The following is a 143074-nucleotide window of genomic DNA, read 5'->3' as shown; positions in this document are numbered from 1 at the left end:
GGCTGCTGGGAACCAGCATTCCTCCTCAGCTGCTGGCCGTACTGAGGAGGCCTCCCTGGCAGGGTTCACGCTGCTGTGTGTCTGGGTGACACTTGCAGCCATCAGAAAGGAGGGGAGAACTCAGAAGGGCCAAGCACTTCCTGTGGTCCTAGTCTTACAGGGGCTTTCCCGGGGTGGGTTGGGGGGGTGGGCGTCCAAAATGCCAGGTGGTAACCCTCCAGCTCCTGGTCACCGGGTGGGTTCTTGGAGTGAGCTCGGAGCAGTGTCTGCTCACCACCAGACTGGAACCATTTAAGTGTTTTAATTTTGTCAGGCTGTGTTTACCCGTCATCCGTTTGCTTGCGTTCCCTGCTGGACCCCTCAACCACCCTCCTCTCACGACTCATCTCTGAAAGCTTCCAACGGGAAAGATTCACACCCACACCATAAACGGAGCATAAGGCTGGGCAAGAGAACACAGCCCTCCGAGGGGCTGCATGGACCGAGGGGCTCAGGTCCTCCTGCCCCGTTAGGATGAGTCAGAAACAACATGCCTGAGTGTGTGAACAGGTCATTGCCTGAGACCACACACCTCAGAACCACAGGGGCCCAGATGTCACCCTGGGCAGCGAGGGAGAGTATAGGTCATTCTTTGGCCAGGATTAGGGTATCTAATGTTTGCAAGGCAGACTCCACCCGTGATCCGTCAGACCCTGCCAGGGAGGAGTGGCCACGAGGTACGGGACAGAGAGGCCGAGGCATTCGAGGGAATTTCTGCCCTTCCAAGAATTGTAGAAGGAAGTGCATGGAGGCAGGGAATCCTGGTGGACAAGGAGCAGTGATGCGTCGGGAAGGAAGCCCAGATGCAGCCTTCAAAGCGGCATCACAGATCTGTCCCCCTGGATACCAAACTTGCAGGGAAAGGAATTCAGAGCCGTGGACCGGGATCCCAGAGGATTCCATCCAGGTGAAGGGTGAACATGGAGCCCCCAGAGGGGCCGGGGGAGGGAGGGTCCTGCCTGCCCTTAGTCCATCTGCACATGACCTTCTCCGGCCTTGACCCTCCACATGCACGTTTTGAGCTTTTACATCGTTCTCTGCACTTAGAGCTGCTGCTGTCCAGAGCCTGATTAGAAAACGACAAGTTCCTAACATCTGGTGAAGAGGAACCTCCACAAGAGAAGCCGAAAACGTGGCCTCTCCTCCAAAGGGGTGGAAAAGCAGCCACTGTCCTGGGGCAGGTCGTGGTGCTGGCCCGTGCCCTTTGAAAGACACCCGCATTCCAGTGGTTGTTGCTCTGCCTGTGAAAGTACCTCCACCCTCTAAATGCCAGGAGTTCTGGGTGCTGTCTCTGCTCCTGGCCCACGTGAACCACACTGAAATGAACCCGTCCTCTGAGTAAGAGGGGGGCGCGGAGGTGTCCTTCAGTATCCAGGGAGGGGCCTGGCCCTTCTCCCTTCTCTCACATACAATAAGCCGAGACCCTGCAAGGTTTCTTCATTCCAGGAGGAACGCGAGAGTCTGTGTCTCCTTGACACGAGCACAGGAGGGGAAAGAACCAGACCGTGACTCGCAGGCTGGAACAGAAACAGGATTTTAACATCAAATTCAAAACTAGCACTAACTATTAACACGAAAGAAATACGGCCCCTTCCCAAGTGGTAAACAGGCGCTGGGGTGGAGATGCCAGGCCTGTGGGGTGGGGTCGTCCCCTCCCTCTTGGGCTCCAGGGGTCCCAGGAAAAGGCTTAGAATGTTCTTCTCCCCATCAGCATGGGAGGAGCCGGCCTGGGGCCCCGCGTGTTTCCCAGCTGTGTCCCCGCCGCTGAAGAGCAGGCTGCACTCGAGCTGTTGGAAGGACCGGGATCTGCCACTGTTGCTGGGTTCTGCGTCAGGGGTCTGGTGACTGAAGAGAAGACACTGATGACTGGGGGGTCACACCAGTATCCCAGCCCAACACCTCAGCCCCACTGCATTCTGCTCCAAACCTTGTCCTGAGTGTTCAGTCAACACTACCCCATTGTCCCTGACATGGGAGCTGGCATTTCGCTTCACCCATTTCACAGAAGAGGAAGCTGAGTCCCACAAAGGTCAAGGGAATTGTCCCTCACAGGCCTGGGCAGCAGTGGAGCTGGGATCCCCGTGCCGGCTGTCCATCTCCCTAGGCCCGTGCTTAGCCCGAAGCTTTCCGGAGCCCCTGGCTTCAGTCCCTGCCTGTCTGGACACTCACCGAGCCCTGAGCTGAGAGATGCGCGGTTCTTCCTGGGCAGGAAAAACCGGCGCATCTTGCCGGCCCTCTCCTGTGGGGGCTCCAGGTGGCAGGACAGGCTGTAGCTAAAGGACAGAGTGGACTTTTCAGCTACCGGGAGCCACACCTCAGGTGACCCTCCCAGAGACGGCCAGCAGTTGGAGTCCCAGGGCCCCACGGGTGACCATGCGACAAGCCCCGGGACTGACCCGGAAGCCACGGGCACGGGCTCCCTGGAGCTGGCCATCAGAGAGAGTCCGCCTTGCCCTCACCAACTCCTGCCCCGCCTCACCTCTCATCCTCGCTGAGGGGCTCCATGGCCTCGAACCAGGCCCCAAATCGCTCCTCAGCCTCAATGTGGTAAAGATGGACTGCCTCCTGGAGCAGGAAGATCTGCTCGGTGACTTTGAATTCCTGGGAGAAAGGACATGATGCAGACTGGGCCTGGGTGGGGGACCGTGCTGGGGACTCAGACAGGTTCTGAGAAGAGGGTCAAGGAGCTGGTCTGGGGTCTTGGCCCACATGGGAACCCTCCTTCCCTCCAATTCCGTGCAGGACTTGCTCGTTCTCACAGTTGGCTTGAAATAGCTCCTCCTGCAGGAAGGTGTCCTTGGTGCCAGCCCCTTCCCCCACGCACCAGTGGGACGGCTTTCCCAGCTCTGGGTGCCGAACTCTCCCAAGAAAAGCAAGGCCCAAGGCATCGGGCCAGAGAAGGTCTTCCCCGGAGGAGTCTCTGATTGCCACAGCCCCACCCTCCGCACGGGGAGGCCACAGCTGCTCACCTCACTCCTTTTCTCATAATTGATCTCATTTCCCTGGAAGGCAGAGAGCCAAAGTCCATGAGCAACAGCCCCCTTAGCCCATAGCTAGCCCCCGTCTCCACCCTTTCTCAGGTTGCACTACCAGCAGGGTCGACCAGGGAGCAGGCGCTACCAGAAACAGGAATGGGTCCCGGGCAAGACTCTGAGCTCCAGAGCAAGGAGGCCACGGGGCTATGGCTCAGGGACATTCTAAGACAGCCCTCTCTGACAGACAGACAGACTGAGGCCTCAGGCAGGAAGGGATGCTCAGCCACTCGTGTGCTTCCTGCCTTGGAGGGGCCTGGCTTCACTCCCTGCAGGGGCGGGGCCTGAGGGAGAGGCTGAGTCCAGCTCAGACACACCCTCCAGCAGCTCCGCAGTCAGGCAGCCTGGACTGGCGGCTCAGCTGGATCCTATATTCACTCATCACTAAGATGGGCATGACACCCAGCTCCCGGGGTGGCTGTGAGGCCCTCACGAGAGGACTCTGCCAAGGGTTGTGAGCTCAGGCCTCAGTGCAAGTCTCTCCTCCCAAATCTCCGAATCCTGATCCCCAGCCCCACCTCCAGGCTCACTCACCTCCAGGTAATCCTCCATGTTGGTGTCCAGCAGCAGCAGGTAATTGAGGAATGTGCCAAGGAAGGGGATGAGCCCCTGTGCCAGCGGGGTGGAGATGGTGATGAGATCCCGCTCTCAGGAGCCGTCAAAGGCCTCTCCTCCACTCCTCACCCCAGCCTCCTGCCCAGCCCAAGCTACCCACCTAGGCGGCCTCCCCCCAGTTTCCTCCTCTTCTCTCCTCCAGGAACCCCAAACTCCTGCAGGCACCTCCCAGCAGCCGGCTCTGGCAAAACCCAGGGTACGTGGTCCCCGCCCCTCCCTGTCCCAAATCCGTTGTGCGCCCATCCGTTCCAGGCCTCCTCCTGGTCACTTCCAATGCAGGCATTTCAGGTCTGTGGCACCAGGAGCAGGGCTGGAGGAGAAAGACTCCCTCTCTGCTGGTAGAGACCTCCGGCTAGGAAGGGGAGTCCCCTCTCCTGCGACTCCTGGGCCCCTCCTCCACAGGCACCCTTACCTTCTGGGCACCTATGGGGCCCGTCTCCAGGCTGGTCAACATAGAGGTCGCCTCCTGCCAGGGTGTTGACAGGGCCAGTGAGCCGATGCTCCCCTCCAAGTGTCCTCCCAGACCCCTCCCAGATCGGGGACCCTGGACATGTGGCCCCAGTCACCTGGTGCCCCTGCGGCTCCCACCTCCAGGGTGCTCTGCTTCCAGAGCCGTCCCAGCTCCAACACTCAGTCCTGTGTGACCTTGGGCCCGCCCAGGCCTCCCTGAACCTGTTACCTCGTCTGGAAGGTTTGACGAACTCTGTCTGCCTCCCACAGTCTCCTGAGGCCCAAGCGTCATCTGACCGTCATCACTGCTCTCCGCTCAAGCCTGCCTTTGGAGCCAGGTCCAAGCTCCCCACATTCCTCCCCACCCTTGAGCCTCGTCACCCACTGTGAGGCCTGCACCACGGCTCATCTCCCTCTGGCTCCCAGATGAGGAGACCAAGGCCCACACAGGGGCAGGGACTTGCTCAGGGGGCCCCAGAGGAGAGGCTGCTCCCCCTCCCAGCCACAGGCCCTGTCTCCTCTGCCCTTCACACCACCCTCTGCCCAGCCGCTGACCACAGTGCTGTCCTCGGGACTCTCAGGCTGTGTTCGGGCCCCCAGCTGGGCCGAGCCATGGATGGAGGGAGATGAGGTGTCTCAGGAGGCCTGGTCAAGTGGCTTCTGCCAGCCCCAACCCCCAGGAGTCTCTGATCCCAGGCCGAGGCCAAGGCCTTGCTAAAGCCCTCAGCTCCCTAGGATCCCCTCAGGGAGTTCCCCTGCACAGAATTCTTTCTTCATCCGCTCAGGATGGGGACCCCGAATGCCACGTCTGACTAGCAGGGGAGGGGGCGACCAGGGCACTGCGGGGTGGCATTTCCTTTCTGTTTTACGAGGAAACTTCTGACGTCTGGGCAGGAAGGATCCCTGAAGAAGCCATCAGTTCCCTGGGCACTTGCCCTTGCCCTCCGGGGCACATGTCATCGCCAACAAGGACCTGGGTGAGCATCCCACTGGGACTGTCTGCAGCGCCCACTTTAGGGGCCAGAGTGGGGAGTCACCGAGGGGACACAGCTCTGTCCCAGGTCCAGTGTCCGTCCCAAGGCTGGGAAGCCCCTGAGTGCCCCCGGCCCGTGGGATCCGGCAGTGCCCATCCCTCAGGCAGGCAGGGTGCCCTTCTTGCGAGGCACAGTGAAGACAGAAGGAGCAGTGGGGCCCTGGCTTCCTGAGCACAGACTGGGCTGACTTCGGAAGAAAGGAAGTCCGCCCACTCGCTCCAGCCAGTGGCCAGGAGGAAGATGCAGGGCAGCTGACGGAGCAGCATGGAAGCCAGACACCGGCACCTTCTGCCAGGTCCTCAGCCTCCTGGAACAGTCCAGCCCGCGCCATTCTATCCCATGCCCCTGGCCTCCTGTCCCAAGCTGCCCCCACCTGCCCATGGAGCTAGCACATCCCTCTTCCTGTCCATCTTTTCCTGACCAACTTCACGTGACAGGAGAACCAAAGCTCATCCTGCCGGGTCCCCTCCCCTCTCGCTCCCCCTCCTTCCAGATGTGCAGCCTCCGTCTTACCTTCACCAGCTGCCTCCTGCTCACCCACTGGTCTTTGATGAACCTCTTCAACTTTCGAGAGCTCTTCCTGAGGGGAGAGGAAAGGAGGAAAGGAAACCCGGGGCGGTTGAAGGGGAAATGCCTTTTGTTGAGAACCCGGAAGGTTCCAAGGGCCTGGGGCCTGGACGAGGGTTTTCCCTGGGTTCTTCGGAGCTCTGAGGTCACCGTGGGACTCGGGTGGAGGCTCTCCTGCGGTCACCTGGGGCCTCCATTCCCACTCCGACTGAGCACATTGTTTCTAACAGTGTTGGTTGCCGATGAGGGCTCCGTTGCTGCGAAGTACACCCTTGGAAATCTCCAGTGTGGCTCAATCCAGGATGTGACAAGGGGGGAACCTGACTCCTGAAGCAGAACCACTGCCTAGGGTCTCAGAGAGTCTCAGAGACCCGAGAAAGGAGGCCAGTCCCCATCCCTAGGGTCCGCTGCCTCCCAGATGGTCCTAGCTGAATGAGGGGTCCATGGCAGTCGTACGGGGGATGTCTGGTCCGCCCTGGTGGTGCTTGGATGGAGCACGGCCTACCCACCTGGCAACTCGTCCCCATGTCTTTTGCAGACGGCTGATGGAGGGGCTCTGCAGAGCAGACACGATGGCACGCAGGGACGCATAATTGCCAAGGACTCGGCACTCCTGAGGAAGGGAAGGGAATGAGCTGCGACGGCGGGCTGGAGCCCTGCTTCCTCTGGCTTGTGTCCCCTCATGGGCTTCTGCTGTCCTGGATGAGGCAGATGCCCAGGGAAGCGAGGGAGGGCACACCTGGGAGCTGATGAGTAACGCTCGCGGGCAGGAAGATTTTAGCTCAACCCAGGGCGGGAAGGGAGCTTCCCACCACTGGGACCAGCACTCAAGGTCAGCAGGCCCTTGGCAGCAAGGGGCCTAGGACTTTGCCGAGGCCCAGACCACCGACTTCAAGGCTGAAAGCTGCGAGAGGAGAAGGGGCAGTCCCCCTGACTCCAGGGAGGGGCTCCCTGGGCCCTGCCACTACTGACCTTGGCCACCTGAATCCACAGCTCGACGACTCTGGCCCTGTCCTGGGCCGTCATGCTGAGGTCCCCAAGGCACGTCGTGATGACGCAGCCGGACACGTGAAGAAACTGGTTGATAGTGGCCCGAACGGTGGGAGCCAGGTACTCCTGGCTCCCATTGGGCCGCTGGCACCACACAAAACCCAGGCAGTGGCGGGGCTCCACCTTCTTGAACAGCTCCTGGGGAGGATGGAGACTGTCACCTGACCCTGCCACACCCGAGCTCAGAGTCTGCAGGCCCCCGCAGCCCCAGGCAGGAGGCACTGGTCAGCTGCAGCTCAGGAACCTGAGGAGGTGGCCTGAAGCTTCTGGGAGTCTCTGGGTTTTGTCTGTGTCCGCTGAGGCCGCCCAGCGCAGGATGACCGAGGACCCAATAGGGGCGGGGAAGAGAAGTCCCATTGGCTCGCAGCCCAGTCTTGCTTCCCCCAAGCACCAGAACACGGCTCACACCTGCCCATCTCAAGGGGCATCTTCCACCCGTTCTCATCACCCCCTGGTCCCACTCCCCTTTCAGATGCACGTTCCCCCGAGGCAGCAACAACCATGGGCTTTGTTTGCCTGTCTTCCATGTAGGTAAGGACGCAGTAGGTGTCTAATAAGCACGGAGGCTGTTGAGGCCTCCTGGGCCGATGGGTGAGTGACCCAGGACTTGGCAGCACTCCAGTGAGCTTCCCTCCCCCACCAGAGGGCTATTCTCTGCCCCACTTCCTCTCTGTTCGACCTCATCCATCTGCCCAGCAGGTGCCCGCCCTTGGTGTGCTCTCTACTGTCCATGTGGGGACAGCAAGGACTTGGGGGCCAGAAGGTGGCCCAGGTCACCCGGTGGGTAAGTGGGGGAGCTGTGACTTGCACCCACATCGTTGGATTGCGGCTGAGGGAACAGGAGGTCTGGGGCAGCTGATGGCCCACCAAGGCGGGCCCCACCTAGCCCAAGAGCCCCGCTGCTCACCGCATCCATCCGGGTCAGCTGCTCGGCCACCAGCTTCGGAGGGAAGTCCAGCAGCTTAGGCCTCTCCTCTCTCAGCTCGGCGCTCGCTTCTGCGGTGACTTCGGCAGCTGGAGGCAGAGATCGTCCAAAAGTCAATGGCGCATCTTGCTCCAGCTCAGAAGCTGGCACTGGGGCTGAAGCTGATGGCGCTCGCTCCGGCCCTGGAGAGGCCGATGGAGGTGAGGCTGCTGGAGGTGAGGCTGCTGGTGGTGAGGCTGCCTCCAGCTCTGGCGCGGACGGTGGAACTACAGCTGGAGCTGCCTCTGGCCCCGGAGCTGGCCCTTGCTCTGGCTCTAGAGCCGGCAGGAGCTCTGGAACTGGCGCTGCAGCAGGAGAAAGAGAAAGTTTCACCTACGTACCCGACTTTACAAGACAGGAGAGACTCCGCTGTCTTGAAGGGAACCCCCGCCCGTGAACCCCACCGCAGACAGTCTTCCCAGACTGCTGTCCCCTCACCTTCCAGCTCTGCCCTCCTGGGCCCCAGATGTTGCAGCTGGACCTGGGGAAGGTAGGCAGGGCCTCCCAGGTGCGACCCAGGCCAGATGACACGCAGAGAGGCCAGCCGCATCCTGAAAGAGGGAAAGGGCGTGGGCTCCCAGAAATCCTGCATTGGGTCCAGCCAGGTGCCCACCATAGAAGACGCGGTACTGGGCGGAAGCAGTTGGGCCACAGAGCCAGAGGCCTGGCCGTCACTTCCACACTGTCCTCCCAAGGCACCCTGCTTTGGGTCTGGGCCCTGTGCCTGCCCCTTTCCACCAGGGGGGAATCCCACCCCGGCGCTGACTCCTGTGTGGCCATCCTGGCAGTGGCAGGCCTGCTCATCCAGCAGGTGGAACACGGGGTTTGTGTGAGTCTCTTCTTCCCACTGCCACTCTTCTCGCAAAGAGGCTGGACACAGTCCAGCCCAGCCCTCCACGCCCTTGTGCAAGTGGACTGAGGACTGAGGCCGATGTGTGAGCGGCTCGCTAACACCCCTTCTCTTCTGGGCCTGCTGGTGGTGGTCAGAAGGGGTGGATATGGAGAAGGGGAAGCGGAGGGAGACGGGACTGTGGTGGGGATGGGTCGCCAGGGAACAGCTCAAGCCAGCCTCCCCTCTGGTTCCCAGGGGCTCTGGGACCCCACCCACAGCTCTCTCTCACTCCTATCCCCTTGCAGTAGAAGCCATCAGACCTCAGCCCTCCCAGAGGAATCAAAAGATGAGTGAGATCAGAGTTGTGCCGGGCCCGCCCCAGCCACAGTCCTCTGTCCTCTTGTTCTCCCCCAGCCCTGTTCTGTGGAGACAGGAGGCCCTCGTCTGGCACTCAAAGAACACTCAGGTCTTTAGTTGGCGCTGGGGTCCATCGTGCATGAGAACGTGGGAAGAGGCCTCCAGTCGTAAAGGAGCATAGGAGGGCATCCCCTGGGACAGGCGGGGGACAGGATCTGTGGATGATATGGTGTGTGACTATGTGAGTCTCAGGCTGCTGCGGGGGTCCAGGGGCTGTGTCTGCTTCATTCACTGCGTTGTGCCAAGTGTCTCTAAAGCTCCTCTAAAGCATGTCACAGGTGCTTAATATACAGTGTTCTCGAATGAACTCCAACCAGAAGCATCCCCGGTAGCTGAGTGGGCCGGGGGCCCCTCTGCGGCCCCGGAGACCCCTCCTTGGCTACTCCAAGGACCCTCCCCACGACCAGCTGGATGGAATCCCACACTCCCTGCCAGAGTGCTTTCCGTGTGCCTTTGCAAACTCAGAAAGGCCCCATCCCAGCGATGGGGGAGCAGACTGCTCTTCATCGGGGACAGGGAAAGAATAACCAGGAACAACCACGGCACGTCTCTCAGCCCCTTCTGTAGAGCCAGGCCCCAGGGAAGCACCTGCCGTGGCTCATCCCATTCGTGCCCACCAGAACCCGATGAAGTTTATCCTCTCCCACTCCACTTTGCAGAGGAGCAATCGAAGCTCAGAGAGATGGAGGGCCGTTTCCAAGACACACAGCTGGCAGCGGGCAGAGTCACCACTGTGCAGAGGAGGGGCTGGGCACTCACGTAGCAAGCAGGTGGTCCAGGACCCCATGGGAGGTGAGGACAGCCGCGCAGTCGAACATGATGGTGGTGACGTTGGCCACGTTTCGAGGCGCCAAGGCTGGTCCTATGGACGGTGGCAGCCTCTCCAGCAGGCCTGCCTGGAGGGCCCGCATCCTGCAGGCCTCATTCCGCTGCCCGAGTGACTCTCCGCGCTGGGTGAGATGAGGAAGGACACAGAGTCACCAGCACCAGCGTGAACCTCCAGGAAGTCAAGGTCTGGAGGTCCCCCAGGAACTGTGAGCCCCTCAGGGATGTGTGCAGAGGAGGGACAGGATTGCCCACAGCCAACCGGTTTCCAGGCTTGAAAAGTCCAATTTGAGTTTGGGCGGGGGAAGGATTATACGATGAGTTCCTCAGGACACTTGGCTGGCTTGGCAAGGACAGACCGCCCCGCACCAAAGCGTGCATTAAGAGCACTGACCAGCGAATCCAACACAAACATCCCCATTCTAGAGATGAGAGGATGGAAGCTTCGGGCTGCCAAGTGGCTGCTCAGGGTCCTGTGGGTCGGAACTGAGAACCGCCCTAAGCCAGGGCTGCAGGACTCCCCCGCTCCCCCACCTGAGGCTTCATGTGCTCCTGACATGACGGGAAATGTCTGGTGGGAACCTCAGCCCTCCCCAGTCGGGAGACAGAGACGCTGTGAGGATCTGGCTGACTACAAGAAAGGACGCTGGTTTTTCTTTCTTTGACACGAAAGGGAGGTTTGAGACCCTCGTTACAGAGGTTTCAGATTCAGAAAATGGCAAATTTCAAAGATGCCCCTGGCCGAGTGTGAAGCGCAAACATCAGTGTTTTGTCTACTCCGCCTAGGGTTAGGAAAGAGCGACTTCCCACCCTCCTAGGTAGCTGGTGAGGAGGCGTGGAAGTCCAGATTCCTTTGGGACTGGGCCCTTGGGACACTCCAGTGGGAAAGCCCTGGGCGGGTCCAGGGGAGGGCTCCAGATTTGACTCTGGATTGTGGACACACCCCGGTGATCTCAGGGCCCCGGGTGTCACTCACTCTCCCCTCAGTCCAGCCCCGGGCAAGGTCGGTGGTCTGCTGCACTTGCCCCCTGTCCAGGGAGATGGAGCCGTAGGACCCATGCGCCAGCTCCTGGACCATCTCCCGGGTGGAGTTCTGCAAAGACAGTGTCCGGTGGCCGCGGCGGCAGGTAGCAGGGGCCTGCCTGCACTTGCCCACAGGGGGAAAACTCTCCCGCACACCGAGCACAGACAGAGGGGCATCCGCATAGACCTCCAGACAGGGAGCGAATGAGATGACACCTCACGGGCTTGGGATTCACCTACGGGTAGGGCAGCTTGACTCCCAGCACTCACCTTCCATCCTGCCAGCCACCACCTGGGATATGAACACGACATACCGCCAGGCTTCCAAGCCCTAACCGTCTGCTCCCGTCCAGGGTAGCTCCACGCTCATCCCTGCCTTCCGTCACTCCATGCCCGCCAACACACACACACAATAAGGGTCAAGGGGTGTGGGGCTGCCCGCGTGGGAGGGTGGGATCACACTTGTGGCCTGACCCGGAGTGGCCCGCCCTGGGCTGCCTTGTGTTACCTGAGGGTTCCTTCTTCCGAATGGCCTGAGGTCTTGGAGGTGCGGTCTCAGCCAATGTCGACAGCGATGGAAAAGACTGTCATTGTTGGCTTTCTGTGCGCCAGAGCCTCGCAAAGAGGGGATACATGAACACATCCTCCTGTGTCGAGTGTCTCTGGTCAAATGGGCTGTGTGTACAAAATGGCTGCCTGGTGACCAGAGTTCTAAGCTCTGTTGGGGTCGGTCGCCAAGGAAGTGAGGTCATGTCTCCAAGGTTCCAGGATGGGGGGCCCTTCCCTCCATCAGACCCACCCAAAGCCCCCTCGGGGCTGTTGACCGCTCACCCTCCTTGCCCGTGTCATCTCCCGAGCTGTACAGAAAGTTCCATCACAGCCCTCCCCACAGCTCCTTGGGATGGGAACCAGCGCCCCAGCTTTGAAGAGAGAGCGCCCAGTTCGGATCGCCTTTTTCCTAGCAGTTCTGTGTCCTGGAAAAGCCACTGTGCCTCTCAGGGCCTCCCCAGTCTCCCAACCTGCACGATGGGATGGCGCTAGAAACACATTCCCAGGGACGTCTTCGGGTGGACATGTGATAACGCCTCCCATATCTGGGAGGTGGTGCCACCTGGGTCTGGTCCCCGAACTTAGAGGTGGAAGAATTACAAGAAGGGGTGGATGCAGTCGGGAATACCTCTCCAAACAGGCCTGGATGCCAGCCGTGTGATTTGGGAAAAGTCACTGCCCCTTGGGGGCTCATTGTCAGGTCTGCACCTTCAAGGGTTGGAAGTTCGAGGAAATTCAGATATTGTCATTCACTAGCATTCAACCTTTCCCAGTCTCCTGTTGGCCTTAGAACCAGACCCAAGCGCCTCATTGTCGGCCTATGTGGTGGGCAGCCTCCACCAAGGCTCCCAGCGCTCCCTCCCTCCTGCTGTGCACATCCTTGTGGAACCACTACATCCCGAGTAACTGGTTTCTGAGCAATAGAATACAGCCCAGCTGATGGAATGTCACATCCAAGTTTTAATTACCAAAACTCTGTCACTTCCCTCTTGCTTGCTTTCCTGAGTTCCCTCCCTTTATCTCCCCCTCTGTTTCCATCTCTTGCGCTCTCTCTCTCTGTCACATTTCTGGAAATGAGATAGCAAGTGGCGATGATTTCAGTTGCCCTATGTAGAGGCCAAGGGAGGCGAGATCTGAGGGAGCGCCCAGCCAACAGTCACACGGAAACTCAGACTCTCAGTCCCAATGACTCCTGACACCACCCGTGTGAGTGACTTGGGAGCAAATCCTCCCCTAGTCTAGCCTCAGTTGAGACTGAAGGTCCTGCTTCGCGGAGACCTGGAGGCAGAGGCTCCCAGCTAAGCCGTGCCCAATGCCTAGACCACGGAAACCGGGAGAAGTTCAATATTCGTACTTCAGAGGTGCAACTTTTGGGAGCAGTGTTGTGAGAGAGAAACCCAAATGAACGCAGACTCCCGGGTTCCCTGATCTGGCCCCGTTAACCGCCGCCCCTGCCGCAGCTCCTGTTGCTTCTCAGGCTCCCTCCAGCCGCCTGGGCAGCTTTCTGACCTCCTCTGCTCACGCTCACTTCTGCCCCAGAGTCTCTGCACCAACAGCGCCTTTCCCCCTGACTCCCTGTTCCCGGACCTACGCAGGCGTGGCTCAGTCTTGTCCTTCTGGTCACAGCCTAGGTCACTTCAGTGAGGCCTTTCAGAATCTCCCAGGCACAGTCTCTGCCACCACACATCTCACATCTGGAAGCGTCTTCAATTGTTTCCTCCTTCTTGCTCCCATTTGGATAAAGCGAGCCCAGGACGAGGGGCTGTCTGCTTTGGCTGAAGGAGACGTAATTCCTTCTGGTTACCCCGGGCACACGGCTGTCTCCTCCAGGCTGAGTTTTTCCCACCACCAGTCCATCGGGAAGGCACACTAGCCTTCCCTCTCTCCCGGGGGGCTGGTGTCCCAGGAACACGGTGAGCCGTCCTCTCTCCCTGTCATGCAGCACCAGCCCCTCACCCCACGGCCAGAGAACTAGCACCCAGTCTGAGACTCCACCACATCCTGAATTCAGTTACTGCTGAGACCCTCCCATCCATTTGGGGATTCCCTGGTACCTCCTGAGGGCGTCTTTCCCTGAGACCCCACTCCCAGCCTGCCCTTGCTTATTCCAGTAACAATGGCCTTTCCTCAGAGCCCTCCCAGTCTGGAGAAGAAATGTGTTGAAAGGTTCTCTGTGTTAATTTTCAGGGCCAGGGGAAATTGGTAGAAGTAATTTGGGTGTTTCTGTGCAATAGTTCCCAGGAAGAAGATTCAGCCCTAAAAAGAAATGAACTTCTGACACATGGTACAACATGGATGAACCTCGCAAACCTTACGCTCAGTGAAATAAACGCAACCCAGAAAGACACCTATGATACGGTTCCCCTTACATGACGTGCCGAGCACAGGCAAATTCATCGAGATGGAAGGAAGAATAGAAGTTCACAGGGGCTGGAGCTGAGGGTCATGGGGAGGCAGTGTTTAATGGGGACAGAGTTTCTGTTTGAGATGATGAAAAGAAGTCTTGGAAATGAACACGGTGATGGTTGCACAGTATTGTGAATGCATTTGATGCCACTGAATTGTCCACGGAAAAATGGTTCAAATGGCCAAGTCTAGGTTATGCATACTTTGCCACAATCAAAAGGCACTTAAAAATGCAGCGGGGGGTCAAGATGCAGGTTCTGGGGCCCTCAAGTCAGCATATGGGCCAGGTAGGTGTCCAGGGTCTGAGATCTTGGACCCTGGTGAGGCTCTGGAGTGGTCCTGATTGACGCTAGTTTACAAGTTCAAAGTAACAGGATTGGAACAATTTCACCGATTGGGGGATAAGAAAGGAAACAACTGCATTCAGTCCCATCCAACGTGGAAGAGACCTTTTTCTTAATGGGAAGCAAATGTCAGTCCTTCAAGGAAGTCACTTCTCAACGTCTCTACCCCTCCCCAACCCCACCCGCTACTCCCAGAAAGACGCCGCAGTGCAGAGCTCGGGTACCGTGGTTGTGGCCTCATCCGTGAGTCATGTTTGGGGTCAGATCCCCTGTTTTCCTTCCCCAGCCATGTGACCCTGGGCATGTCACTCAACATGACTGAACCTCCATTTCTTCAACCATACAATGGGGAGAATCATCCTGGTAGGGAAATTATGAAGGTCACAAGACTTTCTCAGAGGAGGTAGCACATGGCAGAGGCATTATGCTGAGAGCCACGCCCCACAGGTCACACGTTTTCTGATTCTGTTGATACGACCTTCTCAAAACAACAGCGTTATAAAGATGGAGAACAGACGAGTGAAGGCCAGGGGCTGGCCGGGCAGATGTGACTATGAGAGAGCAGCACGAGGGAGGGCCTGTGGGGATGGGACAGTTCTGTGTGTGGATTGCGGTGGTGGTGGCGCAAATCTGCCTGTGTCATAAAATGGCATAGAACCGCGCGCACACACACACGCACACACACACACACCCCAGTGAGCTCATGTCAAACTAGCGACCTCAGAAGTCTGCGGTCTGTGGGTTTAACACTGTCGATTCATGTCCTGGTCGTGACGCTGTACTAGAGTCCCGCAAGATGTTAACCCCCGGCAGAAGCTGGTGGAAGGGTCCAAGGCACTCTGTCCTATTTTTGTTGCAACTTCATGTGCTTTCATATTTATTCAAAGGGAAAAGTTAACAGTGAAAGACACAACAGGACACAGCCTGGCATGTAGTAAGTGGCAAACAACACGGTTCTCGGTGACAATTCTTTGCGATTGTAATTGCACGTTCATTTCCAGTCTCTCTCGATACACAGTGACCTTGGTGAGGGACGGACACACCTCACTAACGTCGTCTGCCCTCTGCCCAGCACAGAGCACGCGCCCACTCAATATTTGTGCACTAAATCCCCCGTGGTTCCTGCGCCAGGTATTCTTACGTCCATGTTCACTGACCCTCCACGACAACCTTAGGCAGTGTTATTCTTCGTGCTTGGCAGGTGAGGAAACTGAGGCACAGACGGGAAAGTAAATTGTTCCAGGTCAACACACTGGACCGACGAGGAGGTGCCATGCCCTGCTCTGGAGGAGAGCAGAGGCTGTCCATGGCAGCTCCAGGGTCCCTCACGGCGGCTCCTCTCTGCGACTGCCAGGTCCTAACTTTGAGGCCAAATAGCTTGACTTCCTAGAGGGAGCTGGAGAGAGAAGTCACCTACCTGTGGCGCTGAGGGGGTCGGTGGCACCAGTGGGTTCTGTGGGAGGAGCATGGAGGTCACAGCAGCTGAGGAGAAATGGTCTGGAGTGAGACCGGGGACTCCGAGGGGGGCATGGAGGCCACCGCGTGCATCTTTCCTATCCAGCCTGAGCCACTGATTGCGGGTCCTCTGGCTTCTTCTCCCGTGGGTGCCCTGGGATGAGGAGATCAGTCGCTCTCCCTAAGGGGCCTGCAGCACACGGTCATCAGAGCCCTGAGGACTCACCGCGGGGAGTGAGGGCTGAGGTCCGATGTGTAACCTGCTGTGAGAAAAGGAGACAGAATTGGCATGCAAGAGGGGCACGAATGTCCAAAATACAGCCCGAGGACCACCAGCCCCACCCACAACTGACACTTCCAGTCTACACGCTTCCACATTATGATTTAGGAGCAACTATCTCTTATTCCTAAAAGGCTGACAAATCAAAGATCCAGTCCCTGTTTTCATGAGTTTGCAATTTATGTGTGAGATCAATGCACTAACCTTGCTCGAACATGGGTTTGCAAATTGTGCTCTTCAGGTTCCAGAGGTATTTAGAGGTGCTGGCAGGGAGAGAGAGGAATAGCCAGACTCTTGAATGCCCATTGGCTTCAGAGGGATACTCTCTTTCATCTGACTGGAGAAAGGCTTCTGTGCCTCAGGCAAGGGGACGAATCACAGCCCCAGAGTGCAGAGCTGCAAAGGGAAGAGAAGGATTCACAAAGTGCAGGGCCTTGGGGTCCCTGAGCCTTGAGGGAGGTTGCTCAGCTGGAAGACTAGACACACAGGATGGCTCCTGAGGAACACTGGAGAGTGCACATCCTCCTGGGGCCCATCCTTAGCTTCAGTATGGGGTTACTAAATAGATGCTCCCCATCGACGTAGAGGCTGTCGCTGTCCAGGATGAAGGAGCCCAGCTGAGTGCCCCCACAGGTCTCATGTCTCAGCTTCCGTGACAGCCCCTCTTTTTCCAGCTTAAGGCCCACAGTGTCAGGATGGTGAGTGAGGACAGTATCGTCTCCGCCGGCTGTTGCAGTTTGCTCAGGCCTGGAGCTGGAGGGACACAGGCATGGGGAGGTGGGGACTCCAGGCAGGGGCGCTGAAACGCCTCCCTGAGGGAGGGGGCAGAGACAGCAGGAAGACTGATGGGCAGCTTGGAACAGCCTTGGTGCTGGGGGAGGGTTGTAAGTGAATAGGACAGCCAAGGTCCCTGAACACAGAGGACGTAGCACCTCCAAATGTTGATGTCGGTGCTCAACTCTGAAAGGACGTTCATGATACGGCAACGCACGCCCTAACAACAAAGCATGCGGCAGCGAGCGGAGGAGGACTCTGGGCACAGGACCAGGTGAAGCAAGGCAACATCAAGTTGCTTAAATTGCAGCTCTGCCACTCACTTTCTGCATGCCTCTGGGTAAGTCTCCCAACCCCTCTGGCTCCTTTTCTTCATCTGTCCAGTGAGGTGAGAGTTCAGACCTCACAGCACTTAGCACTGGTAACTGTTCGATGAAAAGCGGCCATTTTCCTTAGGTATTAACAGGGCCCGCATTCTTGGTGTCAATGGACCTGGCAGGGAGAGAGACTGAGCCTTTTGAAGGCAACACTTAGGGCAAGCAGCCGTCCTGGGATGGAGGCGGCGATTGGGCTGTGTGGGATCTCAGAGCCAGAAACATCTCAGGGCCAGTGGAAAGGGAAGACACGCTGCATCACGGCTGCAGGACAATGGCGAGGACCTTTGGAGCTGGGTCATTTCATCCTCAGACAAACGGGTTCATGACTGGGAGGTTCACACGAGGGCTGAGGCCACCCAAGTGCTCATGCGGGGGTTCCCACGTTGAAACAATAGATAATGCTTCTAAAAGATTGATCAACATGCTCTTGTCCTGAGAAGAGTGGGGAGAGGCTCAGTAGCTGTGCACTGTTTCCTCATGAGATGCCTCTGTCCTTAGTAGTCCTTTTGGGGTTGCTTAACACTTGTCGTTTCAGCAGGTGCCCTTGCCCTGGAGGGAAGAGATAGCAGGGCTGCTGAGCGTTGGGCTAGAGTTTCAGTCTAGGGGGCCGGGCCCGTGGCCAAGTGGCTGAGTTTATGTGGTTTGCTTTAGTGGCCCAGGGTTTCACCCGTTTGGATCCTGGGTGCGGACCTGGCACCATTCATCAGGCCACGCTGAGGCCGTGTCTCACATAGTGCAACTAGAACGATCTGCAACTAGAATAGACAGCTATGTACTGGGAGGCACTGGGGAGAAGAAGAAGAGGAGGAAAGAAAACAACGTTTAGCAAAAGAATTTCAGTCTTGTCTCTCCTGTGTGTGAGGACCTCCACATTCCCAATCTTTGTTCCTCATAGCTGTCTCATTTCATCTTTTCTCTCGGTTTCTTTCTGTTGTTAACCACTTCAGACACTTGTCTGTTCTACTAATGTCCTAGCCTCTATCAGGCCTTTATCCTACCTCTTCCTGCAGAGCAGCTATGCCTGGCACCTCATTGCCGTTCAAATCTCAGCTCAACCATCAGCTGCTCTGAAAGACCTTGCCAGACCACCTTCTATGAAGTAGCACTTCTGAATACACACCTGGCCCTCAGGTTTTCTCTTCCCATATCACCCTGAGTATTTCTTTCATGGAATTTACTATCATCTGCTGTATTCAGTCTTTAGGCATTTGTCACCTTGGCGCCGAGTACCTAGTTGACACTCGCTTTATGCTGCTTGCTGGAATGAATGCATGAATGTAGCAATGTCTGTACGTGTCCACATTTGTGGGTTCTATTTGAACAGACAGAAAATCTTTCTGGATCTTAGTCATGACTTTGATTCTAGTCCTGTCTCCTCATCTGGCCCCAATGTGGATCTGAGAGCCCCTGAGTTTCCAGGAACCTGATATAGAGGCTTGATTGATGCCGTGGAACCTGTCGTACCCCAGCTCTGAAGATTCATTTTTAAAATTGAGTCCATGGGGGCTGGCCCGGTGGCGTAGCAGTTAAGTGTGCACACTCTGCTTCAGCGGTCTGTGGTTCTGGTGAACTGGCCCACTCAGCTCCCAGGCGTGGACCTATGTACCACTTCTCAAGCCACGCTTTGGCAGGCATCCCACGTATAAAATAGAGGAAGATCAGCACAGATGTTAGCTCAGGGCAAATCTTCCTCAGCACACAAGGAGGATTGGCAGTGCATGTTAGCTCAGGGTTAATCTTCCTCAAAAAAAAGAAGAAAAAAGTCAAGTCTATGAGTCTTTTTCATGCTTGTGTCCTGACCCAGGCTGGGCCTCCCCATCCCTTAATCCTGCCATGTGAGTCTGGAGTCATGGGATATAAACTGGAGTCCTGAAATTTGAATTCCGCCTTCAGGAATTCTTTGTTTCGTGAGTCAAGACCCTGCACATTTTCTACATGCTGTAGACATGATGCACACTCTCCACTTCCTCACCGCTCCGTCCTGACCAGCTCAACCATTTGTGTAACATGCCTAGTTCCAGTAGAGTGTTAAATATGTGACATGTGCTACAGACCAAGTTATGTCTGTGCGCCCCCAGATGGATTCCTGAGCAGTAGAGCACAGTGGTCACATGGTTTTTGGGGGGTCTGACAGGCCTGTGTTCCGATCCTAGTTCCCTGCTTCAAGACTGTGTGTCCCTGACCAGTTGCTAAACATCTCTGTGCCTCGGCCACCTCATCGGTCAATCGGAAGGGCTCAGTTTGCTTTTCTGCAGAACAAATTTAGCCCACATTCTGCTGGATGGTGATTTGTTCTGAATGCTGCTGGGAAGTTCTCCTGCCGGGGCTGGCTCAGCTGATCTCAGCTGAGGCTCACTGATGTGCCTGCGGTCGGCCGCTGGCTGGCGGACCTCGGGTCTCCCGCACATTCTCTCATCCCCCAGTGGGCACCTTGGGCTCATTGAGCTGCTCCGAGTTCCAGGAGCAGCAAGAAATGGCAAGCCCTAGTGTACACGTGCTTCCCAAGCCTCTGCTTCCGTCACATTCACTAACATCCATTAGCCAAGGCCTGTCATGTGGCCGAGCCCAGATTCAAGAGATGGGGAAGTAGACTCTGCTTCTCACTGGGGAGAGGAATTTGTGTGAGGATGGAAATGAAAAGTGCTTAGCAAAGGTCCCGACATGTAGACAATAAGCGGTAAAGGACTCGCACCCTTTCTTACACCCAACTGTGAGAAGGACCCCAGCACGTGGGAACCCCCGCATGAGCACTTGGGTGGCCTCAGCCCTCGTGTGAACCTCCCAGTCATGAACCCGTTTGTCTGAGGATGAAATGACCCAGCTCCAAAGGTCCTCGCCATTGTCCTGCAGCCGTGATGCAGCGTGTCTTCCCTTTCCACTGGCTCTGAGATGTTTCTGGCTCTGAGATCCCACACAGCCCAATCGCCGCCTCCATCCCAGGACGGCTGCTTGCCCTAAGTGTTGCCTTCAAAAGGCTCAGTCTCTCTCCCTGCCAGGTCCATTGACACCAAGAATGCGGGCCCTGTTAATACCTAAGGAAAATGGCCGCTTTTCATCGAACAGTTACTAGTGCTAAGTGCTGTGAGGTCTGAACTCTCACCTCACTGGACAGATGAAGAAAAGGAGCCAGAGGGGTTGGGAGACTTACCCAGAGGCATGCAGAAAGTGAGTGGCAGAGCTGCAATTTAAGCAACTTGATGTTGCCTTGCTTCACCTGGTCCTGTGCCCAGAGTCCTCCTCCGCTCGCTGCCGCATGCTTTGTTGTTAGGGTGTGCGTTGCCGTATCATGAACGTCCTTTCAGAGTTGAGCACCGACATCAACATTTGGAGGTGCTACGTCCTCTGTGTTCAGGGACCTTGGCTGTCCTATTCACTTACAACCCTCCCCCAGCACCAAGGCTGTTCCAAGCTGCCCATCAGTCTTCCTGCTGTCTCTGTCCCCTCCCTCAGGGAGGCGTTTCAACGCCCCTGCCTGGAGTCCCCACCTCCCGATGCCTGTGTCCCTCCAGCTCCAGGCCTGAGAAAACTGCAACAGCCGGCGGAGATGATACTGTCCTCACTCACCATCCTGACACTGTGGGCCTTAAGCTGGAAAAAGAGGGGCTGTCACGGAAGCTGAGACATGAGACCTGTGGGGGCACTCAGCTGGGCTCCTTCATCCTGGACAGCGACAGCCTCTACGTCGTTGGGCAGCATCTATTTAGTAACCCCATACTGAAGCTAAGGATGGGCCCCAGGAGGATGTGCACTCTCCAGTGTTCCTCAGGAGCCATCCTGTGTGTCTAGTCTTCCAGCTGAGCAACCTCCCTCAAGGCTCAGGGACCCCAAGGCCCTGCACTTTGTGAATCCTTCTCTTCCCTTTGCAGCTCTGCACTCTGGGGCTGTGATTCGTCCCCTTGCCTGAGGCACAGAAGCCTTTCTCCAGTCAGATGAAAGAGAGTATCCCTCTGAAGCCAATGGGCATTCAAGAGTCTGGCTATTCCTCTCTCTCCCTGCCAGCACCTCTAAATACCTCTGGAACCTGAAGAGCACAATTTGCAAACCCATGTTCGAGCAAGGTTAGTGCATTGATCTCACACATAAATTGCAAACTCATGAAAACAGGGACTGGATCTTTGATTTGTCAGCCTTTTAGGAATAAGAGATAGTTGCTCCTAAATCATAATGTGGAAGCGTGTAGACTGGAAGTGTCAGTTGTGGGTGGGGCTGGTGGTCCTCGGGCTGTATTTTGGACATTCGTGCCCCTCTTGCATGCCAATTCTGTCTCCTTTTCTCACAGCAGGTTACACATCGGACCTCAGCCCTCACTCCCCGCGGTGAGTCCTCAGGGCTCTGATGACCGTGTGCTGCAGGCCCCTTAGGGAGAGCGACTGATCTCCTCATCCCAGGGCACCCACGGGAGAAGAAGCCAGAGGACCCGCAATCAGTGGCTCAGGCTGGATAGGAAAGATGCACGCGGTGGCCTCCATGCCCCCCTCGGAGTCCCCGGTCTCACTCCAGACCATTTCTCCTCAGCTGCTGTGACCTCCATGCTCCTCCCACAGAACCCACTGGTGCCACCGACCCCCTCAGCGCCACAGGTAGGTGACTTCTCTCTCCAGCTCCCTCTAGGAAGTCAAGCTATTTGGCCTCAAAGTTAGGACCTGGCAGTCGCAGAGAGGAGCCGCCGTGAGGGACCCTGGAGCTGCCATGGACAGCCTCTGCTCTCCTCCAGAGCAGGGCATGGCACCTCCTCGTCGGTCCAGTGTGTTGACCTGGAACAATTTACTTTCCCGTCTGTGCCTCAGTTTCCTCACCTGCCAAGCACGAAGAATAACACTGCCTAAGGTTGTCGTGGAGGGTCAGTGAACATGGACGTAAGAATACCTGGCGCAGGAACCACGGGGGATTTAGTGCACAAATATTGAGTGGGCGCGTGCTCTGTGCTGGGCAGAGGGCAGACGACGTTAGTGAGGTGTGTCCGTCCCTCACCAAGGTCACTGTGTATCGAGAGAGACTGGAAATGAACGTGCAATTACAATCGCAAAGAATTGTCACCGAGAACCGTGTTGTTTGCCACTTACTACATGCCAGGCTGTGTCCTGTTGTGTCTTTCACTGTTAACTTTTCCCTTTGAATAAATATGAAAGCACATGAAGTTGCAACAAAAATAGGACAGAGTGCCTTGGACCCTTCCACCAGCTTCTGCCGGGGGTTAACATCTTGCGGGACTCTAGTACAGCGTCACGACCAGGACATGAATCGACAGTGTTAAACCCACAGACCGCAGACTTCTGAGGTCGCTAGTTTGACATGAGCTCACTGGGGTGTGTGTGCGTGTGTGTGTGTGCGCGCGTGGTTCAATGCCATTTTATGACACAGGCAGATTTGCGCCACCACCACCGCAATCCACACACAGAACTGTCCCATCCCCACAGGCCCTCCCTCGTGCTGCTCTCTCATAGTCACATCTGCCCGGCCAGCCCCTGGCCTTCACTCGTCTGTTCTCCATCTTTATAACGCTGTTGTTTTGAGAAGGTCGTATCAACAGAATCAGAAAACGTGTGACCTGTGGGGCGTGGCTCTCAGCATAATGCCTCTGCCATGTGCTACCTCCTCTGAGAAAGTCTTGTGACCTTCATAATTTCCCTACCAGGATGATTCTCCCCATTGTATGGTTGAAGAAATGGAGGTTCAGTCATGTTGAGTGACATGCCCAGGGTCACATGGCTGGGGAAGGAAAACAGGGGATCTGACCCCAAACATGACTCACGGATGAGGCCACAACCACGGTACCCGAGCTCTGCACTGCGGCGTCTTTCTGGGAGTAGCGGGTGGGGTTGGGGAGGGGTAGAGACGTTGAGAAGTGACTTCCTTGAAGGACTGACATTTGCTTCCCATTAAGAAAAAGGTCTCTTCCACGTTGGATGGGACTGAATGCAGTTGTTTCCTTTCTTATCCCCCAATCGGTGAAATTGTTCCAATCCTGTTACTTTGAACTTGTAAACTAGCGTCAATCAGGACCACTCCAGAGCCTCACCAGGGTCCAAGATCTCAGACCCTGGACACCTACCTGGCCCATATGCTGACTTGAGGGCCCCAGAACCTGCATCTTGACCCCCCGCTGCATTTTTAAGTGCCTTTTGATTGTGGCAAAGTATGCATAACCTAGACTTGGCCATTTGAACCATTTTTCCGTGGACAATTCAGTGGCATCAAATGCATTCACAATACTGTGCAACCATCACCGTGTTCATTTCCAAGACTTCTTTTCATCATCTCAAACAGAAACTCTGTCCCCATTAAACACTGCCTCCCCATGACCCTCAGCTCCAGCCCCTGTGAACTTCTATTCTTCCTTCCATCTCGATGAATTTGCCTGTGCTCGGCACGTCATGTAAGGGGAACCGTATCATAGGTGTCTTTCTGGGTTGCGTTTATTTCACTGAGCGTAAGGTTTGCGAGGTTCATCCATGTTGTACCATGTGTCAGAAGTTCATTTCTTTTTAGGGCTGAATCTTCTTCCTGGGAACTATTGCACAGAAACACCCAAATTACTTCTACCAATTTCCCCTGGCCCTGAAAATTAACACAGAGAACCTTTCAACACATTTCTTCTCCAGACTGGGAGGGCTCTGAGGAAAGGCCATTGTTACTGGAATAAGCAAGGGCAGGCTGGGAGTGGGGTCTCAGGGAAAGACGCCCTCAGGAGGTACCAGGGAATCCCCAAATGGATGGGAGGGTCTCAGCAGTAACTGAATTCAGGATGTGGTGGAGTCTCAGACTGGGTGCTAGTTCTCTGGCCGTGGGGTGAGGGGCTGGTGCTGCATGACAGGGAGAGAGGACGGCTCACCGTGTTCCTGGGACACCAGCCCCCCGGGAGAGAGGGAAGGCTAGTGTGCCTTCCCGATGGACTGGTGGTGGGAAAAACTCAGCCTGGAGGAGACAGCCGTGTGCCCGGGGTAACCAGAAGGAATTACGTCTCCTTCAGCCAAAGCAGACAGCCCCTCGTCCTGGGCTCGCTTTATCCAAATGGGAGCAAGAAGGAGGAAACAATGGAAGACGCTTCCAGATGTGAGATGTGTGGTGGCAGAGACTGTGCCTGGGAGATTCTGAAAGGCCTCACTGAAGTGACCTAGGCTGTGACCAGAAGGACAAGACTGAGCCACGCCTGCGTAGGTCCGGGAACAGGGAGTCAGGGGGAAAGGCGCTGTTGGTGCAGAGACTCTGGGGCAGAAGTGAGCGTGAGCAGAGGAGGTCAGAAAGCTGCCCAGGCGGCTGGAGGGAGCCTGAGAAGCAACAGGAGCTGCGGCAGGGGCGGCGGTTAACGGGGCCAGATCAGGGAACCCGGGAGTCTGCGTTCATTTGGGTTTCTCTCTCACAACACTGCTCCCAAAAGTTGCACCTCTGAAGTACGAATATTGAACTTCTCCCGGTTTCCGTGGTCTAGGCATTGGGCACGGCTTAGCTGGGAGCCTCTGCCTCCAGGTCTCCGCGAAGCAGGACCTTCAGTCTCAACTGAGGCTAGACTAGGGGAGGATTTGCTCCCAAGTCACTCACACGGGTGGTGTCAGGAGTCATTGGGACTGAGAGTCTGAGTTTCCGTGTGACTGTTGGCTGGGCGCTCCCTCAGATCTCGCCTCCCTTGGCCTCTACATAGGGCAACTGAAATCATCGCCACTTGCTATCTCATTTCCAGAAATGTGACAGAGAGAGAGAGCGCAAGAGATGGAAACAGAGGGGGAGATAAAGGGAGGGAACTCAGGAAAGCAAGCAAGAGGGAAGTGACAGAGTTTTGGTAATTAAAACTTGGATGTGACATTCCATCAGCTGGGCTGTATTCTATTGCTCAGAAACCAGTTACTCGGGATGTAGTGGTTCCACAAGGATGTGCACAGCAGGAGGGAGGGAGCGCTGGGAGCCTTGGTGGAGGCTGCCCACCACATAGGCCGACAATGAGGCGCTTGGGTCTGGTTCTAAGGCCAACAGGAGACTGGGAAAGGTTGAATGCTAGTGAATGACAATATCTGAATTTCCTCGAACTTCCAACCCTTGAAGGTGCAGACCTGACAATGAGCCCCCAAGGGGCAGTGACTTTTCCCAAATCACACGGCTGGCATCCAGGCCTGTTTGGAGAGGTATTCCCGACTGCATCCACCCCTTCTTGTAATTCTTCCACCTCTAAGTTCGGGGACCAGACCCAGGTGGCACCACCTCCCAGATATGGGAGGCGTTATCACATGTCCACCCGAAGACGTCCCTGGGAATGTGTTTCTAGCGCCATCCCATCGTGCAGGTTGGGAGACTGGGGAGGCCCTGAGAGGCACAGTGGCTTTTCCAGGACACAGAACTGCTAGGAAAAAGGCGATCCGAACTGGGCGCTCTCTCTTCAAAGCTGGGGCGCTGGTTCCCATCCCAAGGAGCTGTGGGGAGGGCTGTGATGGAACTTTCTGTACAGCTCGGGAGATGACACGGGCAAGGAGGGTGAGCGGTCAACAGCCCCGAGGGGGCTTTGGGTGGGTCTGATGGAGGGAAGGGCCCCCCATCCTGGAACCTTGGAGACATGACCTCACTTCCTTGGCGACCGACCCCAACAGAGCTTAGAACTCTGGTCACCAGGCAGCCATTTTGTACACACAGCCCATTTGACCAGAGACACTCGACACAGGAGGATGTGTTCATGTATCCCCTCTTTGCGAGGCTCTGGCGCACAGAAAGCCAACAATGACAGTCTTTTCCATCGCTGTCGACATTGGCTGAGACCGCACCTCCAAGACCTCAGGCCATTCGGAAGAAGGAACCCTCAGGTAACACAAGGCAGCCCAGGGCGGGCCACTCCGGGTCAGGCCACAAGTGTGATCCCACCCTCCCACGCGGGCAGCCCCACACCCCTTGACCCTTATTGTGTGTGTGTGTTGGCGGGCATGGAGTGACGGAAGGCAGGGATGAGCGTGGAGCTACCCTGGACGGGAGCAGACGGTTAGGGCTTGGAAGCCTGGCGGTATGTCGTGTTCATATCCCAGGTGGTGGCTGGCAGGATGGAAGGTGAGTGCTGGGAGTCAAGCTGCCCTACCCGTAGGTGAATCCCAAGCCCGTGAGGTGTCATCTCATTCGCTCCCTGTCTGGAGGTCTATGCGGATGCCCCTCTGTCTGTGCTCGGTGTGCGGGAGAGTTTTCCCCCTGTGGGCAAGTGCAGGCAGGCCCCTGCTACCTGCCGCCGCGGCCACCGGACACTGTCTTTGCAGAACTCCACCCGGGAGATGGTCCAGGAGCTGGCGCATGGGTCCTACGGCTCCATCTCCCTGGACAGGGGGCAAGTGCAGCAGACCACCGACCTTGCCCGGGGCTGGACTGAGGGGAGAGTGAGTGACACCCGGGGCCCTGAGATCACCGGGGTGTGTCCACAATCCAGAGTCAAATCTGGAGCCCTCCCCTGGACCCGCCCAGGGCTTTCCCACTGGAGTGTCCCAAGGGCCCAGTCCCAAAGGAATCTGGACTTCCACGCCTCCTCACCAGCTACCTAGGAGGGTGGGAAGTCGCTCTTTCCTAACCCTAGGCGGAGTAGACAAAACACTGATGTTTGCGCTTCACACTCGGCCAGGGGCATCTTTGAAATTTGCCATTTTCTGAATCTGAAACCTCTGTAACGAGGGTCTCAAACCTCCCTTTCGTGTCAAAGAAAGAAAAACCAGCGTCCTTTCTTGTAGTCAGCCAGATCCTCACAGCGTCTCTGTCTCCCGACTGGGGAGGGCTGAGGTTCCCACCAGACATTTCCCGTCATGTCAGGAGCACATGAAGCCTCAGGTGGGGGAGCGGGGGAGTCCTGCAGCCCTGGCTTAGGGCGGTTCTCAGTTCCGACCCACAGGACCCTGAGCAGCCACTTGGCAGCCCGAAGCTTCCATCCTCTCATCTCTAGAATGGGGATGTTTGTGTTGGATTCGCTGGTCAGTGCTCTTAATGCACGCTTTGGTGCGGGGCGGTCTGTCCTTGCCAAGCCAGCCAAGTGTCCTGAGGAACTCATCGTATAATCCTTCCCCCGCCCAAACTCAAATTGGACTTTTCAAGCCTGGAAACCGGTTGGCTGTGGGCAATCCTGTCCCTCCTCTGCACACATCCCTGAGGGGCTCACAGTTCCTGGGGGACCTCCAGACCTTGACTTCCTGGAGGTTCACGCTGGTGCTGGTGACTCTGTGTCCTTCCTCATCTCACCCAGCGCGGAGAGTCACTCGGGCAGCGGAATGAGGCCTGCAGGATGCGGGCCCTCCAGGCAGGCCTGCTGGAGAGGCTGCCACCGTCCATAGGACCAGCCTTGGCGCCTCGAAACGTGGCCAACGTCACCACCATCATGTTCGACTGCGCGGCTGTCCTCACCTCCCATGGGGTCCTGGACCACCTGCTTGCTACGTGAGTGCCCAGCCCCTCCTCTGCACAGTGGTGACTCTGCCCGCTGCCAGCTGTGTGTCTTGGAAACGGCCCTCCATCTCTCTGAGCTTCGATTGCTCCTCTGCAAAGTGGAGTGGGAGAGGATAAACTTCATCGGGTTCTGGTGGGCACGAATGGGATGAGCCACGGCAGGTGCTTCCCTGGGGCCTGGCTCTACAGAAGGGGCTGAGAGACGTGCCGTGGTTGTTCCTGGTTATTCTTTCCCTGTCCCCGATGAAGAGCAGTCTGCTCCCCCATCGCTGGGATGGGGCCTTTCTGAGTTTGCAAAGGCACACGGAAAGCACTCTGGCAGGGAGTGTGGGATTCCATCCAGCTGGTCGTGGGGAGGGTCCTTGGAGTAGCCAAGGAGGGGTCTCCGGGGCCGCAGAGGGGCCCCAGGCCCACTCAGCTACCGGGGATGCTTCTGGTTGGAGTTCATTCGAGAACACTGTATATTAAGCACCTGTGACATGCTTTAGAGGAGCTTTAGAGACACTTGGCACAACGCAGTGAATGAAGCAGACACAGCCCCTGGACCCCCGCAGCAGCCTGAGACTCACATAGTCACACACCATATCATCCACAGATCCTGTCCCCCGCCTGTCCCAGGGGATGCCCTCCTATGCTCCTTTACGACTGGAGGCCTCTTCCCACGTTCTCATGCACGATGGACCCCAGCGCCAACTAAAGACCTGAGTGTTCTTTGAGTGCCAGACGAGGGCCTCCTGTCTCCACAGAACAGGGCTGGGGGAGAACAAGAGGACAGAGGACTGTGGCTGGGGCGGGCCCGGCACAACTCTGATCTCACTCATCTTTTGATTCCTCTGGGAGGGCTGAGGTCTGATGGCTTCTACTGCAAGGGGATAGGAGTGAGAGAGAGCTGTGGGTGGGGTCCCAGAGCCCCTGGGAACCAGAGGGGAGGCTGGCTTGAGCTGTTCCCTGGCGACCCATCCCCACCACAGTCCCGTCTCCCTCCGCTTCCCCTTCTCCATATCCACCCCTTCTGACCACCACCAGCAGGCCCAGAAGAGAAGGGGTGTTAGCGAGCCGCTCACACATCGGCCTCAGTCCTCAGTCCACTTGCACAAGGGCGTGGAGGGCTGGGCTGGACTGTGTCCAGCCTCTTTGCGAGAAGAGTGGCAGTGGGAAGAAGAGACTCACACAAACCCCGTGTTCCACCTGCTGGATGAGCAGGCCTGCCACTGCCAGGATGGCCACACAGGAGTCAGCGCCGGGGTGGGATTCCCCCCTGGTGGAAAGGGGCAGGCACAGGGCCCAGACCCAAAGCAGGGTGCCTTGGGAGGACAGTGTGGAAGTGACGGCCAGGCCTCTGGCTCTGTGGCCCAACTGCTTCCGCCCAGTACCGCGTCTTCTATGGTGGGCACCTGGCTGGACCCAATGCAGGATTTCTGGGAGCCCACGCCCTTTCCCTCTTTCAGGATGCGGCTGGCCTCTCTGCGTGTCATCTGGCCTGGGTCGCACCTGGGAGGCCCTGCCTACCTTCCCCAGGTCCAGCTGCAACATCTGGGGCCCAGGAGGGCAGAGCTGGAAGGTGAGGGGACAGCAGTCTGGGAAGACTGTCTGCGGTGGGGTTCACGGGCGGGGGTTCCCTTCAAGACAGCGGAGTCTCTCCTGTCTTGTAAAGTCGGGTACGTAGGTGAAACTTTCTCTTTCTCCTGCTGCAGCGCCAGTTCCAGAGCTCCTGCCGGCTCTAGAGCCAGAGCAAGGGCCAGCTCCGGGGCCAGAGGCAGCTCCAGCTGTAGTTCCACCGTCCGCGCCAGAGCTGGAGGCAGCCTCACCACCAGCAGCCTCACCTCCAGCAGCCTCACCTCCATCGGCCTCTCCAGGGCCGGAGCGAGCGCCATCAGCTTCAGCCCCAGTGCCAGCTTCTGAGCTGGAGCAAGATGCGCCATTGACTTTTGGACGATCTCTGCCTCCAGCTGCCGAAGTCACCGCAGAAGCGAGCGCCGAGCTGAGAGAGGAGAGGCCTAAGCTGCTGGACTTCCCTCCGAAGCTGGTGGCCGAGCAGCTGACCCGGATGGATGCGGTGAGCAGCGGGGCTCTTGGGCTAGGTGGGGCCCGCCTTGGTGGGCCATCAGCTGCCCCAGACCTCCTGTTCCCTCAGCCGCAATCCAACGATGTGGGTGCAAGTCACAGCTCCCCCACTTACCCACCGGGTGACCTGGGCCACCTTCTGGCCCCCAAGTCCTTGCTGTCCCCACATGGACAGTAGAGAGCACACCAAGGGCGGGCACCTGCTGGGCAGATGGATGAGGTCGAACAGAGAGGAAGTGGGGCAGAGAATAGCCCTCTGGTGGGGGAGGGAAGCTCACTGGAGTGCTGCCAAGTCCTGGGTCACTCACCCATCGGCCCAGGAGGCCTCAACAGCCTCCGTGCTTATTAGACACCTACTGCGTCCTTACCTACATGGAAGACAGGCAAACAAAGCCCATGGTTGTTGCTGCCTCGGGGGAACGTGCATCTGAAAGGGGAGTGGGACCAGGGGGTGATGAGAACGGGTGGAAGATGCCCCTTGAGATGGGCAGGTGTGAGCCGTGTTCTGGTGCTTGGGGGAAGCAAGACTGGGCTGCGAGCCAATGGGACTTCTCTTCCCCGCCCCTATTGGGTCCTCGGTCATCCTGCGCTGGGCGGCCTCAGCGGACACAGACAAAACCCAGAGACTCCCAGAAGCTTCAGGCCACCTCCTCAGGTTCCTGAGCTGCAGCTGACCAGTGCCTCCTGCCTGGGGCTGCGGGGGCCTGCAGACTCTGAGCTCGGGTGTGGCAGGGTCAGGTGACAGTCTCCATCCTCCCCAGGAGCTGTTCAAGAAGGTGGAGCCCCGCCACTGCCTGGGTTTTGTGTGGTGCCAGCGGCCCAATGGGAGCCAGGAGTACCTGGCTCCCACCGTTCGGGCCACTATCAACCAGTTTCTTCACGTGTCCGGCTGCGTCATCACGACGTGCCTTGGGGACCTCAGCATGACGGCCCAGGACAGGGCCAGAGTCGTCGAGCTGTGGATTCAGGTGGCCAAGGTCAGTAGTGGCAGGGCCCAGGGAGCCCCTCCCTGGAGTCAGGGGGACTGCCCCTTCTCCTCTCGCAGCTTTCAGCCTTGAAGTCGGTGGTCTGGGCCTCGGCAAAGTCCTAGGCCCCTTGCTGCCAAGGGCCTGCTGACCTTGAGTGCTGGTCCCAGTGGTGGGAAGCTCCCTTCCCGCCCTGGGTTGAGCTAAAATCTTCCTGCCCGCGAGCGTTACTCATCAGCTCCCAGGTGTGCCCTCCCTCGCTTCCCTGGGCATCTGCCTCATCCAGGACAGCAGAAGCCCATGAGGGGACACAAGCCAGAGGAAGCAGGGCTCCAGCCCGCCGTCGCAGCTCATTCCCTTCCCTTCCTCAGGAGTGCCGAGTCCTTGGCAATTATGCGTCCCTGCGTGCCATCGTGTCTGCTCTGCAGAGCCCCTCCATCAGCCGTCTGCAAAAGACATGGGGACGAGTTGCCAGGTGGGTAGGCCGTGCTCCATCCAAGCACCACCAGGGCGGACCAGACATCCCCCGTACGACTGCCATGGACCCCTCATTCAGCTAGGACCATCTGGGAGGCAGCGGACCCTAGGGATGGGGACTGGCCTCCTTTCTCGGGTCTCTGAGACTCTCTGAGACCCTAGGCAGTGGTTCTGCTTCAGGAGTCAGGTTCCCCCCTTGTCACATCCTGGATTGAGCCACACTGGAGATTTCCAAGGGTGTACTTCGCAGCAACGGAGCCCTCATCGGCAACCAACACTGTTAGAAACAATGTGCTCAGTCGGAGTGGGAATGGAGGCCCCAGGTGACCGCAGGAGAGCCTCCACCCGAGTCCCACGGTGACCTCAGAGCTCCGAAGAACCCAGGGAAAACCCTCGTCCAGGCCCCAGGCCCTTGGAACCTTCCGGGTTCTCAACAAAAGGCATTTCCCCTTCAACCGCCCCGGGTTTCCTTTCCTCCTTTCCTCTCCCCTCAGGAAGAGCTCTCGAAAGTTGAAGAGGTTCATCAAAGACCAGTGGGTGAGCAGGAGGCAGCTGGTGAAGGTAAGACGGAGGCTGCACATCTGGAAGGAGGGGGAGCGAGAGGGGAGGGGACCCGGCAGGATGAGCTTTGGTTCTCCTGTCACGTGAAGTTGGTCAGGAAAAGATGGACAGGAAGAGGGATGTGCTAGCTCCATGGGCAGGTGGGGGCAGCTTGGGACAGGAGGCCAGGGGCATGGGATAGAATGGCGCGGGCTGGACTGTTCCAGGAGGCTGAGGACCTGGCAGAAGGTGCCGGTGTCTGGCTTCCATGCTGCTCCGTCAGCTGCCCTGCATCTTCCTCCTGGCCACTGGCTGGAGCGAGTGGGCGGACTTCCTTTCTTCCGAAGTCAGCCCAGTCTGTGCTCAGGAAGCCAGGGCCCCACTGCTCCTTCTGTCTTCACTGTGCCTCGCAAGAAGGGCACCCTGCCTGCCTGAGGGATGGGCACTGCCGGATCCCACGGGCCGGGGGCACTCAGGGGCTTCCCAGCCTTGGGACGGACACTGGACCTGGGACAGATCTGTGTCCCCTCGGTGACTCCCCACTCTGGCCCCTAAAGTGGGCGCTGCAGACAGTCCCAGTGGGATGCTCACCCAGGTCCTTGTTGGCGATGACATGTGCCCCGGAGGGCAAGGGCAAGTGCCCAGGGAACTGATGGCTTCTTCAGGGATCCTTCCTGCCCAGACGTCAGAAGTTTCCTCGTAAAACAGAAAGGAAATGCCACCCCGCAGTGCCCTGGTCGCCCCCTCCCCTGCTAGTCAGACGTGGCATTCGGGGTCCCCATCCTGAGCGGATGAAGAAAGAATTCTGTGCAGGGGAACTCCCTGAGGGGATCCTAGGGAGCTGAGGGCTTTAGCAAGGCCTTGGCCTCGGCCTGGGATCAGAGACTCCTGGGGGTTGGGGCTGGCAGAAGCCACTTGACCAGGCCTCCTGAGACACCTCATCTCCCTCCATCCATGGCTCGGCCCAGCTGGGGGCCCGAACACAGCCTGAGAGTCCCGAGGACAGCACTGTGGTCAGCGGCTGGGCAGAGGGTGGTGTGAAGGGCAGAGGAGACAGGGCCTGTGGCTGGGAGGGGGAGCAGCCTCTCCTCTGGGGCCCCCTGAGCAAGTCCCTGCCCCTGTGTGGGCCTTGGTCTCCTCATCTGGGAGCCAGAGGGAGATGAGCCGTGGTGCAGGCCTCACAGTGGGTGACGAGGCTCAAGGGTGGGGAGGAATGTGGGGAGCTTGGACCTGGCTCCAAAGGCAGGCTTGAGCGGAGAGCAGTGATGACGGTCAGATGACGCTTGGGCCTCAGGAGACTGTGGGAGGCAGACAGAGTTCGTCAAACCTTCCAGACGAGGTAACAGGTTCAGGGAGGCCTGGGCGGGCCCAAGGTCACACAGGACTGAGTGTTGGAGCTGGGATGGCTCTGGAAGCAGAGCACCCTGGAGGTGGGAGCCGCAGGGGCACCAGGTGACTGGGGCCACATGTCCAGGGTCCCCGATCTGGGAGGGGTCTGGGAGGACACTTGGAGGGGAGCATCGGCTCACTGGCCCTGTCAACACCCTGGCAGGAGGCGACCTCTATGTTGACCAGCCTGGAGACGGGCCCCATAGGTGCCCAGAAGGTAAGGGTGCCTGTGGAGGAGGGGCCCAGGAGTCGCAGGAGAGGGGACTCCCCTTCCTAGCCGGAGGTCTCTACCAGCAGAGAGGGAGCCTTTCTCCTCCAGCCCTGCTCCTGGTGCCACAGACCTGAAATGCCTGCATTGGAAGTGACCAGGAGGAGGCCTGGAACGGATGGGCGCACAACGGATTTGGGACAGGGAGGGGCGGGGACCACGTACCCTGGGTTTTGCCAGAGCCGGCTGCTGGGAGGTGCCTGCAGGAGTTTGGGGTTCCTGGAGGAGAGAAGAGGAGGAAACTGGGGGGAGGCCGCCTAGGTGGGTAGCTTGGGCTGGGCAGGAGGCTGGGGTGAGGAGTGGAGGAGAGGCCTTTGACGGCTCCTGAGAGCGGGATCTCATCACCATCTCCACCCCGCTGGCACAGGGGCTCATCCCCTTCCTTGGCACATTCCTCAATTACCTGCTGCTGCTGGACACCAACATGGAGGATTACCTGGAGGTGAGTGAGCCTGGAGGTGGGGCTGGGGATCAGGATTCGGAGATTTGGGAGGAGAGACTTGCACTGAGGCCTGAGCTCACAACCCTTGGCAGAGTCCTCTCGTGAGGGCCTCACAGCCACCCCGGGAGCTGGGTGTCATGCCCATCTTAGTGATGAGTGAATATAGGATCCAGCTGAGCCGCCAGTCCAGGCTGCCTGACTGCGGAGCTGCTGGAGGGTGTGTCTGAGCTGGACTCAGCCTCTCCCTCAGGCCCCGCCCCTGCAGGGAGTGAAGCCAGGCCCCTCCAAGGCAGGAAGCACACGAGTGGCTGAGCATCCCTTCCTGCCTGAGGCCTCAGTCTGTCTGTCTGTCAGAGAGGGCTGTCTTAGAATGTCCCTGAGCCATAGCCCCGTGGCCTCCTTGCTCTGGAGCTCAGAGTCTTGCCCGGGACCCATTCCTGTTTCTGGTAGCGCCTGCTCCCTGGTCGACCCTGCTGGTAGTGCAACCTGAGAAAGGGTGGAGACGGGGGCTAGCTATGGGCTAAGGGGGCTGTTGCTCATGGACTTTGGCTCTCTGCCTTCCAGGGAAATGAGATCAATTATGAGAAAAGGAGTGAGGTGAGCAGCTGTGGCCTCCCCGTGCGGAGGGTGGGGCTGTGGCAATCAGAGACTCCTCCGGGGAAGACCTTCTCTGGCCCGATGCCTTGGGCCTTGCTTTTCTTGGGAGAGTTCGGCACCCAGAGCTGGGAAAGCCGTCCCACTGGTGCGTGGGGGAAGGGGCTGGCACCAAGGACACCTTCCTGCAGGAGGAGCTATTTCAAGCCAACTGTGAGAACGAGCAAGTCCTGCACGGAATTGGAGGGAAGGAGGGTTCCCATGTGGGCCAAGACCCCAGACCAGCTCCTTGACCCTCTTCTCACCTGTCTGAGTCCCCAGCACGGTCCCCCACCCAGGCCCCGTCTGCATCATGCCCTTTCTCCCAGGAATTCAAAGTCACCCAGCAGATCTTCCTGCTCCAGGAGGCAGTCCATCTTTACCACATTGAGGCTGAGGAGCGATTTGGGGCCTGGTTCGAGGCCATGGAGCCCCTCAGCGAGGATGAGAGGTGAGGCGGGGCAGGAGTTGGTGAGGGCAAGGCGGACTCTCTCTGATGGCCAGCTCCAGGGAGCCCGTGCCCGTGGCTTCCGGGTCAGTCCCGGGGCTTGTCGCATGGTCACCCGTGGGGCCCTGGGACTCCAACTGCTGGCCGTCTCTGGGAGGGTCACCTGAGGTGTGGCTCCCGGTAGCTGAAAAGTCCACTCTGTCCTTTAGCTACAGCCTGTCCTGCCACCTGGAGCCCCCACAGGAGAGGGCCGGCAAGATGCGCCGGTTTTTCCTGCCCAGGAAGAACCGCGCATCTCTCAGCTCAGGGCTCGGTGAGTGTCCAGACAGGCAGGGACTGAAGCCAGGGGCTCCGGAAAGCTTCGGGCTAAGCACGGGCCTAGGGAGATGGACAGCCGGCACGGGGATCCCAGCTCCACTGCTGCCCAGGCCTGTGAGGGACAATTCCCTTGACCTTTGTGGGACTCAGCTTCCTCTTCTGTGAAATGGGTGAAGCGAAATGCCAGCTCCCATGTCAGGGACAATGGGGTAGTGTTGACTGAACACTCAGGACAAGGTTTGGAGCAGAATGCAGTGGGGCTGAGGTGTTGGGCTGGGATACTGGTGTGACCCCCCAGTCATCAGTGTCTTCTCTTCAGTCACCAGACCCCCGACGCAGAACCCAGCAACAGTGGCAGATCCCGGTCCTTCCAACAGCTCGAGTGCAGCCTGCTCTTCAGCGGCGGGGACACGGCTGGGAAACACGCGGGGCCCCAGGCCGGCTCCTCCCATGCTGATGGGGAGAAGAACATTCTAAGCCTTTTCCTGGGACCCCTGGAGCCCAAGAGGGAGGGGACGACCCCACCCCACAGGCCTGGCATCTCCACCCCAGCGCCTGTTTACCACTTGGGAAGGGGCCGTATTTCTTTCGTGTTAATAGTTAGTGCTAGTTTTGAATTTGATGTTAAAATCCTGTTTCTGTTCCAGCCTGCGAGTCACGGTCTGGTTCTTTCCCCTCCTGTGCTCGTGTCAAGGAGACACAGACTCTCGCGTTCCTCCTGGAATGAAGAAATCTTGCAGGGTCTCGGCTTATTGTATGTGAGAGAAGGGAGAAGGGCCAGGCCCCTCCCTGGATACTGAAGGACACCTCCGCGCCCCCCCTTACTCAGAGGACGGGTTCATTTCAGTGTGGTTCACGTGGGCCAGGAGCAGAGACAGCACCCAGAACTCCTGGCATTTAGAGGGTGGAGGTACTTTCACAGGCAGAGCAACAACCACTGGAATGCGGGTGTCTTTCAAATGGCACGGGCCAGCACCACGACCTGCCCCAGGACAGTGGCTGCTTTTCCACCCCTTTGGAGGAGAGGCCACGTTTTCGGCTTCTCTTGTGGAGGTTCCTCTTCACCAGATGTTAGGAACTTGTCGTTTTCTAATGAGGCTCTGGACAGCAGCAGCTCTAAGTGCAGAGAACGATGTAAAAGCTCAAAACGTGCATGTGGAGGGTCAAGGCCGGAGAAGGTCATGTGCAGATGGACTAAGGGCAGGCAGGACCCTCCCTCCCCCGGCCCCTCTGGGGGCTCCATGTTCACCCTTCACCTGGATGGAATCCTCTGGGATCCCGGTCCACGGCTCTGAATTCCTTTCCCTGCAAGTTTGGTATCCAGGGGGACAGATCTGTGATGCCGCTTTGAAGGCTGCATCTGGGCTTCCTTCCCGACGCATCACTGCTCCTTGTCCACCAGGATTCCCTGCCTCCGTGCACTTCCTTCTACAATTCTTGGAAGGGCAGAAATTCCCTCGAATGCCTCGGCCTCTCTGTCCCGTACCTCGTGGCCACTCCTCCCTGGCAGGGTCTGACGGATCACGGGTGGAGTCTGCCTTGCAAACATTAAATACCCTAATCCTGGCCAAAGAATGACCTATACTCTCCCTCGCTGCCCAGGGTGACATCTGGGCCCCTGTGGTTCTGAGGTGTGTGGTCTCAGGCAATGACCTGTTCACACACTCAGGCATGTTGTTTCTGACTCATCCTAACGGGGCAGGAGGACCTGAGCCCCTCGGTCCATGCAGCCCCTCGGAGGGCTGTGTTCTCTTGCCCAGCCTTATGCTCCGTTTATGGTGTGGGTGTGAATCTTTCCCGTTGGAAGCTTTCAGAGATGAGTCGTGAGAGGAGGGTGGTTGAGGGGTCCAGCAGGGAACGCAAGCAAACGGATGACGGGTAAACACAGCCTGACAAAATTAAAACACTTAAATGGTTCCAGTCTGGTGGTGAGCAGACACTGCTCCGAGCTCACTCCAAGAACCCACCCGGTGACCAGGAGCTAGAGGGTTACCACCTGGCATTTTGAACGCCCCCCCCCCCCCGCCCCACCCCGGGAAAGCCCCTGTAAGACTAGGACCACAGGAAGTGCTTGGCCCTTCTGAGTTCTCCCCTCCTTTCTGATGGCTGCAAGTGTCACCCAGACACACAGCAGCGTGAACCCTGCCAGGGAGGCCTCCTCAGTACGGCCAGCAGCTGAGGAGGAATGCTGGTTCCCAGCAGCCCAGGCCCTTCTTGGTATGGCACAGCCATCCAGGAAGGTGACTTTCTAAATGGAAGCCGGAGCCGGCTGTACCTTCCCGCCACAGAGAAAGAGAAGTGCCAAGTCCCAAGGCTAGTCCAGGCCCAGGAGGAAGACACCGTGTCCAAGGGGTTTCCCTCACAGGGCCGTGAGGCTCCTGAGAGCCGACCCTTTGGTTGCAGCGCTTTGTTTGTCATGAGCCTACCAGACGGCAGAGGACAATAACTCGTTGCCTCTTTGGGCTTCCAATGGCCAAAAATGAACTGATCGCCAACAAAAAGAGGCCCACATGTGCAGCACCTGTATCTCATCAGTCTTTATGTTACTTTGATATAAATTTTAGAGAGACAGCTATATATATATGTTCACTCACACACAAATATATCATGCACTCTAACTTATTCCAAACAGAATCAAGAAATAATACTCATACTCCTCAAATGCACGCTTTTGCAGCTGGTTCCCTCTCGGTAGCTGGTATTTATAAGCACCTTCTTCCAGGACCCATTTCATCTTCCCTTCGCCCTCCACAAACCCCGCGGCTGGTCATGGTGCTCTGCCTGGTTAGGGGACCATAACCTGCCTTCCTGAAGGGTCCGGGTCATGGCAGTCCTACCTGGATTGGATTCTGCTCATTCCCTGGGGACTTCAAGCCCAGGACGTGCTAGCCCACAAAACGCGGTCAGGAATCTCCTGAAGTCCACACGTGGGCTTCCTCCTCTCCAGGCTGAGGAGCAGAGGGAAGCCCGAGTCCCAGAGGAACACGAGGGCTCCAGACAGTGTCTGCTTTGCATGTCAAGATGGAGAAAACTCAGGGGAAACTCTGAGGGTGAAGCAAGGCAGTCCGTTGTCATCATTCTCTGCACTGAATCCACCCAGACGGTTCCAGCAGAGGCTCCACAACAAGCAGCCCCAAGCATCCAGGCGGGAGGCCGGTTGCGCTGTCCTGCCTGGGCTTGCCCAGTACATGCATGGTCTACATATTTTGCAAATGACCACAGCTGAAGATGCCCAAGGGCTAAGATTCACCCTGAGCTAACATCCATTGCCAATCTTCCTCGGTTTTTTTTTTTTTTCCCTTGAGGAAGACTAGCCTTGGGCTAAGATGTGTGCCCATCTTCCTCTATTTAACATGTGGGATGTCTGCCACAGCATGGCCCGATAAGCGGTGTGAATGTCCACAACCGTGACCCGAACGTGCCAATGCCGGGCCTCCAAAGTGGAGTGGGCCAGTTTAAGCCCTGCGCCACCCTAGGTCATTTTTTACCACATCACTCTCAGAAACTGATAAATCTGTCACGTGAAGGTAAGCAATTCTAAAGAGGATTTCCATAATACTGCAAGCTCCATCCCTCCAATAGACAATCAAGTCCTAACAAGCAGCGGTTTATCGTCACGTTGCTGATGCCGGAAAAGGTCTCTGTTGACAGCACGATCCCTCAAAGGCCTTGTCCATTTCTGTGAATCCAATTTCCAGCACATAGAGATCTAAAGATTGAGGCGAATGTGGTATTTCCTCCTTGCAACTCTGAATTAACATGCAATAAAGAGCAGAAAAATGGAGACCTGGAAGCAGACCTCTTATTTGAGAACAGAGATAGACCAGCGCTTTTGAAATGATCTTTGGAATCTACTGGAGTATTACACAGAAGGAATGATCCATTCCGACTAGGTAGGTTTTACTGTGTCGCTGTGAGGGCGACAACGGAATCATCCCGCGAATCGGTAACTCTCTGTGACTTTCAAGCGCAGATAAATAATATACTTCGGAAAGGAAAATGCGAGAGCACCGTGAAACGGAAAGCCCTCCTTGCTCTACTCAGCTGAAATCCAGTCTCTCCTCCACAAGAAATCCCTGTCTATGCTTCCTATGTCCCACAGAGGAGTTTAATAAAAGAAAAGGATTGGTATGTCTTGAAGTTGCAAGAGCTCAAGCAAGAAAACGTGGGACCCTTCAAGGAGACGTCAGTGAAGTGCCGGGCTCCATCGCAGGGGCACCAGCGTCTCCTCTCTTTCCTGGTGCTGTCAGCACATCCTTCTTGGGCGCTCACTTTCTCTGCCTCGCTGCTGAGCCTGTCCACAATTGCTCTCTCCCGCCCTCTTCCCTGTCCCCTCCTGTTTGCTCAGATCTTCCACAGTCACCAGCAATTGTTGGCTGTGGAGCTGTGGGATGCCCAGACCAGTTCCCAGAATCATCTCTGCCAAATCTGAGGAAGGGCAGGGGTGTGTATGGGACCGGACGGGGCACCCCATGCGAGCGCACCCCGCAGGAATTCACCTCTGCTGCAAGGTGCAATTTTGCAAGGCTACGGCAAGTTCCAAAGGGCTTGCCACTTCTCTCCTGCCAGCAGACCTGTTGGGGCTGGTGCCACGTGCTCTCCCAGTGACCCCTCACTGCTGGGTGGGATGGCATTCTAGCAACTGGCCTTCTGAATATGTAACTGCGCATCCTCAAAGAGATGGGAATTCTTAATCCGGGCTTTGGTTTGGGTTGATTCCCACGATCACGCAGCTTCCTCTGCGAAGACTTGACCATCCTCACTTCTTTTCCTCTCATCCTGTAAAAGTAATCATGAAACTGGACCCAAATGAGAAATGAAGCATGGCTTCTTAGGACAATTATCTCAGTTTCCCTGTACTTCCACCCTTCCTCTCTCCCTCTGGAGCTCTTCTGACCTGTGTCCCAGGACATCGTCAAGCAGATTTGGGTCAAGGACAGAAAGCTCAAGGTCAAAACTCAGGACTGCTCCAGATCAGTTTTCCTCCCCCATCTCGTAACACCCCCTCCTTGTTTCAGTGTGATTTTATTCTCTTTTATTGCTCTTGCCATTCTCCTCTGTGCAAGTCCTGGCACTCTCTCTGAGGACACGTGATCCCCCAGCTTACTATAGATCCCCATTCCCATCCTTTCTGTGTTTTCTGACTATTCCTTTGGTTAACCCATTGGCCAGTTGTTGCTCTTAGCCTCTTTGGGTTCTAAATCAATTGTGACATTATCAACTACCCCACTCTTAGCGACTCACTCCCAGGTCCTGACATTTACATAACCCAAACGATCATGTTCACAACTAAATAAGGTAGAGTCCAGCCCCATGGCTGAGTGGTTAAAGTTGTGTGTGTTCTGCTTCAGGGGCCTGAGGTTTGCGGGTTCAGATCCCAGGTGCAGACCTACTCCACTCATCGGCCACGCTGTGGAGGCATCCCACGGACAAAGGAGAGGAAGACTGGCACAGATGTTAGCTCAGGGTAATCTTCCTCCTAAATAAAGAAATAAACCCTTCAGAAAATGTATTCATCCACCACAAATTCCTGATTTCCAATATGTCTTCAAACATTCATACAGAAGATACCTGTTCCTTCAGATCGGAAGTGATGCCAGATCACCATGTCCTCACTTTAATTTCCTCGTGGACCTGTCAGTCCTACATTCCACGGACTGTGATCTCAATAATTTCCTTGAAATAATCAAAAATTCCTTACCACTCGTCTTATTTGTGTTGTAAAACTGGAAACCCGGGAGATCCTGATTATCTGCTTTGCCATTCTACTGCTAGTCTTATGATAACTGCTGAAGAAAAAGCACACAACACGATATTTTGTCATCACCATAAAGACAAAATCATCTGCATCAACTGGGAAGCATCCATAATGCCTGGACATTTTTTTTCTTTTTTCATCTCTCGGGTCAATAGCAAAAACACCAAGGCACTCAGTTAACAAATGGGCAAGGGAGTAGAATAGCCATTTTTCCAAAGAAGACACACAAATGGCCAACAGCCACATGAAAAGGTGCTCAGCATCACTAATCTTTAGGGAAATGCAAATCAAAACCACAAGGAGATATCACTTGACACCGGTTAGGGCGGCTATTATCAAAAAAAGTAGAGGTGACAAATGTTGGTGAGGTTGTGGAGGCAAGGGAAGCCTTGCAACTGCTGATGGGAATGTAAACTAATACTGTAATGATGGAAAATAGTCTGGAGGTTCCTCTAAAAATTAAACCTAGCGTATAATGTAGCAATCTCACGGTATTGTGTTTTGTCCTTAAAATTTCTAACAGAGTATATATTCTGTTAAGTGTTCTTAAAGCAAAATAATGATAATAGTAAAGGGGGTGGGAGAAAACTTTGGTAGATGATGGATATGTTTATGGCCTCGATGGTGGTGATGGTCTCATGGGTGGACACTTATGTTCAAATTCATCAAGTTGTATACGGAAAAGTATGACATCATTACCGATTCTTCTGCACCTTAAAACACAACATGTCCTCATCCAGAAGATGAATATTGACTACGTCTGGGGACAGACGTTAGTTAGACTTATCGTGGTGATTATTTCACGATACATGCAAATCATTATATTGTACAAATGAAACTAATATAAAGTATATGTCAATTATACCTCAATTAACAAGCGCACACATCATACAAGACTATTTGAACATTGTAAACAAGTTCAGTGAATCCCTGAAACTATCCTATCCCCAAATGTCACAGGAAGCAAGGAGGATGAAGTAAGATGGAAAGATGTTGTGCAAAGCTGCATGCAAATTAAAATCCTTTAAGTTGCGTTCAGCTGCTGTCACTGCCAACCAAGACAAGCATGGACGGTCCTTGGTGAGTCAGCTTCCGGTCAGCTCTTCCCCAAGGCCCGGCAGTCATGTGCCCCTCCCCTAGTGGGTCACTCTGCTCTGTCCTCCAAAGTGGCCAGCAGGAAACCCTGGTAAGATTCTGGATGACAGCCGCTTTCTATCCTAGATACTCACGTTTTAACAGACACTCGAGATGAAATGCCAAGACTTAAAAGCCTAAGTGTCTATTTGTGTAGTGTAGGGTAGAAGGGAAACCATAGGAGGTCTTTGCAGCATCTCTCAACTCATAATGCAAACATAGCCCTGTCTTCAGAAGGACCGTCCTTGGTCTTTGGTGCAGAGTAGGGCATGTCGCAGGTGGCATGAAGGACAGGTTGTAGCAGCACTATCCTCACTCCAACAGAACTATCTCACTGGACATGACCCCGTGGGTCTCCAAAATAAGTTACTGAACATCAAGAAAAAAAACTTTCTTGAGAGGGGCAATTTTACCGATCAAGGGAAAACTTCTGAATTTTCGCATCTTATAACAAATAAATGATATGTCCTCTTCTATCCTAATGAGGTAGCATGGGTACTTCCATAATAAATACTTTTCATTTTCAGTTCAAACATGCTCAGCTGCTTTCAAAAACCAAAAAACCAAAACAGAAACCCAGGCATGTAAAATTAAGTGTTTTAACTTGATAAAGTACTAACACAGCAGTGGCTTCTAAGGGAAGAGCTTTCAAACGAAATGATCATTTTTGGTAATGACCGTAGAAGATGGTGCTATCGCTGTGAAAGGATGGAACCAATCCAGAACGAGCCAGCTTTTGATTAATGACAACGGAATTGAATCAGATGCCAGAAATACTCACTTGGAAATCAAAGTCCCATCATCATCCCTGGAAGCATTTCTGGAACTTTCCCTTTGGACACAAATTTTTGTCTTCCAAAGGAGCAGACATAATACAGAGCAAATAGCAGACAGAGGAAGATGAGTCCCAGTTTGCCAGGCACCAAAAGGGAATTAGTGCCCCTGAGTCACATCTCTAGGAGCCCCACTGGGTGAGGGCTTTCACCAGGACCACACATGTCCACTCAGCAAGGGGAGTCCTCAGGGATGTTCACCTTACTCCCCAGCCCATCGAAACTGAAACAAGACAACCCAGAGAGAGAGAGAGAGAGAGAGAGAGCACATGTTAAATTCAATGAGTTGGGGGGCCAGCCCCACGGCCGCGTGGTGGAGTTTCCGTGCCCCGCTTCAGCAGCCCAGGGTTGGGATCCTGGGCAGGGACATGGCACGGCTCATCAGGCCATGCTGAGAGGGCATCCCACATGGCACAACCAGAAGGTCCTACAACTAGGATACACAACTATGAACTGGGGAGGGGAGGTTGGGGAGAAGAAGAAGGGGAAGAAGAAGAAAAAGATTGGCAACAGATGTTGGTTCAGGCGCCAATCTGGAAAAGAAACAAAAAAAATCAAATGAATTGCTCACGTAGGGCACGCAAAGCGTCTAACTGTGAGGTGCAACAATGGAAAAACAAACTTACTGGCCTCCTGGCAGGAACCTTGTTCTTTAATGAGCACAGGCCTCGTGCTTCACTGTCTCATCCCCTGGGAGGATGCTGTTTGGTGCGATAGAGGATGAACTTTCCCTGCAGAGGTAAACATGCATTTGTTCTTATAAAATCAGGATTCTGCTCTCTACTTTCATATCTCAGTTCTCAAATATCCACTGTGATTATAATCATTTTACTATTATTTGAGACAATTTCAAAGGTTACACAATATGCAATGAAAAGAATGTCCTAATTTGTTCCACAGTGGCCTGAAGGGAAAGTCACCAGACAACAGGCGGGGAGGGAAGGCTTACTTCAGCAGCAGTTTGAACAAAGGGATCTCGGAGGACCTGACGTTTTGAACTGAAACGGAGTATAGAGTAGGAATACGTGTGTGGATCCTGGGGCGGAGATGAAGGGTGACTGCTCAGTGTGCTGGCAGCAGCAGTGCTTGTTCTGTCAGGTGGTTCTCAGAGTTTGCGTTAAACATCACTCCCTGGATGTCAACTGTAGTCATCAGACGAGATCGGAGACCGAGAGGTGAAGGGGTGTCTAGTTGGCGAGGGGGAGTTAACAGCTTCCGTTGGAAATATGTTTGCTTAAGGTGCCTATAACATACACCTGTAGCATTATAGCTCAGAAATAAGATCTGGACGTGGTTTTTAGACATCGTCATCATAGAGATAACAGTGGAAGGCATTCAAAGAATAGAAGAAATGCACAAGAGTACTGAGACAACGTAGGGTCAATGGAGAGAATAGGGCTCACATTGAGTCCTGAGCTTTCGCAATAGTGCTGTGTGAGAAGGACCCTGTGAAGGACACCAGGGAGTGTGAGCTGGTTCACAGGCAGTCAGGAGCCTGAGATGTCGAGAAACCGAGGACAGGGAATCATTCCAAAAGACAATCGTGGCCCAGTTCTGCGTTTGTTCCAAGTAATAGAAAGATGCAGAAACACTCTTTGGATTTAATTATGGGGAGATAGCTGTGATATTATCAAGATTGATTAATACACAGACCATTGGTGATTCAGTAAGTCTGAAGTGTGGGGGAGTGAGGAGATGGTAATTCCATGAACACTGATCTTTCAGGTTCATTGTGAAGGGGAAGGAAGACATGGGGCGAGAACTAGACAGAAATGGGTTCAGGAGAGGCTGTTGTTTCAATAATGAAGAGATTGAATGAGTGAAAGGAATTCGATGGGGGAGGGGAGGGGAGGTTGCTAGTAGAGAATATGACATTTGGACTCAATAATAAAACTTCTCTAGAGAGGAGGAAGAAGGGAGACAATTAGGCTAAACCAAGGATCAAGATGAATTTTCAATGGAATCAGGAGAGGAGTCATTGATGGTTAAGAATGGTGGGATATTTGTAGACTTTGTGGCAGTGAGCTCAAGTATTTCTTGTAATGATCTAATTCATCAACATAGTAGGAGATGACCCCCTTGGTGGAAAGTGAGAGGAAAGGTAAGAAGTTTTTAGATTCGAAAGGCTCGGTGAAGGTCTGAAATATTTATGAAGCATGGAAGGATGCATCAATTATCAAGGCACCGTAGGATGTAAAGGGAAGGAAAAGGAGGACATTACGCTTCTCTCCTGTCAGGATGTGTGTCTGCTGGCACAGCCTGAGCCAGCAGCTGGGACGGCTGCTCCGTGTCCTGAGAAAACAGGGTCTGAGGTGGAAACCTACACCGTGGAGCGGGCCGGGCAGTTCTTCGGGAGATGTGCAGTGACATGTGGAGAGCCCGCGCTGCTCAAATCACAGCCTAATTTGCTAATGACATCTGAATCCCCCAATACACAAACACACACTGTGGTAATGTCTGGTAACACCAGCTAAATTGACAGGAAAAATGTCACAGCTCAGTGTCATAAGTGGACACTGAGCATCCTGGCTGCTAGAGTATTTCGGGTCTTCGTTGTTGTCAATCTGGATGTTTCAGACATGCATCTCTCTTCTCACCACTGAGACTGTGCCTGTCGCCTCCTACTCAACCTCTGAGGCCCCACTGTGATGCAGTCGTCTTCCCTGACGCTTCCTCCTTGGCTGGTTCACTGTGTGCTCTCTGTGCTCCTGACGGTTTGCCCCTCTTTAGAGCTCTTTGCACGTGGACCCAGAGTTATTTCTTTACCCTGCATCTTTCTGGCTGGTTTGTGAGCAGGGTCTGTCTCTTATTCATCTTTGCAGCTCTGTTCTTCCACACAAGAATGCCAGCAGAAGTTGAGGGACATACCCTAAAGGGAAGACTTAGTGATTGTATTATTGGCGGTACTTTGATGTTTTGTTTTGATTTTGGTGAGGGTGCTAGAGGGTGGACTGCCAATCAGTGCAAGTCCCAATCACTCAGTGCTCAGCTTATTATTTTGACTTGAATTTTACTAATGAGTTTGTGTCATTTACTCAATGTACAACATGCTTGATTGGGCTAAATGAGGAGAATTCCATAACTCAGGACCTGCAGGGAGGCTGATGCATGCACAACAATCTGCAGTACTGTCCCCAAAGTGGGATTACACAAGTCTGGGCAAAGTCCTCGGAGGACCAGGAGAGGGGGCCCAAGGAGGATGTGGTTGAAAACCAGAACAGTGATGACATTGCTTCACATTTTGCTGCCTTGACACCCTCAGACCTCAGGGCTTTGCTGTCTATGATCATTCTCAGAGTGCTGGGAAGCCCGTTAGGTATCGCACTACTGCCGTCCCCACTACTGTAGATTTTGGTAGAGTGTTTACCTTGGCTTTAATTGTGTCTCTACAGAGCCAGCCACCTGGTGGTCTGCTCATGTCGGGTCACACTTGATATTTAGCCTTTTGTGGTCAGAGACAGCGCTGTCCTGTGTATTCATTCCTCTGGGGCCTAGAACACAGCAGGTGTCCAATCACTAGGTGGAAGGCATCCATCCTCACAGAGCCTTCAACTCTGTGCTTTGTAATTGTCGACTTTAACAGAAAGATTTGAAAGTACAGTGCTTCGCAGTAATTTTCTGATATTGTCAAGAAAGACTGTCCCATCAAGAATATGAAGCGTATCTTTATGAAGTGTCTTTACTTGAATGGGGATTAAGTTGGCTGCCCTGGAGACATTTTCCTGTCATTTCTGTTCGTCTACTTGCTAGTTGCATTGTATCTTTGATAAGTACTTTCTCAAGATATTGAGCAGTGTTTGCTAAATCTTGACTTCTGTTTCTTTTATAGATAGTCACTGATGATTTTCCCCCATTCCTCTTGGTCCAAAACTCTTTCATAAAGAACAGATTTGAGTATCTTCTTATTCACTGTGGAGGCTTTTGTGGTCATGATGTATATCTCATAGACTAGACCTCAGGGATATTATGCTTTTGATTAAAGATGAGTATTTATTATATTATTATGGTGTATGTAGGAGGAGAAACATTGAGAAGGAATGATGGTTTTCAGTTTCTCAGGTATGTATATATATATATATATATATATAAAAACATATATATTGAAAATTTTGGGGGCCGGCCCAGTGGCGCAGTGGTTAAGTTTGCACGTTCTGCTTCTCGGCAGCCTGGGGTTTGCTGGTTTGGATCCCAGGTGCGGACATGGCACCGCTTGGCAAAAGCCATGCTGTGGTAGGCATCCCACGTATAAAGTAGAGGACGATAGGCACGGATGTTAGCTCAGAGCCAGTCTTCCTCAGCAAAAAGAGGAGGATTGGCAGTAGTTAGCTCAGGGCTAATCTTCCTCAAAAAAAAAGTTTCTTAATAATGAACGTGTTACTTTTTAACTCAGGATAAGATAAAATTTAAAAAAAGAAGCTTGTTTATGATATAAAGGTGGAGTTGAGAACTGGCATATAATGCAGGTAAGTCATACCCAATGGAATTTACTGCAGAGCCGTGTGTTTTCATCCCTCCATTGACAAGGTGGACATTCACGCGGGTCCAACTCAGGCTGAGTTTGCCTGGTGACCAGCTCTTTCTTCTGACCATCACCTCTGGGATGTGAGTTGTTGTCAGTGGCTCTGCTGTGGGCACCAGGGCCGGTCACAAGGTCTGCTGCAAGCCCAGGAGAGTCCCCCATGATCCTGCTCCAGGGCCAGAACATCAGCATACTGGTGACTCCATGTGGCTTTGTTTCCTGGGTGTATCTTGTAGGTAGCCTTGTAGACTCATCGGGTCATATTCTGGTCCCTGGAATCTATGACCACGTGGCTCCTCTTACTGAAGAGGAAAAAAAAAAAATGTACGAAGCCATTGACCTGGACCTAGAAGAATACCGGAATAGCAGCCAGGTTAAGAAATTTCTGTTTGACACCAAGGTATGATCACAAGCTGATGGATAATCTGAACAAAGAATGATGGTAACAAATATTTTCCCAAGGCTTAATTTACCGTGTCCTGTTTATCTGCACATCTTAGAACTGAAAGCAGATGTTAATTCCAGGGGGGACTTTCACTTTCAAGGCCACTTCCCTGTGGTCTAGATCAAGCAGACCTTTATCTGGGGTCCCACTGGCACCGGACTCAGGCACCTAACCGTGGAGCAATTGCTCATTTCACAGATGCGTTTTTCCAAATCAGTTTTCTGGACTCAATCCCAAGCCGGCCTGCAGCCGGTGAGCTGGGCTCCCTAATTGTTTAAAGATTGAGAATAGTCTGAGGTTATTCCAGCTCCATGACCCTAATTGTTCATTTTTCTAGACAAAACCAAGAGACTTAGGGGCTAATCTGTAGACTGCTACGTCACTGCTGCCTTGGTGTAATAAGCAGACCCAAAGCCGAAAGCGTTACTGGCAAATTTAGATTTTTTCCTTTTCCCTTCTCCTCCTCCTCCTCCTCCTCCTTTTTAAAACGCTTGCCTGCTAGGGTGTTTGCTAGCTATGGCTGGTTCCTGGGGGAACAGCCAAGAGAGGGAGAAGCATGCAGAAGAGAGTGATAGAGTTTATTATCATGAAGCGTAGCTCTTCCTCAGACTAGCTCTACAGCGGCCATAGCAAGATTGAAAACTGGCTCAAACATCTGCAGAGTTCTTTGAAGCCTTCTGAAAAATAAAATACATTTAGCACACAAATTATCATTGCAATGACTGGGATAGAAATTTATAACTGAACCCAAGTTTCTGAAAGGGCCCCTTTGCCATCTAGTAACTGCAAACTTCAGCGACGAGGGGCCCTCGCCAATGGGAGTGGCTTGGGCAGGCGAAGGCAGCAGAGATCTCGTGTCCTGAGGGGAAAGTCCACTTGTACTGTTTGTCCAGACATATCTAAGTGAGGCGATAATTAACTTGCCATTAACCGTGTCACAGATGTACAGAAATTGGTGATGCAAGCAATACAATTCAACTGAGTTTTAATTAAACATTCTTTCATATAATAAAATACTTTTATTTCAATTTAGGAGGAAATTCTAATGCACCTATGGCGATACCCATCTCTTTCTATTCACGGGATTGAGGGCGCCTTTGAGGAGCCTGGAGCTAAAACAGTCATAGCTGGCCGAGTTGTAGGAAAATTTTCAATCCGTCTAGTCCCTCACATGAATATGTCCGTGGTGGAAACACAGGTAACAAACGTGCATTGTTCTTCTGTCCAGCAGCGCCGTTCCTGAGAGCCACATGCCACACAGTAGTGAGCAACTCAGTTGTTAGCATTGAAGTATCACTTTTTTCCAATACAGAAGGGACTGGAACAAATGTCAAGAAACCAATAGGATTTTTGTTCAGTAAAAATCTCTTTCCTCAATTATATGCAATTACAGTCATCAGACAAATAACCATTTGGAGTTGGAGTGATGGGAAATTTTTGAAAACTAAATGGTGCATAAAAAGGCAAGATGGGTTTTACACACAGACGGAGAAGCTACTTGTCTACGGCTGGACTGAGCCGGAAAATCTTTACCCCCAGCGTTAGTTTGTCCATGATGTCTGAAATCAACCCCCTGAAAGCAGCCACCTTAATGAAAACGTTTGTGTCTGGAAGGAGGTGTGTGTCTGAAGTATCGACCTATCATCAGTGCACCTCAAGTTGCACAGAAGGTAGACTCTGAGGAAGGGAGCTCAAGGAATACCTCGGCGCCCTCTCTCCATCCACTGTCCGCGTTTATCGTCGTCTTAGCGCTAATTACATTCTCAAAGATCCTCCTTCCCCTCTGCGTCCCTCCGTTTTTTTTGTTTCCATCTTCCTTCCTCCTTCCCTTTCTGGATGGACTGTTCCTCCTCCTCACAGCACACACTTTACATGAGCGCAGGATGGTCTTCGTCTTGCTCACAGCTATGTCCCAGCACCTAGAACAGTTCCTGCCACGTGACAGGTGTGCCTTAAATGTTTGTCGAAGGGATGAATATTTCAGAGTATGGAGTTTTTCTCTGGTGGATCTCCATAATGGCAACCGGAATGGAGCCCAGGGGAGAGAGAAAGATGCTGTCAATGAGCCTCCTTCACAGCTTAGCGTGAAATTGCTCCCACTTTTTGGAAATTTCCAAGTGTGTAATGTTCCCAAAATATTCCTTAAGATACTGATGAGTCCAAAAAGAGGGATATTCAAACTGAGAAGTTCTACTTGTATTGTGTTTCATAATTACCTCAAACATTCATCATATTTGTATGACCCACAATATCATTCAAGGTTTCATAATTACCCAAATTCATAATAAGCCGACATTAACAGTGAGACACTGTGGTCGGGGAGGGGTGGGGACAGGAGGGGGGATTGGAGGGTCTCGGGAGGGGTGGGAGTGAGAGCAAGCATTCCTCACACTGGGCGCAGCTCTCCGTCCTGGAGACCCGGCTCACTCCGCGTCCTCCCTGTGGAAGAGCTGAGGGAAAATCAGAACGCTTGAATGCGTCAGCTTGGGATTCCAATCAGTTTCTTGATACAAGGCTATGAGAGCTACTCAAAATTTTCTCTTACAACTGAAAATGTTACCTTTAGGTAAAGCAGCATCTTGAATATATATTTTCCAAAAGAAATCGTTCCAACCAGATGGTTGTTTCTATGGCACTAGGACTACACCCACGGATCGCAAATGTTAAAGATAATCAGTATCTTGCAGCAAAAAGAGCCATCAAAACAGGTTAGACTTATGCTATTTTGATTGCTGGTCTACACTGGGAACAAGGGGTGGTACCCCGTAGGGCTGTAGATAAAGCAGACACTTTTAAAACTTCACTGTGGACTCTCCTTTTATATGGGCCGCATTACTGATGGTAAACGGTGTGGTTCAGGGCTCTTTACACACACCGTCTCATGAATCCTCCCAACAGCCTTCCCCGGGGTGCAGATTAAGGCGCGAGGAGATTAAATAATTTGCTGGAGGGCACTCAGCTAGAAGTAGCAAAGCCGGGGTTCAAACTCACGTTCTGGAGACCTGAATTTGGGGGAAAATGATGGACTTGGAAACCTCCCAACCCTCCTTCTGCAAAACTCATGGAAATATTGGCCGATACATAAAAACTTTTAAAAGCACAGCTGAACTTGCACGAAAGTAAAGGAAGTCCTCTGGGGTTAAAAATGAAGAAGCTAAACTGTGGTGGAGCGAGCAAGCTGGCACTGCGCTGCCCTGTGGGGACTTGCTCTTCCCGGTCACAGAGGTCTGGGTTTAATGGCCTCCAGACCTCCTTGGAGCACTAACTCTCTGCGTCTATGAGTACAAGGGACACAGACATCAAAAATTAGAGGACAAGTCCAACACCGAGAGCCCTACTTCTCTACACAATCATCCCCACTGCCCTCAATTGTAGCAGTATTTTACCAGTAAACTTTGGGGGTGAAGAAATGAGGAAGAAGAGTTAGGAAGTTAAATGGAATGCCAGCTGAAGAGAGATGTGTGATTGAAATGTGAAATTCAACAGTAAAGACACGAAGTACAGGAAAATGCAGGAATGCATAAGGCACCTTTTTGTCTGTCTGTGTGCTAAACCAGTCCTGCCAACAAAGGACAGTCGTCTGCCACATAATGAGTTTTTCGTCAACAACGGACTGCATGTATGACAGTGGTCCCATAAGATTAGCACCATATCACCTAGGCGTGTGGTAGGCTATACCACCTAGGTTTGTGTGAGTACACAACAATTAAACCATCTAACAATTAAATCACCTAACGATGCATTTCTCAGAATGTATCCTGTCATTAAGCAATGCACGAGCGTACATCATCTTTATTCACATTCACACCTTGCTCTGTGGATCCAGAAGACACGGCATGTTCTCTTTTGTGTCTTCATTTATTTTTCATTCCCACTCCATCTCTGGCAACTTTCCCTATAGCCTAGAAGGTTTCAACTCATCTCTTTCTAAACCCCAGGATATCCATTAAAACTGTTTCCTGGGATACCTTGAAAGTTGAGTACAAACACTGCAACATTCAGGTGAAAGTTGAGTACAGCGATTTATTCATATGTTGGTTACAAAACACCAAAGAAATGTGTTCCTAATATTTAATAGTAGTGTTTCTAATACTTAATTCGTGAAGCAACCATAAAAGTAGGTAGGTACATCTTCTTGTGGTACTCTGGCCAAAAACACGTGACCTCTTCCAATCGTGAAAAAACGTCAGATAAACCCAAACTGAGGGACATTTTACAAAACAACTGATCAGTACTCTTCAGCAGGGTCAAGGTCATGAAAGACAAGGGAAGACTGAGAAACAGTCACAGACAAGAGGAGACTAAGGAGCAATGACAAAATGCAGTGTGGGATTCTGCATTGGATCCTGGTACAGCAGAAGGGAAAGAGTGAAATTCAAATAAAGTCTGAGTCTAGTTAATAATATTATCCAATGTTAATTTCCTATTCTTGATAATTGTACAATAGTTATGTAAGATGTTAACATTAGGGAAAGCAGAGTAAGGAATATATGAGAACTCTCTCTGTACTACTTTTGCAACTTTTCTGTAAGGCTAACGTTAGTTTAAAATATTATTTAAAAATATTTTTTAAAAGTAGATAATAGTAAGTAAGGCAACCACAGTTTTCTTCTTGACTCTATTGACTATTTTAGAATATAAATTGCATGGTATCAAGACGCTTACTTATCCCAGCCACCAAATTTCATGGTGGGAAAAAAAAAAAAAAGAAAGAAAGATAAAGTGAACACGACATTTGCGGAGATCACTGGGGGTAGTCTTCTCATTAATTTATTCAATGCCTTCTTTTCCTGTGTTTCAGTGTTTGGAACAGAACCAGATATGATCCGGGATGGATCAACCATACCAATTGCCAATATATTCCAGGATGTCATCCAAAAGAGTGTGCTGATGCTCCCGCTGGGCACTGTGGACGATGGAGAGCACGCGCAGAAGGAGAAAATCAACAGTGAGCAGGTTCTTGAGGGGGCTGATCTCTCAGTGTGCAAACCACAGGGTGTCCACATCAGTAACCTTCCGACATGCTGCGTATTTTAGATTGAATTTGTGTCATCAAATCTTCCTGTTTAAATTGTAGACTACTTTTCCTCCATTATTTGAATGGAAATAACAGTTTCTCTTTATTTCTTCTTTTGTTAGGTGGAACTACATAGAGGGATCCCAATTATTTGCTGCCTTTTTCCTAGAGATGGCTAAGCTGCATTAACAATGACGGGAACCTTCCAGCTTACATCTGAGCTGCTGACATATCCCCTCTCTCACATCCCTGGACAGCAATAGAATCTAAATATCCAGAGAATTTCTGTCCAGTAAATAATATTTTCCCTCTTTAATACGTCTTTGGACATTTGGACCAGTAATAAACTATTTTAAAGGTAGAGACACCGGAAATGGCTTAATGTCTCTGTTGCACACCTCTCTAAAGTCACAGCTACCTTCAACAACTTGATTTCCCCAAGTCTGGCCGAAGTAGTCCCCGGACTGGACTCATTCTGCCCTTCCAGCACAAGGATGGTTCTTCGATTAGACTTCTCTTGCCATTTGATTGGTGGAATTGCTCTAGTTTGCTGTGTCCTGAGGTGCTCAGGACACATAATCATTCATCCACTGACTGTCAGTACTTATGTCACCGTTGCTTTCACCACACATTCCTTTTATATTGTTAATAAAAACATTGGTCTACCCCACCGACTACCATGATTTCCCTGGGGGTTCATTTTCAGATGAGTTATTGAAGCGTGATACATATTAACTTCTTGCCTCCCCTTCACTTTTTCCTTTCTTGAAAAGTTTTGAAACAGAAATGACCAATATTCACACTCTTATGCCATTTGGGATTCCTTGTGAGAAGATGCGTCTATCTTTATTCTAAGCCTCTTTACCTTTGCTGTGAGTGACGCCAGCCCACCGCCCCTCCTGCATCCTGTTCTGTCTCACTACCCCATCGGTAGAGGCCACTCTCCCTCTGACACCTGCGCACATGGAAATTCACCACAGCAGAATCAGCCCTGATGGAATTTCTCTCACCCCGTTGGAATTTTACTCAGTGACTACATCTAAATAGTTCAAAGCTTTAAATAGCATCAATTTTAGACAGAGAACTGATCAACCTGACATCAGTAACACATCCCAAATTTGAAGCTGTCAGCTCAGGTTGCATTCATCAGTCATTTCAGTCGACCAGCTTGTTTGGCTCGATTGGATTGGATGGTGTAAACAAATAAACAAAAGCATGTAATTTTTCTACAGCTAAGTATAAGTAAACAAATCACTTCAGTCTTTATGAATTCACTATTTAAATAGCATTAATGGAGAAGAAGTTAAGGGTTTATTAAAAATGTTTCTCTTATGATTCCAAATAAAAACAAAGTGCCACACATTCCATCTCTTTGTGGGTGCTTGAAATGTCAGTTTTAAAGCTTGCTGCGTCATGTCTAAAACGGCTGGATCATGGGGCCAGCTTACCCTGCCTCTTGTCACAGAAACGGGACCCACCTGTGGCCTCAGCCTCGCTGAGGCATCCATAAGGAGCCACTTCTTCTCTGGTGCTGGACAACATCAAGTCCTCTTGGTTAAATATTCGCAGGTGTTTGGTACTCTTTACTATTTAAGCACAGTCCATGCTCGCCAGATTTGGTTGAATCTTGTGAGGTTTTCAGATTCCGTGGACCTACCTGATGTATTTGGCAGAGGTCCCAAGGACTAACTGTACACGAGGTTTCTGACGCCAATTTATATTTTAACAAGGGTGTTCATAGTAGTCAATTAACAAAAGTTGGTTGTAAAATAGAACCATTTCTGAGCAAGGGAACATCAGTTTTACCAAGTCACCAAATAAGAAGATGTATTTGCTGATCTTCATTCCTGCTGAATCTCTGAGACCTGCAGTGTCTTGGTCAATTATTCAGCTGCCACCAGGTGAGGAGAGGAGGAGGACGAATGAGGTCATTGAATCTAGGAGATTCCAACCCTGGGATGCCTGAGTCCAGAGCCGTGGTTTTCTGCCTCCCCGGGTCACGATGGGTCTCCCCAGCTCTCATTGATGGGTCCACGTTTTCTACCCAAACCCAAGCCATGTGGCTACCTGGGTCTTGCTGTGGTTTGGGAGCCAGATAGGAAGTATTTTCCAGACAGATTACATTCAGAGGGGTGACAGAAATCCGCCCAGTTATTAGCCACAAGACCAATTAACTAGTAATAAGAAGACAAAGAGGTTGGGGATAGAGAAATTTAAGTATTTGCTTTAAAAAATTTTACCAAAGAAGCATATGCACATGGATAAAGATGACCACCCAGTGATGACTCCAGGGATGGAGAGGGAGGAGGCGGCATCGCCCGGGGGTTACCCGCTCGGGGAGCCGCTGGAAGCGCCAGGTGGCCTTCCCGGTCAGACGCCGCCAGCCTCTCAGCCTGACGCGCGTCTCCCCTTCCTTAGATTGACTCCTTCGGCTTTCCGTTTTCCTCTTGGGGAGGGGTGGGCTTCCGGTTTCATCTCCGGAAGACGACGAGCCGGAGGAGTCAGTCCGAGGGGCCAGCAGGAGCGATTCCGTCGGCAAACGGGTAAGTTATTCTCTGGTCGGGCCGGGGGGGAGGTTTGGAGGCGGGGACCGTGCAGCGTCTGCGCGGGGCCTGGGGGCGGTGGCTTGAGGGCTCGGGCCGGGCAGCTGGGCGCCGGGAGTCCCGCCAGGGCCCTTCGCTCTTCCTCCTCCCTCCTCCCCCCGCCTCTGCTCCTCCCCGCTCGCCGGTCCCTCCGGACGCCGCCCAGACTCGCCCGACGCCCGCCCGCCGCCCGCGCGGCGTCGCAGCCGCCCTGCCCTCGCCGTCACCTGCTCGCTCCGCGAGCCGTGCTCCCGGGGACCCGGCGGGCCTCCGTTTCCCCGCGGGCCCGGGCTCTCGGCGCGGGAGCGGCGCCCCGGGCGCCCCACGCACCCCTGCACGCAGTCGGGGCGCTTCCGACCGCCTGGCTTCTCCGACTGGAACGCGGGCGCCCAGGCGGGGAGCTGCCCGGTGTCGGTTTCTAGTCCGGGCGGTGGTGTCCGTGGCTGCCCGCCCACTCCCTGTTTTCCCCAGCGCACCGATGCGCTGCTGCCACCCGCGCCTCCTTCGGTTGAGGATGCTGGTGCCCGAGAGCACCACGCCTGGAAGTGGACGGTCCTGGCCACTCAGGGTCCAGCTGCTCTCAGCAACTAGCGGGAGACCCCAGGCTGCCGCACGTCGCTGTTGGCAGCAGCGGGATCGTCCCTGGAGATACCCACCTCTTCCTAGTGGGCGAGCACGGCCTGAGGGTGCGTGCCCGCTTTCTGGAGCTTAGTCGGGGGGAGGTGGGTGCCAGGAGCTGCTGACCCCTGCGGTTGCGTTGAGTCTTGAATAGCCTGTTTATTGGGGTGGGGGGGTTCTGGACTAGGACATCTTGGCAGGGTTGGCATCTGTGGACACATATGTAGGATTATTTTCTAGGTAATCATAGCCCGAATGGTGATTGTGTCGGGACTTTACAGTCCGTGCCGGTGGAACTAGTTACAGTATGCACCTGGTTTGCGGTGAAGCGTTAGTCCAGATGCAACACTGCCTGGGGAAAGTCACTAACACGTATTGATTAGAACATCGTTAGGACAGCTCATTTGATGTATACTCTGTAGACTTCATGTAGCACGGCAGCCTTGTAGGGTCGGAATTACTATTCCCTTTTCACAAACTGAGACTAAAGTTAAACAGTTTGACGAAAGTTAAGATCAGGATTAGCGTCTCAAGTGTTTGTGACTCATTGTTTTTCAAGTTTGCTACATGTAAGGTTACTGACTCCTGCTGGCACGTGTGAAAAACACTGAGGCAAGGCTCTCTAGTAGCTGGTGTCTTCTTGCGTGACATGTAAGGCAGGTGTGATTATTACTGATAATACAGTGGCTCCTGGTGCCTTTTTTAAAAAACCTGTTTATTTTGGAATAATCTCAGATTTACAGAAAAGCTGTGAGATAGCACAGAGAGTTCCACTTGTATTCAGCAAAGCAGAGTGGCTCCACTTGAGCAAACTGCTTCATGCCAGTCACCATTCTAGGTGCTGGAGAGAGTAACACGCTGCCCTAGAGGATTTCAAGGTCTGGTGGAAGAGACAGATCCATAAACAAGTATAGTGCCTTTTGCTCAGTGCTGAAGTGGAGAGAGGGGAGCACAGAGTAATTTATGTCTGACTGCCTGGGAAGGAGTGGCGCGAGCTTGCAGGATACAGCATTTGAGTTAGGTCTCAAGGATTAGTGGGTATTCACTTGATTGATGGGACATTTCTGCCCACATTCATGCTACCTAGGTTTGTGTTCGAAGAGAACTCTCTAACCTTTATAAAGCGGACTCTTCTTATTTGATTCTCCTCTGTCCGTCTTTCTCACATCTCCTCTGAGAGGTTTTTGTCATAGTTTCCACAGGCTGTGAGAAGAATCGCGGTTTATAAATCCATGACTAGGAGATGAAATTAAGCTGTGTTTCTTAGTAATGGAAGTATCTAGATCTGTACGTTTTAAAATTCTTTCTCTTTCATAGTTGCTGAGTACTTCAGTGGTCTGATCACACACATTCTTTATGCGAGGTTGGAGCACAGTTCTTCTGAACTGTGCCCACAGCAGAGGCGTATTTTGAGTGAGTGTGTTGGTCGTTGTGGGCTGCTCTAGGAAAACACCATAACCCCAGGTGGCTGAAACAACCGTCATTTACTTCTCCCAGTTCTGGAGGTTAAGTCCAAGATCAAGGTGCTGATTCCTGGTGAGGGCTCTTCCTTGCTTACAGCCAGCCACCTTCTTGCTGTGTCTTCACATGGCAGCGATGGAGAGAGAACTCTGGTCTCTCTTTCTCTTCTTCTAAAGACGCTGATCCCGTCTTGGAGACCCTACCGTTCTGACCTCATGTAAACCTAAGTACCTCTCAAAGACCTCATTTCCAACTACCATCACATTGGTGATTAGGGCTTCGGCATCAAAATTGTGTGTGTCTGTGTAGGGGGGGCGGGGTGCACAATTTAGTCTGTAGTAGGTGGGTTTCTTGGAATTTTTGTTATTATGAGGAATTGCTCCAAAATAGGCTTGATAGAGAACTAAATAGGAAACTGTAAAATTAGCATTTATATGGCTTTTGCTACAGCAAAGTAGTAAACACAATTTTATTTAAAATCAGAAGAAATTATTGTAGATACGTTAAGTCTGATTCAGAGGCTGGTGGATGCCAAGAAGAAATTTTAATTGTTTCATTTGGATGAAAGAGAGAAATACGTGGTGAAATACTGCAGTGGTGTTTTCACTTTTAGGCCTTATACAAATGAATGCTTTCATGGTTATCAAATTAGGGTGTAAGGACTGTGGTAGTGAGCTATTGCAGTTCCCTCACTGATCAGGAGGCTGAGCCCCACAGAAGCTGAGCGGCTAATGCATTGTAGAGGTGAGTGGCAGAGCAAGGATTGGAATCAGGCCTCCAGATTCACGGGGCCAGTCTTTCTGCTGTTCCATCAGTGGTTCTCAAACTGATGGTGCATCAGAGTCAGCTAGGGGGGCTTGTGAAAACGCAGATGCTGGGCTGGGTCTCTGAATCAGCGGGTCTGGACTGGGACTGAGAATTTGCATTTCTGACAAGTTCCTGGGTGATGTTAAAGCTGCTGACTCTGAGGGCACACTTTGAGAACCCCGGCCTTATGTGATGTTGCCTTTGACCTCTTCTAAGAGGCTAGTAAGTAAACGTCTGTGGGTTTATACCAGCTTGACCCTTCCTTGACGTTCAGAGAATCAAGTTCTTTAATTTTGTGTTGTGTACTGTAATGCACCAACAACATAATGATTAGAAGGAAAAATGTACTAGAAATGGAGTATGTTTTAGAGTCATTTTGGCATCTTCAGGGATAATTTTTGGAGATAATTGTAGAGGTCAGAACCGCTTATGCAAAGGGGATACACTTGAGCTCCTAGCAGCAATCACACTAAAAAGGGTGCCGGTATTGATTGCTAGATTGTATGGGAGTGAAAAGTTCCTTCCAGTTTTGTTACTCTATGTTTTTCTTTCTCATTTTGTGTACTGAAATGTTCTTAATGTATCAAAATCTTATCAGGCCCCAGCACAGTTCCATGCCCATAGTAGATGTTAAATAAATATAAGTTGAATTGAATTAAAAAAGATTAATAGGGAAAATGAGGTAGATTATTTATCTGGAGAGACTTCAGTGCCCTAGGAAAGTTAGTCGGCTCTCTAGATTATCCCAATCACAGGTTTTTAGTGAATACTTACAGATTATTCTTGTTTATGCCTTATTTGCAATTCTTGGGCTTTTTTTAGCACAATTATTGGAGGAGGTAGCATATTTTTTTTTTCCTTTTTCTCCCCAAAGCCCCCCAGGACATAGTTGTAGATTCTTCATTGTAGGTCCTTCTAGTTGTGGCATGTGGGACACCACCTCAGCGTGGTTTGGTGAGCAGTGCCATGTCCACGCCCAGGATTCGAAGCAACGAAACACTGGGCCACCTGCAGTGGAGCGCACGAACTTAACCGCTCAGCCACAGGGCCAGCCCCGAGGAGGTAGCATATTTTATGTAAGAGTTATTGAGTGATCCCCCATATCTCTTTATCATTCATCTGAAATTATTTTTACAAACTTTTTACTTTGAAATGATTATAGAAGTAGAAAAAAATGGCAAAAATAGCGCAGAGAATTCCTATATACCTTAGACCCAGCGTCCCTTTGTTAGCATCTTATGTAACCATAGTGCGGTTATTGAAACCAGGCAGTTGATACAGTTAATCTAAAGTCTTTATTCGGGTTTCACCCCTGATATCTTTTTTCTGGTCGAGGATCCAGTCCAGTAGCCCACACTGCATTTAGTTCTGGTGTCTCCTTGGTCTCTTCCAATTTATGACAGTTTTTTATCTTTCGTGACCTTGGTACTTTTCCAGAGTACCGGTCAGGTATTTTGCAGAATGTCCCTCAGTTTGGATTTATCTGGTGTTCTTTTATGATTAAATTGAGGGTTAAGCATTTTTGACAAGAATACCACAGTGGTGAGGTTGTTCCCTTCTCAGTGCATCATATTGGCACATGTGTGATGTAGATAGGTCTTATCGCTGGTGAATGTTAACTTTTGATCTCTTGGTTGAGGTGTCTGACATGTTTCTGTGCTCTAAAGAAAAAAATTTTCCCTTTGTAATTAATGACTCTCGTAAGTTTACTGATTGTAGTGCAGATGTTTAAATGAAATGAATATAGAATGTCAGAATCCTTTGAGCCTGACCCTAATTATGAGATCTTTCTTATCTTGGAGGCTTCATTATTATTTGTTAGATCCCAACATAGTAGGGAAGGGTAAAGCTGTAGACTTCTAGAAGAACAGTTATTTGTTCAAGAACTTGTACCTGATCTTGGTCAGTCTTAGTCTTGAATTGTCAACAGCGGAAGCTCTTTGTTCCAATTCTTTTTCTGTGGTTCTGCGATCTGTCTCGCATCTGTCTTCCAGTGGATGACTTTCCATAACTACATTGCGTTTCTTCAGATTCTCCCTAGAGCATTTTTGTAGAAGATTTGTGTGCTTCAGTTCATCACAAGGCAGTTGCTCCAAGTATCCTCTTGTTGACCCACTTCCTAGTCCATACAGCTGAGTGTGTGTGTTCTCTTTGTAGACTATGCTGATGAAGTGCTGGAGATTACATAGATACATAGACACATATAAATTGTCTCTATTTTCAAACTGTATATCCCTTTAATATCCCAACAGGAGTCAGTTGGAAGATATGTATGTGGCCTGTCTCCCTCCCCGTCATCCCCCTCCAAAGCTCGTAAGCTCCTTAGAAGCAGGGAACAGATCTCTTTTTGTTTACCAGTCACTTGCTTGGTGCTTGGCATACACAAGGCACTCCATAAATATTTGAGAATAAAAGAATATCATATGTGCATCTTGTTAACTGGTTTTAGAAATTACCAGACTATTGGAAACATCTTTCCACATTAACACAGCTATGTAATCATCATAGTATTCCACTATAGTCATGCCTTGCTTAACAATGGGGATACGTTCTGAGAAATGTGTCAGTAAGTGATTTTATCATTGTGCAAACATCATAAAGTGTACTTTCACAAACCTAGATGGTCGAGCTGTTGACACGAATAATCAATAATCATTCTACAGCGGGGAGTTTTATTCGAGCCAAGCTGAGGACTGCAGCCTGGGAGGGAGTGCAGCCTTCGTAAGTGCTGTGAAGAAGAGTGATTTTTCAGCACCATTGTATACCATTTCCAAACAGACATACATCAAGTGTGACAGGGGTACATTCTTTCAAGGGTTCAAGGAGATACTTTGTTATAGATTAGTACATACACAGTGGGTCAGCATGACCCCAGTGTCATGGGAAAGGACACTTACCTTCAAAAAGTACTGGTGTCATAAGAAGAGAGGCATTGGTTCTTACCTTCAAAGAGTACATTCTGGGGCCGGCTCTGTGGCTGAGTGGCTAAGTTCGCGCACTCCGCTGCGGCGGCCCAGGGTTCGGATCCTGGGCGCGGACATGGCACCGCTCATCAGGCCACGTTGAGGCGGCGTCCCACATCCCACAAGTAGAAGGGACTGGAACTAAGATATACAACTGTGTACAGGGGGGGTTGGGGAGATAAAGCAGAAAAAGAAATATTGAAAAAAAAAGAGTACATTCTTTATTTTGGGACAATATACAACGAACATTTGACAGGCTGTAAGTCAGGCTTCTTTGGTTTAAATAAAATTTAGTCCAAATCGCATTTAAACCAGAACGGCTTCCCCATACACCTCAATATATAAAATTTTCTTCTATCATAGCCTCCTACACATGTAGGCTCTGTGGTACTAATCTCATGGGATCGCCATCATCTACGTGATCTACTGTTGACTGAAACGTCCTTAGATGGCGCATGACCGTATATGGATGTGCTGCAGCGGCTTCGTCTGTAACCCATCCTGCGTTGTTGGAGATTAGGTTGTTTCCAATTTTTTCTATTATAAAGAGTTCCATGGTGAATATTCCTAAATATGTATTTTGTTCAGTTGTTTCCTTAAGATAAGTTCTGTAAAGAGTCACTGATAGCTCAAAGAAGATATGTATTTTAAGGCTTTTGATATATTGCAAATAACCCTCTAGAAAGTTTGTATAGATTTATATTCCAGCCAGTACTGTTGAGAATGCTCATTTTGCCACACTTTCCCCAATGCTCAACTTTCAGTTTTTTAGAATAAGACTAAATTTAGAGTTAAAACAATTTTTTTGTGTGTTAACGATTTGCACCTTTGTTTTTCTTCTTCTTCTCCCCAAAGCTCCCCAGTGCATAGCTGTGTATTGTACTTGTAGGCCTTCCTGGTTGTGCTCTGTGGGACGCTGCCTCAGCATGGCCTGATGAGTGGTGCCATGGCCCTGCCTGCAGCCAGGATCCGAACTGGCAAAAGCTGGGGCTGCTGAAGCCGAGTGTGTAAACTTAACCACTTGGCCACAGGGCTGGCCTCTTTTTTTTTTTTGTGGTATTTTTAAGGATTCTTCCTGGAGTATGGTGGGGTGGGGATCATAGTCTGACTAATTTGCTAATAACCCTCCAAGTTTTCCGTATTGAAATTATCCAGTTTTTGGTTTGCCTCGATGAGAGAGCAGAATAAACCTCAATAAGGTAGGGGTTAACAGGAATCATTATCCTCTCTGAAGTTATAGTTGGTCATATCTGTGGGCCTTAGCCAATAGGAAACTTCTTGAGAGTGGGATACATTTCTAATTCATATCATTCAGAAAAATCAACTACAGGTGAATTAAAGGCTTAAATACAGAAGGCAAAACTATGAAATTTTTGGAAGACAATGTAGGACAGTAATTGTGTGACTCTAATACAAGGAAGAGCTGCTTAAACAGATCACAGAAGGTGTAGACCATAAAGGCAAAGATTGACCGCTTTGACAGCATTAATTTGACAGCTTGTGGTTATGAAAAGAAACCATCAAGAAAGTGAACAGACAAGTCACAAGTGAGAATAGATATTTTCAGTACGTATTATTGAGAAAGGATTGTATCTAGAAAGGTAAACAGTGACAAATCAGTAAGAACAATAGAAAAATGGGCCTATGACCCAAGTAGGCATCTCACAGAAGAGGAAACCTGCATGCAGAGATTCTCGACTTCATTAGTAATGAGGGAAAGGCAGTTTAGGACCAACGTGGTGTATAGTTTCATAACATTGGGTTGGCAACAGTGTAAAAATCTGACAATGTCTGCTGTTTAGGAAGGTCGGAAATAACTGGAATGCTTACACACAACTGGTGGGATTGCAAATTGGTACCATAACTTTGGGATTACCTAGTAAAGTTAAAGATGGATGTACACTTTGACCCAGTGATTCTACTCCTGGGTCTTTATCCTGGAGCAGTGCTTCTAAATTGTGTTTTCAGCATCTCACAGGAACTTACTATAAATGCAGAATTGGGGGCTCCACCCTAGACCTATTGAATCAGAAGCTTTGGGGATGAGCCAGCTTTCAGTCTTAACAAGCCGTTCAGGTGGTTTAATGCATGCTAAAATTGGCAAACTGCTGCCCCAGAGAAACGCATGTATGTGAGTGCCTGAGGACATGACAAGAATGCTCACAGTTGCACTGTTTGTAAAAGGCAAAAACTGGAAGCAGTGTCCATCAGAGGAGAATGGATAAATTGTATTCCTATAGGAGTGCAACTGAATGGATTTTAGCCACCTGCACCACTGAGGATTATTGTCAGGAATATCATATTGAGGAAAAAAAGCTATTTCCAGAAGAATGCACATAGTGTTTTTCCTTTTTTAAAGTTTTGAAACATGTAAAGCAAAAGTCCATACTGTTAGGAATACAGATATGGCAAAGTAATGAAACAGATTAATTACAAACACATTCAAATTAGTGGGTAGCTCTATTAGAAGAGAGAAGGTGATAGGGATCCCGAAACGGAACTGAAAGATTAGGAATTTAATTTTTTTTTTTTTTTTTTTTTGGTGGGGAAGACTCGTCTCGAGCTAACATCTGTTGCCTGTCTCCCTCTGTTTTGTGTGTGGGATGCCTCCACAGCATGGCTGATGAGTGGAGTAGGTTTGTATCTGGGATGCGAACCTGTGAACCCAGGCTCCTGAAGCTGAGTGTGCAGAATTTTAACTGCTTGGTCATGGGGCTGGCCCCCTGAATTTAATTTTCTTAAACTGTGGTCTGTACTCAGGGTTTTGTTATGTTATGCTTAGTGCCTCGCACATATTCAAATTATTTTTTGTACCTGCCAAATTTTTAAAAAACATACACTTATGTCTTGTCTTTTTGCGAAGTCTGTCTACACAGGGACTATTCAGTTTGTATGAAAAAGATCTGGTGGGGGTGATGGTGGGGAAGATATGTTCTTGCAGCATTATGGTCTGAAAGTCCTTTCAGCAGTAGGGATATCAAACAGAAGATTGTTTTTGATGATGATGGTGGTTAATACTTGCTGAGCACTTGCCAGGTGCCAAACACTGGTCTAAGGACATTACGTACTGAGTTTATCCTCAGTTAACTGAGGATTGAGCCTCACAGTGAGCATATGGGGGTTGGTACCACGACTCCTCCTGTTTCCTAGGGGAGGAAAGGTGTGTGGATACAGAGGTGAAAACGGTAGAGGCTGTCTGACTCCTAAACACTCTGTCAGACCTGGTCAGAGGGAGAGACAGCCAGACAAGAGTGTTATGCCTGAGAGCGTTGGAGTTTCGAGACAAAAAGGGAAAGTCAAAATAGGAATGGGAGTGTGGAAGACTGTGGAGAGGGAAGGCTGTATATACCCGCATTTTTGAAGTTGCTTTCTTTATCTTAGTAGGTTTGTTTCTAAACCAGCGTATATGACTGTCATTCTAGCAGATGCTGAGTCCCTAAAGCAGAAAAGTAATTGCATTTTGTTTTTAGTTTTAAGGATTGCATCTTCCAGTTCATTAGAAATTGGTAAGATCACACCATAGGATTTGGGAAATCTTACTTCTTTGCTTAGGCAGTTTGGTTGCTAAAAAGGGCACTTTTGGGGACTCTCCCTTTGCCTATTGTTTTCTAGCCTTTGATAATTTTTTTTGTATCATAATTATCTCATATTATGAGGACTATTTCTTTTTTTTTTTAAAGATTTTATTTTTTCCTTTTTCTCCCCAAAGCCCCCCGGTACATAGTTGTGTATTCTTCCTTGTGGGTTCCTCTAGTTGTGGCATGTGGGACGCTGCCTCAGTGTGGTCTGACGAGCAGTGCCATGTCCGAGCCCAGGATTCGAACCGTCAAAACACTGGGCCGCCTGCAGCGGAGCGCGCGAACTTAACCACTCGGCCCCGGGGCCAGCCCCTGAGGACTATTTCTTAGATAAACATTGGTTATATTGTAAACTTTATTTTAAGCCATCGTAGTATGACAGTCACTCCTTAAAATTAACAAATACAGAAAAAATTAAAAGATGTACCAGAAGCCATAAGTCAAATTATATGAAACCAAATAGCACTGCTGTTTTTGTTTGGTATTCAATTCAGAGTGCTCAAATTGTCTAAACCACATGAACTGTCAAGCATTTGTAATTGTGTAATGTCATACTTTGCCGCAGAGTCAGCCCCTTACTAAGCTGACAGCCAGGAGAGTCCTTCCATAGCAGGGATGTCTGCATTTGAGACACATGTAGTGCTTGTTGGAGATCCGAACATAGGCTTCTTGAAACAAATTTTAAGTACTTCAGCTCTTCTGGTTTCAGATGCATTTTGCTGAAGCTGGATAATCTCAGTCTTAATTGCCAGTGCTTTTCAATGTGTTGCATGTTCCTATTTCTCTTTTATTTTCTCTTATATGCTTTTCCCCCCTTTAAACAAAAACACAAAAAGTTTTAAATAAAAACAAGTAAGGTAATAGGAAGCCTAATAGGAAAAAGATATTTATTGTTTGATGCATTTGGAATAATAGCAGTGTAATCATCAAATGTAGCCAAAGCCCAGCATGCTTGTCAGTTACTAAGGATAGTGGAAACTTTGTGTTTTAAACCCAGAGCAAGCAACAAACCACTTCTTTCAAAGTGTGTAATTCACTTGTGATTTCTGCTGATCGTGGATTCCGGACCAGAATTTGATGCGTATTATTGGATCAGTTATTCTAGAATGAGAAATCACAGTTATAGAAGTTCATATAACTATAAAACCATTAGAATTTAAACTAAGGTGGTAATCTACTTTTAAAAATAGCTTAGACAATTTAGATCATTCGAGGAGAGGTAGTAGGAATTATAGTCTTTCAAAAAATGAGACCAAATGGTTTTCATTAAGAATCTTGAGGGTCTGTAATCTGGTTTTCCATATGGGTGGTGTTTAACACCCTAGGATTTCAGGGTGGGAGGTGGAGGCAGTGTTTGCTAAAAGTGACATTCCTCAGAGTCATTTTGCATGAGAGATTGTTTTGGAATCCCTGTGTGACATCCCTATTGAGTGCAGTTTGTTTACTCTCCTTCCTGATTCACCTTTCTTCTCCTTTTTTCCCCTCTTCTCCACACTTCAGCTCTCTGTCTAGTAAATATATGTTAGGTTTATATTATTTTTTTTTGAAGTTAGAAGGGACTTTACTCCAGGGGGTCCCAAATCTGGCTCATCAGAATCACTCAGGGAGCTCTCTGAAACTACAGATCCTTGTCCTTACCCCAGACTCTCTTAATCAGGATCTCTCCATGGGTGGGACCAAGGGATTCATGTTTGGCTGATTAGCTAAATTGATAAATGATTGGTATTGGCTGTGGTTCCCTTGTGTTACAGACGTGGAGGTAGTAAGTCCAGGCATGCTCTTCCAGGGACAGTTGCATTTCTCAGAAAAGGTTGTCGAAGGTCTCGAAAAGCCTTCATTAATGGTAGAGTGACAAGCGATATGATAATTTTTGGGCATTGGTATGTGGCAGAGATGGCTAGCTGTCCATCTAAATCAGTTCTGTCCTTCCATAAGATACAGTTCTACAGCTCCAGGTTTCACTTTTCAGATTCCCTTGCAGCGAAGCAGGTATGAGTGGAAGTGGTAGATGCCCCTGTCCGGGAGGGGGAAATTTCCCCCTTATTCCTCTTGAGTTCTTGTGGCTGGCCTCATAGTAAAATTAACACAAGACAGATTAAAGAGAAAACTCGAATGTAATGCGTACACGTGGGAGATCATAAAATTAACGCTCAGAAGTGACCAAAGCAGGCAGCTTTTATACTTTTTACACACAGAAACACTAAATTTGTGAGGATTTGACAGGACAAAGAAACTTAGGTTTGGGTGCTTCATTAGTAAGCAATCTAAGCAGAGTTTGGACTTGTGGTGGTAAATTAGTAAAAAAGTAACAAGGTGTGTTTATACAGGCCTCTCCGCCCTGAATTCCACCCCCTCCCAGCCCCACCCTTTTTGCTTGAGGAAGATTGTTCCTGAGCTATCATCTGTGCCAACCTTCCTCTGTTTTATGTGGCATGACGCTGCAGTGTGGCTTGATGAGCGGTGCTAGGTCCGCCCCGGGATCCGGACCTGCAAACCCTGGGCCGCCGAAGCAGAGCACGCCAACTTAACCCTTATGCCATTGGGTCAGCCTCGTGAGGAAGCTGTTTTTCACATGGGAGATTCGTTTGCTGCTTTCAGGGGGAAATGGAAAGGGTCAAAATGCAATTTTTGCATCAGCTGCTTCTCAAATAACTAAGTCAAAATAATCAGTGTGCCATTGTAGCATACTTTGGGGGCGGTCTGCCCTGGGTCCCAGCACTGCTTTTGAGTCAAGATTGCAAGACTACTGTTAGTTATGTCTGACCAGATGCTGAAAGTCAAAGGTCAGCAGATGGAAGCAGAGCTGGTTGGGACCTGGAGAAGAATTGTCTCAGAGCACGTCTCGATGATATTTTACCAAGAGTCTGCTGCTTCCAGGCTTGCTTTCTTCAGTCAGCTGAATGCAGGGAACGAGGAAGCTCCAGGGCAGAGCTGCAAGATGGAAGGAGCCAGGATCCCTGAGTCGGCCTGGAACAGACCGCCTGCTGACCAGGAACACCTGCCGTGGAAGTTTACCAGAGCGAGAGAGAGACTTCTGTTGTGCTTTGGCCAGTTGTCAGTGCACTTTTTATACCAGTATGGTATTAGGGCATTATCTTCTTGTTAGATGGATTCTAGCCACTGTATCCAAATCTCAAAGGAAAGGCAGGTTCTGAGTATGTAGAAAATTAGTATTCTGCAGTTTTCCTTCTCCACGTGTATAATTCTGTTATCTATTCCTCAGAATGTAGACGTGTGATGTGACAGAGTTGGGACATTTTATTAGGCTGCAGTACTTTCTTAGAGGTGTAATCTGAAGGAGGCTACTACTCATGTGAAAACTGGTGAATGAGGATTTGTGATGCCAACTGTGAAGGTTGCCAGCAGTGGAGGAGAGACTGATCTTCAGAGCACTCTTGTTTAATAATGATCTTAGGGCTAAGAATTATTAGTTTTTATTGATTTCCTAGAATTTACATAATTGAAAAGTTAGCAAATGTATAAGGTGTGTATGATGTGGCATTTTCCAAACTTAAGTCATTTCCCTACTCCTTCATCGTTTCTGCTGTGTTTTATACCACAGCATTTTATCTCACTCTTGTTTTTTGTTTGTTGTTCTGTTTGTTTGGTAACGTCTGTTGCCAAGCTTCCTTTTTTTGCTTGAGGAAGATTCTCCCTGAGCTAACATCTGTGCCGGTCTTCCTCTATTTTGCATGTGGGATGCTGCCACAGCATGGCCGATGAGTGGTGTAGGTCTGCACCTGGGACCCGAACCCACGAACCTGGGCCACTGAAGTGGAGTGTGCCGAACTTAACCACTACACCACAGGGCCGGCCCCTTTCTCACTTTTTTTTTTTAAAACTTAGCATTGTCATAAGAAGTAATACATGTGGAGTCATAGGTTGGTGTGTTACTTTTTCCTAATATCTATTTGAATAATACATACTTATTTAAAAATCCCAACATGTGGTAGATAACTTTATTTTAAACGCCACTAGTGATATTTCTGTCATACTTGGGAAATACTGTTCACATAATGAATATTATTTTTTAGGATCTTCAGTGCTTAATCCATAAAATTCTAATAGAAATAGATGCAGTCACAGGAAACTAGCGGACGTACTGTGTCTAACAGGGCTTTGGTTACAGCTTTTTCCTATCACAGATTAGTATTCTGTTTGATTAATATCTACATTTGTTTGTGACTGAGGGACGACGAAAACAGTGTATTTAAATAATTTTTGAACAGTGTTAAGCAGGATGTGCTTCTAAAGTTAGTGAGGAATGGGCCTAAGGAAGTGCTAATGAACGTGAAATTAAGGTAAAAAAATCTTGGAAAATACTGATACTTGTGGTAGAGAAAGAATTTGATAATCCCGTGATCCGAGGGTGAAGAAGATAATGAGGCTTGAACGGCCCGGGGAAGCGTTGTTAGATTACTGACTTAAATTTCAGGTATTGAGGAAAGAATTCCAGTAGGGAAGTTTTTCGCATTTTCCTCCTCTTCTCCTTTTATTTGCCCATATCTTTTTGTTCACTTGAGAGTATGTAAGATGTTGTCCTGGGGACATTTCCTATCAGTGTCAGCAGGAAAGAGTACTTTGTTGGAGGGGTGCCCTGGCGATCCTTGGTAGCTGAGGAAGTACCCACGTGCTTCTTCTCTCCCCTCTCAAATGGTTTTAAAGTTCTAGAATTTGCCTAAACCATTGGATTTATATATAATTTAAATGTTAACTTCTTCCGTCATTTTGGTAAGTTTGTCCCTTGGTGTATAAATTAATACTTTAAATTTGTTCTAAAACATCTGTGTTTAAAGTTGAAAAGCAAGTTGCTTATTTCAGGTGTTCCAGAACTTTGTAGATGAGTCTTATACACTATAGACATTGAGCACATTGAAACTTAGTCTTTTTGGTTTTCCTTTTGAAGAGTCTAACTTCATATATAGTCCTGTTTTTGCTCCTGACTTCCTTTACCCATTTTTTAGGATTTGAATCATTAACACCCTATACCAGCAGGCAGGATAGTAAAAGCAGGCAAGGTAAATAAAGGAAAAGTGATAGAACTTCAGATGAGTTAATTTTGTAATTTGTGTTAGATCAGTTAAAACAGGAGTATGTTAAAATAGTCAAAGAACAATCATTTAAACTTTGGAGATTTTTTGCCCTTTTCTCACTTATAACAATTAATTGAGAGTGAGATGTGAGAGACACTGACAGAGCTTTAGTGAAAAGCAGCAAAATGGAATTCAGAAGGAGAATTTAGAGGGAAAACTTGAAAATGGAAATGCAGTTTTGCTAGGTGAAAACTAAGGAAAAGGGGATCAGGAAAGTTACAGAAAAATGATAGCATTCTCGAATGAATGGCATAACGTTTATAGAGAGAACCTGCTGAGATGGTGAAAGAATCTAGAGATGTGTGTGATTGCAAACCTCCCCCCTTTTTTAGCGAATAGACCGTTTAAACTAAATTAAGAAAAGGATATAAAGTCTGTTGTTTGTTTTAATATTTCAGGACTGATTTTATAGATGAAATTATATTTTACAATAAATAGGAAGAAGAATTTATGTAGCCTGTTCTATTTGATGTGAAACAGCAAATCTCGTCTCTCTGTAGCTGTGAAGAAAATTCGTTATAATGTCTTTAGTTGTAAGAGATGGTTTCATTGTGATTAGTTCCATTGATAATAAAACAACCTTTTCAAATGGCATACGACACGAATGATCGTGTGTGTCTGCTTTTAATGGCATTGAAACTTTTCATTTTCTGTTTTACTCATAGAATTTTCCTTTTTTTATGCTGTTTTCCTGTTCCAATAAGAATTTTCTTCCTTTTAAAAAAAATCAAAACAATTAGATGGAAATATTAACAAAGCATTAATTTTAAAAATACATTTTGAAAGGAGATATATTGAATTTTAACTTTTTGTGTAAAATCTTTCCTACTACACAAGATAGCTTTGTCAGAGGTGGTTAAGATCGCCATAAAATTGACTTTATTACTGGATCAATTTAATGTATTTGGAAAATAGTACTTGAAGTGTAGGACCATTTTAATAAAAGAAACGGCCTAGTAAGAAAACTGGGCTAATGTTACAGTTTATTTTTGTCCCATGACTTGTCACGTTATGTTGCTGTTAACTACATCCTCACGAGTAGTGTTGGGAAGGGGAGACTCTTTGATAATGAAAGGGGTGAGGTCTGTTTATTCTGTTACAGTCACCATGGCTTGATCCCTATTAGTATGGCTTTTTAATGATTGTTTTAGCTGTAACTTGAGCACTAAACAAATATTCTAATTTTTAACTTGCAGGCAAAATCAAATTAGGTATTTGAAACAGAACATGTGTATCCCCTGGAATAGGAACAGTATTCTCTTCTGACTTGAGTGCGAATTTTTTTCTCTCCGTCGATAGTTTTATTTACTCTGACCATTTGGGCTTAAGAGCACATAGTTCTAGCTTGTCTTCGGTTTGTCCTTGGACTCTGGCTGGGGAAGGTTATTTTTAGAAGTAGGCTAGACATGGCATGTGAGATGCTTTGGAGGTGGAACTTATCAGATGTGAGTCCTGTGACCAGAGGCCCCTACATCTCCGAAGTTTGAATGCCTCCTGCTAGGTGAGGGTGAGGAAGTTTTGTATTCTGTGTGGCCAAAAGGATTGTGACTCATTCAGCCCCAGTGGCATGTGGCTGTATAGGTGTTTACTGCATGGGCTGCCCCCTCAGGTTTGGGGAAGAGTAGAAATAGAGGTTGCTAACATTTCTGAGCTTAGCTGGACAGGAACTCATGGCTACTGTTATCTTTGAGGCAAGTTGTTTGCTATAAATGATTCTAGGGGCCAATAAGAATGAATGCCTTCATCCAAAATGAGGTTTTTCAGGAAACATGAAGACATTTCTTTTATTCCATACAAATCTAAATTTGAAACTCTCTACCTCGTGTCTTTGTTAGTTAGCTCTTTAATAATTCTTGATTTTAGTATCCCAGTTTTTCATTGTAAGCCGTGTCAAGTCTGGTTTTGGTAGTGGGAGAGGCATAAATGTAAATGTCAGTTTAGTAAGTTTTGAAATCTTTCAGAAGTTTGATGGGAATTCTTCTCTTCAACCAGTATACTTCATGGACCTCCTCCCGTGTCCCTTAATACTATTGTGATAGTATAGAACATTCTTGTTAAAGGTTGGAGGGTATAGGAAAGGAAATCTATGTAAAATATATACAAACGAGGGGTGAACTTGAGCCCTGTCTACTCTTGCCAAGGTGCAAAGGAGAGAGAGGGCATTATATTAGTTATCTACCGATGTGTAACAAATTATGTCAGAACTTAGTGGCTTAAAGCAAATAAGCATTTATTATCCCCCAGTTTCTGTGGGTCAGGGTGTGGAGTAGGCTCATTACCCAGTTGGTTGTGGCTGCAGTCAGGATTTTGTAGGGGCTGCAATCATCTGAAGGCTTGCCTGGGGCTGGAGGAGCTGCTCTGCAGGCAGCTCACTCCCATGGCTGTTGGCAGGAGGCCCCAGTTCCTCTTTGGCTCTTGGTAGGAGGCTTCGGTTCCTTGCCCCCTGGGCCTCCATGTGCACAGGCTGCAGAAGTGTTCTTGCGACAGGTCCCCCACTTCCCTGGGCGGAGTGATCAAGAGAGGGGGCAAGCAGGATACCGGCACCTCTGTGACTGTGTCTCCAGAGCCGAAAACCCTCACTGCTACTGTTTTCTGTCCCTTGCAAGCACTTGGTCACCAAGGCCAGCCCACACCAAGGGGAGGGAATTAGGCTCCACCTTTTGAAGGGAGTGTCAGAGAATTTGTGGACTCATTCTGAATCGCCACAGGCATTTTCCTAGTGGGGGAAGGTAGAGTTAACAGACTTACCCTCAGGAATGCAATGCAGCCTGTCCCTGGCACCTTGAGGAGGTGGGTTTGGCTGGACCCGAGTGTTCAGGAGCTGATCCCATTGTGAATAAACAACTATGTTACACATCCACTTGTGGTAAAATTGCTTCTGATGTTACCAATAAGTGGTTTTTAGGGTGTTAAATTTTACTCTTTTGTCACGGGAGAAGTTATTCAACTTGTGACCGTTAGCATTTTCATAGAAGAGTGATTTTTTTCTTTGTAGGATCAGATACTTTATTTTGTGGTCTCTGTTACAAAGTGATGTTTCTGATGGGAGAGTGTGGTGAGAGGAGGATTACATAAAGCACAGCTCCCTTTGGTTACCCTTAGGTTATGCACATGGTGTTTTGTAACGACAACGAATACTACAGTTTTCTCCTGAACAGACTATATATGGACTTGGTGGTACTTTATTAAATCAGGTAATCGTATAAGACATATACTTTCGATAAAAGGTCCAATTGAAAATGGTAGATTAAGAAAGAGATCTGAGCAGTCCGCTAATTTCCGTTTATTCCTGTCTTGCTCAGCTCGCAGTAGGCCTGTAGGAAGTCTTACCTGTCCTACCTTGCCCTTCCAGGAGGAGACTGTGCTGTAGGATCTCCACAACTTCTGGAGTTCGTCCTTTGTTGAGCTCCTCAAAGGGAAAGGGCAAAAGAGCATTGGGAGCTTTTATAAATGCACGTGTGTGCACGCCAGCCATGCTGCACACTATCCCCTGTTGTGACTTTACCATGGGCCTGGTGCCAACACGTGCTAACTGCACACTGCTTGCACCACTAATTTGGGTAAGTCTAGGAGGGGTGAAGGGTGAGATGGCGTGGGATGGAGGCAAGGAGAAGGTGGTTTCCTGTGTGGGTGGCCTTGTACCAGTGAGAGAGGATGTCTGTGAGTGTGCGTGTGTGTGTGAGGGTGTGTGTGTGTGTGAGTGAGAGAGGGTGTGAGAAAGAGACAGAAAGCAAGCTCAAGCTGCCTTAATGTCTACTGGTTAGAAAAGAGAGAAGAGATGAAAAGAGAAGTGAAGACTGGAACAAAATAAGTGAAAACTGGAACAAAAAGGAGGGAAATGAGGGGAGAGACTTCACGTGTGCTGCCCATAGTCAAGATAGCATGTGAAGTGGTTGAGAAGTTAACGTTTCCTGGAATAATTTCTTTAAAATGCTGAAAGAAACTTCCTGTGAGAAGCGGCCACCAGGTGTCATCAGAGGGCTGCTAGTGATTTGTTTTGTTCTTGTTCTTAAAGAGTATTGGAGTGTTTCGATTTCTTTCTTGCAAGTGTGTTTTTTTCTTCTTCTTTTTAAACCATAGCAGAGACTGTTTCAGTCAGAGCGGGGACTTTCTTTTGGGAGTTTCTTGCTGGGCTAATAATTTTTTATGGGTAACACTGAAGATCAAGTTACATGTAACTTTTTAGTCAAGGAACAGCTAGTTGAGAATCTGGATAAGAGTTGATAGTCTAAGTGGAATTGCATATTTGAAAATCTTTGTGGAGTTGGATGTTGTTGAATTTGCATAGGCAGCATGTGCTTTAAGATTTGGGAATAAGATATCTCATTATTGTAGTCTGAACACCTGCTATGTCTTGTGAGTCTTGAAACCTGACTATGGGAAGAAATTCGAGGCTCATTTTCTTTCTCCAGTGGAACAAGTCCCAGTTCTTTCAGAGAGGACAGAGATGATGCCTTTCTTAAGGGCCAACAGTGAATCCCCTGCTTGTTCTGTTGTTTGCTTTGTTCTTGAGGGAATTAACGATGCTTTCTGGTACACAGTAGGCTTGCAATAAGTGTTTGTTGAATGAGTAAACGAAATCTGTCTCCAGAAAAATGAGCCCTTAAACTGTCCCAATTGGGTGATTTTTGAATTCTTCTTTAAGAAAGACCCCATCCCCTGTCTCCGTTGGTTACAAGGTACTTGTTCGAATAAGCTTTCTGATGAAGATTTTTCTTTTTAATTTATATTTGCATAAATTTCCTCATTTCTGTTTCATCTCCTGTAGATCACTATAAGATACTTTTCTAGATCACTTTAAGATACTTTTTACATCACCTTGCACTCCCGCTTACTGACATCATTCTAGTTCTGGGCTTTATCAGTTAAACTATTAGAATGTACTTTTTCTGTCTCGAGGCTTTCTCGACCTATACTATGTCCTGTGTACTGAAAAATTAACCTTCCTAAAGCGGTGCTGTGTTTTGGTGACTCCCCACTGACGCTACTGGATAAATCCCAGCTTTGAAGTCAGAGCCTTCTGTGATCTGGTCCGGGCTGGTCATTTGCCTTTGTTTTAAGTTGCTGTGCAGTAGACAGCCAGTGCTGTCGCTGTCTGGACTGCTCACAGCCTTGCACACTCACTGTGTGTGTTTTTGGCTTTGCTTAATCCCTTCCTTCTACTTGAGATGTTTAACTCTTCCTGTCTGCTTCCTCAACAAAAGACAAAAACGGTTTTAGTTTCTTCAAGGTTTAGCTGAAATAACATTTCTACTATTTTAGCCAGCTATTCTACTTGGGAGTAGGATCTCTTGCTCATTATACTGCTATAGATCTTGGTGTGTATCACACACGTGATCCTGTTTGGCCTTGTGTGAGTTCCTTTGCGTATATGTCACATGGCTCCTAATAGAATATGAGGGCAAAGAATGGGTTCATATCAGTGTACTTCCTTTCATATGCTAGGCACTCAATATATATTTGTTGAATGTTTGTTCTTTCTTGATATAATGAGATGATGAATTGACGACCTCAGATGTGTATGGATGAGATTTGTGCACCATACAGCTTTGCGAAATGTGAAATTGCCCTATAGATGAAGCGCAATCTGTTCTTTTGTGTATTTTACTAAAGAATGTCAACTGAATTCCTGGGGAAGGGGAAATGCTGATATGTCCTCCCCTGTCTTCAGGACACAGATGGCCCAGACGTGTTTGTGGCTCAGTGAAGGTGAGGGAGCTGCTGAGCTGCCAGTCCACAAAGATTGATGAAATCTGAGAACTTCAGAGGAAAGAGCTGGCGTGGCACCAAGGCCATTAGCATATGGAATCCTTATCAAGTGTATCTCGGCTTACTTGCACATTGAATTTTCAGTTAGACTTCTTTTAGTTTACTTAATTACCTGCTTATAACAATTCAAATAAATCCTGAGAAGTTATGTTTTGTGTAGCTAGGGAGCTGACTTCATGTAGATTAACACTGGAGTCCAAAATCGGAGAGAAGGGAAGAGTCTCACGTATAAACTTCACATTGTGTCTTTGTACTCAGTTCACTTTGGGTTCTGTCTAATGGAATGCAGTGCCTTAAAACATTACATGGTTGTGTTTTCAACTAGTTTTATCTTCTGTAGTATATTTATTTTCTAGAAGGATATATTTTAAATGTTTTGGCACCGATAAAATGTAGAGAAATGTAAATATAATAGCAATTAGACAATTTCATTTTTAAGATTAGTAATTTCTCTTTCAGTGAAGAGAAGGTGAGTCATGTATGGTAATTTTTCTATTTAAAATGGGGTACTAGCATTATAGCATATGCATATATATTTTTCTTTAAAATCAATGAGTATTCAGTATTGGTACTAAATTCAAACCTGGTTGTTCTTTAACATTTTCTAAAATTGATCTTCCCTTAATGGGCTTTGCGTAGATAGGACAGAAGTGGAGCCTCATGTTCAGTGATTTCTCTCCTATTTCGGAGCCCAGTAAATCTTCACTATGGCCATCACTCCGTCACTTAATCCACTTCATGTACTTACACTCTCAGCGATATCCTAGATTCAGTGTTCAAAGCCTAAAGTTCAGCCAAGTTCCCTCATTAGAATTCCCACCTTTGGTTAGTCTCGTCATAGAATTTTGAGAGAAAAATCCCGAAGCTCACTCTTCTACATGAACCTCATAAAAGTTAGCATTTCCTAGCTTAGAATGGAACCAGGGACACGGTACGAATGTCAGAGCCTTAGGACTTCTCCCCTCCTCACGCCTGAATTGTTGTAAGTCATTCTAGTTCTTCCACGTGGGATGCTGCCACAGAATGGCTTGATGAGCAGCGTGCAGGTCTGCGCCCAGGATCGGAACCGGTGAACCCTGAGTCACCGGAGCGGAGCACATGAACTTAACCAATCGGCCATGGGGCTGGCCAGCTAATCTTTTATGTAAACTTAATTCTCGGTCAAGATGTCCTGGATGCTCTTGGTATTTTTAATCTCACATTGTTCATTTTCACTCTTAACTTCAGTCTACAGAATATGTCAAAATGGGGGCCCACAGAGAACCTTTCTACACTGAAGTTTTTTTTCTTGGACTGATTCTTCAGGCCTAGAAGCTCTCTTTATTGGGCAAGTGACAGGGTAGCAAGTTCCTCCCCGGCTCTCAGTATCAAGAAGGGTTTGATTATAAAAGAGAGCTTCTCTAAACCTGTTCAGGAAAATAAATAGTAAAATATAAGTCTGTCATTTTCATAGGACTACCTCATTGCCAGAAAGAGTCCTACAGTCTTTTCCGCGTTGTCATGTACCTCTACTTAAAGGGCATAAAAGAATATCAGGAATCACTTTGAAGAATTAATCTAGCCCAACACACCCTTATAAAGAAGATTTAATAGTTTATTTAATAGTTTATTTGACCACCTACTCAAAATTTGTTTCTCTTCAGTTTTCCTCTAATTCTGCAATTTTGTTACAGTTTTACCTAAGTTTCAAACAGATAATCACAATTTAAATTAAAAACACACACTTCACAATATAGGAACAGCGTGACTGAAAGATAAATTGTACATCTCAAGTTAGCACAACAAAATCTGTTTGATAAACTGCCAAATAAATCTTTGAGTTGCCTCCCCTACCCTTGAACTGATTTTTTCTCTTAAGGGCATAATTAAGCTTTCATTCAGAATGCCGTGTACCTCACATTGCGATTATTGCTCTTATCAAAATCAACCAGTTGTTCTCCTCAACTTGCCCTGAAATTTTAACTCCTCCGGAAAGCTCTCAGTTGCACACTCTCTACAAACATTCCACCCATCTCTGGTATCCAATGCCCACAGCAACTCAAGGAGGAGTTTGCAATTTTAATACGTTCCAGAAACAGGAGTTGAAAAATGACGAATTCACGATGATGAGAGGAAATTCTGGAGGTTTTTAAAAAAGAAAAGATTCTATCATATTACTGGACTGTAAGAAATATCACTAGCAATCTTTTTTCATACAATCCTAGAGTTCATTAACATTAAACCTTTGATCATGTAAGTAGAGTTGCATGACCCCATTTCATTACTGTTATTAAAAATAATGGTACCTACCCTGTATCTCCCAATCCATGAAGGAAAATCACCTACAAGAGAAAAAATTAATAAACAATGCCCAAATAAACCCACACAGAATCGATACACACTAGCGTTGGTCAATTCTGGATGCCAGAATTTCAGAACACTACCTTCAGCAAATCAGACTCCATAGAGCTCTCTTCAGTGGGAAAAATACTTACTTTCTCTCACTGTAGTTCCGAAGATAATTAATGTGCGGCTTTAGCACTTAAAGAGGTCCCAGTTAGACATTCTTAAGTGCAAACAACATTCTAGGAAAAATAGTTTGTTTCAAGTCAAACCATGCAAGTCTCATGTAAACTGTAGACTTTTTCCATCACAAAAAGGAGCTTCCGGGGTTAAAAAGACATTTGAGCTCCTCGTACACGGTTTTCTAAAAAACAGCACCCTGTGATGTCATAAGTTGCCAATCTTCAAACTTCCTTAATTCAGGACACGAGTGCAAGGTAAGAAAATAAAGTCATTTTCTTGAGGACTTCAGACTTCCCTCACCCACAAACAAGAGAGAAACGAGCAGCGGAGCCACCTCGAGTTAGGGTGCCTGGCCGCTAACGCCGGTCCCTACAAGCTGGGGCCGGCGGCGGGGTCCCGGGGGACCCGGGCCGCACTCGCTCCGCAATGCAGAGGGCTCGGGGCTGACGGGGGCGGGCGCGCTGATCCTCCGGCCCGGCCGCAGCCCCGGCGCCCTCCTGACACCGACCACCCCACCCCACCCAGCCCACCCCGGACCCGGCGGAGGGAACCCACCCACCGGCCGCCAGGCGGTCAGCGACGCCGACCCTGCGCGAAGGGGCAGTGGTGAGCAGCGGGCCGAGGGTCCCCTCCGAGCCCCGGCTGCCGCCACTCACCGCAGCAGTGGCCTTCCGGGCGGCGGGGATGATGGCGGGAAGCGGGGCAGACTTGTTATTACCGCACATACACCGGCTCGACCTACAACGCGCGTCGCAGGCGGAAGGGAGAGAGGGCTCCCGGCCCGCCCCACCGGGCGCGCGCACAGGTGTCGGCGGCCCGGCGGCGCTCTTTCCTGCCGGGCGTCCGGGACACCCTGGGGGAGACGCTCTCAGCCCCAGCGGGACTGCGTGGTCCCTGGAGCCTGGGCTTGCCTTCCGCTCCTGGGGCGCGATAGTGAAAAGAATGAGCCCCAAAGCCAGTCATCCGCAACCCCACATACTCCTTTGTTTCCTGAAGCCGGGGTGGACTCGTTTGCGCTGGGAGAGGTCGGTCGAGCTTTCGCTGTATTTCCGTTTGGGGCTACACCAGTGTGCAGTTTTGGAGTCGACTCCCCTCCTCCTTTAAACTTCAGCTGAAAGAGAAAACATTCAGTTGTCACCGAGAATGCACAACTTATTGATCGATGGATAGTGACATAGTACTGATTTAAGCATGAGAGTAGACGGTCCCTTTTCTGCACAGGTGGGTCAATGCATATTAAATACATGGTATGATCTGGGAAAGTGCAAGAAATAGAAACCCGTAGAACCAAAATGGCCAGACCTTCCGAAGTTTATCGTTCAGTGGAGAAAGTTAAATGATAGACACAGTCCTTAGGGAGTACAGTGTAAGATAGAGAAAGAAGCTGGTGAACAAAAGGCTTTAAAACACACACACACACACACACACACACACACACACTCCACTTTAATTCATTTGATAACCAGAATGCAGTCGTACTGTTTTTTATCTTTGTTGTCTTGGATTTGAGTGCTGAGAATTTGGGGGGCTCTCAAAAATGTTAAATTGATGCTGATTTATTGAAAATGATAATGTGACATTTCACTTATGAGTCTACAATTATGTCAGGCTTTTAAGTACTTGGTTGTGATTTAAGTATTTGGTTGTGATGTTAATAGAGACTAAAACTATCTTTAGCTCTTATGTCAACCTATATGAAGCTGTCTGGGGGGCAAGCTCAAAAAATGAGTTTATTTGGGAATAGCCGAGGAATTGCAATTCTGGACGTGCAAACTATGGTGAACCATAGGCAAGTTGGAAGAGACCTGGGGAAAGTTAGTTTTTATTAGGTGTTAGGAGGAAATTAAGGAGGGTTATTTAGAATAAAAGTTCATGGGAGAAGAACAAGAGTGTAAGGTTGTGACAATGCGTTGTCGCTGCGGCAGGGACGGATCTTCCTTCCTTTTCTTAAAAGCAGGAGATGAAATTCCTAGGTGAAGATGTCCTCTGTTGCACCAGCAGAAAAGTTACATTCTTATCATCACGGATAAGAAGTTGGGACTGAGAGAATTTTATACAAATAGGCCTCGTTAAAATACTTCTTATCGTCCATCTTCCTGCCAGTTAAGCAGGCAGCAGTGAGTGGTATGTACGTGAGAGGTCCCCCTTCAGGGTTTCATGACTCCATTTTAAAAGAGGTTTTCCTTTATTTTCGCACTTACTATGAACAAAACATGTTCCAAGACACTACTAGTCTGAGTTTTTCTGTGATGTAATATGTAGAGTTCCAGGTGCCACCAAGCGGTTCTATCAACTGACTTCCGTTAGTTGGGAGTAGGACAGCTCAATTTTATCTAGAGACATGCACAGCATAACAGCGTTTGGGTCAAGGACGGAGGGCATATAGGAGGGTGGGTCCCGTAAGATTAGTACCATATAGCCTAGGTGTGTAGTAGTCTATACCATCTAGGTTTGTGTGAGTACACTCTATGATGAATTGTGTAAGTACGCTCAATGGTGAAACTGCCTAACACATTTCTCAGAATGTATCCCCATCATTGAGCAATGCGTGGCTATATTTCTGTCATCCTCCCCTCTTCGCCAGTCCAAATGCTGCTATTCCTGCAAGATTCACCGATGTCTTACATCCTCTAAGGAACCTTAGTGTTCTAATTAATCTCTTTGTCCCCCAGATAAGAGAAAGAAAGAAATATAGTAATAGAGAAACGACAAAATTAGCATTATTTTCAGAGGATGATTATGCTAAGGTGTTTAAAGCAAAAGCCAACTGAGTAAATTTGAAGATCGAATTGGCTCTATTCAACAATTCATGAATTGAGCAGCATCCCAGCTAGCAAATAGAAGGGAGGTCCAAGGAGCTATGCAAAGTGGAAGGCTGTTATGGGCAGAAGGGACAGAATAAAGGAAGTTTCTAGCAAAGAGCAGATTCGGGCAAGATCACCTTCCTTTGGGGAAGAGTAGTGTGGGGATCTATGAGGCAGATTACTCACTCATGCCGACCAGGTAATTCCAGATTGACTAGTTAAAGGTCACATTCCTGTGAGAGACTGAAAGTGCAATTAAGTCTTGATTTATTGATGTGGGACTTAGCACAAGTGACACCATTTTGTTCCTGTTTTTTCTTTTTTAACAGTTCTCCCCCTTTGCATGAGACTCTTAGCATAACTTGAAAGATGTGATCAAAATTTAAGGCATTAGTGCCACTCTCAGCTACCGCTCTGTTGGTCTCGCAGCTTTTACTGTTTCTCCGTGTTATAGTCACAGGTCATGATGAGGTTTTCTGCTGAATCCTGTGGTATTCACAGGTCACGACTTCACATTCATTTGCTTGATGGTTAGCAGCTGCAAACACGCATTTAAAGCTTTTGAGAGAATGCAGTGCATCAGGGAGATTACTATGAGTGTTACTGGTAGGATCATTCCCATGTCTGGAGTGCACTTCAGAGCCATGGTCCCCAAGACCCAAACCAATCAAAATCCAATAAGTGAAAGAAATACTCTGTTGAAGGAGTCACCTTTTTAAGCCAAGTGGCGTACTCAGTGATTTTATGTAACTAAATTTCAGCTTCCCCAGAAGTGTTAATCCAGGTGCAGCGGGTGGTGGCCACAGCACAGACACATCCTTGCTCAGCTAACAAATGATCAAGGGCTGTCATATTATCAAGAACTACTTTGAGCTGAGAGTCTAGAGATTTTCATTGGGCAGCTATTGCTTTAGCAGCGAATTCTGCAATACTTTCAAGAGTTAAGGAGGGATTTCTGATCACAGCCTCATTTGTACTCACTCCTAACAAAGGAAGTAGGGACCTGCCGAAAGAAGCACATCCTGAATCATGAAGGCCTCCTGGCAGGTCTTTTCGAATTGGATGATTAGGGGAGTTGACCAATGAAGTGTCTTAGCCTGTTTGAGAACAGTTGAGTGGCACAGTTAGATAACCTAAGGGGCATTGCCCAGTTATGTGTTAGCCATCTAAGCATTTATAGGTCCAAGGAGAATGATCACCACCACCGATGAAATTAAATCCTGTTGGGGCATAAACCATTACTGCTCAGGTGGCATTGTTCATGGGTTCCAGCATCATGAACAGATTGGAGTTTTTGATGATGAATCCAGCTGTCTGAAAGGTTGCTCTCCCTTAGTAATGGCTTGGGAGATATGATGGTGGCATTATCTTGCCAGGCCAATGCCAGAGTAAAGGAAAGAAAGAGAGGAAGACAGTGTTTCATGTTTAGTTACAATGGGAAATCTTGATCTGGTGTCTTGGGTGGAAGCAGTCTACGTCAATGTCAGCTGCTTCTCCTGCTCATCAGTTTGATTCAGAGGTCTTCAGTGTTTGTAAAGGACCAGAGGTCAGGAGGAGCTTTCTTCCACTGTGAGATGTGTAGCCAAGGTTTAAGTCCTGGAGGTTTGGCTGCCATCTGGGTCGGGAGGAAGACCTAGTATAGTCCTTCCCAAGGAGATTCAAGGACAGTCTTTGGTCTCAGTGATTCCAAATCAGAAGGATGGGAGGAAATAGGAAACATTAGGTTGGAGAGTGGTAGCCAGATATTTGAGAAAATTAGAAGAATTTAGGATCCAGTTCAGTTTACAGGTATATAACAAAACCTCAAAGACGATTAACAGGGTTAGAATCTAAATATCTACAAAGGTGCAAACATAATTTTTCTCTCTACAATTACCCCAATTTTTACCAAAGATAATCAGAGTAAAACTAATTTGTTTGTATTAAACTTGGCCTGATTATTTACATGAGTGTAGCAAGAATGGTGATTGACCACATAAGCTCTTTTAAGACTGCTTTGCTGGAACTTTTTATAAGGAATCTCAGATTTGACTCTTTCAAAGCCTCTGAGGCCAGGAAGCCAAGCCAAGTTTCAAGCAGTTCCTTACAGCTGTCTGGTCATGTCTGAATCTATGCATATCTCTCTCAACTATGACATTCCAGTCAAAGCCTTGGTAACATAGCCAATGTTTTCAATTGTACCCTGTTAGAAGGAGAACAGATTCTTCTTGAAATTATGCAAGTAACTTACTGTATTGCCATGAAAAGAACACTTGAGTTTCTAAATTCTGGAGGGATCATACAGGGAGAAAAAGTAAATGTTTCCTCTTTGTTTACAAAGGTATACTTTACCAATTGTAAATCATAGGTAGCTTAAGAGAAAAAGTTTCCTTAAATCTGGAAAAGCAAAACACTAAAGAACCAGAAATGTTTCAAACAAGAAGTCGTAAAAATTATAACTATCCTTCTCAGCTTATTCAGTCCCAGGTTATTAATTCTTGTTCTGCTTGAACCCAGTTGTTTCTTTTCGTTCTGGAAATTCTTTTAATCTTAAAAACTAATTCTAAAATTCATAAACATGTAGGAGTATCCAGGAATGTTAAAAAAGAAATAGAGTAATTGGCAGTTTATTGAAGGGGATTAGAATGCACCACCCAAAATATGCCATATGGATTATTTTGAGTTAAGGCCATTGAGAATCAACAGATACAGAAAGAAGCCTTCTTGGAGATTCTTTCTCTGACTAAGAGCAGAAACTTCTAAAAACTGAGGGCTGCCATAAATCTCTTCTCCTAAGGGAGTTTTATGGCTATGAAGAAGACAGAAAATCGGCACCAACATGAGCCTGCACAAACAAATTTTAATAAATAACCTTTATCTTTCCTTAGTTTCCCCCTATATTTACCTCCTCACAATTTACCACCCTTAGAAGCTCAAACCTCTTTTCCTTTGTCTTGTCGTTTCTTCACAAATTTATTTCCCTTTGTTAAAATGGTAACAGTCTGACTGCCTCTTTAGGATTTTCATGTCATTTCTGAGGCCCCTCCACCATATACATGTGAAATAAACCCTTTTCTCCTGTTAATCTGTCTTTTGTCAGTTCAATTTGCAAGACCCCAGTTATTGAATCTGAGAAAGTAAAGGAAAAAATTTTTTTCCTCCTCATCAACATCATCTAGAATTACAAAAATTACAAGAGTAAATTACCAATGTAGGAAAGGATAAGCAGATCAGGTCATTTACTGAATGCCCTTAGTTACTCAGATTTATTTCTAGAACAGAATTAAAACTCCAGGAAAAAAAAAAAAAGCACACGGGAGAAATAAGTACATATTAGAGGTGGCATTTCAAATCAGTGGAAAATGATAATTTTTCAGCAAATGATATTAAAGTAATTGGCTACATTTGGGAGAAAATTCAGGTGGTTCCTCCATTATTCCTCCCACCAAATTTTAGTCAGTATCCAGAAATTCAAATGACTAGCATTTACAAGGAAGTGCCCAACTTTTCTAATAATTAAAGAAGTACAAATTAAAACAATTTATTACTTTAGATCCATGATATTGGAAAGAGTGGAACAAGGTTAAATTGCGTACACTGCTAATGGTGTGTGGTATAAAAGGGAATGACCCTGAAGAACAATTTGGGAAGATCCAGTAAAGTGGCAGATGTGCATAGCTATGACCCAGCAACTCTACTCTGGGGGCCTACTTTGGAAACCCTCACATGTACGTACACAGAGAGACATATAAGAATATTAACTGCAGCGCTCTTTCTGAATTGAAAACTGAGAACAACCTAGACACTCATCAACAAGAAAACAGATAAATTCATTTATATGTGAAAACACGTTAAAGTACCATATATTGTTTCTTTCCGATGTTTTATTAAGATATGTGATGTACAATGAACTGCACATACCTAAAGTGTACAATTTGATAAGTTTTGTTTTATTATATACTACTCAAACTATAACCACAATCAAAATAAGGAACATATCCATCACACACAAAACTTCTCTTGCTCCTTTGTAGTCTATCCCTGTCTCTTCCCTCTGTGCCCCATCCCCAGGAAACCTCTGATTATTTTGTCACAGTAGATTTGTTTGCATTTTCTAACACTTCTTTCTCTCAGCATCACTGTTTAGAGATTCATCCATGTTGTTGTATCAGTTGTCATTTCTTTTATTGCTAAGTAGCACCCATTATATAGATATAACACAATTTGTTTATCTGTTCCCCCGCTGATGGGCTTTTGAGTTGTTTCCGGTTTGGGGCTATTACAGATAAAGCTGCTATAAAGAATCTTGTACAAGTTTTCATGTGCATGTATGTTCACATTTCTCTAGGAGTGGGACTACTGAATCAACTGGAAGGTGAAGTCTTGACTGTTTAAGAACCTGCCAAAATGTTTTCCAAAATAGTTAGTTTAAACATCTGATCAAATCTTTTGCCCATGTGATAAACTGGATTGTCTTATTATTATTGAGTTGTAAGAAGTTTATGTCTATTCTAGATAGAGTTACTTTGTCAGATAGATGTTTTGAAAACACTTTCTCTCAATCTGTGGCTGGATCGTCTATTTTCTTATGTGTCTTTTAAGGAACAAAAATTTTTAATTTTCATGAAGTCAAATTTATTGACTTTTCTTTTATAGTTTATGCCTTTTATTTTAGTTTATGCTTTATTTAAGAAATTTTTGCTTAACCCAACATCACTAAGATTTTCTCCTATATTTTCTTCTAGAAAATTTATAATTTTGGCTCTTATATTTAGACACTTATTATGATCCATTTTGAACTAATATTTCCATATGGTGTGAAACAACGATTAAGACCTTTTTTTGCGTATGGCTCTCCAATTTCCTATCACCATTTATTGAAAAGATGATCATTTCCTCTTTGAATTCTCTTGGCTTCTTTGTCAAAAATCATTTGTCCACAGGATAGCCACATAGAAAGAATGAAGTTGTACAGCTATCTCATACCATATACAAAAATTTACTCAAATGGATCAAAGAGCTAAACGTAAGAGCTAAACCTATAAACTCTTACAAGACTACGTAGATTTAAGTCTTTGTGACCTTGGATTAGGCAATGGTTTCTCAGATTTGAATAGACATTTCTCCAAAGAAGATATACAAATGGCCAATAAACACATGAAAACATACTCAACATAATTAACTAATAGGGAAATGCAAATTAAAACCAAATGAGATACCACTTCACATCTGCTTGGATGGCCATAATCACAAAAGACAGGTAAGTGTTGGCTAGGGTGTAGAGAAATTGGAACATTCATGCTGTTGGGAATGTAAAATAGTGCAGCTGCTTGGGATATTTTCCAAAGTCTGGCAGTTCTTCAAAAGGTTAAACATAAAGTTACCCAGCAGTTTCACTCCCAAGTATATAACCAAGATAACTGAAAACGTATGTCCTCGCAAAAACTTGTAAACAAATGCTCATAGCAGAATGATTTGTAAAAGCCCCAAAGGGGAAGCAAATGTCCATCAACTCATGAATAAATAACCAAAAGGTGGTATATCCGTACAATGAAATATTACTAAGCAAGGAAAAGAAATGATACATGCTACAACATTGAAAGCATTCAACTAAGTGAAGAATCCAGTCACAAAAGACAACATATTGTATGATACCATTTATGTGAAATGTCTAGAATAGGCGAGTCCATTGAAACAGAAAGTAGATTGGTGGCTGCCTAGGGCCAGGGAAGGAGGATTCAGGAGGAAATGGGGAGTGACTGCTAATTGATACAGGGTTTCTTTTGTGGGTGACCTAAATTTTCTAAAATTAAATAGTAATGATGGTTGCGCAACTCTCTGAATATACGAAAAACCATTTAATCGTACATTTAAAATGCGTGAATTGTATTGTATGTGAATTATATCTTAATAAAACTGTTATTTTAAAAATCTATTGTCCATAAATTTGTGAGTCTACTTCTGAACTCTCTATGGTGTTCCACTGGCCTGTGACTATTCCAATACCACGTTGTCTGGATTACTGTCTCTTTATGATAAGCTTGGAATCAAGTAGTTTTAGTCCTTCTACTTTGCTCTTCTATTTCCAAGTTGTTTGGCTATTCTATATCCTTTGTAGTTCCATATTCATTTTAGGGTTGACTAATTTATTTCTTCAAAAGAACCTATTGAGATTTTCATTGAGATTCTCTCAAATCTACAGGTCAATTTGAGGAAAAATGACAACTGAGTCTTCCGATCCATGAACCAGTATCTCTCTCCATGTATTAAGGTAATCTTGGATTTCTGTCAGCAATGTTTTACACTTCTCAGTGTATAGTCCTGAATATCTTTTATCAAATTTATTCCTAGAAAATCCATGTTTACGTTATTGAAAATGGTACTTTAAATTTCAGTTTGACCATTTATTGCTAGACATAGAAACGTAACTAATTTTTGCATATTGACCTCATATCTGCAATCTTGCTATACTCACTTAAAAGTTCTAGTAGCTTTTATTTGTAGATTCCTTAGGGTTTTCTTAGACAATTATGCACTTGAAAATAAACACAGTTTTACTTCTTTTCCAATCTGCATGTTTGATTTTTTCTTTTGCCTTACGGTACTGTCTAGGACATCCAATAGAAGTGGTAGGTAAACATTGTTGCTTCATTCCAGATCTTAGGGTAAAAGCATTCAGTCGTGCATCCTGAAATATAAGGTCAACTGTAGGGTTTTTGTAGATACTCGTTATCAGGTGGAAAGAATTCCCTTTTATTCCTTGTTGGCTGAGAGTTATTGTACTGAATGAATCTTTGTGCATCGAATGTTTTTATATATATATTAAAATGATTATTTTTTCTTTAGTTTGTTAATATGGTAAACTATATTAATTGACTTTAACATTAAGTCAACTTTGCATTCCTGGGTTAAACCCCACTTGGTCATGGTATATTTTGTTTTTTCACTCAATTCATGATAAGTTGTTTGTTCAAAAATTGTGCAGAATTTTTCCATCTATTTTCATGAGGGATATTGGTTTATAGTTCTTTTTTCTTGTAATGTCTTTATCTGGTTTTGGTATCAGGATAATGTTGGCTTCATAAAGTGAGTTGGACGGTATTCCTTCCTCTTTAAAAGTCTGGAAGATTTTGCGTAGAACTGGTATACTCCCTCCTGGGATGTTTGGAAGAAGGTGGGGGGGAAATAGGGAAATGCTTGTCAAGGGGTACAAACTTGTAGTTATAAGACAAATAACCTTTGGGTCCTATTGTACAGCATAGTGATTATAGTTAATAATACTGTATTGTATACTTGAAATTTTTTAAGAGAGTAGTTTTGTTTGAGGAAGATTAGCTCTGAGCTAGCATCTGCCACCAATCTTCCTCTTTTTGCTGAGGAAGATTGGCCCTTAGCTAACATATGTGCCCATCTTCCTCTACTTTACATGTGGGACGCCTGCCACAGCATGGCTTGATAAGTGGTTCCCATGTCCGTGCCCAGGATCCGAACCGGTGAACCCTGGGCCGCTAAAGCAGATCACGCAAACTTAACTGCTATGCCACTGGGCCAGCCCCAAGACAGTAGATCTGAAGTGTTCTCACCACACACAACAAAAAAGTAACTATGATGGATGTGTTAGTTAACTTGACTGTAATAATCATTTCACAATGTATATGTATATCAACTGTTTGCATTGTACACCTTAAGTACATGCAATTTTTATTGTCAATTATACTTCTGTAAAGTTTGAAAAAAAATGTTTAGTAGAATTCACCCATAAAGTCATCTAGGCCTGAAGTGGAAATCACTTTCCTTAGTAGGCATAAAGCTAGTTATGTTCTTTATATCTTTTTATTAAGGGTAAAAAAAACAGCTTTATTGAGATATAATTTACATACCATACCACTCACCCATTACAAGTGTACAATTCAGTGGGTTTTGATATATTACATTATTGATTTTTTAAAATTGTGGTAAAATATATTCAACATAAAATTTGTCATTTTAACCATTTTTAAGTGTACAATTCAGTAGCACTAATTCCATTCAAAATGTTGTGCAGCCTTCACCACTATTTTCAAAACTTTTTCATCACCGCCAACAGAAAGTCTGTAATTGTTAAGCAATAAGTCTCCACCCTACCCTCTCTCTAACCCCTGGTTATGTCTACTCTACTTTCTATTTCTATGAATTTGCCTATTCTAGATACTTCATATAAGTGGATTCATACAGTATTTGTCCATTTGCATGGCTTATTTCATTTAGCATAATGTTTTCAGTGTTCATCCATGTTGTGTCATGTATCAGATCTTTATTCCTTTTTATCATTGAATAATATACCTTTGTACATATGCACTACATTTTGCTTATCCTTTCATCTGTGGATGGACACTTGGATTGTTTTCACCTTTTGGTTTTAGTGAATAATGCTTCAGTGAACATTGACATAAAAATATCTGTTTGAGTCCCTGCTTTGAACTCCTTTGGATATATACTTTCAGCTTTCAACATCTGACCATGATGCGTCTTGGTGTAGCCCTCCTTTCATTTATCCGACTTCGAGTTTGTTGAGCTTCAGGGATATATATTGTTTTTATCATATTTGGGAAGTTTTCGATCACTACATAGTCAATATTTTTCTGCTCTTTTCTCTCTCTCCTCTCCTTCTGTTACTTCCATTACACATAGGTTGGTGTGCCTAATGGTGTTCCACAATTCTCTAAGGCTCTGTTCATTTTTCCTCGTTCTTTTTTCTCTCTGCTCCTCAGATTGCATAATCTCCATCAGTCTGTGTTTAAGTTTTCTGGTTTGTCCATCTTTCGGTTCAGATTTATTGTTGGGCTCCTTTAGTGAGTGATTGTCCAGCCACACCCTTGATGTTCTCTCCAGAACAGATTTTCTCATTTTTTTGTAATGTAGATAGGTTGAGAACTTTCAAATCTTCAATTTTGGTTTCTTTTTCTAACTTGCACCTCAAAACTCTTCCAGCCTCTACCCATTCCCCAGTTCTAAAGCCACTTCCACAATTTTAAGTATCTGTTACAGCAGCACCCTACATCCTGGTACCAAAATCTGTATTAGTTTGCTAGGGCTGCCTTAACAAATTACCACAGACTGGGGGGCTTAAACTACAGAAATTAATTTTTTCACAGTTCTGGAGGTGAGGAGTCCAAGATCAAGTTGTGGGCAGAGCTGTTTCTTCTGAGGCCTCTCTCCTTGTTTTGTAGGTTACTGTCTTCTCCCTGTGTCTTCACGAGGTCTTGCCTTTAGACGAGTCTTTGTCCAAATTTCTTCTTCTTGTTTGGACGCCAGTCATCTTGGATTAGAGCCCATCCTAATGACCTCATTTTAGCTTAATTACCTCATTAAAGACCTTTTCTCCAAATACAATCACATTATGAGGTACTGGGAGTTAGGACTTCAACATACGAATTTTTCAGGAACACACTTCAGCCCGTGACATACTTCCTGGTATGGAACCTGCATCCTGTCAGCAAGCTGGGGTGTGGGTGCTCAGGGCCCGGTGTTTTCAACCTGCTCCTACCTGTGGTAGAGTTCCACCTTCCAAGTAGGGGCTACTTGGGGTAACAGAGCCCCAGTCCTCTTGGCTACATTTGCCTGGAATAGAACTTCTGCAACATGAAGCTGAGAACGTTAGAGACTGCAGCAGCCTGCTCTCCCAGGGAGAAACTCTCACCCTAGACTGCGAGCTAAGAGGAGAGAGAGGGTCTCATTTTCTTGTAAAGCTAGATCACTCCGACTTGTAGGAGGGGTGGAGGTAGGAGTGGGACATGGCTCAAATGGCACAGACTTGCTGTTTTTACCCAGATTTACTAGATTTTCCTGAATAAATGTTTTTTAATTTGCTGTATGCCATTAGGACAATTTCCAGAAAATTTAAATTTAAAAATAATAATGATTTTTACCATTTTTCTTTTTTTGAGGAAGATTATCCCTGAGCTAACATCTGCTGCCAGTCCTCCTCTTTTTTTGCTGAGGAAGACTGGCCCTGAGCTAACATCTGTGCCCATCTTGCTCTACTTTATATGTGGGATGCCTACCACAGCATGGCTTGCCAAGTGGTGCCATGTCCACACCCAGGATCCGAAGCGGCGAACCCCGGGCCGCCAAAGTGCAATGTGCGAACTTAACCACTGTGCCACAGGCTGGCTCCAATTTTGATCATTTAAATGATCGTTTCATGGGGAAATGTTCTGCCGAGCTCCTTATACCACCATTCTGGAAGTCCTGTCTCTATTACTTCTTGAGTCAACTTGGCTAGTTTGTGTCTTTCAAGGAATTTGTCTATTCAATCTAAGTCATTAGTTTGTTGGCGTAAAATTGTCTACTCTATTCCCGTATCACTTTTAATGTTTGAAGGTTCTGTAGTGATGTCTTCTCTCTCTTTCCTGATATTATTTATTTGTGTGTTTTCTCTTTTTTATCCTTATAGGACTTGCTTGAGATTTGTCAATTTATTGATCTCAGACAAATCGTTTTTGGTTTAATTGGTTTTCTCTCCTTTTTGGTTGTTTTTTATTTTTATTGATTTCTTTTATTTACTTTTTTCCTACTTATTTGGGTTTATTTTGGTCTTCTTTTTCTGGCTTCTTAAGCTTTAACCATAGTTTTGAGAATTTTCTTCTCTTCTAATATGAGTTTTTAATGCTATAAATTTTCCTCTAAGAACTGCCTGGCTATACCCCACAAATTTTGATATGTCATGCTTTCATTTCCATTCTATTCAAAATATTTTAAAATTTCTTCTGGGATTTGTTCTTTGATGCATGAGGTATTTAGAAATACGTTTAGATTCCATATATATGCGGATTTTTCAGTTATCTTTTTTTTTTTTTAAGATTTTATTTTTTTCCTTTTTCTCCCCAAAGCCCCCTGGTACATAGTTGTATATTCTTCGTTGTGGGTCCTTCTAGTTGTGGCGTGTGGGACGCTGCCTCAGCGTGGTTTGATGAGCAGTGCCATGTCCGCGCCCAGGATTCAAACCAACGAAACACTGGGCCGCCTGCAGCGGAGCGCGCGATGTTAACCACTCGGCCACGGGGCCAGCCCCTCAGTTCTCTTTCAAATACTGTTTTCTCTGAGTTTGAAAATTTTTGTAATTGAGGTCACATTGGTTTTTAATATTGTGTAAATTTCAGGTGTACATCATTATATTTCAGCTTCTGTATAAGTTACATCATGTCCACCACCAAAAGTCTAGTTTCCATCTGTCACCATATATATGTGCCCCTTTACCCCTTTTGGCCTTCCCCCACCCTCTTCTCCTTTGGTAACCACCAATCTGTTCTCTGTTTCTGTGTGTGTGTTTGTTTGTTTATATTCCACATGAGTGAAATCATACAGTATTTGTCCTTCTCTGTCTAACATTTCACTTAGCATAATACCCTCAAGGTCCATCCATGTTGTCGCAAATGGCACAATTCCGTCTTTTTTATGGCTGGGTAGGATTCCATTGTGTACATATACCACATCTTTATCCATCATCTGTTGATGGGCACTTAGGTTGCTTCCCGGTTGTGGCTATTGTGAATAATGCTGCAATGAACATAGGGGTACATGTATCTTTTCAAATTAGTGTTTTCGTCTTCTTTGGATGTCTACCCCGAAGTGGAATAGCTGGATTGTATGGTAGTTCTATTCTTAATATTTTGAGAAATCCCCATACTGTTTTCCGTAGCGGCTGTAGCAGTTTGCATTCCCACGAGCAGTATATGAGGCTCCCCTTTTCTCCACATCCTCTGCAACTCTTGTTATTTCGTGTCATTTTAGTAATAGCCATTCCGATGGATGTCAGGTGATATCTCATTGTAGCTTTGGTTTGCATTTCTCTAATTATCAGTGATGTTGAACATCTTTTCTTTTCTTTCCGTTTTGGAGAAGATTAGCCCTGAGCTAACTTCTGCTGCCAATCCTCCTTTTTTTGCTGAGGAAGACTGGCCCTGAGCTAACATCCGTGCCCATCTTCCTCTATTTTATGTGGGATGCCTGCCACAGCCTGGCTTGAGAAGCATTGTGTAGGTCTGCCCCCGGGATCTGAACTGGAGACCCCAGGTTGCCAAAGTGGAAGGTGTGAACTTAACCGCTGTGCCAACGGGCCGTCCCCTGAACATCTTTTCATGTGCCTGTTGGCCATCTGTAAATCTTCTTTGGAAAAATGTTCATATCCTCTGCCCATTTTTTGATTGGATTGTTTGTTTTGTTGTTGTTGAGTTGTGTGAGTTCTTTATATATTTTGGAAATTAACCCCTTATTGGATATATGACTTGCAAATACTTTGTCCTAGTTGGTGGGTTGTCTTTTCATTTTGTTGATGGGGAAGACTTTTAGTTTGATGTAGTCCTGTTTGTTAATTTTTTTCTTTGTTTCCAGTGCCTGAGGAGACATGGTATTCAAAAAGATACTGCTAAGACTAATGTTGAAGAGCATACTGCCTATGTTTTCAGCTAGGAGTATTATGGTTTCATGTCTTACAATCATCTCTTTAATCCATTTTGAGTTGATTTTTGTGTATGGTGTAAGATAATAGTCTACTTTCATTCTTTTGCCTGTGGCTGTCCAGTTTTCCCAACACCATTTATTGAAGAGACTTTCCTTTCTCTATTGTCTGTACCTAGCTCCTTTGTCGAAAATTAGCTGTCCGTAAATGTGTGGTTTTATTTCTGGACTCTCAGTTCTGTTCCATCGAGCTGTGTGTGTGTTTTGTACCAGTACCATGCTGTTGTGATTACTGTAGTTTTGTAGTATGTTTTGAATTCAGAGATTGTGATACCTCCAGCTTTGTTGGTTTTTCTCGAGATTGCTTTGGCTTGTTATTAGTTTCTAATGTAATACCATTGTGGCCAGAAAGCATAGTTTTTATTATTTGAATTCTTTTACATTTATTGAGACTTTCTTTACGGCCAATCTTACCGTCTATCTTGGTCAGTGATCCAGTTGTATTTGGGAAAATGTTAGGTAGAATGTTGGTTGATAGAGTTATTCAAGTCTTCCTTTACTGATTTTTCTGTCTACTTCATTTGTCATTTATTGAGAGAAGGGTATTGACATCTCTAATAGTGGCTATAATTGTGGATTGGTGCAGTTCTTTTAATTTTATCATTTTCTGTTTTATGTATCTTGAAGTTCTGTCATTAGGTGAATATGTATTTAGTGTTGTTCTTCTTTTCCATACAATTTGACAGTCTCTACCTTTTCGTGACAGTCTCTATCTTTTCATGTTTCAAAAATCTCTACCTTTTGATTTTTTTTTTACAGCATTCACAGTTAAAATGATTACTGGTTGTTGTGATTAAAGTGGTCAAATGCACCATTGTGCTATTTATTCATTCTCTTTCTTATTTGTGATCTCTTTGTATTTTTTTTCTACCTTCTTTTAGAAGGCAGAAAATTTTACATTTTCTAATTCCATTTAATCTCCTTTATTCACTTGTTAGGAATAAGTCAATATTCTTTTCATATTATCTGTACTCTTTGTTTTCTTTATTTTATAAGTTGTTTTAGGGTTTATATTAGACATCTTTCACTTATTACGCTCTACCTTCTGATCATATTATTATCCTTCATGTATAGTATAAGCTCATTACAATAGTTTACTTTGATTTCACCTTTCCTAGATTTTAGGTTATTGTGGATATACATTTTATTTCTACATATATTAGTAACCCCACATGCATTGTTACATTTTTGTTTTAACCAGTCAGTAATGTTTTAAAGATATTTAAAAATTAGGGAAAAGTGTATTTTGTATTTACTCACAAACTTTCCGTTTCTAGTGCTCTTTATTTCCTTGTGTATATCCAGATTTATAGTTGGTATCATTTTTCTTCTGTCTGGAGGATTTTCTTTAATATTTATTATAATGCTGGGCTGCTGGTGATGAATTTTAGCTTTGATATGTCTGAAATAGTATTTATTTCATTTTCATTTCTGAAATGTATGTTTACTGTATATAGAATTCTGGGCAACCATTATTTTTCTTTCAGCTCTTTAAAGGTGTTGCTCCGTTGTCTTCTGGCTTTCATTCAATCCAGTGAGAAGTCTGCTGTAATTCTCATTTTTCTTCTGTACACGTGTCTTTTTTTGGGCTGCTTTTAAGTTTTTTCCTTATCACTGATTTTAAGCAGTACGATTATGATGTGCATTGGTGTAGTTTTCTTTGTTTCTTCTGCTTGGGGTTCATTGAGCTTCTTGGAAATATGAGTTTATGGTTTTCATTAAATTTGGAAAAATTTCATCTGTAAGTCCTTCAAAATTTTTTGTCCTATCCCTCTCCTCCTTTTTGGGAGTGCAGTTATATCTATATTAGGGCACATGATGTTTTTCTATAGCTCACTGATATTTGTTTTTTTCCAATCTTTCCTCTCTCTCATTTTAGATGATTTCTGTTGTCTTTAAGTTCATTAATCTTCTTCTACAGTGTCTAACCTGTTGATAATTTTAACCATACTATTTTTCTTCTCAGACATTGTATTTTCACTTGTAGATGTTTATTTGTGGTTTGTTTTGTTTGTTTCCTTTTAGATTAACAAAGGTTCTTTTACCATGCTAAAAATATAAAATATACCATCTTAACCATTTATAAGTGTAGCACAATTCAGTAGTGTTAAGTAAATTCATATTGCTGAGGAATAGATTTCTTTTACATCTTCCATATCTCCTTAAAATGCTCATCTTTCATCCTTTTTGAACATATGAACTATATTTATACTAAGTGTTTAAACGTTCTTGCCAACTATTTCTGTCATCTCTGGGTCTGTTCATATTGATTGATTTTTCTTTTTATTTTAGGTCTTATTTTCCTGTCTTGCATATCTGGTAATTTTTTTTTGTCAAGTGCCACATATTGTGAATTTTATTTTCTTAGTTGTTGGAGTTTCTGTATTTTTTTTCTAAAATATTTTCAGGCTTTGTTTTGAGATTCAGTTAAGCCATTTGTAATCAACTCTGCCATTTTGAGGCTTGCTGTCTTGCTTTCTTAGGTGGGTCCAGTACAACTTTTACTATAGGACTAATTTGGTCCCAACACTGATGTGATACCCTTTTGAGAATGTCCTTGTATTAGGAGGTTCTTTTTATTTGGCTAGTGGGAATATAGAGTATTACCAGCCCTGTGTGAGTTCTGGGATGGCTAGCTTGAATCTTTCTCATGGTCTTTCACTGGCCTTGAGTAGTTTCCTCACACACCTGCATTGATCAGTACTCATTTGGAGCTCTTCCTGTGCAGATCTGTCTTCTCTCATACTTCATCCCATAAATGCTCATAAGATTTCCTTGTATGAACTCTGTATCTTTAGCTCCTGGAACCAGCAGGCTCCGTTTGGGTACTTCCTGCCTGCACACAGCCTAAAAATTCTCTCCAGGCTGTAAGCTGGGGCAATAATATGGCTCACATCTTTTGTTTCATTTCTCTCAGAGATCATTATCTTTCACTGACTGTTGTCTAATATCTGGACACCACTGTATGTTTTGTCCGGTTTCTTAGTTGTGTGTGGTGGGAGGATAAGTCTTGTTGTTTTCTTTTTAATCCAGTTGTTTTCCCCCGTCATTGCTAGAACCCCAAATCTCAAAAATACTGCATCTTGATAGCAGATACATACAGATGTAGTAAAACTACAAAGAAAAGCACAAGAAGGATAAATTCTCAATTCAGAATAGTGGTTACTTCTGGGGAAGCTGGGAGAAAGAGGAATGTGATTAGGTATAAAAAGAGACCTATAGGGGGCCAGCCCCATGGCCGAGTGGTTAAGGTCATGCTCTCCACTTCCACGGCCTGGGGTTCGCTGGTTCGGATCCGGGGCATAGACCTACACACCGCTCATCAAGCCATGCTGTGGCAGCCTCCCACATAGAAGAACTAGAATGACTTATAACTAGGATATAGAACTATGCACTGGGGCTTTGGGGAGAAAAAAAAGAGGAAGGTTGGCAACAGATGTTAGCTCAGGGCCAATCTTCCTCACCAAAAAGCGTGCAAAAACAAGACCTATGACTATTTTTATAATATTTTATTTCATAAGCAGGGTATTGGGCACATAGGTATTTGGCTTAGTGTTAGTCACATTTAATATCAGTCCTGAAATATTTCGCAATTGAAAGATTTCAAACAGAACAAAGGATTAAGTTTTTTAAAAAGACAAACTGGAAATACTAGAAGAAAAAGCAGGTATGTCTTAGTGGTGTCTATAACCTTGATTGAACCTTTTACTCCCTCTACAAATGGATGTATAATATGTAAGAAATAGTCTTCAAATTAATATTATCAATCATTCATAAAAAACATTGAGCCGGTCTTGTGCCCATTTCTTTGATTTTTGCTCTGAGAAGTTGATATGGAGAATATATGTATTTCCAGACTGTTCTTGACTTTTAGAAAAGTTTAAGGCAACTTGACTGAAGTGAGCCAACTAGAATCCTGAGTAGGGAGAATGAGGTCACATTCTGTGGATTCATTCTTCCAGGTCTGCAAAACAGTAAGAAACCATTTCCTCAGTATTAGAGGGATCAGATAGCGGCAAGACTCACCAAACTGTCTTCTATTTCTACCATATGCCTCCCAGAGGAACCAGAACTAGCAATTCTAATGGCCTTGCACAGTTGTAGGAGAACTCCTGCCACTAGCACGCATGTATCTATGACTTTCCCTCCTTTATATTTTCCCCTGTGAACATGAAGGACTATAGTAGTAGTTAATTATGTTTTCCGAATATTTCTGATTCTCTGCCTTCCAGGACATGGTAGGACTGCAATTCCCAGAGTCTTGGTTTGGGTGGGGTCATGTGAATAGTTCTGGTTAATCAAGTATAGGTGGAAGAAATCTGTGTCACTTACAGACTAGAGCTTTTCATTGCTGGTGTGAGGCCCTTCAGAATCTTACTTCCTTTTGTCACAGCAACCTGCAAGTTTCAGTTTGGTGGCTGCTCTCTCAGCCTGGGTCCTGGAATTAGATAAAAACTAGAGTTCCCAGATGATCCTTGATGAGATTATGATATAATCAAGAAATAAACCTTTGCTGAGAAAGTGCTAAAAATTCCTTTGTATCATTCAGTTCAAATGTCCCTTCAGAGAGGCAGTCCTTGACCACGCAGTCTAAAACCCACCACAAATATCAGTTGCTGTCTAACACAATCCCCTGTTTAATTGTCTTCATAGTACTCTTTACTTTCAGAAATGGTTTTATCTATCTGCACTTCTTTATTCTATTCCCCACCCCCTGCCCAAAAAAGCCCCCAGAATACTCCATGAGAATAGAAGACTTGCCTGTTTGATTCACTGCAGTATTCCCAGCACTTTGAGGATAGAGAGACATGAAAGAATCAGATTAGCCTAATTCTTATAGGCCATGGTAAGTGCAGTGTGAAGTCACTGAAGGGTAATGAGACTCTGACTACTTTTGGAGAATGGACTGGAAGCGGGCAACAGTGGAAGTGAAAGTAGATCAGTCAGTAAACTCTAGCATTGTTCTAGGCAAGATAAAGGGGGGTTGAACAAGTATGGTGTTTGTAGATCAAAAAGATAGGTCTTGTTTATGTGGGAATTAGGGAAGAGAAGCATCAAGAAGACTCTTAGGTTGCTGGCTTTAGTAACTAGATAAATGGAGGTGCCATTTAATGAGATGGGGAATATAAGGGAAGAGCACTTTGGGGGGACTGTGGCAGAGAGTTGGATATCTAGAATTTCCTTTTGACTATGTTATGAAGACATCCTAGTCAAGATATCAATTAAACAGCTAGGTACTGTCCATGAAAATAATCCATAACCAATCTATAAACGAAAATTTGGGTGAATTTGTTCTGAGCTGAAATCTGAGGACCATGGCCCGGGGCCTTTCTTCCCACAGGAAGAAAAGGCACCAAAGAAGTGAGGTGTACAGAGTGGTTATATATCCACAAGCAGGACGTTTCACATATGATTGAAATGTCCCTCCCACAATAGTCACAAGATTGCCCTGTCAGCACAGCACTTGATGGACACAGCAGGTAGTAGGTCTGCTATCTCAGAGGGCGTAGCAGGAGGCAAGTCTGTTGTCTTGAGCTGGGCAGTCACAGGTGAGCACAGCAATCAGTTTCTAGCCTAAGGAAAGACACTTAAGCCTTAAGGAGATGCCAACTTTGGGAGAGGGAGGGAAGTTGCACCTTTATCTCAAGGGCCTTTGTTCTTGCCATAGGGAATATCTAAAGCAGATATACAATGCATGCTCAACAGCCACGGTCAGGCCCTTTTGGAAAGACAAGGTCAGGCCGAATTAGGTTTACACCAAATGGCTTCCTCATATTCTCCAATATATCCTATTGCTTGCCATTTTTATTTGTCAATACAAACAAGTTGAACTCAGATTTGGGATGCAGATATAAACCTGAGAATTTATAAACCATTTAAGATCACCTGTGTTGGGGAAGTGGGAGAATTCCCCCCCCCCCCTTTTTTTTTAAGGTTCTTATGGCTGGTCAAATAATTTAAAAGGCAGGTTAGCAGGAGAAAAATCAAACAAAGTTTAATAGCATGTATACATGGGAGAAACTCAGGAGAAACAGTAACTCAGTCATCTGGCTGAGGCTGCCTGTTTAAATTTCTTCAGCTACAGACAAGGAGGATGTTGGGGGTAGTGATTTGGAGCTTCAAAGGGGAGGAAGGCAACTCCTGGAAATGGAAAAGCAAATGTTTGGTAAATAGAACTTTGATAAGAATGGGCTTAGCAAGGATCCTCCCAGTCTACCAGATACCCAGAGTTATCTAAGGTGATGGCTTGTCCTGGGGACTGGCCTTTATTTTAAATTTCTTTTAGGCAGTTGGGGAGAAGGTGGAATGTTCTTCCTGAGTCTTCTGAGCCTTTATTTTCTTCAGCTTGAAATAATCCACATACCAGAGTGGTGCATCTTGTGGTGGGCCGGTGGCGGGGGGGGGGGGCGGGGGTCGGGTCATGCCCTGAACCCCATCACCTGCATAGGAAAAATAGATTTCAACATTTAGGGGTTAGATAGTATAAGAGGAGCCACTAAAAGTGAGAGAAGCATGGGCTATCCAGAAACCCAACAAGAAAAGTATTTCAAGGAGCAAGTGCTCAACTGCTTTGAATGCTGCTAAGAACTCATTTAAGAGAACAGAGAATTTATATTTTTTTCAGCTTTATTGAGGTACAATTAACATTAAAAAATTGTACATATTTAATGTATACATTGTGATGAAGTTGGACAATATGCTTACACCCATGATACCATCACCACAATCCTGGTAATAAATATATCCATCACCTCCAAAAGATTTCTTACGTCCCTTTGCTTTTGTGTGTGTGTGTGGGAAGAACATTTAACATAAGACTTATCCTCTTAAGTTTATAATGTTGTAGATCTCTAGAACTTATGTATCCTGCATAACTAAAACTTTATGCTGAACAACAACTCTCCATTTTCCCCACTCCCGTCCCCTGGCAACCAGCAATCTATTTTCTGTTTGTCTAAGTTTGACTATTTTAGATACCTCCTGTAGGAGAAATCATGCTATATTTGTCATTCTGTGACTGACTTGTTTCAGTCAGCATAATATCTTTTTTTTTATTGAGTTAATGATAGGTTACCATCTTGTGTGATTTCAGTTGTACATTAATGTTTGTCATTCGTGTTGTAGGTGCACCATCTCACCCTTTGTGCCCGCCCCCACCCCACCTTTCCCCTGGTAGCCACTAATCTGTTCTCTTTGTCCACATTTTTAAATTCCTCCTATGAGTGGAGTCATACAGAGATTATCCTTCTCTAACTGGCTTATTTCACTTAACGTAATTCCCTCAAGGTCCATCCATGTTGTTGCAAATGGGATGATTTTGTTCTGTTTTGCAGCTGAGTAGTATTCCATTGTATATATATATACCACAACTTCTTTATCCATTCATCTGTTGATGGGCACTTAGGTTGCTTCCATGTCTTGGCTATTGTAAATAATGCTGCAGTGAACATTGGGGTGCATAGGACTTTTGGGATTGCTGACTTCAAGCTCTTTGGATAGATACCCAGTAGTGGAATGGCTGGATCGTATGGTAGTTCTATTTTTAGTTTTTTGAGGAATCTCCATACTGTTTTCCATAGTGGCTGCAGTAGTTTGCATTCCCACCAGCAGTGTATGAGGGTTCCATTCTCTCCAGAACCTCTCCAACATTTGTTACTATTAGCTTTAGATATTTTTGTCATTCTAATGGGTGTAAGTTGATATCTCAGTGTAGTTTTCATTTGCATTTTCCTGATGATCAGCGATGATGAGCGTCTTTTCATGTGCCTATTAGCCATCTGTATATCATCTTTGGAGAAATGTCTGTTCATGTCTCCAGCCCATTTTTTGATCGGGTTGTTTGATTTTTTGTTGTTGAGTTGTGAGAGTTCCTTATATATTATGGATATCAAGCCTTTGTCAGATATATGACTTGCAAATATTTTTTCCCAGTTAGTGGGTTGTTTTTTTGTTTCAATCCTGTTTTATGTGCCTTGAAGAAGCTCTTTAGCCTGATGAAGTCCCATTTGTTTACTCTTTCTATTGTTTCCCTTCTCTGAGAAGACATGGTGTCCGAAAAGATCCTTTTAATACTGATGTCAAAGAGTGTACTGCCTACGTTTTCTTCTAGAAGCCTTATGGTTTCAGGTCTCACCTTTAGGTCTTTGATCCATTTTGAGTTTATTTTAGTGAATGGTGAAAAAGAATGGTCAGTTTCCATTCTTTTACATGTGGCTTTCCAGTTTTCCCAGCACCATTTTTGGAAAAGACTTTCTTTTCTCCATTGTATGCACTCAGCTCCTTTGTCGAAGATAAGCTGTCCATAGATGTGTGGTTTTATTTCTGGGTTTTCAATTCTATTCCATTGATCTGTTCACCTGTTTTTGTACCAGTACCATGCTGTTTTGATTACTGTAGCTTTGTAGTAAGTTTTGAAGTCAGGGATTGTGATGCCTCCCGTTTTGTTCTTTTTTCTCAGGATTGCTTTAGCAATTCGGGGTCTTTTGTGGCCCCATGTAAATTTTAGGATTCTTTGTTCTAATTCTGTAAAGAATGTCATTGGGATTCTGATGAGATAGCGTTGAATCTGTAGATTGCTTTAGGTAGAACGGACGTTTTAACTATGTTTATTCTTCCCATCCATGTACATGGAATGTCTTTCCATCTCCTTATGTCGTCATCCAATTCTCTCAGAAAGGCCTTGCAATTTTCATTATATAGGTCCTTCACTTCCTTGGTTAAATTTACCCCGAGGTATTTTATTCTTTTTGTTGCGATTGTGAATGGTATTCAGTTAGCATAATATCTTCCGGGTCCATCTATGCTTTTACAAATGGTAGTATTTCCTTAATTTTTAAGTTTGAATAATGTTTAATTGTGTGTATATCCCACATTTTCCTCATTTTCTTTATCCGCTTGTCTATTGATGGACATTTGAGTTGTTTCTATATCTTGACTATTGTGAATAATGCTGCAATAAATGTGGGAGTGTAGATATCTCTTCACAATCCTAATTTCAAGTCTTTGCACATATACCCAGGAGTAGAATTGCAGGATCATGTGGTAGCCTATTTTAATGTGGTTTGTTTTGGTGAGGAAGATTGACCCTGAGCTAACACACCTGTTGCCAATCTTCCTCTTTTTGCTTGAGGAAGACTGTCGCTGAGCTAACATCTGTGCTAATCTTCCTCTACTGTATGTGGGATGCTTTCACAGCGTGGCTTGACGAATGGTGCTAGGTCCATGCCCAGGATCTGAACCTCCGAACCCCAGGTCGCCAAAGTGGAGCACACGAACTTAACCACTATGCCAACGGGTTGGCCCCAATCTTCCTCTACTTTTTGTACATGGGATGCCACCACAGAGTGGCTTGATGAATGGTGTGTCGGCCCACACCTGGGATCTGAACCCATGAAACCCCAGCTGCCAAAGTGGAGCGAATGAACTTCACCACTATACTACCAGGCCAGCCTCTATTTTTAATTTCTCTTTTTTTTTGAGGAAGACTGGCCCTAAGCTAACATCTGCTGCCAATCTTCCCCTTTGTGCTTGAGGAAGAGAGGCCTTGAACTAACATCTGTGCCAATCTCCCTCTATTTTATATGTGGGTTGCTACCACAGCATGGCTTGACAAGCGGTGAATGTCTGCACCCAGGATCTGAACCTGCAAACCTGGGCTGCAGAAGCGGAGAGAGCTGAATTTAACCACTACACCACCGGGCCAGCCCCTACTTTTAATTTTTTGAGGAACCTCCATACTGTTTTCCATAGTGGCTGCACCATTTTGCATTCCCACCAACAGTGTACAAGGGTTCCAATTTCTCCACATCCTTGCCAACACTTGCCATTTTCTGTTTTTTGGTAATAGTCATCCTAACATTTGTGGGTGATATCTCAATTGTGATTTTGATTTGCATTTCTTATCAGATTTGGCAATATGGAGGTTATTCATAGGAAAACATATGAATCAAAGAGGAGGAAAAGAGAGTCCACGTAGAACTCTCAAGAAGTTTTGCTATGAAAGCAAGCAGAGAAATAAGCTCAGCGAGAGGGATTACGGGGTAAAGAAAAGTGGTGTTTTGTCTTTGTTTTTTTAAGATGAGCGATTTTACAACATTTTTTATGATGAAGAGACCATCCAGCCTGAGGAGAGATTGATGATGCAGTAAAGAGAGGGGATACGGAAAACAACTAAACCCCTAACTAGGTGGCAGACGTAGGAGTCCATATCACAGCTGGAAAGACTGAACATTAACAGAAGAAAAGCCACTTCCTTCTCTTTACTATGATGCAGAAGATAAATGCAGTTGTAGGAAGGATTGTACATTTCGTGGTGGGATGTGGGAGAAATTCCCTATCTCGTGACTTTTTTCTGAAGTATAAAGGAAAATCATTGGCCAAGAGAGAACATACAAAATAGTCATCGCGGAGAGCGAAAAAGTAAGTTTCCTAAAACCCTGGAAAAGGATGACCGGCTTAAGGTTTGTGATCATGAATTTAAAGAAAGCTTGTCAGCCTGAAAGCCAGTTCTTTGTGGCCAGGAAAGAGGGCAATAATGAAAAGTGTTCTAGAGAGAGCAAATACAGTAATTGTTGTAGCTTCTTATTTACCCTAAATGATCACTTAAAGTGTATAAGTACATTATAATCTATAACAATGTTAAAGAAAATATATAGCTAACAGAAGTTGGCAAGTAGAAGGAGCAAAGAAGTGTGAGAGGTTAGGTGTGTAAGTATCTTCATCTCGCACAGAGTGAGGAGCTAATGTATAATTTTGACAGTTGAAAATCCAAAAAACAGATGTTTGAAGTACTTACCTTATTTAAATTATACGGTTTATCATAAAATAACTAAAATACTAAGAGGAAATAGTTTAAATTATCTAAATCCTCACCTGTCATAAGATAAGTGAATCCACAATGTCAAAAATTGATAAAACAATTAGTGATTGAGATCCTTTAATTTATAAATATGGAGGCAGTCCCCGGAAGAAATAAAAAAAAAAGTGAAAAGTAATTACCTGTGGAGAACTTTTGTTCCTCATTATTATTTTGTATGACTTGATTTTTTTCATAACAAATGTATGCGTTAGTATACTTTAATAAAATTAAAACAGAAACTATTTAGCTGTGAATGAAGGCCTTGAAGTCAGGGCCAAGCTTTGATACAAGTGGGTAGGTTTTGTCGAGGTGACATTTATTTCCAGCCCCTTCCCGTGCCCTCTGATTGGCTCTCTCGGAATTGGTTTTCTCCCAGTATCAAAGGGATTCACTGCCCTCCTGCCCCTGGCTTCCTCCCGCACATCTCTGGTTGTTTTCTGCTCCTCAACTTTGATCATTACAAAATGAGTCTATTCTTGGTCTCATTCTTAAAATGATTTGTTTTTGGCGCTCCGGGGCTCGCGCCCCTGCCTCGTGCCTGCGCCGCTCGTATGTAAATGAGGGCGCGGGACACGGGACGCGGGACGCGGATGGACAAGGGAAGAGAGAGAGTGGCCGCTGCCCTCGCCGCCCGGTGCCGGAGCCCTCGGTGCGCGGCGGAGAGGAGAGGATGCCGGCGGGAACTCGAGTCTTGGCGCCACCGTCTCATGCACTGTGTAGGTTTTGAGAGTATTTTAGAAGGGCTTTATGGACCACGGCTACGAAGAGACCTGAGTTTATTTGAAGGATTGTCTACCATCTCTTGATTCTTCACAGTCAACACCAACAGAGGAACTATCATCTCAGGGCCAGTCCAACACTGAAAGACTGAATGCCAAGCAGAAAATTACCTAAATGCACTCTTTCGAAAGAAAGATCTTCCTCAGAACTGTGATCCTAACATTCCCCTAGTTGCTCAGGAATTAATGAAAAAGATGATACGTCAGTTTGCAATTGAGTATATTTCAAAAAGTGGTAAAATTCAAGAGAATAGAAATGGTTCAATTGGACCAAGTCTAATATGTAAAAGTATTCAAATGAATCAAGCAGAAAACTCCCTTCAGGAAGAACAGGAAGGCCCCTTAGACCTCACTGTGAATCGAATGCAAGAACAAAATACTCAGCAAGGGGATGGAGTGTTAGATCTCTCTACAAAGAAAACCAGCATAAAATCTGAAGAGTCATCCATATGCGATCCTTCTGAAAATTCAATGGCTGGGAGACTACAGAGAAACAGAGAGGACTATGTGGAAAGAAGTGCTGAGTTTGCAGATGGTTTGCTCTCAAAAGCTTTGAAAGACATTCAGTCTGGAGCACTGGACAGAAATAAAGCAGGCATACCTCAAAAAACTTTACTTCTCCACTTAGAAGCCTTACCAGCAGGGAAGCCTGCATCTTTTAAAAACAAAACTCGAGATTTCAATGATAGTTACTCATATAAAGACAGTGAAGAAACTTGTGCAGTGCTGCAAAAAGTAGCCCTGTGGGCAAGAGCTCAAGCAGAGCGCACAGAAAAAAGTAAACTCAATCTACTTGAAACCTCAGGATTAAAATTCCCAACAGCTTCCAGTTACCTCCATCAGTTAACTCTACAGAAGATGGTTGCTCAATTTAAAGAAAAAAATGAAAGCCTACAATATGAAACTTCACATCCTACTGTACAGTTAAAAATTCCTCAACTACGAGTAAGTTCTGTTTCAAAACCACAACCTGATGGTCCTGGTCTGCTGGATGTTATGTATCAAGTTTCCAAAACCTCTCCAGTCCCAGAAGGATCAGCTCTCCAAAAACTGAAAAATATACTCCCTAAACAGAAGAAAATAGAATGTTCTGGGCCCGTAACTCACTCAAGTGTTGACTCTTACTTTCTACACGGGGACTTCTCTCCTTTGTGTCTTAATTCTAAAAATGGAACAGTTGATGGAACCTCTGAAAATACTGAAGATGGATTGGATCGAAAAGATAATAAGCAGCCCAGGAAAAACCGTGGCCGTTATCGGCAGTATGATCATGAAATAATGGAAGAGGCTATTGCAATGGTAATGAGTGGAAAAATGAGTGCTTCCAAAGCACAAGGAATTTATGGGGTACCTCACGGCACTTTAGAATACAAGGTAGAAGAAAGATCTGGAACACTGAAGACTCCTCCTCCGAAGAAACTCCGAGTACCAGACACTGGGTTATATAGTATGACAGATTCAGGGACTGGCAGCTGCAAAAACAGCAGCAAGCCTGTGTAGATTACTTGTTAGGAAAGTGTTTGTACGTGTGTATGTGCGTGTGTTTGTGTGTGTGTGTGTGTGTGTGTGCGTGTTTGTGTGTCTGTATACACACACGTGGGAATTACAGATGCTCACTCTGACAGGAGACATGAAAGTTTGCAGTTCAAAAACCACTTACATGCCTTTTGAAAAAAAGTTTTATTCAGGGTTTTCACTGTGGACAGAATTATATAGTTGCTTACTTAATTCTGATAGTTTGTATTTAATCCTTGTATAAATAGGTGAAAAAGATTCAGGTTTTCTTTAGTAGTCAATAGCATAAAGCGTTGTGGGAAAACAAGTAATTGTCAAGTGAAACATTTTTATAGGTGAAAGACCACCCCAGCCATTCAGTTAAACCATCTTATAATGGAAATATGCTATTAATAGTTTTTAAACATTTTTACCTAACATACTTACCGTTACTGTAAGTACGTCAAACAACCAATCAGAGTTTAAATACGCAGCTATCTCCATACTAAGAAAAATTAATATATACAGTATTAGGACACTACAGTGCATTCTATGAATATAGAATATGAATATGAAATGCACTCAAGTGCATCCACCAGGAATAGACAAGAAAACCTTAAATGATATGTATAATGAAATTTAATATTTATCATTTAACAGTTGTAGCAGGAAGTTGGGGTTTATAAGGTATACACTTTTTGAAAAAAACTGACACATTGTTAACCCCAGGAGCTATAAAATCCTTTAATATAAGATGGAATACTAAGAACAAAAAGTAATTTAAATTTAATTATTAAAATAATTTAATTTTGTTTTTCATTTGAAAAATAAGCTAATGTGTAAGATTAGAAAAGAAAGTTGGAATGCAACTTAGAGCATGTTTATAATGTCCACAGACAAAGCTTGAGAATGATCATTTTGGTTTAAATGTGCTGGTTGGTTGATGTTATGACTACTTTAAGTTTTAAGGATTGTGACAGACTCCTACTATTGAAAAACCTCAGTGTAACTTTAATGTATTTCCTGCTGTGACATTTCAAAACATTTTCAGTTTATCAAAATGAATTACAGATGTCATTTTGGTGAGCGATACATTATCATTTTGCTAATAACCAAATTTGCAGTTTGTTCAGGGTCTTAAATAGATTTACAAATATTTAACACTGAAGCTGTTTTGAACTTTCAGTAATGTAAAATCTACTAATTGGGCAGTTAGAAGCTGGGCAGTGCATTTTAACTTTTACTAGCCTCATAAAAGAGACCAGTAATTTTTATATAGCAGTTTTAAAATGTGGTTCAGAGTATCCATGTTGGATTTATGGAGTATGCCGTTTTAGTGGTAAAATGTTATAAAGCATGTGCCTCCATATAAAGATTGGGGATTTGCTTCATATGTTCACACTTCTCCGAGTGCCCCTTTGCTCTGTTAAAAGTCAGGTTCTGATCATTTTTCTAAGCCAGTTTTCCTAAGTCCAAAAGGAATACTTAAAGCTGAATTTAAAAAATAAGTGCACCTTGTCAAATACTTGTGTTTTTACACTTGTGTTTGTGTGTATCTAATAATCACATATACATGTAATACTAAAGAGATTTTCAGCTATTACATTGAAAAACTGCTTACATATGTATAAGGAAACTGAAGAGAGGAAAATACACAACCAAGTAGATATTTGGTCTCTTCGATCCATACTGAACCCTCTTCAGCAATTAATGTTACCTGCATGCTAGGGTATGAATCCTCTCGCTCTTTTTTTTTCCCCCCAAGAAAGTATACATAATAGATTGCAAAACAGCAGATGTCAGGGTCATCTTTCTTTTTAAAGAATTAAGCCATATTTTGTGAGGGCCAGAACTTGGATGATTTAATGTATTTCCCCTCCCCGCCCCCCGCGCCCCCAGTGAAAAGCAAAGTTAATGTTTCAACACAATTTTATTGACCTCTTTATACAGAATTTTACTTGCAAAAATTTGGGGGCTTGAAGGCATTACATAATATTTATATTGTATTGAGCTTTTTTATTCCTCACACTATATTTACATTAATAAATTGATTGAGAAGTTTATAGTAAAGGGATACTTACAGAACACTTTTATATCATTTAAAAGATGACCTGACCAAAAACTTGACAGGATTCATAAAATCAGGGATCATTTTGCTATTGACTTCACAGTGCTCAGTAGTTTTATAGGTAATATTATAGTTAATTTGCCGCGTTTTAGTACTTGTGTTATTTATTTTTGGTCAGAAATAGTAAATTAAATATTTTTTGATAGTTTGTAGGTAATGATCAACTCCTAACTTTTAAAAGAAACAAAATGTTTCTAGTTATTGAGTTCCCTTTTGATTATACAAACTTGGAAAGGCAGGGAAATTTATGGGTTCCTCTTCCCCCCCAGTGATTCCATTAAGGTATTCTCTATGTTAAACTTTCAAAGTACTTTATAAATTTAGTTACCAGTTATTACTTATTAATTATTTTCTGAAAAATCCAGTTTCAGCAGACTTTTAATGAAGGTGAAAGCAACCATTATGTGCTTTGTACTTATTTGAATGTTCCTCAAGTATTTTATATTTTAAAAAAAGAAAAAAAAAGAAGGCAAAGGAAAAACAGTGCCTCTGTTTTTAGAAAACTCCTGCTCAGTAAAGTTGTTTAAACCATTTCTGGTAGCTAATGATAATTTTATATTGTATACTAACTTTAGTGAGACTGATTTTTTTAGTTGTTTACAGTACAAATACTTGTATTTGTTTTTTAATGGCAGTATTTACATTGTCGCAGTAATTTAGTAAAACTCTGGCTGCCTTGATTTTGACAGATTTTGTTAATATAAACTGATTGTTAGGCAATTAGTTATATTTATGCATAAATCAATTGCTCTATAATTCATGAATTATTTATTACAATATTTTCTAATGAATTCATGTATCTGTCTTGTGTTGTGAATGTACTGTAATTCTCTTCCTACTTTGTGGTGTTATATATCTAAATCTGATTGTATGAATTTTAATTGTTCAGTTAACGTGTTTCTAGGTTGTAATTTGTAGTAAAGCTCTTCAATGCTTTTGCACTTAAATTTAAAAAATAAATAAATAAATAAAAAATAAAAATGATTTGGTTTTGGCTCATGGTAAAGATCAGTAATAATCTAATAACTGAAATTCCCTTCCTCCTCCTGTTCCCATCCCTGCCAAATATTATTTAATGTGTGATCTCATTTAGGGAGATTAGATGGGAGAGTTTTATATGCATGTTTTTGTTTTTTAATCTCAGAAACAGAGGGTTAAATTGATCAGATGCTTCACTTCACGGTGTATTAGTATTATGGTTCATACCAAGTACCTCATGTGATAAATTTATCCCCTTTTATTTTCATCCCCCTCTCTCATTCTCTACCCACCTTGAGAATTTTAACTCTAAATAATGAGCTCAAAAGAATTCATCTCTGTTGGCAGACTGTTAAGGCACTGGGATAGGTAGGGGAAAATTATTTGGGAGTGTGTGAGAAAGAGGCCTTCCCAAGGAACTTCAAATTACACCATCTTTACAGGGCTTGTTTTATTCTTTTTACATAATGATTCAGTAGTCACTATCAACTGGGACTGGAATTAGGATGGACTTTAAATCTCTCGTTGAGATGTTTTCTTATGGCAAGGTCTCATTAACATCATTTAAACAGAGTGTAGCACAACACCCCCAGCAGGTGGGTGCTTAATAAGTATTATCATGCAATGACAATGATGCTGTAAAACTATAGGCTTCAGGTAAGGGTTGATGACTTATTCACCACACACCTTAACCTACATTCTTAAAACACAGATGAAACTCATTAAATTATTTTGACAGTTTTATATGCTTCATCAACATGTTGGATATGGGATAAACAAACGGCCTACAGTTAACTACAAACAATTATTTCCACTATTATTAACGGATGTTCACCAATAACATTATATAACCTACACAACAAAGAGCATCTACTTGCAAGAAATGCAGCACATTGTTTTTTATTTCCTGTATCTCATCTATTCAATACACATTTTTTCCATGAGAAACATTATTGGTGTTAACACTCATCCGAAAGTTCATTACTTAATGCAAACGATTTTCTAGGTAGAGAAAAAAATTGTATATATTTCTGTAGATTAGGGCACGTTTTGCAACATATTTTGTAATTTTCCTCTCAGAAGTATGAAAATTCTAAAGAAAAGATTATGAAATATATTGAAGTAAAACCTCTTAAAGGCAGGAACTAGCTTTTTTTTTTTCAGTATTTTGTACTTCTAAATAGAGTCTGGACTTTATCTTCACATTGTTTTATAGAACTCATATATCTGTATTTTTCTTGAATTTGCATTATTAGGTCCACAAGAGACGTACTTTTTTTTTTTAACTTTTATAAAATACTCCATTTGGGAAAGTCTGTCCTACTAGATTTCAAACAACGTGGGAGCAAGATCTTGTTTGACTTCATCCACGTATATTTTTCAGTAACAAGTTTCAGTGTCTTGCTCATAAATATTGCTTAAATAAAGCATGAATGCAAATTTTTCTTTCTGTAGTATTTTATACTTGTTTTAAAATAAGTTGAAAAGGGTTTAATTAAACATAGAAGTAGCTCCCCTCCAAAAATTTCTCTCCTTCACTATTTGTGATCACTAAGAGGAACCAGAAAGAACAACTCCCCAGCGAGACAAGTGAAATATAAAAAGAATAAGAGAAAGAAAAAGAAAGGAACCTTGTCTTCTATACCACATTCACTTAAGACAAAAATAGGGAAGCTATTTTTTAGCTTGAAAATAATGTTATGTATTCTATGCTGCAGATATTCAATTTTATATCCTAGGAAACACTACTGTTCTACTAGGAGGCAGTGTAAGTGTGAGTCCTGGCTCTGCCGCTTGTTGTGAGACCTTGGTCAAGCTACCCGACCTTGCCAACCCTTACCGTCCCGGTCCGTAAAAGGTAGTAACATCTACCTCCACAAGCGATTGATCGAATAAGGCTGACAACACAGCGATGACACGTGCCAAGCGCTCCTGTGGCACCTGTCATCACGAGCAGCAGCTCAGTGAAGTTCGTTATCTCAGCGACTCGGTGGGTCAATGCAGTACACGTAGAAGCACGCTGATGGGAGTGCGTAGGTTGAATTTCATTACACAGGTTAGTATTAGCCAGGCATTTTACTAGCTGGACTCTGAGTATTGTTTAATCTCACTGTGTTTAATTAGCCAAATTCAAAATTAGTAATTCTGCGCTCAGGTTATCTCATTCTCCACGGCGCGGTCAGAGAAGACACTGCCTCTTGAGGATCGCAGACTGCAGCGTTTGCAGTGCGCGTTTGCTGTGGCGGAAGAGAACACCGGACGTTCAAGCCCGGGCTCAAGCCACGATCTCTCAAACCATGAAGACATCTGCAGCGAATTTACCAAAAAAAAAAAAAAAGGCAGAGCAACACCGACATGTCAATCTTCTAAAGCTTCCGAAGCCGCTGCCGGAGTCCAGGGCGCTGGCGCGCTCGCGGCATTGCGACAGGGGCGGGGCCGCAGCCGTAAAGCAGCGTCCCAGACCACGTGGGTCCAGGGCTCGGGACCTGCTCCGGACCCTGCCCCGGGTTAGCCTGGCCAACTTAAAGCCGAATCCGGGCTCCAGGAAACTGGTAAGTGGCTGGTGGCGTTGCGGGCAAGCGCTGGCGCACGGGACGATGGAAGCGGCCCTGCACTGCCCGCGCTTTCCGGGGACTGCTTATTCCAGAGGGTATTGGGATGGAGGTAGGGTTTCTGAGTCCCTGTTCTCCTTAACTGCAGAGGAAAATCTTCTCGCGTGGTCTCAACTCGTAATACGGTTTATACTTAAAAGCATAACTATGCTAGGGCGTAGGAGCGAAGTCGCACTGCAAAATGATTGTCCCGTTCAAAATTGGAATTAAAATGAAGGACTTTTCCAGTATAGCTTCATGGGAAAGAGTTGAATTGATTCATTCCGTTAGATGTCTCTTCAAATCACTAAATACAGCCAGAAAAGCTGTTAGGTGGCGTACTGTAATTTTGAAAATCAGTCCGTTGCCTTCGTGAAGTGACAGGAAGTAAATTAAGAAAAATGTTTTCTTTATTAAAAATTAATCTTTAAATAAAATAATATATGGGTAGCAATGACATATTTACAATTCCAAAATAAAATTTCTTAACTATCATGTAAGCTTTGTTTGTTGTGGATGTTTAACTCTAGGTTTTTTTCCGTTCCAGCCTGTTGTAGAATCCTTATCCCCATCCCATCCTTGGAAGTTTGCCTTTGAAACACAGCTTGCGCTTTGGTTGCAAGAATTAGGTACATCTTCAGAGGCAAAGATGCTGATTTAGAGTGTTTGGACGCTAGAGCAGCTAGGACAGTGCTTGGCACAAGGTAGTGTTAGCTAGTACTGGTTGGTTGGATGAATAAATAGTGTAACAAAAAATATACAGCGAAAAGATGAGATACAGTTTATAAAAAGGCATCTGTAGATCATAAAACTTTGTTCTTTCCTTTAGGAAAGACGACCGAGGGGGCGGAGAAGAGGTAGAAGATGTGGCAGAGGCGACAGATAAAGGAGAACGACAGAGAGGAACCCGGCCCCGACTGGGCTTTGAGGGAGGCCAGACTCCATTTTACATACGAATCCCAAAATACGGGTTTAATGAAGGACATAGGTAGGTTGTTCTGCTTTTTAAAGTAGAAAGCCCTGTTTTTCGCTGAGAATCACCTAAAAAATAGCTTGGTAGAAATTGATAGTCACTTTGAAGCAAACTTTTGCCCCTGTTCCTCTGAAGTATCTTTAGTCGTGCGATTAGTTTGGAATAGTAGGGAAAAAAGCCCAGACATTGAGCCTGCAAAATGGAGATAATGATGCCTGCTCTCCTGGTTGTTTAGAGGCTTAGCAATAATATATATAAAAACCTGGCTCATTGTGATTACCCAATAAATGACAACTACCATGGTTACTTTGAGTTCCATTAATGCATAATTCAGATAGTGGGTTAAATTTTCCCCAGATTTGTTTGTTGATTTGTGTAAATGAGTGAAGTAAAATGCTTAAGAGGCAAATTATTTTTAGCAAAATAAAGGAAATACTGGTTTTGTTTCATTACCAAAAATCAAGCAGTATAACGTTTCTGTTGTAGTCAGGAGGGTCTTATTTTGTTACCATCTAAATTGTTGGAGGAAAATAGAGAACAAAACTTTTAAGTTGATTTGGAGAACTTAGAGGAAGAGAGTTGAGTTTTCCAACTGTTACTCTCTTGTTTTGTAGCTTCAGACGCCAGTATCAGCCTTTGAGTCTCAACAGGCTGCAGTATCTTATTGATTTGGGTCGAGTTGATCCTACTCAGCCTATTGACTTAACCCAGCTTGTCAATGGGAGAGGTGTGACCATCCAGCCATATAAAAGGGATTATGGTGTCCAGCTGGTAGAGGAGGTAAGTCTGGATTAGTATTTTTGGAGTTAGATAGGAGGCTATTTCTGATTTTCATATAATCTATACTCTGCCTCCTTTGTTTTTATCCCTTTTGAATTGTTATAACCATTACATAGTGGTGATTGTGTTTATACTCAGTTGTGGTTTTAGAAAGCCAGCATGATGACGTCGAGGGGCCTCTGTTCCCATGGTCCGGGAATGCTCTTCTCCCGTGTGTCCGTTCAGCTTGTTCCCTCCCTCCCTTTGGTTCTCTGTTCAGATCTGATAATATCAGAAAGGTCTTTTTTGATTTTCTTTTATAAAGGAACACTCAGCCCCCACCCGCTTCCCCCATAGTCGTACTCTGTCTGCATTACTCTGCCCGAAGTATTTTTTTCTTTGAATATATGAACACCTGACATTTATTACTAAGTAATGCATTTATTTTTCATTGTCTTCCTCAGTGTGATGTAAGTTCTTTGAGAGCAGGTACTGTGATTCATTCCTATGTTTGCAATATTGGAAATATTGGCTCATGATAATAACTCAGTATTTATGGAGGAAAGGGATCAAATCCAATTCTAATCGCAGTAAAGGACTTTTCTATTTATAGAAGTTGGCCAGGAATTTCATAAGCAAATAAACGTGTTGTTAATTAACTACTCCTCCTTCTTGTTGTCAGTAATGTAACTGTGTGAGTAACTTAGTGTCCACTAGAGGGAGGCATATGTTTACGGAAAAACCTTTTAGATTCCTTTGAAAAAGTAAACCTTATGGATAAAGGATTTTCAAATAAGATGATTTGAAGATAGATTACCAAATATGCGATTAAGTCTCAGTATCCTACTGTGGGTGTATAAGGGAATGCACATGTAAATTGACATGGAAAAATCCGTGACCTCTTCAGCTGTTAAACTGCGCATCCCAGCAACTCACAGGTATGTGTCTATTAAACTAACAAAACTAATCCTGAAAACGACACCAGGGCAGTGGTTGTGTAAGTACAGTTCCACATCGTTTACAGCTCTGTAAATTGATTTCAGATTTGTAGTAAATAGTGGATAATAAGACTTTCTGATCCTTCAGCATAAAATTACCAATTTGGAAAGATATGTTTTCAAGGAAAAACAAAATAAACCTAACTGATAGAAAGACATTCCTAAAAATGCTTTTATAATACTTAAAATACTGAAACTAACCCCAATGTCCAAGGATGGGGAGTGGTCAAGCAATCTATGGAATAGTAATTAAAAAATCACAAATTATAGGGGCTGGCCCTGTGGCCTAGTGGTTAAGTTTGGCGCCCTCCCCTTCTGTGGCCTGGGTTCAGTTCCTGGGTACAGACCCACACCACTCGTCGACGGCCATGCTCTGGCAGCAACCCGCAGACAAAATAGAGAAAGACTGGCAACAGATGTTAGCTCAGGGTGAATCTTCCTCAGCAGAAAAAAAAAAAATCACAAATAATATGGCAAGACCTTACTTTATTGAGTCAAACGTACCATAATTATTAAAATGCAGGTCGGTATCATAGATGGAAAAAGTGTATCTTAGAATTGATGGAATATTTTTTAAATATATTAAAGGTTCATAATTAATAAAAGGAACTTGATTGGGAGCCAGCTTGTTTCAACCACACCAAAATAGGAAAAAATTCTTATCACTACATAAAGAATGGTAATGATGCCATCTTTTTATTTTTGTCAGAATCTGTTTTGAAATTAAAATATAGCACATCCTAACTAAAGTGATCAAAAGTAGAACTTAAAAAAGTTCAGGACTACATTTTTCAGTGTTGACCATGGTAGGGAAAGGTAAACTTATTTTCTGTCAGTTTAGAGGCTGTAATAAAGTCAATAACGAATGCAAAGTGAATTTCTGTTGTCCTTTGCTCCCTTTTTTCCTAGAGGGGGTGACCCCTCCAAAGCTCAGATATTTTATTCTTTCGCTGATTCTAGCCCACTCGTCCCCCTCTTTAACCTTCTCTTGGCCTCTTGCTTATTAAGGGATAGGAAGATAAGCCATGATCTGTATCCTACAGCGTAATGTTGTGGTTAAGAACACATACTGTGGCTGGACTGTCTGGGTTAGAATCCTAGCTTTGTGATTTTGGGCAAGTTATTTAACCTATCTGTGCTTCAGTTTCGCCATCTGTGAAGTTGGTTTAGCAATAATTCTGTCATAGGGTTGTTAGGAGGGTTAAACAGCCAACTATTACCGAAGTACTGGGAATGGGTGCTTATATTGGTGTCTACGAAATACATCAAGTGAAAATATAGTCATCTCTGCTCACAGGGAAGGAAAATTGGTAAAAGAAGGGGGCCTAGAAAATGTAAAAGAATTTGATGTTATTTGATAGGACCTCGAAGCAGAAGTCTTTGAAGTAGGAATTGCTGTTACATTGTGGGCATTTTGGAGGAGAAAACACAGTGTAAAAAGGAAGCTTGCCATAGTTAATTTACTTGTAGCCAAGCTAGCTACTCACAGACTATTTTGACGTGTTACAGGGTGCTGATACCTTTAAGGCGAAAGTACAGTTGGCTTCGGAACGAGCCATTGCTGCAATCGAAGAGAGTGGTGGTGTCGTTACTACAGCCTTCTGTGATCCCAGAAGTCTGGGTAAGCTTGCTCTGCAGTCATTTTCTTCTCTCCCTCTTTGTCTCATGCTGGCTGCATGTGAGGATTGTAAAGTCCTCATGGCTCTTTGACTTGCCCTTTCGACACCTCTGTTTTCTGTTTCAGGATTTCTTATTAGTGCTGTGGCTGGTGGGGCTCTGTCCTCTGATAGACCTCAGCCAGTAGGTCATAAAAAGGTTTTGTTTTTGTTTTGAACACAGGGCTTAAATACAATGTTACCTATGTCTAGAAACTCACTAATGGTTGGTAACCCAGGAGTAACTCTGACTTTCAAGATACAAACTTTTGAAAATTAAGCATTTCCATTTGTTTACTTAAAACAAGCTTATTTAATTAAAAAAGTTCTTGGAATTAAGTTCTCATCTTGGTCATATTTAAAAATTAATGATTATAAAATACCATTATTAAAAGAAAATCATCATGTAAATAAAATAGTCAACATTTGCATTTCTCTTTTTGTAAATTAAAAATTGTTTTAGAAATTCTCTGCAAACCTGTTCCATTCTTTCTGCGTGGACAACCCATTCCAAAACGAATGCTTCCACCTGAAGCACTGGTGCCATATTATACTGATGCAAAGAATCGTGGTGACCTGGCGGATCCGGCCAAATTTCCTGAAGCAAGACTTGAACTCGCCCAGAAGTATGGTTATATTTTACCTGACGTTACTAAAGATGAACTCTTCAAAGTGCTTACTACTCGAAAGGACCCAAGGCAGATTTTCTTTGGTCTTGCTCCTGGACGGGTGGTGAATATGGCAGATAAGAAAATCCTGAAACCTACAGAGGAGAATGTCCTCAAGTATTACAGCTCATGAATTCCCTTCCAAGAAAGCAGAGTTGGAAAAGAGGACTGGAAAAGGAGGCAATGCGATAAAACAAAGAATTGGTGCGGTCACTGTGTTTGAGTGATGTCTACAACCTGGCTCTCAATAATACTTTCATCTTGGTCATTGTATTATTTATTATCATAGTCATTATCAAGGAAACTCTGCCTAGTAATGGCTTAAACAAATTAGAGTTTTTTTCTTATTTTTCATCACCTAAGCAGAATTGGTAGTGATGGTAATAGCCACAGCAGTTCAATAATCTTGCAGTTTCTGTATCTGCAATTCTCAGGGCCTCTCCCCAAGACCCTAAGATGATCACCATGGCTTCAGTAAGAATAACCTTAAAGGGCAGGAAGAAGCGGGGAGAATGGTTCAAGCTATAGCTGCCCTGTTCATAAGGAAGCAAAAGTTTTCTCATGCCCACCCCTTGCAGACTTTCGTATACATCTTATTATCCATAGCTGTGTCATTTGATTCCCTCTAAGGGCAATGAGGCTGACGCACTGAGACTTAACTATGCCTGCCTCTACAGTTGGTAGATGGGAGAGGCAGAACATCCTTGGGGATGGAAATTGATTAGCCAACCACTAAGGACTGCCAAAGTCATCAAAAAAGTTATTCATTCAGTATATATTTGTTGAATGTCAAGTATTCTAGGTTCTATTTAAATAACATAATATACATATATTTTATAGGGTACTTGATATTTACAAAATATATTTTTATAAATATAAAATAATTAAAAATACTTGAGAAAAGGTTCACTACTCCAAAAAAAGATCATAATAGAAGTTTTCAATGTACATTTTTTAAAATGTGCTTTCAAAAACTGTACCTAGGCATTCTGGAAAATGGAATGAAAACAGGTATTGCAGTTTGAATGGTACTACGCTAGAAAACAAAAGTAGATAGTTGCAGCAAAAACTTGTAGATATAAAGATGTTTCTGTGAGAACATAAAGGGCTGATGTACCCATAATGCACATGACAGAGGGTTTCACAATGTGCTGCCAGGCACCGTAGCTTTTAGATACTCGTCGATCCGTTGCTGCTGCTGTTAAGTTGGTTTTTCTTACTAATGCAATAGGATAGACTTCGGGTAGATGATGATAACACATTGTGTCCTGTGAGAAAATATTGGGCCGTGGAAAAGAGAAAATTAAAGGGGATGATTTAATTTTGAAGTTACATATATGATCCTGAAAGAGAGAAACAATAGGAATAGTATTATCTTATAATAGCACAACTATTTATTTGGTAAATTTAAGACAACTGTTTAATATTATCTTTATTATGTTCAAGATTATCATTATTATGTTTAAGATATTATGTTTCTAAGACATAATTTTCACTCTGATCTCATTAGTAACAATATAACAAAAGTTGAGGCAAATTCATTTTTGTTTTCAATCTGAAAAAAGTCACTTTTGGAAGTTTCAAGAATGGAAAAAGTGCTATAAATGTGTTTCATTAAATTGTTGTTTTAAAAACGTATTTTGAAAGTCTACAACAATGTATGAACACATCATTTTACTATTAATTTCTTCTCCTGTACATATCCGTGAGACCAGAATAAAAATGGACTATTTTCCTGGCTAGATATGCATTTATTTCATAAGGGAGCTCCTAATTGCGAAAATACTTGGGTGAAACCATCATCTCCATTCTGTGGATCCATTCCCAACGTCAGATGGAGAGACGAATGTGACTGGATTTCACCTGTTCAGCTTGTAACTCCAACCTTTGTCTCCACTTGGAATAAAGTTGTGTACTTTCGCCATCAAAAGGAACTTCCCATTCACCATCTGGCCCTTCAGCAGTCCCCTAAGCACTAAAAATAAAAGTAAGACTAAACGGGTGAAATTAATTTTAATGATTTGTTTTAGTTAAGCCAATATTTCCAAGTATTGTCATTTCAATATGTACGTAGTGTACACTTAGTAATGAGATATTTGATCTTCTTTTTTTGTACTAAGTTTTCAAAATCCGGCTTTTACAGCATATCTCAATTCAGACTATCTGCATTTCAAGTGTTCAATAGCCAAATGTGGCTAATGGCTACTGTGTTGGACAGTCCAACTCCAGAGTATCTGGGATTTAGCTACTCTGTTTCCAGTTGACTAAAGCAGCACATCTACCGTGACAATCAAGTTCGGTGGTGGGTTAAAATAGTTCTATATAAATTGATGTGCATAACGAAGATGCATGCCTAATTAAAATACAAAACCACCTCCCCTTGGAGAGAAATCAAGCAGGTACCATAAGCCAAAACATAGACCACACATCAGAAAATATTTAGATAATCATCACAAATCTGCTTTTAATTTTGAAATATTTGAAACATAACCATCCAATATTAGAAGACTAACAGAAAATATTTGAAGTAATCCAATAGTACAAAATAGAGGCAATAAAAGTTATGAGTATTTAATAAATGTTGTGTTTAATAACATGGACAATATAGCCATGAAGTATCTTTAAGTAAAAAGAGTTAGAAGGCACTGTGTCTGATATTACTTAATTTTGGTAAAATAAAAATATTTATCATTATTTGAACAAATACATAGTAAAAAAGATTGAAAATCTATCGATCAAACTCTTTAAAATGTAATATATAGACGTCTGGTTTATGAAAATTTTGTATCTTTTCCACATGCTTATCTATGTTTTCTAAAGGCACCATTTTTTGTTCATAACAAAAAATAAAATAAGGCATGGCACTGTGCATGAGTAGCTAATCTGAAAAACCTTCCACTGTAAACGCCTGGATATGCAAGACAAATTATATCAAGCATTCTTGTACCTGCAAAATTGAGGTCATATAAAGGAAAGCACAATGCCTCGTTTTCCACAAAGAAGAAGGAGTTCAGAACAAGCTCAATGAGCATCCAGCGCTGAGGCTGGTGTACCGCTTCCCTAAGTTGATGGGTATGTGAGGATGGGTGGGGAGCTTCTCTAGAACCTAGAGGATTGGGTTTTACTATCCCTACAGGAAGAGGAACTCTGTACTGGGACCCTGAAGGATCCGTGTTTCACAATGAAACCCCTACAGTAAAACTAACCCTCAATGAAAAACTTGGCTGAAATATAAACCCACAAACACAGGGAGTTGACAGACAAGTCTTTGTTTTTTTCTTGGACTCCAGCTGGGATTCCTCTAAGAATTTGTCACTAAATGTGTGCCATCCAGTTGGTGTGGCTTCAGTTTCCACCACAACTGTACCTAGGAAAAGTCTAGCCGAAAAATAAATATGAAAGTATATTCTAAATTAATTGCATTTCCGTAGCAAGAGAAACTCTACACCCAGGCTACACAACAGTTTCAAGATAAAGCATTATGAAGTTTTAGCTTCTAGTATAAATATAAATTTACAAATCCTATATTGGGGTTTCTATTGTTAGCTAACAAATTCTTACAAAACTACTGGCTGAAAACCACCTTTCCATATACTTATGGGTTCTGTGGGTTTAGAATTCAGGAAAAGCATAGGAGGAAGGTTCTACATGTTGCACGGTGTCTGGGGCACAGGCTCGTGAAGACTTGACAGGTCAGGGTGACTCCGTGGCTGGTGGCTGGAATCAATCAGAGGAGTCTTCACATGTCTGTGAGTTGATTTTGGCTGTAGTCTGGGTCCTCAGTGAGGGTTCACAGGAGCACCAGCATTTGGCCTCTCCATGTGACTTGGGATTTCCACTGCATGGTGGCCCCAAGGTTCCAAAAGCAAGTGTCTTTGCAAACAAGTCAGAATCAACATTGCCTTTTATGACATAGCTTCAGGAGTCCTGCAGCATCACATCTGCTATATTCTATTTGTTAAAAGTGAGTTACTTATATCAGCTGAGATTTGAAGGAAGGGGACACGGAAACTGCCCTCAATGAGAAGAGTGTTAAAGGATTTATGGACATATTTTAAAAACACCACAGTCTGCATTTGGGCTACAAATTATTTAAATTCCTCTCACTTGCAAAACATACTTACCTTCTCCCAAGACCCCTCAAAAATTTTATTTCATTACAGCATTTGGGTCCGGTTCAAGGCCCAGGATCTCATAATCTAAATCAGATCCAGGCCAGATTAAGTTCTTCAGATACAGTTACCCTTGATATGAAGACCTGTGAAGCAAAGAGGTAAGTTTTCTGCCCCCTCTAGCCACACCCCTCTTCCAAACATACACATCTATGGGGATACAGGCATTGGATAACTGCTACTGATATACCCACTTAAAAAGATGGCAAAAAAAAAAAAAATTGTTCTGTAACAGTGATACAGTGTCGGATACATATGCTGTGTATCTACAGCAATTCTGAGGTACACCCAGCTGCATGCTGGCAGTTCTCTGATGTAGGCTCAGCCCTACTCTCTGGAGGGTTTTTTTCTTGCTTTTGTTTTGCTTTCCCCATGGTGCTTGGCTTTGACTTCTGGTTTCTTGGTTCTGTACTCTGACAAGCTGCACAGTATTTCCATAGATAAAGCATGACAAATTATGAGCTAAAGATGCCAAGTTATAAGGCCCATTATGAAAAAACCTAACATGATTGAATGTAATTAATATCAACTGAAAGTAGGTTTAGAATGCTAAGAATTTATAAAAGTGTTATAAATTGCAAAAAGCATATTTTCAATGATTAAGACACAATCTTAAAATCTGAAAAATAAGATACCACGAAGGGGTAGGTATAAAAAAGTAGAATTTTATAAACAAAAGTTTTATTAAAATTTAAAACACCTTACACGGGTAAAATAACAGTTTAGATACAACTGAAGATAGTTAACCAGAAGAAAGGACTAAAGGGAATGCAGATTAGAGTGAAAAACAAATATGTAAGGTTTAATGAGCTTGTGGGATAAAACTATATGGTCTAACATATCTAATGGAATGTCTTTGAGGAAAGGAAAGAGGCAATATATGATGTGAAAATGATTGAAAATATTCCAGACTTATCTTAAATCGTTAGATCCCAGAAGTATAATTACCCCCCAAAAGGATAAATAACAATAAATCTATACCTAGAAATATTCTAAAGGAAATTTCAGAGTCAGATCTTACAAGCAGCCCGGGGAAAAAAGACAGGATAACTACAAAAAACAGTAAGCTTGACGTTAAAGTTGACATCAATAAAATGTCGAAAGATAATATTATATATTCATGGTGCTCAGAAAAATTAACTATCATTCTAGAATTCCAACCCCAGGTAAACTACCATTAAGAGTAGGCATGAAATAGACATTTTCTAGAGAAACCACGAGGCAGGAGGTGTCTACCACTTATAGACATTCATAAAAGAACTTACAAAGGGTGTCATTTAGGAGGAGGGAAGTCTCCACACTAGGAGGGAATAGGATACTAGATCCAATGGGGATCGAAGAATCTGTTAGATACATGGGTAAGTCCAATTAAGGTTTACCCAAGTTCTGGAGATATAAAAAATTATGGAAAAGAAAATTGTGTAAGACAGGAGGCAGTGGAGTAACTGGAAGTAACAGATAATAAGCATCTTGTATATCTTGGGAGGAGACTAATCATAACTCACTTTCGACATTCTTAAATGAATTACGGTTATTAAAATTGTTGAAATATCACAAAAGTCAGAGAGAGAAGATAAAACTCTGTTTCAGGAATATAGAAGAGAGGGGACTTTGAAAATTCTCTCATGACAAAAGCACTTAGAATATTGCAAACATCATTGTAAAGGTATACTGAAATGCTCATGATTGAAAGTGTAACACCTCGGCTCCAAAAACAAAGAGTGAATGGACAGCTGGAGTGGAAAGTGAGAGCTGACACAGCCGCTGTGCCAGGAGGCACGTCTGTATAGTGGTGACCGAAGGCTTGGCTGATAGTCGTCCACAAGACAACGTGTAAGTTCTACACTAGGGCTGAAAGGGAGCACCGATGCTTCAGCCGTGCTTGTGGCAACTGTTGATAGTGGTGATCAAAGGGCTTGAGTGCTAATGGTCACATAGGATGTGGGAATTTGAGAAACAGATTTGAGCATGAAGCCTGGACTTTCAAAGGATCTCTGCTCTCCGTGTAAATGTGGACCAAAAGAAAATGCCCACCTTCAATAGGAAATGAAAAGAAATATTGTCTGCTTCAGTTCTGGCTGTGGAAAGGGTAGAAAAAAAATGTTCCCCCTAACATTTTATGACCACATGCTTCCATTCACATGGATTTTTGTGCTAATATTTGTATTGCTTTACTTATGAGGTCTGGGAACTCAGACGACACAGGATTTCTGAGATAAAGTCGCACCAAATGGAAACTTTCAATCTAAAATAACAAAATACAAGAGGAAGCAAGCTATCATGATGTCAGCAGCAGACAGAAACAAATCGTATCATTAATCTGTCAAGAAGAGCAGAATCGAATTATTGGGCGGAGACTATGTGGTGTAGACTGGCTAGCTGTTCTCTCAGTGTGTTTCATCTTCCTCTCGGATTCAGAGATGGAGTCATTACATTTCCAAGTTTCCCTTATGGTTGGCTATGGCCGTATGACCAAGTTCTGGCCTACGGAATGTGTCACTTTCAGGCCTACTTGATGTAAACTTCCAAAATACAATCCTCCATTCTCAACCTTGCAGAATGGAGAGAACAGTATGGGTTTGGAGGAGGAGGATCCAAGATGTATACTCAAATAGGCACAAGGAAGACCACTCAGCCCCAAATACCTGTTGATCTGATTTCTGTTTGCAAGGAATATGTGGCACAGAGACTGATTGCGTTTTTGCAGCAACAGCTAGCACTAAACAAATCAATAAACTATAAAATATGTGTAAGTGATTAAACAGATAAAAGAAGGAATTGAAAATAAGAAAAAGAAAAACTCTTTCAGTAAGGACCAGGCAGATTTGGAAAAGAACCAAAGTGAATACCTATAAACTATATGCATCATCTTGTATATCTTGGGAGGAGACTAATCATAACTAGCTTTAGACATGAATTACAGTTATTAAAATTGTTAAAATATCACGAAAGTAAGAGAGAAAGAAGATAAAACCCTGTTTCAGGAATCATATGAAAGCCTGGGGGAGGGTGTGGTCTTTACTCCCAGGGATCATCATCTGTATTATTGATCCTTCAGCCAGTTGCAGCTATGTGACAGTGAGGTCCAGAGATGGTCCTCTGCTTCAAGCAAATTTGGAAATATTCCCTTTAGCGGCTGCCACTCTGATCCTAGATTAATCCATAAAAGCTATGATCTTAAGCATTTTCCATCAAGCTAATGAAGCTCAGCCATCAGGGTCCCTACACTTGCTTGCACTCCTTAAGGGCCTTGGGATAAAATCCAGCAGTTTGTTCACCTGGTCAGAGATTTTTTTGTAATGTTGAAATAGTTTTAAATGCAATTGACTCCTGTCTCCAACTCTCAACTTTCCCTACATCCCACATTCTCTCGTATCAGAAGGCTTGAGAACGACAAAGCTGACTTAGGCTATGACTAAATTTGGCTGAATGGCACTGATTTTTGAGGTTTGCAGTCACATCTGTATTGTTATTTAGAACAGATGTAGCAAGATGACCACTCTCCACTGTGCTGATTCATCCTGCACTGTTGTGACATAACAGTGTCACAAAATACGTCAGGTGCAGCTCATGTCCTTTTTTTCATTGGAGTAAAGGCTTCTACCACAGTTCCTCATGCTGTTGACTATTTCAATATTTTACAATAGTTTACATTTTCTTTGGGAATTTGGCTATTATGTGGAATATGTTGACTACAGAGCAACTTGAGTTTTTCTTTATCATTTAAATGTAATAAGATGCTCATTATACAGCTGTTCAAGCCTTGTAAGGTGAGTACAGCAAGGTTTTGAAAACTAAAACATATTTTTGCTGAATTAGAGGAGAAACCCATTCACAAATGAGATGCAAAACATGTATTTAAAAAGCTAATAAAGTTTGAATCCTCTATCTTAACTGAAACGGCATTTGGAAGAGTTTCAATGAACCCTGTTAGAAGTGGCAGATTCCTGGTTGGGTGTAGGAAGTTGCTGTGGATGGGTGGCACGGAGGCTCCAATATTTCACATCCCTCGGTTTCTGTGCCCTTTGCCATGTGACTTGCAGCGTCTGCCAACTCAGCCCTTCGAAACAGGCCTAGACTTGTGAGCTGCTTTGGTCAACAGAGTGGGCAAATGTGCCAGTGTGCCAGTTCTGACCCTAGGCCTTCAGAAGCTGTGTGTGCCTGTGGAGTTGATTTCCCCTCTGTCGTGATCATGAGAACACGTCTGTGTAGCCTGTTGGGGGATCAGGAACCATGTGGAGGAGCGATGCCTCACTCCCCCTAGAGGACATTCCAGACCAGCCAGCACCCAGCTGACAAGCCAGCTGAATGCGGACACCTGAGTGAGCCCAACAGAGCTCGGCAGAGCCCGTCTGAGACCAGCGCAAGCAGCCAGCTACCCCCGAGACTGTGCAGAAATGGTCAGTAACAGGTTTTTTGTTCTACCCAAGTTATGTTTTGAAGTGGGTTTATTATGCTCGTTATTGTGACAACAGATGCCTGACATAGAGGGATGCATTCTTTGTTTTTGTTTTTATTAATGAAAGAAAGAAGAGGAAAAACAGCTAAGAATTAGGGAAATATGGGAAATGTAATAAAATGAGCCCTAAACTTCATAGACATTATTCAAATACTGTAGTGGGCTGCACGGTGGTCCCCAAAAGATATGTCCACATCCTAACCCCTGAAATTGGTGACTGTTACCTTATTTGGAAAAAGGGCCTTTGCAGCTGTAGTTAAATTACGGATTTGAGATGAGATCATCCTGTAGGATCCAGGTGGGCCCTCACTCCAGTGACAGCTGTTCTTATAAGACACACACAAGAGAAGACAGACATAGAAGAGGGGGCGACGTGAGGACAGAGACACATTGGAGGGATGTGGCCACCAGCTGAGGAAGCTTCAGCCACCAAAAGCCACAGGGGCGTGAAGTGGATGCTCCCCGCAGTCTCTGCAGGGAACGCGGCCCTGCCGACAACTGGATCTGAGAATCTTGCCTCCAGAGCTGGAGGAGAGGACGTTTATGGTTTTTTTAGGCACCAAGTTTGTGGCAACTTGTTACAGTGACCCTAGGAAATTAATGCAGGTACCCAGAAGTAATTTGTAGTCAAAACATTTTAGATTCTGACCAAGCCGCTGCCTCAGAAACCACATGAGCCTCTTATTGTCTGTGATGGTCTCTAGGGAATGAGCTGGTCAGAGTCAGGAAGGAGGGGCTCGAGACCTTCCCATCTGTTCACCAGCAGCGATGCCCTGACACTCACCTGAGCAGGGGCCCTGGGGGGCCCAAGTCCAGGCCTGAAAATGACCAAGTGGTCCCTTGTGAGGGGGCTCAGAGTCTGGAGGAGAGAAGGACAAATGCACAAAAGCAGGGACATGTGAAAGAAAAGAACAAGTGCTAACCCGAAAATGAGGAGTGTGTGAGGGAGGGCTGGGCAGTCACTGGGTGGGAGAGTCTGAAAGGCCTCACTGAGGTGACATCTCCTGGGGCCAGGAAGAGAAGAGGGAGCCAACCCTGCCCAAGTCTGGGAGTAGCGTGGCGGGGAGGAGGCACCACTGGGCAGAGACTCACAGGCAGAAGTGAGTTTGATCAGAGGAGGCTAGAAAGGTGGCCAGTGTGGCTGGAGGGAGCCTGGGAAGAGCGAACAGCAGATGGGATGGATGGTAGGGCCAGGGCCTGGGGCCTGGTGGACTGTGTTAGCTATCTGCTCCTCTCTGGCAACATTACTCGAAAACTTAGCTCTTAGAAAGCACCATATCTAATAGCTCACAATTGCTGTGGGCCTGGACTCCAGGCACGGCTTAGCTGGGTGTCTGCCTCAAGGTCTCTATGGAGTTGGGGCTTTGGCCTCAGCTGAGGCTCCGCTGTGGTGGGATTTGCTCCAATGTGGCTCACATGACTATGGTTGGGATTCAGTTTGGACTGGGAGCCTGAGTTCCTTTCTGCCTGTCGGCATGGGCGCTCTCTAGGCTGCCGTTTTGCTGACCAGCACCTGATATTCGATTCCGTCTGCTCCGCTCCTTCTCCTCAACACACAGTCAAAAGGAGGAAATAATACTCTGCAGACAGCGCACTCAGCGTTCAAACTTGAACACGGGTTAACAACAGAGGGAAACTGGGTGGTTGTGAACAAGCGTGGTAAGGGATTGCTAAGAGAATTTCATCCTTTTTTGGAATCTTTCAAAATTTTATGAAAACTTTAATGTGTTTGAAAGTGGAGAAAGTAAAGAAACGATTCCTCGTTGCTCCCTGTGGTCCAGCCCTCTCCGTGCTCCCAGCTCCATGCTGCACACCTTCCACCCCAGCGCCTGTCAGCCTGGGTTGGTTGAACTCACCTGGTGAAACATCTGGGTCCTCATGTGCTTCTGCTCTCACTCATCTCTGTGGCCTGTGTCCACCGCAGGCCTGAGCCCATTGCCTCCCGTGCACAGTTAGAGAGAGAATCCTCCCCACACCGAGACCAAGGGACGGAGGACAAAGCCACCATCTCCCACACTTCCTCTCTGCAAGAGCATCCTGAATGGAGAAGGGAATAAATGAATCAATTAGTGAAAATGTTGGGAAGGGGCTAGTTTCTTGACTCCCTGATCTGCCATGTGAGGACAGGGCACTAATATTTCCTGGTGCATTTAGAAGATCAAGGCCAAGAGGAGAAATCTGCCCAGCTGGCAAAGACGGACCAGCTCAGGAGTGTGAACAAGTACCTACTCACCTGTGTGTCGGTGTCAGGAGCTCAGCCCCACCTGTCTCCCTCTGTGTCCTCATCCAGGGACAGTCTGAAAACCAAGCAGATAAAGCAAAGAAAGAGAAACATGCCATGAGAATCCAGGCTTTAATAACATTGCTAGAACCAGCAGTCATGAATCCCCCCCCAGACATACACCTGCCAGTGACCCTGCCCAACCCATGCACCTGCAGGTGACCTGAGACAAACAGGACAGCCTTCTCCTCTCCCAGGGCTAGGGGTAAGAAGGCTTGGACACTGCTGCTCATAAGGAAGACAGTAATAGCCCCACTTGTAGGTAAGATGATATTCAGAGCCTTTTAAACTTGAATTAGACCTCCCATTTGGAAGTATTATTTAATTAATATTTAATGCCTGGGATTAACACCAAATCCTAGGAAACCCTCACAATTATCACTTGGGAATTCTTGTCTCTACAAGGACACCGCTCTGGAATTTCTGAGGCATTAATTCTTGGTTAGGTGCACACACGTTTCTTCTCCAGCACCCGCCCCAGCCCTCTCTAGCCCCCACCCTCCCTGCCGTACCCTGCCCCCTGCTCCCTGACACACCCGTCCCCAACTATCTTGGCTCTCCTCCAGGTGGGATTCAGGCAACATGAGGACATTGACCCTGACTTGCCCTCCATGGCCTTGGACATGTGGCCAGGCCACTTTGGGATCTCCTAATGGTGGGTGAAACATGTCAAGGACTCACATCGTGTGAGAAGGTTCACTGACTCTCATTGTGCATATCAGGGACTAAAGAGCCCTCACACAGGAAAGAAGCAGGAGGACACACGTCAGAAGTCTACTGGTGTGTGCCACGATCCCAACAGGGCAGATAGGCTCAGCAAATGCAGAGTGCAGGAATTTAATTTGGGGAGTAATTTAGTTGACTTCTTCCTGAAACTGAGGATGAAGAGGTTAAAAAATCTTTCCTGGACTAGAAGTAGAGAAAAAACCTTTGAGATAATCTTTGCTAACTGCAACTGTGCATACTCAGCATAATCAACTGTTGTTCAAAACTAACCAGATCTTTCTGTCCCTCCCTAGTATGTGAGCGAGCGAGTTGTCTTTCCCAGGAAGTAAAGGTCCAGACATCAAGATTCAGCCTCACAAGGCCAAATGCAGGCTGAAGATGAAAACTAACCAGAAAAGTCCGGAGAGTCAAAGGAAAAAAAATCTCAGCCTTCAAGGCCAAGTGCAGGCTGACGGGAAGGAACCAACCAGCAAGGCAACATGCTCCCCCTCCCCTGCCTAAAAGCCCAGCACAAGCTGCCTCCTCTGTCTAAAACCCCAGATAAAAACCCTTATCTTCTTCCCTTCGAGGAGGTGGATATGAGTTCTATCTCCCATCTCCTAGTCTGCTTGCCTTTTGATAATAAACCTCTTTCCTTGCCACAAGCCTGGCATTTCCAGTTTTGGGCCTTTCAGTGTAACAGGTAATGAACCTGTGTTTGCGTTCAGTAATATTCACATATCTTAGTGAAATGGTGTCTGGAGATCTGTCTTTGTAATTAACATCACCAGGATTATACCTTCTTCTCACAATTTATGTGTATTAAAGTATGTGTCACCTCCAAAGTACTACCCACATCAACGTTAATAATTCTAAATACGGCATGGACGAATAATGCAGTGTGTCAGGAACAGGGGTGGGGTACAACCTTTAGATCCCGAGCTCCTGAATAGAGAAACCATGTCTGGTAGTACGAATTGAAACCCAGTGAGTGGGAAATACACGTATTGGCTCATATAATATTTCCCTGAGGTTTCCGGAGGTGTTACCCCTTTGACAAGTGAGGTGACCTGCGCTCAGAAAGCTTTAGTGATACCCCAAAATTCCATGCTACAAAATGAAGAGCTAGAGTGTAAACCTACCTCTGTTGTCTCTGAATCTCAAACTTCGAAACGTGCTAGTCTTGAGGGAGTAGGTCCCAGACCCAAGTTGTACCTGGGTGTCCCCTCAGATGAACGATCAGACACTCTTCCCTCTCACCATGACTCTTCTCCTTTCAGCAAGTTCCCACAGTTACTCCCCATGTTAAGCTGCTCCTAATTCAGGGGAACTTTCAGTGCATTGACCCAAATTCCCAAATATCAGCCCTCTGCTCTCCTCTGTTTTACGGATGTTTCACCTCCACTTACTCATGTCAGCACATATGCACCAGGAACAAACGTGCTCACGGCCCTCCAACCTTTTACCGCATCTGATGATCCCAGCTGACTCCAAAAACTGGATCGCCCTTCTCGTGGCTGCATCTGCCGCAGCACGTGATTAAAGCACTGACCAGGTCTAATTGTGGCGTCACAAATCTCCCAGTGGCTTTCAAAATGATGAGACATCCTACGGTGCCTTGATAATTGACGAGTCCTTCCGTGCTTCATAAATATTTCAGACCTTCACCGAGCCTTTCGAATCTAAAAAGTTCTTGCCTTTCCTCTCACTTTCCACCAATGGGATCATCTCCTACTATGTTGATGAGTTAGATCATTACAAGAAATACTTGAGCTCACTGCCACAAAGTCTACAAATATCCCACCATTCTTAACCATCAATGACTCCTCTCCTGATTCCATTGAAAATAACATCTTGATCCTTGGTTTAGCCTAATTGTCTCCCTTCTTCCTCTTCTCTAGAGAAGTTTTATTATTGATTCCAAACGTCATGTTCTCTGCTAGCAACCTCCCCTCCCCTCCCCCATCGAATTCCTTTCACTCATTCAATCTCTTCATTATTGAAACAACAGCCTCTCCTGAACCCATTTCTCTCTAGTTCTCGCCCCACGTCTTCCTTCCCCTTCACAATGAACCTGAAGGATCAGTGTTCATGGAATTACCATCTCCTCACTCCCCCACACTTCAGACTTACTGAATCACCAATGGTCTGTGTATTAATCAATCTTGATAATATCACAGCTATCTCCCCATAATTAAATGCAAAGAGTGTTTCTGCATCTTTCTAATACTTGGAACAAAAGCAGAACTGGGCCACGATTGTCTTTTGGAATGATTCCCTGTCCTCGGTTTCTCGACATCTCAGGCTCCTGACTGCCTGTGAACCAGCTCACACTCCCTGGTGTCCTTCACAGGGTCCTTCTCACACAGCACTATTGCGAAAGCTCAGGACTCAATGTGAGCCCTATTCTCTCCATTGACCCTACGTTGTCTCAGTACTCTTGTGCATTTCTTCTATTGCTTCAATGCCTTCCACTGTTATCTCTATGATGACGATGTCTAAAAACCCCGTCCAGATCTTATTTCTGAGCTATAATGCTACAGGTATATGTTATAGGCACCTTAAGCAAACATATTTCCAACGGAAGCTGTTAACTCCCCCTCGCCAACTAGACACCCCTTCACCTCTCGGTCTCCGATCTCGTCTGATGACTACAGTTGACATCCAGGGAGTGATGTTTAACGCAAACTCTCAGAACCACCTGACAGAACAAGCACTGCTGCTGCCAGCACACTGAGCAGTCACCCTTCATCTCCGCCCCAGGATCCACACACGTATTCCTACTCTATACTCCGTTTCAGTTCAGAACGTCAGGTCCTCCGAGATCCCTTTGTTCAAACTGCTGCTGAAGTAAGCCTTCCCTCCCCTCCTGTTGTCTGGTGACTTTCCCTTCAGGCCACTGTGGAACAAATTAGGACATTCTTTTCATTGCATATTGTGTAACCTTTGAAATTGTCTCAAATAATAGTAAAATGATTATAATCACAGTGGATATTTGAGAACTGAGATATGAAAGTAGAGAGCAGAATCCTGATTTTATAAGAACAAATGCATGTTTACCTCTGCAGGGAAAGTTCATCCTCTATCGCACCAAACAGCATCCTCCCAGGGGATGAGACAGTGAAGCACGAGGCCCGTGCTCATTAAAGAACAAGGTTCCTGCCAGGAGGCCAGTAAGTTTGTTTTTCCATTGTTGCACCTCACAGTTAGACGCTTTGCGTGCCCTACGTGAGCAATTCATTTGATTTTTTTTGTTTCTTTTCCAGATTGGCGCCTGAACCAACATCTGTTGCCAATCTTTTTCTTCTTCTTCCCCTTCTTCTTCTCCCCAACCTCCCCTCCCCAGTTCATAGTTGTGTATCCTAGTTGTAGGACCTTCTGGTTGTGCCATGTGGGATGCCCTCTCAGCATGGCCTGAAGAGCCGTGCCATGTCCCTGCCCAGGATCCCAACCCTGGGCTGCTGAAGCGGGGCACGGGAACTCCACCACGCGGCCGTGGGGCTGGCCCCCCAACTCATTGAATTTAACATGTGCTCTCTCTCTCTCTCTCTCTCTCTGGGTTGTCTTGTTTCAGTTTCGATGGGCTGGGGAGTAAGGTGAACATCCCTGAGGACTCCCCTTGCTGAGTGGACATGTGTGGTCCTGGTGAAAGCCCTCACCCAGTGGGGCTCCTAGAGATGTGACTCAGGGGCACTAATTCCCTTTTGGTGCCTGGCAAACTGGGACTCATCTTCCTCTGTCTGCTATTTGCTCTGTATTATGTCTGCTCCTTTGGAAGACAAAAATTTGTGTCCAAAGGGAAAGTTCCAGAAATGCTTCCAGGGATGATGATGGGACTTTGATTTCCAAGTGAGTATTTCTGGCATCTGATTCAATTCCGTTGTCATTAATCAAAAGCTGGCTCGTTCTGGATTGGTTCCATCCTTTCACAGCGATAGCACCATCTTCTACGGTCATTACCAAAAGTGATCATTTCGTTTGAAAGCTCTTCCCTTAGAAGCCACTGCTGTGTTAGTACTTTATCAAGTTAAAACACTTAATTTTACATGCCTGGGTTTCTGTTTTGGTTTTTTGGTTTTTGAAAGCAGCTGAGCATGTTTGAACTGAAAATGAAAAGTATTTATTATGGAAGTACCCATGCTACCTCATTAGGATAGAAGAGGACATACCATTTATTTGTTATAAGATGCGAAAATTCAGAAGTTTTCCCTTGATCGGTAAAATTGCCCCTCTCAAGAAAGTTTTTTTTCTTGATGTTCAGTAACTTATTTTGGAGACCCACGGGGTCATGTCCAGTGAGATAGTTCTGTTGGAGTGAGGATAGTGCTGCTACAACCTGTCCTTCATGCCACCTGCGACATGCCCTACTCTGCACCAAAGACCAAGGACGGTCCTTCTGAAGACAGGGCTATGTTTGCATTATGAGTTGAGAGATGCTGCAAAGACCTCCTATGGTTTCCCTTCTACCCTACACTACACAAATAGACACTTAGGCTTTTAAGTCTTGGCATTTCATCTCGAGTGTCTGTTAAAACGTGAGTATCTAGGATAGAAAGCGGCTGTCATCCAGAATCTTACCAGGGTTTCCTGCTGGCCACTTTGGAGGACAGAGCAGAGTGACCCACTAGGGGAGGGGCGCATGACTGCCGGGCCTTGGGGAAGAGCTGACCGGAAGCTGACTCACCAAGGACCGTCCATGCTTGTCTTGGTTGGCAGTGACAGCAGCTGAACGCAACTTAAAGGATTTTAATTTGCATGCAGCTTTGCACAACATCTTTCCATCTTACTTCATCCTCCTTGCTTCCTGTGACATTTGGGGATAGGATAGTTTCAGGGATTCACTGAACTTGTTTGCAATGTTCAAATAGTCTTGTATGATGTGTGCGCTTGTTAATTGAGGTATAATTGACATATACTTTATATTAGTTTCATTTGTACAATATAATGATTTGCATGTATCGTGAAATAATCACCACGATAAGTCTAACTAACGTCTGTCCCCAGACGTAGTCAATATTCATTTTCTGGGTGAGGACATGTTGTGTTTTAAGGTGCAGAAGAATCGGTAATGATGTCATACTTTTCCGTATACAACTTGATGAATTTGAACATAAGTGTCCACCCATGAGACCATCACCACCATCGAGGCCATAAACATATCCATCATCTACCAAAGTTTTCTCCCACCCCCTTTACTATTATCATTATTTTGTTTTAAGAACACTTAACAGAATATATACTCTGTTAGAAATTTTAAGGACAAAACACAATACCGTGAGATTGCTACATTATACGCTAGGTTTAATTTTTAGAGGAACCTCCAGACTATTTTCCATCATTACAGTATTAGTTTACATTCCCATCAGCAGTTGCAAGGCTTCCCTTGCCTCCACAACCTCACCAACATTTGTCACCTCTACTTTTTTTGATAATAGCCGCCCTAACCGGTGTCAAGTGATATCTCCTTGTGGTTTTGATTTGCATTTCCCTAAAGATTAGTGATGCTGAGCACCTTTTCATGTGGCTGTTGGCCATTTGTGTGTCTTCTTTGGAAAAATGGCTATTCTACTCCTTTGCCCATTTGTTAACTGAGTGCCTTGGTGTTTTTGCTATTGACCCGAGAGATGAAAAAAGAAAAAAAATGTCCAGGCATTATGGATGCTTCCCAGTTGATGCAGATGATTTTGTCTTTATGGTGATGACAAAATATCGTGTTGTGTGCTTTTTCTTCAGCAGTTATCATAAGACTAGCAGTAGAATGGCAAAGCAGATAATCAGGATCTCCCGGGTTTCCAGTTTTACAACACAAATACGACGAGTGGTAAGGAATTTTTGATTATTTCAAGGAAATTATTGAGATCACAGTCCGTGGAATGTAGGACTGACAGGTCCACGAGGAAATTAAAGTGAGGACATGGTGATCTGGCATCACTTCCGATCTGAAGGAACAGGTATCTTCTGTATGAATGTTTGAAGACATATTGGAAATCAGGAATTTGTGGTGGATGAATACATTTTCTGAAGGGTTTATTTCTTTATTTAGGAGGAAGATTACCCTGAGCTAACATCTGTGCCAGTCTTCCTCTCCTTTGTCCGTGGGATGCCTCCACAGCGTGGCCGATGAGTGGAGTAGGTCTGCACCTGGGATCTGAACCCGCAAACCTCAGGCCCCTGAAGCAGAGCACACACAACTTTAACCACTCAGCCATGGGGCTGGACTCTAACTTATTTAGTTGTGAACATGATCGTTTGGGTTATGTAAATGTCGGGACCTGGGAGTGAGTCGCTAAGAGTGGGGTAGTTGATAATGTCACAATTGATTTAGACCCTAAAGAGGCTAAGAGCAACAACTGGCCAATGGGTTAACCAAAGGAATAGTCAGAAAACACAGAAAGGATGGGAATGGGGATCTATAGTAAGCTGGGGGATCACGTGTCCTCAGAGAGAGTGCCAGGACTTGCACAGAGGAGAATGGCAAGAGCAATAAAAGAGAATAAAATCACACTGAAACAAGGAGGGGGTGTTACGAGATGGGGGAGGAAAACTGATCTGGAGCAGTCCTGAGTTTTGACCTTGAGCTTTCTGTCCTTGACCCAAATCTGCTTGACGATGTCCTGGGACACAGGTCAGAAGAGCTCCAGAGGGAGAGAGGAAGGGTGGAAGTACAGGGAAACTGAGATAATTGTCCTAAGAAGCCATGCTTCATTTCTCATTTGGGTCCAGTTTCATGATTACTTTTACAGGATGAGAGGAAAAGAAGTGATGATGGTCAAGTCTTCGCAGAGGAAGCTGCGTGATCGTGGGAATCAACCCAAACCAAAGCCCGGATTAAGAATTCCCATCTCTTTGAGGATGCGCAGTTACATATTCAGAAGGCCAGTTGCTAGAATGCCATCCCACCCAGCAGTGAGGGGTCACTGGGAGAGCACGTGGCACCAGCCCCAACAGGTCTGCTGGCAGGAGAGAAGTGGCAAGCCCTTTGGAACTTGCCGTAGCCTTGCAAAATTGCACCTTGCAGCAGAGGTGAATTCCTGCAGGGTGCGCTCGCATGGGGTGCCCCGTCCAGTCCCACACACACCCCTGCCCTTCCTCAGATTTGGCAGAGATGATTCTGGGAACTGGTCTGGGCATCCCACAGCTCCACAGCCAACAATTGCTGGTGACTGTGGAAGATCTGAGCAAACAGGAGGGGACAGGGAAGAGGGCGGGAGAGAGCAATTGTGGACAGGCTCAGCAGCGAGGCAGAGAAAGTGAGCGCCCAAGAAGGATGTGCTGACAGCACCAGGAAAGAGAGGAGACGCTGGTGCCCCTGTGATGGAGCCCGGCACTTCACTGACGTCTCCTTGAAGGGTCCCACGTTTTCTTGCTTGAGCTCTTGCAACTTCAAGACATACCAATCCTTTTCTTTTATTAAACTCCTCTGTGGGACATAGGAAGCATAGACAGGGATTTCTTGTGGAGGAGAGACTGGATTTCAGCTGAGTAGAGCAAGGAGGGCTTTCCGTTTCACGGTGCTCTCGCATTTTCCTTTCCGAAGTATATTATGTATCTGCGCTTGAAAGTCACAGAGAGTTACCGATTCGCGGGATGATTCCGTTGTCGCCCTCACAGCGACACAGTAAAACCTACCTAGTCGGAATGGATCATTCCTTCTGTGTAATACTCCAGTAGATTCCAAAGATCATTTCAAAAGCGCTGGTATATCTCTGTTCTCAAATAAGAGGTCTGCTTCCAGGTCTCCATTTTTCTGCTCTTTATTGCATGTTAATTCAGAGTTGCAAGGAGGAAATACCACATTCGCCTCAATCTTTAGATCTCTATGTGCTGGAAATTGGATTCACAGAAATGGACAAGGCCTTTGGGGGATCGTGCTGTCAACAGAGACCTTTTCCGGTATCAGCAACGTGACAATAAACCGCTGCTTGTTAGGACTTGATTGTCTATTGGAGGGATGGAGCTTGCAGTATTATGGAAATCCTCTTTAGAATTGCTTACCTTCACGTGACAGATTTATCAGTTTCTGAGAGTGATGTGTTAAAAAATGACCTAGGGTGGCTCAGGGCTTAAACTGGCCCACTCCACTTTGGAGGCCCGGCACTGGCACGTTCGGGTCACGGTTGTGGACATTCACACCGCTTATCGGGCCATGCTGTGGCAGACATCCCACATGTTAAATAGAGGAAGATGGGCACAGATCTTAGCCCAAGGCTAGTCTTCCTCAAGGGGGAAAAAAAAAAAACGAGGAAGATTGGCAATGGATGTTAGCTCAGGGTGAATCTTAGCCCTTGGGCATCTTCAGCTGTGGTCATTTGCAAAATATGTAGACCATGCATGTACTGGGCAAGCCCAGGCAGGACAGCGCAACCGGCCTCCCGCCTGGCTGCTTGGGGCTGCTTGTTGTGGAGCCTCTGCTGGAACCGTCTGGGTGGATTCAGTGCAGAGAATGATGACAACGGACTGCCTGGCTTCTCCGTCAGAGTTTCCCCTGAGTTTTCTCCATCTTGACATGCAAAGCAGACACTGTGTGGAGCCCTCGTGTTCCTCTGGGACTCGGGCTTCCCTCTGCTCCTCAGCCTGGAGAGGAGGAAGCCCACGTGTGGACTTCAGGAGATTCCTGACGGCGTTTTGTGGGCTAGCACGTCCTGGGCTTGAAGTCCCCAGGGAATGAGCAGAATCCAATCCAGGTAGGACTGCCATGACCCGGACCCTTCAGGAAGGCAGGTTATGGTCCCCTAACCAGGCAGAGCACCATGACCAGCCGCGGGGTTTGTGGAGGGCGAAGGGAAGATGAAATGGGTCCTGGAAGAAGGTGCTTATAAATACCAGCTACCGAGAGGGAACCAGCTGCAAAAGCGTGCATTTGAGGAGTATGAGTATTATTTCTTGATTCTGTTTGGAATAAGTTAGAGTGCATGATATATTTGTGTGTGAGTGAACATATATATATAGCTGTCTCTCTAAAATTTATATCAAAGTAACATAAAGACTGATGAGATACAGGTGCTGCACATGTGGGCCTCTTTTTGTTGGCGATCAGTTCATTTTTGGCCATTGGAAGCCCAAAGAGGCAACGAGTTATTGTCCTCTGCCGTCTGGTAGGCTCATGACAAACAAAGCGCTGCAACCAAAGGGTCGGCTCTCAGGAGCCTCACGGCCCTGTGAGGGAAACCCCTTGGACACGGTGTCTTCCTCCTGGGCCTGGACTAGCCTTGGGACTTGGCACTTCTCTTTCTCTGTGGCGGGAAGGTACAGCCGGCTCCGGCTTCCATTTAGAAAGTCACCTTCCTGGATGGCTGTGCCATACCAAGAAGGGCCTGGGCTGCTGGGAACCAGCATTCCTCCTCAGCTGCTGGCCGTACTGAGGAGGCCTCCCTGGCAGGGTTCACGCTGCTGTGTGTCTGGGTGACACTTGCAGCCATCAGAAAGGAGGGGAGAACTCAGAAGGGCCAAGCACTTCCTGTGGTCCTAGTCTTACAGGGGCTTTCCCGGGGTGGGGCGGGGGGGGGGGGGCGTTCAAAATGCCAGGTGGTAACCCTCTAGCTCCTGGTCACCGGGTGGGTTCTTGGAGTGAGCTCGGAGCAGTGTCTGCTCACCACCAGACTGGAACCATTTAAGTGTTTTAATTTTGTCAGGCTGTGTTTACCCGTCATCCGTTTGCTTGCGTTCCCTGCTGGACCCCTCAACCACCCTCCTCTCACGACTCATCTCTGAAAGCTTCCAACGGGAAAGATTCACACCCACACCATAAACGGAGCATAAGGCTGGGCAAGAGAACACAGCCCTCCGAGGGGCTGCATGGACCGAGGGGCTCAGGTCCTCCTGCCCCGTTAGGATGAGTCAGAAACAACATGCCTGAGTGTGTGAACAGGTCATTGCCTGAGACCACACACCTCAGAACCACAGGGGCCCAGATGTCACCCTGGGCAGCGAGGGAGAGTATAGGTCATTCTTTGGCCAAGATTAGGGTATCTAATGTTTGCAAAGCAGACTCCACCCGTGATCCATCAGACCCTGCCAGGGAGGAGTGGCCACGAGGTACGGGACAGAGAGGCCGAGGCATTCGAGGGAATTTCTGCCCTTCCAAGAATTGTAGAAGGAAGTGCACGGAGGCAGGGAATCCTGGTGGACAAGGAGCAGTGATGCGTCGGGAAGGATGCCCAGATGTAGCCTTCAAAGCGGCATCACAGATCTGTCCCCCTGGATACCAAACTTGCAGGGAAAGGAATTCAGAGCCGTGGACCGGGATCCCAGAGGATTCCAATCCAGGTGAAGGGTGAACATGGAGCCCCCAGAGGGGCCGGGGGAGGGAGGGTCCTGCCTGCCCTTAGTCCATCTGCACATGACCTTCTCCGGCCTTGACCCTCCACATGCACGTTTTGAGCTTTTACATCGTTCTCTGCACTTAGAGCTGCTGCTGTCCAGAGCCTCATTAGAAAACGACAAGTTCCTAACATCTGGTGAAGAGGAACCTCCACAAGAGAAGCCGAAAACGTGGCCTCTCCTCCAAAGGGGTGGAAAAGCAGCCACTGTCCTGGGGCAGGTCGTGGTGCTGGCCCGTGCCATTTGAAAGACACCCGCATTCCAGTGGTTGTTGCTCTGCCTGTGAAAGTACCTCCACCCTCTAAATGCCAGGAGTTCTGGGTGCTGTCTCTGCTCCTGGCCCACGTGAACCACACTGAAATGAACCCGTCCTCTGAGTAAGAGGGGGGCGCGGAGGTGTCCTTCAGTATCCAGGGAGGGGCCTGGCCCTTCTCCCTTCTCTCACATACAATAAGCCGAGACCCTGCAAGATTTCTTCATTCCAGGAGGAACGCGAGAGTCTGTGTCTCCTTGACACGAGCACAGGAGGGGAAAGAACCAGACCGTGACTCGCAGGCTGGAACAGAAACAGGATTTTAACATCAAATTCAAAACTAGCACTAACTATTAACACGAAAGAAATACGGCCCCTTCCCAAGTGGTAAACAGGCGCTGGGGTGGAGATGCCAGGCCTGTGGGGTGGGGTCGTCCCCTCCCTCTTGGGCTCCAGGGGTCCCAGGAAAAGGCTTAGAATGTTCTTCTCCCCATCAGCATGGGAGGAGCCGGCCTGGGGCCCCGCGTGTTTCCCAGCCGTGTCCCCGCCGCTGAAGAGCAGGCTGCACTCGAGCTGTTGGAAGGACCGGGATCTGCCACTGTTGCTGGGTTCTGCGTCGGGGGTCTGGTGACTGAAGAGAAGACACTGATGACTGGGGGGTCACACCAGTATCCCAGCCCAACACCTCAGCCCCACTGCATTCTGCTCCAAACCTTGTCCTGAGTGTTCAGTCAACACTACCCCATTGTCCCTGACATGGGAGCTGGCATTTCGCTTCACCCATTTCACAGAAGAGGAAGCTGAGTCCCACAAAGGTCAAGGGAATTGTCCCTCACAGGCCTGGGCAGCAGTGGAGCTGGGATCCCCGTGCCGGCTGTCCATCTCCCTAGGCCCGTGCTTAGCCCGAAGCTTTCCGGAGCCCCTGGCTTCAGTCCCTGCCTGTCTGGACACTCACCGAGCCCTGAGCTGAGAGATGCGCGGTTCTTCCTGGGCAGGAAAAACCGGCGCATCTTGCCGGCCCTCTCCTGTGGGGGCTCCAGGTGGCAGGACAGGCTGTAGCTAAAGGACAGAGTGGACTTTTCAGCTACCGGGAGCCACACCTCAGGTGACCCTCCCAGAGACGGCCAGCAGTTGGAGTCCCAGGGCCCCACGGGTGACCATGCGACAAGCCCCGGGACTGACCCGGAAGCCACGGGCACGGGCTCCCTGGAGCTGGCCATCAGAGAGAGTCCGCCTTGCCCTCACCAACTCCTGCCCCGCCTCACCTCTCATCCTCGCTGAGGGGCTCCATGGCCTCGAACCAGGCCCCAAATCGCTCCTCAGCCTCAATGTGGTAAAGATGGACTGCCTCCTGGAGCAGGAAGATCTGCTGGGTGACTTTGAATTCCTGGGAGAAAGGGCATGATGCAGACGGGGCCTGGGTGGGGGACCGTGCTGGGGACTCAGACAGGTGAGAAGAGGGTCAAGGAGCTGGTCTGGGGTCTTGGCCCACATGGGAACCCTCCTTCCCTCCAATTCCGTGCAGGACTTGCTCGTTCTCACACTTGGCTTGAAATAGCTCCTCCTGCAGGAAGGTGTCCTTGGTGCCAGCCCCTTCCCCCACGCACCAGTGGGACGGCTTTCCCAGCTCTGGGTGCCGAACTCTCCCAAGAAAAGCAAGGCCCAAGGCATCGGGCCAGAGAAGGTCTTCCCCGGAGGAGTCTCTGATTGCCACAGCCCCACCCTCCGCACGGGGAGGCCACAGCTGCTCACCTCACTCCTTTTCTCGTAATTGATCTCATTTCCCTGGAAGGCAGAGAGCCAAAGTCCATGAGCAACAGCCCCCTTAGCCCATAGCTAGCCCCCGTCTCCACCCTTTCTCAGGTTGCACTACCAGCAGGGTCGACCAGGGAGCAGGCGCTACCAGAAACAGGAATGGGTCCCGGGCAAGACTCTAAGCTCCAGAGCAAGGAGGCCACGGGGCTATGGCTCAGGGACATTCTAAGACAGCCCTCTCTGACAGACAGACAGACTGAGGCCTCAGGCAGGAAGGGATGCTCAGCCACTCGTGTGCTTCCTGCCTTGGAGGGGCCTGGCTTCACTCCCTGCAGGGGCGGGGCCTGAGGGAGAGGCTGAGTCCAGCTCAGACACACCCTCCAGCAGCTCCGCAGTCAGGCAGCCTGGACTGGCGGCTCAGCTGGATCCTATATTCACTCATCACTAAGATGGGCATGACACCCAGCTCCCGGGGTGGCTGTGAGGCCCTCACGAGAGGACTCTGCCAAGGGTTGTGAGCTCAGGCCTCAGTGCAAGTCTCTCCTCCCAAATCTCCAAATCCTGATCCCCAGCCCCACCTCCAGGCTCACTCACCTCCAGGTAATCCTCCATGTTGGTGTCCAGCAGCAGCAGGTAATTGAGGAATGTGCCAAGGAAGGGGATGAGCCCCTGTGCCAGCAGGGTGGAGACGGTGATGAGATCCCGCTCTCAGGAGCCGTCAAAGACCTCTCCTCCACTCCTCACCCCAGCCTCCTGCCCAGCCCAAGCTACCCACCTAGGCGGCCTCCCCCCAGTTTCCTCCTCTTCTCTCCTCCAGGAACCCCAAACTCCTGCAGGCACCTCCCAGCAGCCGGCTCTGGCAAAACCCAGGGTACGTGGTCCCCGCCCCTCCCTGTCCCAAATCTGTTGTGCGCCCATCCGTTCCAGGCCTCCTCCTGGTCACTTCCAATGCAGGCATTTCAGGTCTGTGGCACCAGGAGCAGGGCTGGAGGAGAAAGGCTCCCTCTCTGCTGGTAGAGACCTCCGGCTAGGAAGGGGAGTCCCCTCTCCTGCGACTCCTGGGCCCCTCCTCCACAGGCACCCTTACCTTCTGGGCACCTATGGGGCCCGTCTCCAGGCTGGTCAACATAGAGGTCGCCTCCTGCCAGGGTGTTGACAGGGCCAGTGAGCCGATGCTCCCCTCCAAGTGTCCTCCCAGACCCCTCCCAGATCGGGGACCCTGGACATGTGGCCCCAGTCACCTGGTGCCCCTGCGGCTCCCACCTCCAGGGTGCTCTGCTTCCAGAGCCATCCCAGCTCCAACACTCACTCCTGTGTGACCTTGGGCCCGCCCAGGCCTCCCTGAACCTGTTACCTCGTCTGGAAGGTTTGACGAACTCTGTCTGCCTCCCACAGTCTCCTGAGGCCCAAGCGTCATCTGACCGTCATCACTGCTCTCCGCTCAAGCCTGCCTTTGGAGCCAGGTCCAAGCTCCCCACATTCCTCCCCACCCTTGAGCCTCGTCACCCACTGTGAGGCCTGCACCACGGCTCATCTCCCTCTGGCTCCCAGATGAGGAGACCAAGGCCCACACAGGGGCAGGGACTTGCTCAGGGGGCCCCAGAGGAGAGGCTGCTCCCCCTCCCAGCCACAGGCCCTGTCTCCTCTGCCTTCACACCACCCTCTGCCCAGCCGCTGACCACAGTGCTGTCCTCGGGACTCTCAGACTGTGTTCGGGCCCCCAGCTGGGCCGAGCCATGGATGGAGGGAGATGAGGTGTCTCAGGAGGCCTGGTCAAGTGGCTTCTGCCAGCCCCAACCCCCAGGAGTCTCTGATCCCAGGCCGAGGCCAAGGCCTTGCTAAAGCCCTCAGCTCCCTAGGATCCCCTCAGGGAGTTCCCCTGCACAGAATTCTTTCTTCATCCGCTCAGGATGGGG

The 143074-nt window shown here is 46.4% G+C and overlaps 3 protein-coding genes, 1 long non-coding RNA gene and 1 pseudogene across 4 annotated transcripts; 3 read left to right on the top strand and 2 right to left on the bottom strand.

The window, feature by feature from the left end:
- Window positions 1-32786: 32786 nt before the first annotated feature.
- On the top strand, window positions 32787-35614 carry LOC123283958 (ral guanine nucleotide dissociation stimulator-like). The gene is made up of 7 exons (XM_070480934.1): window positions 32787-32923; window positions 33024-33077; window positions 33496-33570; window positions 34135-34167; window positions 34533-34654; window positions 34861-34964; window positions 35289-35614. Exons 2-7 carry the CDS (start codon window positions 33036-33038, stop codon window positions 35444-35446), a joined length of 534 nt encoding a protein of 177 aa, XP_070337035.1. The 5' UTR covers window positions 32787-32923; window positions 33024-33035; the 3' UTR covers window positions 35447-35614.
- A 19514-nt stretch (window positions 35615-55128) lies between these two features.
- Window positions 55129-120082, top strand: LOC123283956 (large ribosomal subunit protein uL15m-like). Its single transcript, XM_070481345.1, is given in 8 exon segments — window positions 55129-55218; window positions 87037-87105; window positions 111753-112121; window positions 112990-113040; window positions 113042-113148; window positions 113748-113913; window positions 116400-116511; window positions 117009-120082. Coding segments are annotated over 7 exon segments (1173 nt in total). The 5' UTR covers window positions 55129-55218; window positions 87037-87075; the 3' UTR covers window positions 117347-120082.
- LOC123283984 (uncharacterized) lies at window positions 87326-99740 on the bottom strand. The gene is made up of 2 exons (XR_006524809.2): window positions 97665-99740; window positions 87326-97296 (listed from the first exon to the last, which is right to left on the bottom strand). It is a non-coding gene; the product is annotated as an uncharacterized lncRNA (long non-coding RNA).
- Window positions 104600-105673, top strand: LOC139039910 (ligand-dependent nuclear receptor corepressor-like protein; annotated as a pseudogene).
- A 19626-nt stretch (window positions 120083-139708) lies between the features above and the next one.
- LOC139039843 (ral guanine nucleotide dissociation stimulator-like) lies at window positions 139709-142465 on the bottom strand. The gene is made up of 7 exons (XM_070480933.1): window positions 142400-142465; window positions 142246-142299; window positions 141753-141827; window positions 141156-141188; window positions 140669-140790; window positions 140359-140462; window positions 139709-140034 (listed from the first exon to the last, which is right to left on the bottom strand). Exons 2-7 carry the CDS (start codon window positions 142285-142287, stop codon window positions 139877-139879), a joined length of 534 nt encoding a protein of 177 aa, XP_070337034.1. The 5' UTR covers window positions 142288-142299; window positions 142400-142465; the 3' UTR covers window positions 139709-139876.
- Window positions 142466-143074: the final 609 nt, after the last annotated feature.

This window comes from Equus asinus, chromosome 12, assembly GCF_041296235.1.
Source record: "Equus asinus isolate D_3611 breed Donkey chromosome 12, EquAss-T2T_v2, whole genome shotgun sequence".
Taxonomy (NCBI): Eukaryota; Metazoa; Chordata; class Mammalia; order Perissodactyla; family Equidae; genus Equus; species Equus asinus.
This window is presented reverse-complemented; position numbering and strand designations above follow the sequence as displayed.

Bases quoted from the DNA above. Each gene is read 5' to 3' on its own strand.
- LOC123283958 (XM_070480934.1), top strand. From the start codon at position 33,036: ATGTTGACCAGCCTGGAGACGGGCCCCATAGGTGCCCAGAAG. The intron at 34,655-34,860 runs GTGAGGCGGGGC...TCTGTCCTTTAG, and splicing joins CCCCTCAGCGAGGATGAGAG to CTACAGCCTGTCCTGCCACC. The intron at 34,965-35,288 runs GTGAGTGTCCAG...TCTTCTCTTCAG, and splicing joins ATCTCTCAGCTCAGGGCTCG to TCACCAGACCCCCGACGCAG.
- LOC139039843 (XM_070480933.1), bottom strand. From the start codon at position 142,287: ATGTTGACCAGCCTGGAGACGGGCCCCATAGGTGCCCAGAAG. The intron at 141,189-141,752 runs GTGAGTGAGCCT...TCTGCCTTCCAG, and splicing joins ACATGGAGGATTACCTGGAG to GGAAATGAGATCAATTACGA. The intron at 140,035-140,358 runs GTGAGTGTCCAG...TCTTCTCTTCAG, and splicing joins ATCTCTCAGCTCAGGGCTCG to TCACCAGACCCCCGACGCAG.